Source organism: Aquarana catesbeiana, linkage group LG12, assembly GCF_042186555.1.
Source record: "Aquarana catesbeiana isolate 2022-GZ linkage group LG12, ASM4218655v1, whole genome shotgun sequence".
Lineage (NCBI taxonomy): Eukaryota > Metazoa > Chordata > Amphibia > Anura > Ranidae > Aquarana > Aquarana catesbeiana.
Genome location: NC_133335.1, coordinates 204105075 through 204249253, shown reverse-complemented (window position 1 = coordinate 204249253; position 144179 = coordinate 204105075). Strand labels below are relative to the sequence as shown.

The 144179-nt window shown below is 44.7% G+C and overlaps 1 protein-coding gene across 1 annotated transcript; it reads left to right on the top strand.

The window, feature by feature from the left end:
• The first annotated feature begins 61300 nt into the window (after window positions 1–61300).
• On the top strand, window positions 61301–128561 carry LOC141113441 (bactericidal permeability-increasing protein-like). Its single transcript, XM_073606534.1, has 15 exons — window positions 61301–61517; window positions 66762–66873; window positions 72757–72888; window positions 78746–78901; window positions 82324–82387; window positions 95604–95667; window positions 98297–98388; window positions 105177–105353; window positions 110282–110341; window positions 111479–111646; window positions 114362–114429; window positions 114609–114651; window positions 119333–119396; window positions 120103–120179; window positions 127306–128561. Exons 1-15 carry the CDS (start codon window positions 61403–61405, stop codon window positions 127375–127377), a joined length of 1464 nt encoding a protein of 487 aa, XP_073462635.1. The 5' UTR covers window positions 61301–61402; the 3' UTR covers window positions 127378–128561.
• Window positions 128562–144179: the final 15618 nt, after the last annotated feature.

Below are 144179 nucleotides of genomic sequence, written 5' to 3'. Positions count from 1 at the left end.
CAGAGACTGCAGACATGGTACAAGAGATGGTCAGAGACTGCAGACATGATACAAGAGAAGGCCAGAGACTGAAGACATGATACAAGAGAAGGTCAGAGACTGAAGACATGATACAAGAGAAGGTCAGAGACTGAAGACATGATACAAGAGAAGGTCAGAGACTGCCGACATGATACAGGAGATGGTCAGAGACTGCAGACATGATACAAGAGATAGTCAGAGACTGCAGACATGATACAAGAGAAGGTCAGAGACTGAAGACATGATACAAGAGAGGGTCAGAGACTGAAGACATGATACAAGAGATGGTCAGAGACTGCAGACATTATACAAGAGATGGTCAGAGACTGCAGATATAATACAGGAGATGGTCAGAGACTGCCGTTCCTATGGACGTTAGTAGATAATGGCCGATCGGCCCTCTCACCTGACCCAGCGATACAACAACGGTTCCTCTGATCAAGAGTCAGCTCACTCTGAATTGCCCGTGGCGACTCCGCTGCGTAGCACCCAGATCTGTATTCTGGCAGTGACTCCATTCCTTTCTCCGCCAGGGATGGCGCTAGGCTGTGTGTCTTTCCCTCTGGTGGCACAGGGCAGTGGGGTTCCCTCTCTGATGGTGTTCCCTCAGCACTGCCCTCTCCCTCTGGAGTCCTGGGTGTACTTTCCTGAAAGCTTTCCCAGGCTCCTGTCTCTCTCTCTCTCCCATTCAGCTGAGCATGCTGTGTGGGCTGCAGTTTCTGTGTTACAGTGGGGCTACCAGTCCTCAGGACTACATGTCCCACAATCCTCTTCTCTGCTCCTTTTTCTATTCTATTTTTTCCCTGGCTGATATGAAGGTGGGGAAGAAACATAGTGGGAGGCTGTGCTGGCCAGTGCCGCTCACTAGTAGAGCAGTGCACAAGCGGAGGAGAGGGAGAGGGAGGGGAAGGGGCGAAAGAAGAGCCCGCAGCTGCAGTGACGTCACTAGGGTTGGTGTCACCAGGTGCGGTATAACATGGTGTCACCCCCCCTTCCACCAACTTTAGTCGCCCCTCAGTACAGACCCCCCTCCACTAAGTATAGACCCCCCTTCTTCAGTGCAGACCCCCCACTAAGTATAAAGTGTGTAGACCCCCCCAGGACAAACCACCCCCCTCCATTAGTACAGACCCCCACCAGGACAACCCCCCCTCCATTAGTACAGATCCCCCCAGGACAAACCCCCTCCATTAGTACAGACCCCCCAGGACAAATCCCCCCTCCATTAGTACAGACCCCCCAGGACAAATCCCCCCTCCATTAGTGCAGGCCCCCCAGGAGAAACCCCCCTCCATTAGTACAGACCCCCCAGGATAAATCCCCTATTCATTAGTACAGACCCCCCAGGACAACTCCCCCTTCATTAGTACAGACCCCCCCAGGACAACCCCCCTCCATTAGTACAGACCCCAAAGGACAACCCCCCTCCAGTAGTACAGACCCCCCCCAGGACAACCCCCCCTCCATTAGTACAGACCCCCCAGGACAAACCCCCCCTCCATTAGTACAGACCCCCCAAGACAAACCCCCCCTCCATTAGTACAGACCCCCAGGACAAATCCTTTCATTAGCACAGACCCCCCAGGACAACCCCCCCTCCATTAGTACAGACCCCCCCAAGACAACCCCCCCATTAGTACAGACCCCCCAGGACAACCCCCCATTAGTACAGACCCCCCAAGGACAACTCCCCCTCCATTAGTACAGACCCCCCCAGGACAAACCCCCCTCCATTAACCCCCCCAGGACAAACCCCCTCCATTAGTACAGACCCCCCAGGACAACCCCCCCATTAGTACAGACCCCCCCAGGACAACCCCCCCATTAGTACAGACCCCCCAGGACAACCCCCCCATTAGTACAGACCCCCCCAGGACAACCCCCCCATTAGTACAGACCCCCAAGGACAAACCCCCCTCGATTAGTACAGACCCACTAACACCCGGGCGGCAGCTAGAGAGGACAGTGTGCAGCCGCGCCGCCCGGGTGAAGAGCAGATCTAGACAGGCTTAGGCGGGAGTGAGAGACAGAGGAGGAGAGAACCTGTGTCAGGCTGCAGGCACGGACCGCCCTCCCCCCCAGCGAAATCACTGAGCGGCTGGTCTCTCTCAACACAGAGACCAGCCGCTCTGATCTCCAGGGGCTGCTCTCCTTCTCTGACAGGAGGAGGAGGGAGGGGGGACGGGCTCTAGCATTAGTACAGACCCCCACCAGGACAACCCCCCCTCCATTAGTACAGATCCCCCCAGGACAAACCCCCTCCATTAGTACAGACCCCCCCAGGACAAATCCCCCCTCCATTAGTACAGACCCCCCAGGACAAATCCCCCCCTCCATTAGTACAGACCCCCCAGGACAAATCCCCCCTCCATTAGTACAGGCCCCCCAGGAGAAACCCCCCTCCATTAGTACAGACCCCCCAGGATAAATCCCCCATTCATTAGTACAGACCCCCCAGGACAACCCCCCCTTCATTAATACAGACCCCCCCAGGACAACCCCCCTCCATTAGTACAGACCCCAAAGGACAACCCCCCTCCAGTAGTACAGACATAGGCGTGCGCACAGGGTGTGCTGGGTGTGCCCAGGCACACCCTAATCACCCCGTGCACATTAGTGTTATCGCTCTGTGTAGCAGCAGAAACAGGGGAAAGATCTCCCTCTTACCGGCTCTGCTATAAGAGAAGTGTTTATGCTCTTCTCTTTCACTGTGCCGGCAGGGAGATCAATGTGACGGGGTCATATATATGTAGGCAATCGCACACGCATGTGTGTTTAAGCTTAAGAGTGCACACCCTAATGCAATAGGCTGCGCACACCTATGAGTACAGACCCCCCCAGGACAACCCCCCTTCCATTAGTACAGACCCCCCCCAGGACAAACCCCCCTCCATTAGTATAGACCCCCAGGACAAATCCCTCCATTAGTACAGACCCCCCAGGACAAAGGCTCCCTTCATTAGCACAGACCCCCCAGGACAACCCCCCCTCCATTAGTACAGACCCCCCCCAAGACAACCCCCCCATTGGTATAGATCCCCCAGGACAACCCCCCATTCGTACAGACCCAAGGACAACTCCCCCTCCATTAGTACAGACCCCCCAGGACAAACCCCCCTCCATTAACCCCCCCAGGACAAACCCCCTCCATTAGTACAATCCCGACCATGACACTACCTGCCTGGAGTTTGCATGTTCTCCCTGTGTCTGTGTGGGTTTCCTCCGGGTACTCCGGTTTCCTCCCACACTCCAAAGACATGCTGGTAGGTTAATTGGATCCTGTCTAAATTGGCCCTAGTATAGGTATGGATGTGAGTTAGGGACCTTAGATTGTAAGCTCCTTGAGGGTATAGGGACTGATGTGAATGTATAATATATATGTAAAGCGCTGCGTAAATTGACGGCGCTATATAAGTACCTGAAATAAATAAAATAAATAAATAAATTAGTACAGACCCCCCAGGACAACCCCCCCATTAGTACAGACCCCCCCAGGACAACCCCCCATTAGTACAGACCCCCCCAGGACAACCCCCCCATTAGTACAGACCCCCAAGGACAAACCCCCCTCGATTAGTACAGACCCATTAACACCCGGGCGGCAGCTAGAGAGGACAGTGTGCAGCCGCGCCGCCCGGGTGAAGAGCAGATCTAGACAGGCTTAGGCGGGAGTGAGAGACAGAGGAGGAGAGAACCTGCCCTCCCCCCCAGCGAAGTCACTGAGCGGCTGGTCTCTCTCAACACAGAGACCAGCCGCTCTGATCTCCAGGGGCTGCTCTCCTTCTCTGACAGGAGGAGGAGGGAGGGGGGACGGGCTCTAGCAGTGTAGAACACAGCAGCCACCTCTGGATACGGAGGGGAGGAGGAGGAGGGAGGGGAGCACTCTGGCCCTTCAGCGCCCCCACCTCTCTGGCACCTGGGTGCACTGCACCCCGTGCACCCGCCTGGGATCGGCCCTGCATGACAGCGATCACTGCTCCCGATGACAAGGAGCAGTAGATCTCTGTCATGTCACAAGGCAGAATGGTGAAATGCCTTGTTTACATAGTCATCTCCCTGTTCTACCTTTCCACACCGCAATCGCGGGCCGCTGGCGAACATTGAGTTCCCAGGACCCATGGCGTGCGCACGCCTGATAGATGGCAAATTTAAAGGGACCTACAGGTATGCCCATTTGTCTGCCTGTGCCAATCTGCCGACGTACATTTGTGTGCGGGGGTCGGCAAGCGGTTAAGCAGATAAAATCTTAAATGTAAATATATTTCAACTCTGGATTTAGCGGTTTGCCTGGAATTATATTTTAAAGCATATATAAACCCCAAAACAAAAATGTAATATATTGCAGCTTAACAGTATTTAGATGTTTCCTTTCATTTTCCTTTCATTCGGCCAGTAACACATTTCTAGTGTGAAGATTAAAAAATGCACTCACCCTACTGTACCAGGACAACAGAAGCAGGATAGGACTACATGACTCCACCCTCTTGTTTCTCAATGATTTAAGCTGGCCGTAGATGGATTGAAATTTGGCCAGTTCTGCGGGGACGGTCCAAACTTTGATCCATCTATGGCCATTGGCATTAGAGAGAAGTTGATCTAAATCTTTACTCCTCTTGAACGGGACTGTTAAATTTTTGTTTGAGCAGAACCTGCAGCCAATCGGCTGCAACGCTGATCAGTTTATCCTGACAACGATAGAGTCCCTGCTGTCAGAATACAATTGTGCAGCAGGTAGGATTGCTCCATCCACCATCAATTGTGTGTGGATAGAGGAATTTTTTTTTATTTTTTATTCTGCATGCTGGCTGATCACAAACAAAAGTATCCATGTATGGGCAGCTTTAGAGGAGCATGGTTCTGTAATCCTTACAGATAGCTGAGAACATTGTAACTAATAACAGTCAGCCCAGACGGAGCACATGAAGTTATCTGCTCAAAAGACTAAACGCAGCCCATAAATACCAGCAGGTTGAACAAAAAAACTTGATTCCCCCATCCACACACGGGATGTGGATGAGGGATCCTCCCCACTGGGCTGCTGTATTCTGACAGCGGGGAGACTTCCCATCCATCAGAATACACAATCTGCTTTGTAGGCTATAGCCTGCAGCACTGATTAAGTGGGGAAAATCCAGCAGCCTGATTATATAGAAGTTAATCGGTAGATAAACTTCCGTACAACCCCAGTGCCCATACATGGATCAAAATTAGGCCTGTTCCTGCTGAACCAGCCAAATTTCAAAGATATATGTAAAACAAAAGGGAACATGGTATGTTTAACAGACCAAAAGGGGTCAAATAAGAAAAGCCACTGCACATAAATGGCTGGGTAGGCGCTTCCTCCTTCTGAGTGGACATTCCTGAGTGTTCTTCAGAAGGAGCGGGACCGCATGACCACGTGCCCGCGCAGCCGTACTATCCCGATGCGCTTATGTCCCCCGGACATGCCGTATCTGGGATCGGCAGGAGGACTCTGTGTTTTGCCCTCCTGACCACATGACAGCTGTCCAATCACAGCCGTCATGTAATGTAAACAGAGAGCCTTTGCCAGGCAATCGGTTCTGCTTCTCCTCACACAGAATCAGTGAGGAGAAGGAGAGCGGATATGCGAGCTGGGGATCAGTGTATATGAGCTGTTTTTTACAGCTTTTTAGACACTGATCACCCAGCTAGTGTCCCCAAACAGTAAAAAATACCAACACCTGTCCCAGTAAACATCTGTCCCACTGAACATCTGCCACACTGAACATCTGTCCGTGATCATCTGGCACATCTGTCAGTGATCATCTGCGCACATCTTTCAGTGATCATTTGCGCACATCTGTCATGGATCATCTGGCACATCTGTCCGTGATCATCTGGCACATCTAATTCCATTGTCCTGGTGCTCCAGGGCCTTCAAAAAAGTGATGGGTACTCAGTAAACTAAATGTGTAATTTATGCCTTTAGAACGCCTGACGGGGCTACTTGGATGTTGGGCCTCTGTATGTGGCCAGGCTTTGTAAAAGTCTCACACATGTGGTATCGCCATACTGGAGAGGAATAGCAGAATGTATTTTGGGGTGTAATTTTTGCTATGTACATGCTATGTATTAGAAAAATCTTATAAGTTGACAACTTTTTAAACAAAAATACGTTTTCACTTTCTTTCCCCATTTTCCAAAAACTTGTGGAAAAAAATTACATGTTCAAAAGACTCATTATGCCTCGTAGAATATACATTGGGGTGTTTTCTTTCCAAAATGGGGTCATTTTGTAAGTAATTCCATTGTTTTGGTGCTCTAGGGCCTTCAAAAATGTGATAGGTAGTCGGGAAAACTAAATGTGTAATTTATGTCCCTAGAACACCAGATGGTGCTCCCTGCATGTTGGGCCTCTGTATGTGGCCAGGCTGTGAAAAAGTCTCACACATGTGGTATCGCCATACTCAAGAGGAGTAGCAGAATATATTTTGGGGTGTAATTGCGAGTTTTTCTATGCCATGTGTGAGAAATAACTTGTTAATACAACAATTTTGTGGGAAAAAAAATAAAAAATAAAAGTTCTTCATTTTCCAAACTATTGTGGGCAAAAAATAGTAACTTAAAAAACCCACTATGCCTCTTACTAAATACCTTGGACTGTCATATTTACAAAAAGGGGTCATTTGCATTTGGGGGGGGGGTGGTATCTGAACTTTCCTGACAATTTAGGGCCTCAAGAAATGAGATTGGCCGTCAGTACATCAGGATTGATCAATTTTGAATGATACGTAGAATAGCTTGTAGACTCTATAACTTTCACACAAACCAATTATCATACACTTATCAGGATTTTTTTTTACCAAGGACATGTAGCAGAATACATTCTTGCCTAAATTTATGACGAAATTTGATTTTATTGGATTTCTTTTAAAACAGAAAGGAATAAATACTGTTTTTTTTTCAAACTTGTTTTTCGCTTATATCGCAAAAAATAAAAAACCCAGTGGTGATTAAATACCACCAAAAGAAAATTTGTGTGAACAAAATGATAAAAATGTCATTTGGGTACAGTGTTGCATGACTGAGTAATTGTCATTGAAAGTGCCAAAGCTGAAAATTGGTCTGGGAAGGAAGGGAGTGAAACTACCCAGTATTGAGGTGGTTAAATAACTTTTCAATTTGCCATTTCTGCTTTACATAAATGATGTACTTTGAATAGAACTTTCTGTTAATAATAATAATAATAATAATATTAATATTAATGCATTTTAATTAAATATCCCCAACGGAAGATTTATACATATTGCTAGTACTCAATCCTATGAAGCCTGAGGACTGTCATCATTTGTCCATGTCATGTACAGTTCACCAGGCATTTATTGCGTCTCTGTGTCCCCAACAGAACAGCTGAGATAACCTGGTGAGGTCAGGGTGAGAGGACATCATGAATGGAGTGATTTGCTACGATACGGCAGATGTTCTGGCTCACAGAGACTTCCCATTCCTAGTTTTATGGCTGGCGCTGTCTACTTCCATGTGCTGGCAGCATTACCACCTGATGGGGGAATTTATATGAGACTTTCTGGGGTCACAAGTTTAAATTCCATCAGATGCCATTCTGTCCCTTAACCCTTTTACTACCTGTCTACAATTAGAGCCAACTCGTCACTTGAGACACGAGCATGTGATGAATTTTCTACAAATTGATTCTACAAACTTCAGTAGAACCAACCTGCCCATAGACTTATCAAAATTTTGCTGGTTCCTGCTGAATTTTGAACTGTCTTTGGCCGACTTAAGTTAGACACAGTAAGCTAAAAAATATACAGTATATAATGCAATATAATAAATGTTTGTTCTTAAAGCCAGACTCTGGGAAACTTATAAAATGATTCCTTGTAATTCCCTTGCAAATGGGCTAAGGTCCTGACGTCAACAAGATCAATGTAGGGTTCGTAGTCCTGCACTAGAAGTGATGACACCGAGGGACAGTCCACTGCTGAAGTGTGGGGGAGCTCCATCTGCCAGGGGAGCAGAGGATCAGGTAGGTGATTTCACTCTCACCTAACCTAAACATGCTGGTAATCCTTGCAGAGTGGGTGCAACCCCAGTGCAAGGGATAATTTTTAGTTTTCCTGGGATCGGGCTTTAAGTTTAGATATACTTTAAGTGCAGTCACCTATGGCAGTCAGTCAGAATCAATCTTGTACTGGTTTGTGTGCAGTAGAGTTCTGATTGGTTGCTATGGGTAGATAGGACATTGTTATTGTTAAATGAGGCTGTCACCAAAAAGAGGCTTAACATGTTTTCCTCACACCTGCTAAGTTTTCGGTAAATCCTCCACCTAATTTTTTACCATCAGCTTCCATGCCAACTGAGACCTAAAAGGTGCTGCTCCAATATAGTAGCCCCTAATAAGAGAAAAGCAGAAAAAGGTCCTAGTTTCTACATTATCTTCAGTTTCTCAGCTGATGCTTCATACCGAGATTGCTGCATTTTCAATTTAAACGACTGATGAGCCTTACATACTTAAATGTTCCTAGTATAAAACCCCAAATAACAGAAATTAGAAAAAAATAGTAACCTACTTTTCCCCTACAACACTTTCATCCTCACATCTCTCTCTAGTAGAGTGTTCAACTAACGATAAAGTGGACTATATCTCCGGGAAAAAAAAAAAAGTTTCTCATGCAGTGGAGCTGTGCCCAAACTGGTTAACAGCTCATTATTGTCAAGAGGAATGGTGAGGGGAGATTTACTTACCTAATCCTCCAATGCACACAGCACACGACTGTTCCGGCACCCCCACTCTTCAGTGGTCTTCAGTTGAGGACTGTTCCTGGGGTCATCAAGCCCATAGCAGGCTCCACAGACCAGAAACAGTCCACCACTGGACCATGGGGGATGCCATTTTTTGGTGGAACAAAAGATTGGGTGAGTATAAATTTTCTTCCCACCCCTAACAAAAATGAGAAGTTGACCCGTGCAGTGCGGGCATAGACCTTCTGCATGGGAAAACTTTTTTTTTTTTGCTCAGAGTCAGGCTTTATCTATATAAAAGCTAAACTCCGGAATACACTTACATTCCCCCCCCCCCCCCAACACTTCCCATTCCTATGCCCGATAAAAATGAGTAGGTTTTCTTTCATTTGCTTATATATATTCTGAGAAATCGTATATCTAAAGTACCTCATCATTGCTAATCAAAAAATGCAGAAATACCAGAAGAGGGATGAGACTGGCGCCAACATCTCATAATTTGTATTTGGATAACCTACAAACTGTGTGGAAGAGTGGGAGAGATCAGGAGTCTTCTGTCAATCAGCCTTTGCAGTCATGCATGGCCTGGACAGATCAGCCTGGGTCCTCCCACTATAGGAAGCAAGTACGTCATTATGGTTCCGCACATAGATTAGGGGGCATTCATATGACTGGCAGCCTGGGTGTTGAGGGCATATCTGCCACCTGTCCTAAAACTGAACTAAACCCTCCTATCGTTTTCAGCCAAGAAAGCTGCCATCTTAGCCTCTGTTTGATCTTCAACTGCTATGGTGCTGTACATGTGATCAGTTATTACACCAGCCATTTGACAGTTGGGCTAAGAGCACAACCAATGTGACAGTTACATTGCTGGCATGTGCCATAACTGTTTTTTTAAACTGTTAAATTGACGGGTTTAGTTAAGAAATGCAACTGAAGATGAGGGAATCCGAGGGGGGGAATTATTCTATGGATGCTGGAACAATTGAAACAATTATTACAGAATATTGCAAGGTAAGATATCTCAATTACAAAAGTGCTTTTACATTTCTGTCCGTAGTTGGGCCCAAAATGAGAATATTTGTGAATGTGTGCTTTTTTCCACCAACAAACAGATCAGGGCGGACCTGATGAATCATTGAAGGAGCAAATTTGAAGAAGTGATGCTGAACCTAGCAGTGGTGTGTTTTGATGGGGATATGAGTCACTTACAAGCAGCAGGCATGTACACAGGGATTTCACCTTTCATCTACAACATATTCCTGTTTTTTTGGCCAGCAGCCCAGACTGGCACTTAAGTGCTTGGGTGCATAGCATGAGGTGTATGCATGACACATTAACAAGGCTCAATGATGGCTCATAACTAGTAAGCTGACACTGAGGCGGCAAAGCTGCCTACCACACACCAATGGATGGCCTGACACGAAACTGAGTATTGCTCATCAGTTGAGACCTTTTGGCCATCTATGGGCTGATTATCTGTTGTCAACAGACTAGTGTGATGTCATGCAAACTTTAAAACAAATGTTCTTAAAGGATAAGTCTTCTCAAAGTCGATCTCTCAGTTTTGTTGGACACCAGCAGGTTCATTAAAACAACAGCTTTGTTAACCGCTTGCGAACCGTCCACCGTACATTTACTGCGGCAGGGCGGCCGATCTGTGCCAGATCACGTACCCAGTATGTGATCTGACACTTCGGGGGCTGGGGCGCGTGAGCGACCCACTCCTGCCGTGATTATGCACAGCAGGAGCCCAGCGGCGGGTACCGCAGACTCGATGTCTGCCGGCGCCCGCCAATTAGACAGTAAAGAGGCAGAACGACAATCCTTGTAAACAAGGCAGATTGTCGTTCTGTCAGAATGGAAGGTATTGATCTTGTTTCTGCTAAGCAGGAACACAGATCTTTGCCTTCTTGTCATAAACCATGAATCAAACTGAGACAAACTGAGACAGAAGTACAGTTAAATCTCACTTGTTTAATAATAATAAAAAAAGGTAAACATAGTAAATGTAGTCAAAATATAGCCAGAGTTCAGGAACCGGAACGGATAATCAGACAAGCCAAAACATCAGGGAGCCAGAGATGAGTGTAGTAGAACAGCAAGCAGGATCTGGAGCCAGAAGGAACGTCAGCCAAGCAAGTCTTTAACAGGAAACAGGAGAGCGTCTCTAGAGATGTAACCAAGTTCGAAGGCAGAGATCATCTGGGCTGGACGGCTTAAGTAGGCAGGACTCACGAGCAGGATATCACTGTGGAGATAAAGGGGCCGGCAATTAGCCAACAGCTGAGCGGCCAGCTCAGAGAAGGAAGGGCTGAGCCCAGCCCTGACACTTTTCCTAGTCAAAGCACCTCCCCACAGTTAGCAATCACAACCTAGGCACACATTTAACCCTTTGATCGCCCCTAATGTTAACCCCTTCCCTACCAGTGCCATTAGTACAGTAACAGTGTATATTTTCTAGCACCGGTTCCCCAAAAAGTGTCAGTTAGGTGTCCAATTTGCCGGCCGAAATATCACAGTCCTGCAATAAGCCGCTGATAATCGCTATAACTAGCCAAAAAATAAGGAAATAAAAATATCCCATAGTTTGTAGACACTATAACATTTGTGCAAACCAATCAATATACGCTTATTGGGATTTTTTTTCCCAAAAAATATGTAACAGAATACATATTGGCCTACATTAACGAAGAAATTAGATTTTTTACATTTTTTATTGGATATGTTTTATGGCAGAAAGTAAAAAATATTGGTTTTTTTTTTCAAAATTGGCAGTCTTTTTTTGTTTATAGCGTAAAAAATAAACGCAGAGGCAATCAAATACCACCAAAAGAAAGCTCTATTTGTGGGAAAAAAAGGACAAAATTTTTATTTGGGTACAGCATCGCATGACTGTGCAATTGTCAAAGTAATGCAGTGCTGTATCGCAAAAAATAGCCTGGTCATGAAGGGAGGAAAACCTTCCTGAGCAGAAGTGGTTAAAGTAGATCCGACATTCAAATTCACACTTTGCATCAATCAATAGACTTTAAAAGGTGACTCAAACACCTATTTGCAATGCCTGAGCCCTTACTCAGCTCCCAGTCTAGGCAGCCCAAGTGACATGGTCCCTAGATACCAATTGTTACTGCAGAATCAATTAAATAAGCAGATCCAGGATTGCCCGTATGCACATAATTACAAACCATACATAGAAACAAGGTCTTTAATACATTACCAGTTATACACAAATCTTTACTTTTCCTCTGTACTATTTTCATTCTCTCCCTGTTTGTAAATTTAAAGTGAATGGCCTTAAAATGTTCCTTTAAAGTGACTGGCTCCTTGTTGAGTGACCCAGTATAAAGTCAGCTGGATCCAGAAGAAGTCTTCACTGTAGGGATGCCTTGTCCTCTTCCTGTCTCTGAATGCTTTCGGCACTGCAATGGTTCACAGCTTCACTGCAAGGATGCCCTGCCCCTTCCTCCTATTCTGGTGCTGCAATGGTTCTTAGCTTTACTGCAGGGATGCCCTGTCCTCGTCCTTCTCTTCTTGTGCTGCAATGGTTCCCAGCTTCACTGCAGGGATGCCCTGTCCTCTTCCTCCTCGTCCAGTGCTGCAATGGTTCTCATATTCACTGCAGGGATGCCCTGTCCTCTTCCTTCACTTCTGGTGCTGCAAAGGTTCTCATATTCACCGCAGGGATGCCCTGTCCTCTTCCTTCTCTTCTGGTGTTGCAATGGTTCTCAGCTTGACCCATCCACTTCCTCCTCTTCTGGTGTTGCAATGGTTCACACCTTTACCGCATGGATGCCTCGTCCCCTTCCTCCTCTTCTGGTGTTGCAATGGTTCACACCTTTACTGCAGGGATGCCTCGTCCCCTTCCTCCTCTTCTGGTGCTGCAATGGTTCTCAGTTTCACTGCAGCAATGCCCTGTCCTCTTCCTCCTCTTCTGGTACTGCAATGGTTCTCAGCTTCACTGCAGGGATGCCCCATCCCCTTCCTTCTCTTCTGGTGCTACAAGGGTTCTCAGCTTGCCCCATCCACTTCCTCTTTTTCTGGTGTTGCAATGGTTCACCGCTTAATTACAGGGATGCCCCGTCCATTTCCTCTTCTTCTGGTGTTGCAATGGTTTACAGCTTCACTGCAGGGATGCCTGGTCCCCTTCCTTCTCTTCTGGTACTGCAATGGTTCTCAGCTTGCCCCATCCACTTCCTCCTCTTCTGGTGTTGCAATGGTTCTCAGCTTCACTGCAGGGATGGCCCAATCCCCTTCCACCTCTTCTAGTGCTGCAATGGTTCTCAGCTTCACTGCAGGGATGCCCCATCCCCTTCCTCCTCTTCTCCTGCTGCAATGGTTCTCAGCTTCACTGCAGGGATGCCCTGTCCCCTTCCTCTTATTCTGCTGCTGCAATTATTCTCAGCTTCATTGCAGCAATGCCCTGTCATCTTCCTCCTCTTCTGGTGTTGCAATGGTTCACAGCTTCACTGCAGGCTTGCCTCGTCTCCTTCCTTCTGGTGCTGCAATGGTTCTCAGCTTGCCCGGTCCACTTCGTCCTCTTCTGGTGTTGCAATGGGTCTCAGCTTCACTGCAGGGATGCCCCGTTCCTTCCTCCTCTTCTGGTGCTGCAATGGTTCACAGCTTCACTGCAGGGATGCCCTGTCCCCTTCCTCCTCTTCTGGTGCTGCAATGGTTCTCAGCTTCAATGCAGGGATGCCCTTTCCCCTTCCTCTTCTTCTGGTGCTCCAATGGTTCTCAGCTTTCCCCGTCCACTTCCTCCTCTTCTGGTGTTGCAATGGTTCACAGCTTCACTGCAGGGATGCCCATCCCCTTCCTCCTCTTCTGGTGCTGCAATGGTTCACAGCTCCACTGCAGGGATGCCCTGTCCTCTTCCTCCTCTTCTGGTGTTGCAATGGTTCACAGTTTCAGGTCTTCAGATAGAACAGCAGTACAGATGTCCACATCAGGAATATGCCCCCTCCTTCATCGTCCTCCACTATGAAAAGTTCTTTCATTGATTACACTGCTTGTAACAGAATCTGTGAAAGAGGGTGAGAATCATGTGACTGATGAGACTCTCCTCCATTTACAGGACCTTGAAGACTACAGTGATCACTGTAGCAGCACCAAATACTACAGTGATTGTCACCTTCCACAGCGCTCCCCCAAGTATGAGATATACATATTTGCAATGGTCAAAGCTAGACCAATGTAACTATGCAATGCAGATAATTCCTGGAGCCCAGTTTAAAAGCCCTTGATTTCTAGCCAGGCAACCAGCATTTTAAGAAGATGTTAGAAACAATATTCTCTCACAGTAAATTCCCTTTGAAACCAGATTTATTTAAAATGTTGCATGAAAAGTTCACAATTGAGGGTAGTGCTGTTATTGCTATTTAGTTAGAGATTATGCACATTTTACCTTTTAAATAATAAACGATGCATGTCTTTAATAGGGGGATTAAACATTTGCTTCCAAATCTTTCACAAATTGCTAGTCTAATGCAGGTTAAAAAAAAGGCAATCCTGCCCCCTAGTGGCCAATAGTGCTGTACAATTTTTCCATTTGCATAAATTGTTAGTTCGGGGCTATATACTTTACTGTATTCACAGTGCCTAGAAAAGGTATTCATACCCCTTGAAAATTTCCACATTTTGCCATGTTACAACCAAAAACGTAAATGTATTTTATTGGGATTTTATGTGATAGACCAACACTAAGGGGCACATAATTGTGAAGTGGAAGGAAAATGATAAATGGTTTTCAAAATTTTTTACAAATAAAGTGTGGCGTGCATTTGTATTCAGCCCCCCTGAGTCAATACTTTGCTACTATTAGTCTGCCCAGGGAGGAGGGAGACAGCTGCAAGAGCTGCTGTTCTCGTGCAGATCGCTGAATCGGGCTCAGTTAAGTGTAGCAAAGTCTTTAACCTCTTCCAGTCTAATGAGACCCTTCAAGGCCAAAGAAAGCTGACATCCTTCAATATGTAGTGAGTTGTTAGCAGCTTCTGTTCTCTCATCATGGACATCATCAATAACCACTTGCCGACCGCCGCACACAGATATACGTCAGCAGAATGGCTCCTACAGGCAAAGGGGCATACCTGTACGTCCCATTTGAATTTGCCGTCTTGGCGCACACTGCGGGAGTGTGCACGCAGGTCCCACAAACTCGATGGACACGCTCAACCCCTTGATCGCCCCCCTAGTGTTTAACCCCTTCCCTGCCAGTGTCATTTATACAGTAATCAGTGACTATTTATAGCACTGATTGCTGTATAAATGACAATGGCTGATTCTTGGGTTTGTAAGAAAGCAGCAAAATTCCTGTTGACTGGCTGAAGGGAAGGGCCGAAAAAATCCAGTGGCTACTACGGGAGAGAGGGCTACAGCAGAATGGGAGCGCAGGTCAGGTAAAAATGAAAGTAGTGCTAAAGGCTTGTCTTTAAAAAAAACAACAACACATCGGTATTGATGAATATTGCACATGATAACAATACACTCTGCTAATGTTCAGAAACATTTAAACTCTTCTCTTTTTTTCTAGAGCACCTCCCAGTGTGCCAAAATGTATTCTGCTACATTCAGCTATATTGACTGGTTTGTGTAAAAGTTATAGCATCTATGTACTATGGTATATTATATTGGAATTTGTATTTATTTATTTATTTTTATACTACTAATAGCGGAGACCAGCAACTTATAATGGGACTGCGATAGTGCGGCGGACAATCTGACACTAACTGACACTGGGGGGGGGATTGACTAACTGCCACTAACATCACATATACACTGTCACTCTACTAATGACTGTGGCTGGGAAGGAGTTAACATCTAGGGAGATTAAGGAGTTAAATGTGTGCTGCTTTTACTAACACATCTCTTTGTTTCTTTCCCCTGCTTTGCACAGCATTAGATTGACAGCAAGGAGAGCCAATGGCTCTCGCTACTATTAGTCTGCCCAGGGAGGAGGGAGACAGCTGCAAGAGCTGCTGTTCTCGTGCAGATCGCTGAATCGGGCTCAGTTAAGTGTAGCAAAGTCTTTAACCTCTTCCAGTCTAATGAGACCCTTCAAGGCCAAAGAAAGCTGACATCCTTCAATATGTAGTGGGTTGTTAGGCATACTGGGTGCAAAGATGGTGAAAGTCATTGGGCGCCAGACACTTCTTGGATGCAAAAGAGGTTTTATTTCTTTTAACAGTCCTTTTTATATTTTGAAGGCAAATAGGGTTAGGGCCAGGACACCCTTGAGTAGTTGCAATTTCAATTGGCAGACTCCGAGTCTTCAATAGGAGGACAGCCGTACAGGGAAAGGCCCCAGCAGGACATCACTTCTGCATGCACAGGTTTGCTGTCTCCTATGGCAACAGTACTCTTAGTCTCTCACTGGACTCTCTGATTCACTGACTTTGAATCCCGTTAGCTCCTCAAGGCTTTTGCGGTGGTATCTCTCTCAAGCGTCACCCACGCTTCCCTGCTGGGTCCCTAGCTTGGCACTCCAGATACTCCTCAAGCTTCACCCCTGCTAACCAGCTCGGCCCCTGGCTTGACACACAAGGCTGCTCCGCAAGCGTCTCCTCTGCTGGTTGGGTCCCTGACTTGATCACCACCTAAAGTTTCTAGATTCTCAACCGTGCCCGTTCAGTAAGAATGTTGCTCCGGTACTTGCTTCAGTTACTCCCTGTGGTCCCTGGTAAAGGTGATTGGCCCCTTAGTGGTGACAGCTTCCCTTCTACCTCCGACTACGACAGGTTCTCCGGCCGGCAGAAACGTAACTTTTGGTTAGACTGCAAGCCGCAGTCCCAACCCTGCGCTGCCCTCATACTACTGGATAGGCCCTCACACAGCCTGGCAGCAAGATGCCCCTGGGATAGGCCCAATCTCCGGCCTAGCAACCCGGGGCAGATGACACACGTCCACCCAGACAGCAGTCTGGGTAGCACATAACATAGATCACCTGACTTCACCTGACTCCACCCGAATATATAGGTTCTCCCAGCAGACTAAGGGATTCAAGAAAACCCCTGCCCATTGGCTGAGATATCCCATATACCCATAACTTGACCTTGAAATGTCCGTCTCACATCTAATGTCACCAAGTGCCCGGCCACCTAGTTGCAGAAGAGAAAAGTACAACAAGCCCAACCTTAGGAAGAAATCAATGGATCTCTAACAACTATCCACAGTAGCTACTCCTGACAAAAACCTGGTGAGGAGCTCCTTGACTATACCCCAGGGCGCTACATACAGTCAGGTCCATAAATATTGGGACGTCGACACAATTCTAATCTTTTTTGGCTCTATACACCACCACAATGGATTCGAAATGAAACAAACAAGATGTGCTTTAACTGCAGACTTTCAGCTTTAATTTGAGGGTATTTACATCCAAATCAGGTGAATGGTGTAGGAATTACAACAGTTTGTATATGTGCCTCCCACTTTTTAAGGGACCAAAAGTACTGGGACAGATTAACAATCATCCATCAAACTTTCACTTTTTAATACTTGGTTGCAAATCCTTTGCAGTCAATTACAGCCTGAAGTCAGGAACGCATAGACATCACCAGACGCTGGGTTTCATCCCTGATGATGCTCTGCCAGGCCTCTACTGCAACTGTCTTCAGTTCCGGCTTGTTCTTGGGGCATTTTCCCGTCAGTTTTGTCTTCAGCAAGTGAAATGCATGCTCAATTGGATTCAGTTCAGGTGATTGACTTGGCCATTGCATAATATTCCATTTCTTTCCCTTAAAAAACTCTTTGGTTGCTTTCGCAGTATGCTTCGGGTCATTGTCCATCTGCACTGTGAAGTGCCGTCCAATGAGTTCTGAAGCATTTTGCTGAATATGAGAAGATAATATTACACGAAACACTTCAGAATTTGCTTTTGTCAGCAGTCACATCATCAATAAATACAAGAGAACCAGTTCCATTGGCAGCCATACATGCCCACGCCATGATACTACCACCACCATGCTTCACTGATGAGGTGGTATGCTTTGGATCATGAGCAGTTCCTTTCCTTCTCCATACGCTTCTCTTCCCATCACTCTGGTACAAGTTGATCTTGGTCTCATCTGTCCATAGGATGTTGTTCCAGAACTGTGAAGGCTTTGTTAGATGTTGTTTGGCAAACTCTAATCTGGCCTTCCTGTTTTTGAGGCTCACCAATGGTTTACATCTTGTGGTGAACCCTCTGTATTCACTCTGGTGAAGTTTTTTCTTGATTGTTGACTTTGACACACATACACCTGCCTCCTGGAGAGTGTTCTTGATCTAGCCAACTGTTGTGAAGGGTGTTTTCTTCACCAGGGAAAGAATTCTTCGGTTATCCACCACAGTGGTGTTGCTGAGCTCACCGGTGCGTTCTTTCTTTTTAAGGATGTTCCAAACAGTTGATTTGGCCACACCTAATGTTTTTGCTATCTCTCTGATGGGTTTGTTTTGTTTTTTCACCCTAATGATGGCTTACTTTACTGATAGTGACAGCTCTTTGGATCTCATATTGAGAGTTGACAGCAACAGATTGCCAATGCAAATAGCACACTTGAAATGAACTCTGGACCTTTTATCTGCTCCCTGTAAATGGGATAATGAGGGAATAACACACACCTGGCCATGGAACAGCTGAGCAGCCAATTGTCCCATTACTTTTTGTCCCTTAAAAAGTGGGAGGCACATATACAAACTGTTGTAATTCCTACACCGTTCACCTGATTTGGATGTAAATACCCTCAAATTAAAGCTGAGAGTCTGCAGTTAAAGCACATCTTGTTCATTTCATTTCAAATCCATTGTGATGGTGTATAGAGCCAAAAAGATTAGAATTGTCGATGCCCCAATATTTATGGACCTGACTGTAATAATAAGTGGGGGCTAGGGAGGATTTTGCAACACAGAAGGTTTTTCGCCTTAATGCATAAAATGTCCCTTATTGAAAATGTGAGCATTAATACAATCTATTCCAGAGCACTAATCAATTAACAAGGGTTATACATGAAATAACAAACCAGGGTTTGTAAAGGCTGCAGGTAACAAAAAGGCGCTCTTAATTGGAGAACTGAGGCTGTTTGAGGGATTTTCCTTTGAAATGACAAGTTTTGAGTAGCTTGGATCAGCCTTTATCTGGTGATGCAGGGGCTGTCAAAGGAACTATGGAACTATAGTAAATCTGAGCACTGCTTCATATGAATTATACAGTGATAGAGTCAGTTTAAAGCGGAGTTCAACACAAGAATGGAACTTCCGCTTTTCGGACCCCCCCCCCCCCGGTGTCACATTTGGCACCTTTCAGGGGGGAGGGGGGTGCTGATACCTGTCTAAGACAGGTATTTGCACCCACTTCCTGGCATAGACTCCCACGGGAGTCTATGCCTCTTCCCGTCCCTCCGCGCTGTCTCCTGGGAAACACACAGATCCCAGGAGATAGCGGGGACCAGTTACGACGCGCAGCGCGACTCGCGCATGCGCAGTAGGGAACCGGGAAGTGAAGCTTCACTTCCTGATTCCCTCGCCTAGGATGGCGGCGGCAGCTGCCGAGAGTCGAGTGAGTGATCGGCGTCGGCTGCTGACATCGCTGGACCCTGGGACAGGCAAGTGTCCATTTATTAAAAGTCAGCAGCTGCAGTATTTGTAGCTGCTGGCTTTTAATATTTTTTTTTTAGGTGGACTCCTGCTTTAAATCTTTGACTATTTGTTGTTGTGAATGTAAATCTGCTATTTTCAGCAGAATCCTGTTCTACTTCTCTTTTTCATCCTAATTGTGGTCAGTAGAACTTCCAGCCCAAATAAAATTTTTACTTGTTTTTCACTATAAACTAAAAATATGATAATGAGAACTGAGACCTACCAGGGCAGTTGTATATACCTGCACAATCTAACCTCCTAGAAACATACACTATATTACCAAAGGTATTGGGACACCTGCCTTTACACGCAAATGAACTTTAATGGCATCCCAGTCTTAGTCTGTAGGGTTCAATATTGACTTGGCCCACCCTAACAGCTTCAACTCTTCTGGGAAGGCTGTCCACAAGGTTTAGGAGTGTGTCTATGGGAATGTTTGACCATTCTTCCAGAAGTGCATTTGTGAGGTCAGGCACTGATGTTGGATGGGAAGGCCTGGCTCCCAGTCTATGCTCTAATTCATCCCAAAGGTGTTCTATAGGGTTGAGGTCAGGACTCTGTGCAGGCCAGTCAAGTTCCTCCACCCCAAACTCGCTCACCCATGTCTTTATGGACCTTGCTTTGTGCACTGATCCAAATCATTTGGTGGAGGAGGGATTATAGTGTGGAGTTGTTTTTCAGGGGTTGGGCTTGGCCCCCTGGTTCCAGTAAAGGGAACTCTTAAGGCATCAGACAATTTCATGCTCCCAACTTTGTGGGAACAGTTTGGGGATGGCCCCTTCCTGTTCCAACATGACTGTGCACCAGTAACTATGGACTGGTTGCTGTGGATGGTTTCTATGGACTGGTTGCTATGGATGGATACCATGGATAGTTGCTATGGACTAGTTGCTATGGATTGGTTGCTATGGACAGTTGCAATGGACTGGATGATATGGACGGCTGCTATGGACAGTTGCTATAGACGGCTGCTATGGACAGTTGCTATAGACTGGTTGCTATGAAAGGTTGCTATGGAATAGTTGCTATGGATTGTTGCTATGGATAATTGCTATGGACAGGTTGATATGGATGGTTGCTATGGACTGGTTGCTATGGACGGTTGCTATGAACTGATTGCTATAGTCAGTTGCTATGCATGGTTGCTATGGATAGTTGCTATGGACTGGTTGCTGTGGACTGGTTGCTATGAGTGGTTCCTATGGACTGGTTGCTGTGGATGGTTCCTATGGAATGGCTGCTATGGATGGTTGCTATGGACTGGTTGCTATGACTGGTTGTTACAGATGGTCGCTACAGATGATTGCTATGGAATAGTTGCTAGGGATTGTTGCTATGGATAATTGCTATTGACTGGTTGATATGGATGGTTGCTATGGATGGGTGCTATGGACGGTTGCTATGGATTGGTTGCTATGGACGGTTGCTATGGATTTGTTGCTATGGATGGTTGCTATGGATCGGTTGCTATGGACGGTTGCTAATTTATCTGACAAATTGTTCACATTTTCAAAACAAAATTTAAAAAAATTCCTTGATTAAAAACTAAAAAAAAATTCGTTTTGAAATAAAACATTTTTTGGTTTTGAAAAAAAAATGTTTCCCTCGTTTTGAAAAGGGTTGCTAAAGACTGGTTGCTATGGATTGGTTGCTAGGGATGTTTGCTATGGACTGGTTGCTATGGACAGTTGCTACGGCCTGGTTGCTATGGACTGGTTGCTATGAACTAGTTGCTATGGATTGGTTGCTATGGACTAGTTGCTATGGATTGGTTGCTATGGATAGTTGCTGTGGAATGGTTGCTATGGATGGTTGCTATGGGCTGGTTGCTATGGATGGTTACTATGGACTGGTTGCTATGGAGTGGTTGCTATGGAGTGGTTGCCATGGACGGTTGCTATAAATGGTTGCTATGGACTATTACGTAACCGCGCGACCTCGCCCCCCTCTGACAACACGGGGAAAGCCATAGGGACGTCCCCGTGAAGTCCCCGTGTGTCAGAGGAGGGCGGGGTTACTGGGTGGCCCCGCCCTCTGTTATATAAGAAGTGTCAGAAGAAGCGAAGCGTCACACAGCGGAAGACTCCCACTGAGGCGGATCGTGCGGACGGAGCGGAGAAGGAGCCGGAGGAAGATGCGGTACGAGAAGAGCGGAGGAAGAAGAAGATGGAGAAGAAGAAGATGGAGGAAGAAGAACACCGAAGGAAGACCAGAAGAAAGAAGATGAAAGAAGAAGGAATTAATAAAGGACTTGTCAAAAACCATCTCTTGTGTTTTTTATCCCTTTGACCCTTTTTTTGTGAAATGGTAGGGGTACATTTTTACCCCATTACCAATTCACAAAGGGGGGGCGGGATCTGGGGGTCCCCTTGTTAAAGGGGGCTTCCAGATTCCGATAAGCCCCCTGCCCGCAGACCCCCAAAACCACCGTGCAGGGGTTGTGGGGATGAAGCCCTTCTCCCCATCAACATGGGGACAAGGTGCTTTGGGGGGCTACCCAAAAGCACCCTCCCATTGTTGAGGGCATGTGGCCTGGTACTGTTCAGGAGGGGTGGGGGCACTCTCTCGTCCCCCCCCTCTTTTCCTGCGGCCTGCCAGGTTGCCTGCTCGGATAAGGGTCTGGTATGGATTTTTGGGGGGACCCCACGCCATTTTTTTAAAAAAATTTGTCGTGGGGTTCCCCTTAAAAAACACTACAAAATATTTTACAGCGCACACATACAAGAATGACATTTCCTGCAAGGCTAGTTAAAAACACCTGAACATATTCAAAAAATACGGGGGTTTGGTCACACTATATGGTCATATAGTGCTAAGCCCACTTACTGCGACAAAGTACCCCGAATTAGTGGGTCCTACACTAGTAATAGAATGGAAGATCCTCTGTCTCAACAATGGGAGCTGAACTCCTCTATGTGGGAGAACTGAAGGAGATACATCCTATGCACTGGTGGCCACTAAATAAGAGGTAATGAGGAGGGGGAGGGGTGCTCCAGTCCAAAAAACCTGGTCAGGGTCTATTACAATATACAAGAACAAATTTGGGGGGCACACCCTACAATGCGTTTAAATTCAAGATGGTGCTGCTATAAGACCTACGAACAGTACAAAATATTTTTTTTGAATATGTTCAGATGTCTTTAACTAGCCTTGCAGGAAATGTCATTCTTGTATGTGTGCGCTGTAAAATATTTTGTACTGTTTGTAGGTCTTATAGCAGCACCATCTTGAATTTAAACGCATTGTAGGGTTCCCCTTAAAATCCATACCAATCCTGAAGGGCCTGGTATGGAATTTAGGGGGACCCCTACGCATTTTTTTTTAAATTATGGTTTGCGGTTCCCCTGTGGGGAAATTCTATGCCGCTTTTATCAATGAACTTTTATGTGTATGTGATAATAAATTATAGCCAGCGCCAGCGATAGTAGTTTTACATGACTTTTTTTCCTTTAGAAATGTAATTTTGCTGTCAGACTGTTCTAAACACGGGAAACATGCGCCCCTTTACAGGCATACTATAGACACCCCCCAGGTATGAAATGTAACCACTTGCTGCCCGCCCGCCGTCATATGACGGTGGGACAGTGCAGCTGTTGTTCTGGGCCCCCGTCATATGACGGCGCAGCCTTCCAGGCAGCCCTCGGGTCCCGGTGCGCGTGCCCGGCGGGCGCGATGTCCGCCGGGCACCAGCGATTGCCCAGTAACCTGATCGCTCTCCTCCCCTTGTGAATCCCCTCCCCCTACAGTTAGACAGCTAGCAACACATTAACCCCTACAGCGCCCCCTCCTGGTTAACCCCTTTATTGCCAGTCACATTTATACAGTAATCAATGCATTTTTATAGCACGGATCGCTGTATAGATGTGAATGGTCCCAAAAATGTGTCAAAATTGTCCAATGTGTCCACCGCAATATCGCAGTCACCATAAAAATCGCAGATCGCCGCCATTACTAGTAAAAAAAAAAAAATAATAATAGAAAGGCTATAAATCTATCCCCTTATTTTGTAGACGCTATAACTTTTGCGCAAACCAGTAAATATAAGCTTATTGTGATATTTTTTACCAAAAATATGTAGAAGAATACGTATCGGCCTAAAATGAGGAAAAGATTTGTTTAAAGAAAAAAAAAATTTGGATACTTAATATAGCAAAAAGTAAAAAATATTGTGTTTTTTCAAACTTGTCACTCTTGTTTTGTTTATAGCACAAGAACTAAAAAAACGCAGGGGTGATCAAATACCACCAAAAGAAAGCTCTATTAGTGGGGAAAAAATGATAAAAATTTCATATGGGTACAGTGTAGTATGACCGCGCAATTGTTATTCAAAGTGCGACAGCGCTGAAAGCTGAAAATTGGCTTGGGCAGGAAGGGGGTGAAAATGCCCAGTATGGAAGTAGTTAAAGGAATATTACACTTTTATTGTTTCACTTTAAGCATTATTAAAATCACTGCTCCCGAAAAAACGGCCGTTTATACCATGCAAATTAGCCTTTAAAATGAGCACTTTTGATTTCTCCCATAGTCTTTTAAAAGGTGTTCCGCAGTTTTTGAATTTGCCGTGAACACCCCAAATTGTTCGCTGTTCGGCAAACAGGCGAACACCCGATGTTCGAGTCAAACTTATGTTCGACCCGAACATAAAGCCCATCCCTAGTTGCCACCAGTCCGGGACTTGAATCATGTGTCTGGCTTCAGTCCACCTGAAACCCAGACACATTATTCAGACTAGACCATGGCTGGGAGCGCATACCTCCCGTGAATACCGGCAGCCCACAGAACCAGGCTTTAGTCCTGGCGCCTAGTGTTGGCTCTGCTAATTCACCTCACGGGGTTCGCTGTTCTGGGTACCTGCCCTGCATGTCCTCCCGGGAGCGGGGATGCATTAGTTCGCTCTAAGATTGTGACAGGCGGGTGGGGAGAGGTACCGGGTTCCTATCACAATAATACACCTAACCACCAACGAAGCCTAGGCTCCTCCTCCCTTAGGACGTTACATCCACAACAGGAGGAGGAGCCTAGGAGGAGAGACATCTGTCTGAACAAAGCCATGCTCATCTGAGGTCTGTAATGGGAGATTTTCGTGAGCAGAGTTACACTGGAGGAATTACATTTGGGGCATTACACTAGGGAGACTTACGCTGGGGGGATTTACACTGCACGAGACACTGGGGGGGGGTTCACATTGCAGGGATTTACATTGTGGGGGATTACACTAGGGGATTACATTGGGGATTACATTGCGGGGGGGGGTTACATTGAGGATTACACTGCGGGGGGATTACATTGGGGGTTTACATTGCGGGGGACAACATCGGGGGAATACACTGCGGGGGATTACACTGCGGGGGATTACACTGTGGGGGAATACACTGTGGGGGATACACTGTGGGGGATTACAATGGGATGATTTATACGGGGGGGGGGGGATTACTCTGGGGGGATATACATGGGGGGATTTACATTGTGTGCCTGGAGTTCCGCTTTAACAATTTTGCTGTATGTATTGTCATTCTGTTAAGGGTCAGTGTATTTTGTGTCTTATGCCGTGTACACATGGGCGGGACTTTTCGGCATCAAAGGTCCGATGGTCTTTCCGATGGACTTTTCATGGACTTCCGACGGGCTTTCGAACGAACGGACTTGCCTACACACGATCACACCAAAGTCCGATGGATTCGTACGTGATGACGTACACCGGACTAAAATAAGGAAGTTCATAGCCAGTAGCCAATAGCTGCCCTAGCGTCGGTTTTCGTCCGTCGGACTAGCATACAGACAAGCGGATTTCTCGATAGGAACTGGGTCCGGCGGAGTTCCGGCGGAAGGATTTGAAACATGTTCCAAATCTAAAGTCCGTCTGCTTTTTGACCAAAAAAGTCCACTGCAGGTCCGATGAAGCCCACACACGGTCGGATTGTCCAACGGATTTGTTCTGTCGGACCAGTCTGGTCGAAAAGTTCGCCCGTGTGTCAGGGCTGTGTTTTGGCCTAGGCCAACAAGGCCTAGGCCTAGGGCGGCACTTTGCGGGGGGCGTCAAAAAGGGCCGACCTCCCCGCATGAGAGGAAGCCCCCCCACCCGTCTTGCCGATTCCCGGCTCCCGCTGCCGCCTCCCGCACACATGCAGCCCACGGCTGCCGGCTTTCTGTAGTGGCGCCGCGGTGTATGGGCGTGCTTGGCAGAGGGTGGGGGCGTGTACCTCACGCCCCCCCACTCTCTTCTCCTCAGCCCTGGGGCGGGATCTGGCTGTGACGTCAGATGGAGGAGAGAGGAGCACGAGGGAAACCCCCAGGACAGCAGGTATAATGATTAAATAAATTATATCAGTGTTATGGGCACTGGCAGTGCAGCATTTGATGGGCACAGTGTTAGCATTTGATGGGCACAGTGTTAGCATTTGATGGGCACAGTGGCAGCATTTGATGGGCACAGTGTTAGCATTTGATGGGCACAGTGTTAGCATTTGATGGGCACAGTGGCTGCGTTTGATGGCACAATGGCTGCGTTTGATGGCACAATGGCTGCGTTTGATGGCACAATGGCTACATTTGATGGCACAGTGGCTGCAATTGATGGGCACAGTGGCTGCAATTGATGGGCACAGTGGCTGCAATTGATGGGCACAGTGGCTACGTTTGATGGGCACAGTGTTAGCATTTGATGGGCACAGTGTTAGCATTTGATGGGCACAGTGTTAGCATTTGATAGGCACAGTGGCTACGTTTGATGGGCACAGTGGCTGCGTTTGATTGCACAATGGCTGCATTTGATGGCACAATGGCTACATTTGATAGCACAGTGGATGCGCTTGATGGGCACAGTGGATGCGTTTAATGGGCACAGTGGCTGCATTTGATGGGCACAGTGGCTGCGTTTGGGCACAGTGGCTGCGTTTGGGCACAGTGGCTGCGTTTGATGGGGCACAGTGGCTGCAATTGATGGGCACAGTGGCTGCGTTTGGTACAGTGGCTGCGTTTGATAGCACAGTGGCAGCATTTGATGGGTACAGTGGCTGCGTTTGAGGGCACAGTGGCTGCAATTGATGGGCACAGTGGCTGTGTTTGATGGGCACAGTGGCTGTGTTTGATGGGCACAGTGGCTGTGTTTGATGGGGCACAGTGGCTGCATTTGATGGCACAGTGGCTGCGTTTGATGGGGCACAGTGAGGCTGCAATTGATGGGCACAGTTAGACCCCCCCCCCGTGATAGCATTAAAACTCAGCAGCTACAAATACTGTAGCTGCTTACGTTTAATATTAGGACACTTACCTGTCCAGGGATCCAGCGATGTCGACACCTCAGCCGATTTTCGGATTGGCTCTCGGGTTTTAACACTATCATTCATGGTAAGGGAAACCGACCGGTTCCCTACTGCACATGTGCGAAGCGCGTTGCACTTTCTGAATGGCCCAGTGGAGGAAGGAGGAGGGGGGGCAAACTTCAGAGGGGACAGCGCAGTCTCCCGGAAGTGGGGAAGGATACCTGTCAGAAACAGGTACCCGTTCCCCCCTGAAAGGTGCCAAATAAGCCTCAAGAGGAAGGGGTGTGGTTTACAGATGATAGGGTGGGTCTTAAACAGGAAGGGGTGTGGCCTCGGCAGGATGGGGTGGGTGGTATTTAACTTAGGGGGGTGCATGCGTTTAGTCAGGCCTAGGGCAGCACAAAACCTAAATACACCACTGCCGTGTGTACACGGCATAAGTCTGTCATAGTCTGCAAAATTTCCTTGCAAATAGACCACATTCTTTATATTCTTTGTATGCAGGAAAAAAAAATGTACAAAATCATCAACCTACGGTTTTGCAGACCGTAACCTTGAATTAGACCATTTTTTGTAACATCAGAACATATATTTGTCGTACTTTCTGTGCAGATTGCAAACAGAATAATAAGTGTTGCTTCACTTACCCAAGTATGTCCTTATCTTGTTCGAGTTATCTATTGAATGTTAAATCATGGTGTGCAATGTTTACAGAAAATCTTGAATTGCTTGTTCTTGGAGTTTCTGCTGGACACAGATATGGCCAGGGAAATTCCCCAGTAAAAAATTCTCCAGTTACCAAGCCAGTCCTTTGCCCTCTGTTAGCTTCTAGAGACGGAATATTTTTAATGTACTATGTTTAGGGATCAGGATTAAAAAAATAATACTTAAAGAATATATAACCCAACATTCCATATTCCTGATATGTGTCTGTATTATGCACTTGTGTTAAAAATCATCCTGTTCTCTTTGTATTGTTTCCTATATGTGAAATACCTGGTCTTCCTGCCAGCCCCTCTACTTTCCTATTAAAATTTGATAACACTAGGCATGAGAGCACAGCGTGGTCAGTTTTCTGGCTATGCTGAAAACTCCTCCTGCTCTCCTCCAATGATCAGACTTGTCCTGACACCCCCCCCCCTGCACAGTCATTCACTGGGGAGACCAGTGCACTGATGTTTTTTCCTCCTCCAGCTCTCTAAACTCCATATGCAGCTGAGAACAAAGGGTATGTGATCACTTATTAAAAAAATGGTATTTATACTATCATTTGTATGATCACTGTATTAGCAATAACAGTGTAAAACAAATCTCTGATCACTCTCCCAGACTGGTATAGTGTCACTGTGGTGGGGAAAAAAAATGGAAGAAAAAAAAAAAGTATAGATTTGGTAAACAGTTAAGCAAATATTGCGCAACATACAAATTTTCAACTCTTACAACACTTTGAATTTACTGTGTGTGAAAAATTAAAAATTGCTCAAGAGGGGAAGTGGTTAAGGAAATCAATGCCTGCTGAATTCATAATTCTCCACATTCCACAAAATGGTTATGTGGCTAAGTGTTCAGATACCTGACCCCCACAACACACAGACAACTACCTGTTCCGGTAGTGGTAATCAATTAACGTGCCAAGCAGTGAAGGTTACACATGGCATAGCAAGCCAGGGTTACTCAAGGCTGCAGTGAACAAAAAGGCTCTCTGAATTGCAATTCATCTTAGGGGAGCTTTAAGTGGCTTGAATCGGCCTTTATCTGGACTGTCTGGAAGAATCAAGTTTAATTATTATACTTACACAGTTGACAGGATAAGACAATCTAAACACACCTGTACCTGTAAAATAACAGAATATATAAACCCAACATTTCATATTCCTGATATGTACCAGTTGAGAACAAAGAGAATGGAACCACTTAAAAAAAAAAAAAGGGACAAAAAGGTATTTATAATGTTTTTTTGTATAAGTACACAAATGCTTTGCCTTTCGGTTCCATTCAGTTCCCACTCTGCATTCTGTGATTTAATCCCACTGAACCCCATATCACCATAGAATATAGTAGTGATGCAGGAGCTGTCAAAGGAACCGCAGAGCACAGCGGAGAACCAAGAATAAGAAACTCACATTGGAGTATCACATGCATGCTTCTCTGACTCGCAAAGTGTGTACAATTGAGCTATTGAGCTCTGTAAGCAACTTATTGCAATAGTTTATATTCACCTTACTAAAAAAAAAAAAAAATAGACGCTGACCCTGAAAATACAAATGCCAAAGGAGGAAGAATCAGTGTGGACATCTGAATTGACAGAAGAATATGTGTCACAAGAATGGATTTCACCAAATACAAATCCTCTGGCAGGTAAAACAGAAAACACATGCATTTAAACTGTGCGTTTATCCTTGTGCCTGGAGTTCCGCTTCAACTATTATGCTAAATGGGGGGGGGGGGGGTCATACTAATAATGGTCTGTGTATATTCTGTGTATATAGGGTAGGATGTATGTGTGAGTGTCATACAATTCAGTTAAATGTGGTCTCCAATGGGGATTGTTATTTAGGTTTGTTATTTTCATACCAGTCTATCCAAGATTCTACTGGGTTACCTTGCAACCAGATAACATTGTTTACATGCTTTGCATATGAGGGAGGAAAAAAACAAAAAATACAAAGCCAGCAGTGTACAGTACAGTGGAACCTTGGTTTACGAGTAACGCGGTTAACAAGTGCTTTGAAAGACAAGCAACTTTTTTTTTTAAATTCTGACTCGGTTTGCGAGTGTTGTCTCGCAAAACGAGCAGAATTCAAAGCGGTGCAGTACCGCATTTGGCCAGAGGTGCCGGGGACATTCGGAATGACTCGGAAATACTCGGAAATACTCCGTTCCCGAGTGTTTCTGAGGTTTTCCGAGCTGTCCCTGAGTATTTCCGAGGCTTTCCGGCGCCCCCCCCCCACCTCTGGCCACATGCGGTATTGCATGTAATAGAAGTCAATGCGTAACAAATGATCTTTACATTGACTTCTATGAGGAAACTCGCTTTGATGCGAGTGCTTTGAATTACAAGCATTCTCCTGGAACGGATTCTGCTCGTAATCCAAGGTTCCACTGTATTGCAGACTGTAACTTTGAATTTGACCATTTTAAGTGTAACATAAAAACGTATGCTTGGCGTACTTTCCATGCAGATTGCAAACATAAAGTATTGTTTCAATCATTCTGCCATTTATTTTATTTTATATCTGAAAACTACCTCTCTTAGTACTGATTATTTTTTTGCATGACAGGTAACAAATTCTGGATGGCCTTGGCCCTTACCAGGCAGATTATATGTCCAGGTTCCCTACAAGAGTAATACTTTTATTGTCCTGATAGCAGTCCTGGATTTTTGCCATTGTAAGAGAGTGTCAGGAAAGAGGAAGGTTCACTTCTGATAGCTGTGTGAGTACAAAAACAATTTTAAGATACTCTATATTACCAAAAGTATTGGGATGCCTGTCTTTACACGCCCATGAACTTTAATGGCATCCCAGTCTTAGTCCGTAGGGTTCAACGTTGAGTTGGCCCACCCTTTGCAGCTATAACAGCTTCAACTCTTCTGGAGAAGGCTGTCCACAAGGTTTAGGAGTGATGGGAATGTTTGACAATTCTTCCAGAAGCGCATTTGTGAGGTCAGGCACTGATGTTGGACGAGAAGGCCTGGCTCACAGTCTCCGCTCATTCATCCCAAAGGTGTTCCATGGGGTTGAGGTCAGACCTCTGTGCAGGCCAGTCAAGTTCCTCCACCCCAAACTCGCTCATCCATGTCTTTATGGACCTTGCTTTGTGCACTGGTGCGCAGTCATGTTGGAACAGGAAGGGGCCATCCCCAAACTGTTCCCACAAAGTTGGGAGCATGAAATTGTCCAAAATGTATTGGTATGCTGACAACTATCATTGTGCAGTGATGTCAGAGTAGGCAAATCCAGTACAGGAGCAGAACCTGTACAACTGTGCAAGAAACAGGAATCACTGAGCATTATTTAAAGCCCTGCTCCAAGCTGCTAATAAATTTACCATTGAACTGCATGGGTTAAATGCTCATTTGGCTAAGGCAGTAAATGAAAAAGTACATATGCTAACCTTACTCTCCTCTGCTGTTCAATGCTCCAATATTTAGGCTTTTCTTCCATACAATGCAGGGTTGCTAGTCCTGCATTGTACGTAATGACACCATAAAGCTGTGACTGGCAGGGAAGGAAAGTGAGGAGGTTTCAAGGGAGCGGTTGCATAGAGAGGAGGGAGCAAGTAGCAGTGAGGAATAAAGTAAACGTGTTTCCTTATTCCTTTCCCCCTGGTAAAACAATTTAACCCATGCGTGCAGGGGGGGACCCGACTGCTTGGGTAAATTTAACAGCCTGGAGTGGGCACGGTCAGCTGAAACGCGTTAGCCAGGAGGTGCCAAAGGTGGGGACTGTCACTGCGGTTGTTTATGCAAATAAACCTCGATCTATGTGATGTCATCAGTGTGCAACTGCTTTTTTCTCCGTTGGCCCAGAGTGGCTTTAATTCGGAAATGTGTACTGAGAGGGACTTTAATTCGGAAATGTGTACTGAGAGGGACTATAAAGCAGCTCTTTTGCTAAATTCGGTCTTCAAAATCAAGGGCTCCCTTCAATACTCATCCTTCCTGCTACTTGCACCATTGACTTCTGGGAAGAGAAAGGGCAGGCTAAAGCCTCGTACACACGATCCGATTGTTGGCAGGGGATTGTCTGTTGACAGACTGTTGTCCTAAAATCTGACCGTTAGTACACTTCTTTTGACAATCGTTGTTCAACTTTCAGCCAACAAATGTTGGATGCAGGCTAGTAAATTTTTAGCGGACAGTGGCCGGTTGTCAGATTTTCTGATGGTCAGTACACAAGTCCGTCACACAAAAGTTGAAAGTTCCAACACGCATGATTGGAAGCAATGAACGAGACGGAAGTGGACGGTCTTGTAAACTAGCATTCGTAATGGAGAATTAACATTCGTGACGTGGCAAATTATAAAATGTCGAAATGCAGCGCACATTCTCTTCTTCTTTAATGGGATAATAATGAAGCTGCTTTGCTGGTGATACTGATGGAGTTATGGTAAATGTATTTTAAAAGGCTTTTGTTTTCTAGTGATATCAAGAATATTATTATAATAAGCATTATAATAATATTATTATAATGCTTGTTTGTTTTTTTGGTCAAGTTACCACAACACCATTATCCCGTAGTTTTTAAGATCAAAGATACAACTATGTTGGTGTCCCTTGTTAATTTTACATTGTATTTTTTAAAATGTAACTGCCTACTCCCAAACTGTCATTTGAAGTAAAACACATAGCCAAGTATTCCACACAATTTTTTTTATTGTGCAGAAAAAAATTAAATAAACTAAATTAGACATGCTATCTGCCATCCAAATAGAAAGAACTTAACCAAAAAGTGCATTCTATGCATCCAAAAATATAGAAAATATAACAAATAAAAACGTTATTACAAAACAAACAAAATAATAGAATTTAGTAAGTGGGGAAGGGTTCCAAATCCCCAGACCAGTGGGCTTGTTGGGGGTCTTGGGGCTGATATTGCCACTGACTGCCATGTTTCTGTGGTGGGTGGGGTGGGTGTGGTGTGTGGGTTGGCTGTGGAGGTGGGGCCAGAAAATCACCCAGGTGGGTGTTTTCTGAAATTCCTCTGAGCCAGGGGCGACCATGCCGGTGTCCAGCAGTCATGTGTGTCAGCTTTCAGCCTGCCCCTCCTCCCTCCCTGAGTGATGTGCAGCCATTGGAGGAGCGCCAGGTGGCATTGTGCACAGAGACAGCCAGGATGGATCCACCCAGGTCCGGACTGGTCATAGGACACTCACTGGGCCGAGGCCGCCGGGTCACTTGTCCTGGAGGAGCGAGGAGCCCAAAGCAAAGCTGATACAGCAGCCCGCCCTCCTTCCCCAGGGGTGGAACCAAATGATCAGCTGATCTGATGGGGGAGTAGCTGGAAGAAGTTTCCCGTGCATGAGTTGTGAGTCACAGCCTGTAGGGAGACCCCATCTCCTGAGCCTGGGGCTGCTGCCCGCTGCCTGACATGTGCCAGTGATCCAAGGTAACAACTTGTCAGGTGGTGGTGGTGGGCTGGGGGGCGCTGGGGATAAAGACTTCCAGACCTTATCACTGGTGTGTGACCCCCTTCACTTGGGTGCATTGCACCCCCTCTCCTTTCCATCTGGCTCCATCCCTCCATCTGCTCAATCCCTCCATCTGGCTCCATCCCCCTCCTGGCTGCACCCCCCTCCTATCCACCTGGGTTCTTCCATCCACCTGGCTCATCTCTCCACCTGGCTCCATCCCTCCACCTGGCTTTATCCATCCACCTGGCTCATCCATCCACCTAGCTCATCCCTCCACCTGGCTCCATCCATCCACCTGGCTCATCCCTCCACTTGGCTCCATTCATCCACCTGGCTCCACCCCCCCTCCTGGCTGCACCCGCCTCCTATCCACCTCCCTCATCTGTCCACTTGGCTCCATCGGTCCACTTGGCTCCATCTGTCCACTTGGCTCCATCCCTCCACCTGGCTCCATCCCTCCACCTGGCTCCATCCATCCACCTGGCTCCATCCCTCCACCTGGCTCCATCCTACCTGGCTCCACCCCCCTCCTGGCTCCATCCCTCCAGCAGGAGTTCTGGTGCTAACATTATTGAATTAATTTTGGGGGTTTTTTTTTGGGGGGGGGGGCGCAAGTAGCTGGTCTTGCCTAGGGTGCAAAATAGTCTGGCACTGGCCCTGTCTGTTCGGAGGGCAGTAGTGGCCTGGCTGAGGAAGGAAGCTTTGGCCTCGTCCAGATTCCTGCTCTTCCTGGCCCCTTTAGCATGGGGGCATAGGGAAGGGATCTCCGACTCCATCTGGCTGCTGGCCGCTGTCTCCTCCAGACTGACACTTTCCTGTGTATGAAAATGGGACATAATTAGAATCTTTTTTAAGGGTTTGGTAATCAATCACACACAATTTTGATCTCCTCACTGTTGCAAATTGAATGTGGAGAAATAGAAAATACTATTCTGACCCCAGCATTTTTCATTCTTATTCACATCATTTTTGGTCACTACTGTCTATAGATATGGAAACCACTTTGTTAAGGCAGAAATATTTTAGCAATAATGTCTAGTTATCATCATTGTATTTTTGGATACAAATACAGTATGTTCAACAATGCTATACCTGGGTCAAGCTGGGCTCCTCCACATCTTCATCCTGTGCAGCAGGACCTCAGGGGATGTCGAAAGGGAGCGTAGACAGCGATGGCCTGGGTTCTGTATGATCTGTCAAAAACCGCAGGCTATGGTAATACCACAGCCTGGGGACATATAGGTCATCCACTGCTGCTCCAGATCTCTCTAAGTCCAGGACCTTGTTCAGCTCCCTTTTAAACGTAGTCCTAAGTTAGAAATCTTTTGCTTTACGTAGCTGATGTCTGCCCTGGGGTATACAGGTTTCACCAACTCAAGCAGTTTCTCCAAAGCTGCCCTCCTCAATATTTTATTGGAGTAGTTTCTACTCTTGACCTTCCAGAGACAGGGCAGCTCCCAGGACAGGTCAATGAATTGGGGTAGAAAATCAGGCAAAGTAAATTTATCTGTCATGATAAATGATATGATGACTGCAAGACAGAACACAAGACAAACCATAGCGTCTGGCTTTCTGAATTGCAATTAATCTTAGGGGAGCTTTAACCGCTTGCCGACCGCCTCACGCAGATATACTGCGGCAGAAGGGCTCGTACAGGCAAACTAACGTACCTGTACGTTGCCCTTTAAGAGGCGGCCTGCGGGCATGCGCACGTGCGCCCATGGCAAACTTTGTGAGTCGGGTCGCGGGTCCCGCGGGCTCGATGTCCCCGGGGATACCCGCGATCGTCTCACGGAGAGGAAGAACGGGGAGATGCTAATGTAAACAAGCATCTCCCCATTCTGCCTAGTGACAGTGTCACTGATCTCTGCGCCCTGTGATCGGGAGCAGAGATCTGTGACTGTGCCACACACAGCCCCTCCCCCCCACAGTTAGAAACACTCCCCAGGACACACTTAACCCCTACATTGCCACCTAGTGGTTAACCCCTTCACTGCCAGTGTCATTTACACAGGAATCAGTGCATTTGTATAGCACTGATTGCTGTATAAATGACGATGGTCCCAAAAATGTGTCAAATGTCCGATGTGTCCGCCATAATGTCGCAGTCACGATAAAAATCGCTGATCGCTGCCATTACTAGTAAAAAAAAAAAAATATTAATAAAAAGGCCATACAACTATCCCCTATTTTGTAAACGCTATAACTTTTGCGCAAACCAATCAATAAACGCTTATTGCGATTTTTTTTTTACCAAAAATATGTAGAAGAATATGTATCGGCCTAAACTGAGGGAAAAAAAATGTTTTTTTATATATTTTTGGGGGATATTTATTATAGCAAAATGTAAAAAATAATGCGTTTTTTTCAAAATTGTCGCTCTTTTTTTTGTTTATAGTGCAAAAAGAAAAACCGCAGAGGTGATCAAATACCACCAAAATAAAGCTCTGTTTGTGGGAAAAAAAGGTCGTCAATTTTGTTTGGGAGCCACGTCACATGACCGCGCAATTGTCAGTTAAAGCAATGCAGTGCCGAATCGCAAAAAGTGCTCTGGTCGGGAAGGGGGTAAATTCTTCCGGGGCTGAAGTGGTTAAGTGGCTTGAATCGGCCTTCATCTGGACTGTCTGAAAAAATCAAATTTAAATATTATACTTACACAGTTGACAGGCTAAGACAATCTAAACACACCTGTACCTGTAAAATAACAGTTAAAGAACATGTAAACCCAACATTTCATATTCCTGATATGTGCTAACTGTACCAGTTGAGAAAAAAGAGAATGTAATCAATTTTAAAAAAAGGGGACAAAAAGGTATTTAGAATGCTTTTTTGTATCGGTACACAAATGCTTTGCCTTTCAGTTCCATTCAGTCCCCACTCTGCATTCTGTGATTTAATCCCACTGAACCCCACATCACTATAGCATATAGTAGTGATGCAGGAGCTGTCAAAGAAACCACAGAGTACAGCGGAGAACCAAGAATCAGAAACCCACATTGGAGTATCACATGCAGAAGATTCTTTGGCAGTGGTAGAGAGTAAGATACATCCTTGGCACCGATGTCTGTCAGCATGATAGGAGCACAACAGAAGCTGCTTGCCTCTAACCATCCTCTTTCTGATTGAAATTCCATATGGTATCCTTATAACTAGAAATGGGAAAGTGTCACTTCTCTGACTCGCAAAGTGTGTACACTTGAGCTATTGAGCTCTGTAAGCAACTTTGTATTTTCAGGGTCAGACGCTGACCCTGAAAATACAAAGGAGGAAGAATCAGTGTGGACATCTGAAGTGACAGAAGTATATGTGTCACAAGAATGGATATCACCAAATACAAATCCTCTGACACGTAAAACAGAAAACACACATGCATTTAAACTGTGTGTTTATCTTTGTGCCTGGAGTTCCGCTTTAATTATTATGCTAAATGGGGGGGGGGGGGGGGTCATACTATTAATGGTCTGTGTATATTGTGTTCTATTCTGCTGGGTTACCTTGCAACCAGATAACATTTTTTTACATGCCTTGTATATGAGGGGAAAAAATAAAAAATACAAAGCCAGCAGTGTACAGTATTGCAGACAGTAACTTTGAATTTTACTATTTTCAGTGTAACATCAAAAGGTATGCTTCGCGTACTTTCCATGCAGATTGCAAACAAATAAAGTATTGTTTCAATCACTCTGCCATTTATTTTATTTTATATCTGAAAACTACCTCTCTTAGTGCTGATTATTTTTTTGCATGACAGGTTTCATGACAAATTCTGGATGGCCTTGGCCCTTACCTGGCAGATATATGTCTGGGTTCCCTACAAGAGTAATCCTTTTACTGCCCTAATAGCAGTCCTGGATTTGTGCCATTGTAAGAGAGTGTCAGGAAAGAGGAAGGTTCACTTCTGATAGCTATGTGAGTACAAAACAATTTTAAGATACACTATATTACCAAAAGTATTGGGACGCCTGCATTTACATGCACATGAACTTTAACGGCATCCCAGCCTTAGTCCGTAGGGTTCAACATTGAGTTGCCCACCCTTTGCAGCTATTACAGCTTCAACTCTTCTGGGAAGGCTGTCCACAAGGTTTAGGAGTGTGTCTATGGGAATGTTTGACCATTCTTCCAGAAGGGCATTTGTGAGGTCAGGCACTGATGTTGGTCGAGAAGGCCTGGCTCACAGTCTCCGCTCATTCATCCCAAAGGTGTTCAAAGGTGAAAAAAAAAAAAAATCACCTGTCTTAAATTCAAGAGATCTCAAAAACATGACCTAGGTTTGAATCTTGAGGAGGAGAGTTGGGAAACACTGCCCTAACTAATGTGAATTGTAATGTTTATGGGTTTTTTTGAATCTAAAAGCCAAAATTTGAAGGTGCCCCCCAAATTGGGCCTTAACATTCTTATTTGCCCCATGATCCAATGCCTAAAACGTGTGTAGTTCCATACATCTATTTTGCCAAAACCCAAAAACACACATTTTGTCAACATGTGCTATCTCCCATCACGGGGTATCAATGGACGCGTTTCGGGGGTGCAACCCCTTCCTCTGAGCTACTTTAGTTATGAGGAAGGGATTGCCCCCCCCCCGAAACGCGTCCATTGATACCTCGTGATGGGAACTAGCACATGTTGACACACTGTGTTTAAAAAAATAGATGTTTGTAACCACACACATTTTAGGCATGGGATCATAAGGGACATTTAATTATTACGCCTCTACGTGTAGGTAGCTTCAAATGTTGGCTTTTAGAGGGGTGAGATCACCCCATCTGATGAAGGCAACATCCACACAATCTTGGGATATTAATGTCTCGTTTGGCCTTCACTTTACCAAACTCGATCTTTGTAAGTTCCTGAGTATAGGATGTGTATCTAATGTTTTAGAACATGCCTGTTTAGCTCCAAAAAAGGAGAAATAATGCAAAACATACATATTATACACCAAGATGTTGGTTTGTTTTAAAACCTTAAAACGCACATGTGAATGTGCTTTGAGTAAAATGTTTTTTACTAAACAATGTGTGGTTTATTATTTCATTGCTCAATACCAGTATATTTCGTAAGTGGTTGTAGTTACAGTGATAATATGCTCCTAAATGTGGACAACTCCTGCAATTTTTAGACCTCCAAAAAATTAAAGGAGTTGTAAAGGCATAATGTTTTTGAACTTCATGCATTAGATCCAATAAGAGCAAGAACATTGTGTGTGAGTGTAGCAGACCCACAGCACATCATAATAGTTAGCTGAAGAAGATATTGTTACCTCATGTAGCAATTAAGGTACATTTGCACTATTGGAGCAAGTAGCCAAAATAAACCCTATTTGGGAATGTATTAGACATATAAGAAACACAGACAACAGTAGTTCAAATGAAATAGGAGTTTATGATCTACATAAAAATTTAGAAATGATCATCTACAATTTGCTGCCAAACCACTGCCCCTCTACCCACAAAATATTTCAGGTATTTCTGCCGTAAATCACAGGCATTTTGTGAGGGCAATCCAGCACGGGCATTTTCAATAGGCGTCAGCGCGCCCACAGACGGACGAGCTGCAGGGTCCACGTCACTTGGCAGTGAGGCTAGGTAGCTGGTAACATTCCTCCTTAAAAAATAATGTAGAATACAGCAGCACAGGACCACATGGTTTATCTTGTAGAGTGGCAGGTTGATTGGAGTCAAAAACAGCCTGAAACGACTTGATAGGATGCCAAAAGGCATTTGACCATCCTTCTGGCACGAGAGAGCCTGTAATTGAAGACTCTCTGCTCTGTGGTAAGGTTCTTCTATAGGAACCTTACCATATAGGAAACAGGTTCATCAAATGTTCCCACAGAGCAAAGGCCTCATCTGCCACAAAAACAAACTTGAGGCCCTCAACATTCTCCTCAGTAGGTGGCACATTTAAGGTGCCATTCTGGAGCCGCTTGTAGAACTCCGTCTGCATAATCACTCCTCCATCAGAGTTACGGCTGTTCTTCCCAACATCCAGACACAAGAACTCGTAGTTGGCAGACACTACAGCTAGCATGACTATGCTGCAAAAAGCCCTTATAAATAAAATAATAGGAGCCAGAGTTGGGTGGTGGTACAATCTGGACATGCTTGCCATCAATAGCACCACCACAGTTGGGAAAATCCCACTGATGATGGAACTGGACTGCAACGTCCTGCCATTGCTCTGGGTTGGAAGGAAACTGTGGATTAAAAAAATAAAAAATAAACTACTACTTCTGCAAATAACATTGCAAGCAAATTTGACCCAAACATGCTTAGCCAACATAGGGATACACTTAAATGAGTATTTAAAGACAAAAGTGGAAGGTCAACTTAGCTGATTCCCCCCCCCCTCCTCTGGTGGCCCATTAGACAAACTTTAGGGGGGGAGGTAATGGGTAGATGTTTTGGACTGGTAACCCTCTCCACAGCCATGAGAGCTGTTTGCATAAATAATCAGTGATACTTTGGCCAGCCCCTCCTTACTTACACTATTGGCAGCCCAGTGGGCAGGTAAGAAGTGTTACAATCTAAAAAGCTGGATACACACTGTCCAAATTGCAGCACATTTTGACATTATGATTTAACTAATCAATATAATAGTAGACAAAAATGTAATAAGTTTCAATTTGTAGGTAATCAGGCAGGCCCTTGCACTACATGGTAAAAAAGAACCCGAAGGTTAACGCTGCGCTAGAAATGAATATAAAAAACTCAAAGTGAATCAGGTGAATAAAAAGCTGCCAGCACCAGAAGTCTTAAATAGAAAACTCAGATAAACAGAAAAAAATGTGGGTGCAGGGCTTGTACAAATTGTGTATTCTAATATTATGAAAAAGGTAAAAGGAATTTTTTACCAAAATTCTGAAAAAAATAATCTGAGAGAAAAGACTAAGGCAGAGTCCCAAGAATGAAAATTGAAAAACTGGAGGAAAGTCCCAAATAGATATTCATGTGATGAAAAATTAGCTGGTGGATTTTCATACAAGTGTAGAAACGAAATGTCAATGAAAAATCATGAAGAAAAATCCCTCCTCCAGAATGCTTTACACCCAAAATGAGTATGTAGTCTCCTTACCGACTTAAATGCCCGCCGAATCGGTCTCACCAAGCACAGGGAATTCGGTCTCCCAAAAACCTATATAGATGTCTGAAGCTGCTGGATCCGTGTCACTCCATATCCTTCTTCTCTGTATCGATTTCAGAGTGAATAGAGACCACATTTATCAGAGATCCTTCACCTTTTTACAACCTCATTGCCCTATAGATAAATATGTAGGAGCTCATCGGGCAAAGATCCTTTTAGTTGGATCTTTGCCCGATGAGCTCCTACATATTTATCTATAGGGCAATGGAAGAGGGAGACTGAGATCAGCCTTCTCCTTGGCTTTATCGTCTAACGGGAGAATTGACGACTTGCTCCAGTTTACCTTCAACCCTGAAATTTTGGCAGGTACCTTCAAATGTTGGCTTTTAGGCAACGTTTTTGTTGGGTGGCTGCTGAGAAATCAGGGAAAAGCATCACTCTGGCGTTCTCATACTTGAGCTCTTGTATTTTCCTTGATTGGGCCAGTATCATGTCTCTATCCCTGTAGTTCAGGACCCTAACCAGGAAGGGTCTGGGAAAAGCTCCTGGGGGTCTGTTGCCTGTGGGGACCCAACATATGTGGGGGGTAAATCTTTCAGCGATAGCAATTGTTTGAACAGGGCCACAGCAAACTGAACTGGCTTGTCCTCCTCAGCTCCCTCTGGTAAGCCAACCACTCGGATATTGTTCCTCCTCTGTCTGTCCTCTGCGTCGTCCGCCCTGCATTGCAGAGATCTCACCAGGCCATGGAGCTCTGATAACTGAGTGACATGTGTGTGAGAGGTGTCCTCCACATCAGATACCCTGGCCTCCACTGTGGTGAGCCTGCCCCAGATCTTGTCCAAATCGTGTCTGATCGGAGTGCATTCCGAGGAGAGGTGATCTATGCGCCCCATTAGTTCAGACTTACTGGCATTGATGGCTTCCAGGATCGGTCTGGTGATCACCTGTGTCCACAGCAAGCAGCTGGTCCTCTGACGGTTCAGTGTCAGCTCCGAGCTCCGCTGCCTCTCCTGTTAGCTCAATTTTTCCAGCTTTCAATTTGGCGCGCTGATCCGGCCTCTGGAAAGACAAGATGGTGGGGGTGGAGTCTCGGTCAGCATCCTTAGTGGAGCGAGTCTACCGATGGTCTTTAAGAGCCTTCTGGTTCTTTTTGGAAGCAGAGGAGTGCATTGTTTTGGTCCCTATACCTTCCCCCAGCCAGTGATGGTGTTAGAAGATGGGTAAGTTTGCTCCAAAACTGCAGATTCTCAGGAGAAACGGAGCTTCAGAGAGATGTGTGCTGCCTCGATCACATCCAGCCACGCCTCCCACTCACCAAACTTCGAACACGAAATTAGCAGAAGGAGCCCAAAGGGTGATGCTTGAGGAATGAACTTCCTCTTTATAGTCTCGTAGTACATCCAGCATGTCACTACGTTCGTGTTTGTTGGCCGTTACTATGCAAGTCAAGAACCTGGCACATGCCCTTTTGACAAAAATCAGACGCCCGGTTGGCCAACAATCGTACCGTGTTTATGAGGCTTAAGACCCTGCAGAATCCGACACTTCCAGAAGTGTCAACTTCCTGCCTTTAGGTCATTGTAGGATACTTAATAGACGTAGGGGACAGCAAGTGAAACTGCTAAATACAGTGGGGGAAATGGAACGTGACACCTCCATATGTGTCGGATTCTGCAAAATCTTCATCTGGAACTTTCTCTTCACTACAGCAGAGATTGACAGAATGGGCAGCAGGGGAGTTTACTATACCACGTCTTCATTGCAGCTAGTCTTTTATTTTAAAGATTGCTTTTACCAATGGAGTCACTATTATCTAGAAATAATAATTTTATAATGTGACAATACTGTATCACTATATGGCCAACTCTAAAGAAGTATTTGCAATGGTAGTGTATTTAATACTGGATGTAGATCTGTGCACTGCATCATATGGTCGGGTTTAAATCTGTAGCTACATAAAGGATATTTTTTTTTGTTGTTAATGTAAATCTGCTATTTTCAGCAGAATTCTGTTTCTGCTTCTCTATTTCATTCTGCATGTGGTCAGTGAAACTTCCAGCCCTATAGCATTTTTACTCAATGTTTTTTTTTTTTTTTTGAGTTCACTATTTATTAAGTATTTGAGTATGAGAACCGAGACATACAAAGGTGGTCGGACGTGCGTCTCAAATCTAACCTCCTAGAGACATACAGTATATTTCAGGCAGACTTTAAACAACCACTCATGTTAACTTGATGTTTATGACCTTATCGATTCATCCAGTTGAAGTGGAACTAAAAACCAAAATAACTGTAATTGCTATGTTATAGGGAAATGTTAATTGTAAGCTGAAAACTTTCATTTTTTTCTCCCTAAAAATAGCAGTGCACTTCCTTGTAAGTGTGCCTAGGCAGTTCCGTGCTTACAGCCTCATAACTGTATATCAACAATGTGAATTCTTAGTTAAATAATTACATACATACAGTAGTTACATAGGTTGAAAAAAGACACAAGTCCATCTAGTTCAGCCAATAGAAAAAATACTGTAAATAAATAGAAAACCCGCATATACACAATCCCACACCCACAGTTGATCCAGAGGATGGCAGAAAAAACCCTGTGAAGCATGATCCAATTTGCCCCAGTGGGGAAATAAATATCCTTCCTGATCCCCTAGGACAGTGGTACCCAACCAGTGGCCCTCTGATGTGGTCCATGACCTCCTGCTCTGGGATAGTGGGTTGGCAAGCCCAGATCGTGGTTTTCCGACCCGCCACCCCAGAGCATCAGGGTTGTGAATGAGGTCGGTGGTAGAGGAAGCAAGTGGGTGCCGAGCAGAGCCACATAAGCCAATGTTTCCTGTATAGCACCGGCTCCTGTCAGAGGTAAAGTGATACCAAATGCACTCCGCCTGGGACAGCAACAGCCGGCGATACCTGAATGGAAGACTGTTATTAAAGGTCAGTTTATTACTAACATCACAGTGTATATATGGGCATATCTGTTCTGCAGTGGTTACTGGGCTGCTTTCAAACTGATCCACAGGTCCAGTGCAGTGCACCTGCGGATTACCTGCACTGAGCCATAGACTTCTGTTTTTACCTGCGGGTTTGGTGTGCTTTCAGTGCATTACACCTGCAGGATATATTAGAATTCTATGGCAAAGTGCAACTAACCTGCAGGAAAGCCACAGGTGCACTGCGCTGCACCAGCTGTGTGGTTAAACCGCAGTGCATCAGTGTGAAAGCAGCCCTAGACCCCTTTCACAAGATCAGTCTGGCCAAATTTGACCCTCCATTCACCTCCTATGGAGTGGGACATGTAAACGGACATGTGTCCCTTTACACCCACCTACCTCCAATCCAATCCACTAAAAAAACAGAAGGGGATCCGTTCCCTTCCATCTGGGTGGATCAGAGGGCCCATAGAGTAGAGTGTCCGATTTGCATATGCAGTCCAAATCATTTGGTGGAGGGGCGATTATGGTGTGGGGTTGTTTTTCAGGGGTTGGGGTTGGCCCCTTAGTTCCAGTGAAGAGAATTCTTAAGGTGTCAGCATACCAAGACATTTAAGACAATTTTATGCTCCCAACTTTGTGGGAACAGTTTGGGGATGGCCCCTTCCTGTTCCAACATGACTGAACACCAGTGCACAAAACAAGGTCCTTAAAGACATGGATGAGGGAGTTTGGGGTGGAAGAACTCGACTGGCCTGCACAGAGTCCTGACCTCAACATTTGGGATGAATTAGAGCGGAGACTGCGAGCCAGGCCTTCTCGTCCAACATCAGTGCCTGACCTCACAAATGCGCTTCTGGAAGAATGGTCAAACATTCCCATAGACACACTCCTAAACCTTGTGCACAGCCTTCCCAGAAGAGTTGAAGCTGTTATAGCAGCAAAGGGTGGGCCAACTCAATATTGAATCCTACGGACTAAAGCCTCATACACACGATCAGATTTTCAGAGGACCGTTCGTCTGTTTTTTGTTGCATGCTAGTCTTATGTCGAAAGTGAAGAGGTTACCCACCATACGAAAATTCTCATACGACAGAATACAACTTCAGAAGTGACGTAATGTGTTGAATAGTTTCGTATGTATTCTTTCGTTTCTGAGCATGCGTAGTCTGGCTCTTATGATTTTTTTGGGGCGAAAACCGTACTAATTAAATGAAAATCGGAAGTTGAGTTCACGTACGCCAAAAATTTTATAGTCTGCACATCCAGCTTTTGTCGGAAAAGAAAAATTGGAATCAGCTGTCGAAAGCACCATAGTAACGATCCGAAAATCGTCAGATCGTTCGCCGTCGCCTTTAGACTGGGATGCCACTAAAGTTCATGTGCTTGTAAAGACAGGTGTTCCGAAACTTTTGGTAATATATTGTATATAGGTTTATTATTTTATATTCCCACACTTCTCTTTTAAGTTCTGTATGTGAGTTGAGGATCATAAAACAAGAATGAGCACTGACAAACAGTGCATATGGTGTGAAGTTTTAGAGCTTCTCCCAGGGCAAATCTTTGTTCCAATCCGCTTTTCTACTAGTTATCCTCAATCACTACAGAGATGCTCCTTAGGGCTGGCACAGATGGTCGATAATGTGGTTTTGTTGCGGTTTGGTTTTAACTCAGGCTCATCCCATCTGAACATTTGTACCGCTGATTTCTAGCATCAGCACCTATGTGCTTTTACAATGAAATGTGCCTAGACTTTCACTTGCATGGTTTTAAACCTGAAAATAAAGCTGTTGCATACATACACTGAGCAAAATTATAAATAAAACACTTGTTTTGCCCCGATTTATCATGAGCTGAACTCAAAGATCTACGACTTTTTCTATGTACACAAAAGGACTATTTCTCTCAAATATTGTTCACAAATCTGTCTAAATCTGTGTTAGTGAGCACTTCTCCTTTGCTGAGATGATCCATCCACCACTCAGGCATACCTCCCAACTTTTTGAAATGGGAATGAGGGACACCTATCGGCAAAAGCATGCAGGCATAGGACACACCCACTGTCACGCCCCCTTAACCACTTGACCACTGGGCACTTAAACCCCTCTTCCTAACCAGACCAATTTTCAGCTTTCGGTGCTCTCACACTTTGAATGACAATTACTCAGTCATGCAACACTGTACACATTTGAATGTTTGTCCTTTTTTCACACAAATAGAGCTTTCTTTTGGTGGTATTTAATCACCGCTGGGTTTTTTATTTTTTGCGCTATAAAATTAAAAAAGACTAAAAATTCGGTAAAAAAAAAAAAAAAATTTCTTTGTTTCTGTTAAAATTTATTGCAGAGTATTGGCGAGTATTGGCAAAGTATTGCAGAGTATTGCAGAGTATTGCAGAGTATTGCCACAGTATTGCAGAGTATTGCCACAGTATTGCCATAGTATTGCAGAGTATTGCCAGAGTATTGCAGAGTATTGCCAGAGTATTGCCATAGTATTGCAGAGTATTGCCATAGTATGGGCACTGAGCAGCGCTGTGAGCTGGATCTGTAGTGCCCACAGCGCTGCAAACTCTTTCTCCCTCTCTCCTCTCACACTGTACCGATCGGTACAGGGAGGGGAGGGAGGAGTCGGCGCCATGACATGGTGTCCGATTGTTTACAAGTGATGCTCCGTCATTTGAGTGAGTCACACAGGATACCTTCACTAAATAATTGAAGCTTTTCTGTTAAGCAGACAAGCTACTATGCTTGACTGTAGGCAAGACACACTTGTCTTTGTACTCCTCACCTGGTTGGCGCCACACACACGTTGACACCATCTGAACCAAAAAGGTATATCTTGGTCTCATCAGACCACAGGACATGGTTCCAGTAATCCATGTCCTTAGTCTGCTTGTTTTCAGCAAACTGTTTGCTGGCTTTCTTGTGCATCATCTTTAGAAGAGGCTTCCTTCTGGGATGACAGCCATGCAGACCAATTTGATGCAGTGTGTGGCGTATAGTCTGAGCACTGACAGGCTGACCCCGCACCCCATTCAACCTCTGCAGCAATGCTGGCAGCCCTCATATGTCTATTTCCCAAAGACAACCTCTGGATATGACGCTGAGCACGTGCACTCAACTTCTGTGGTCGACCATGGCGAGGCCTGTTCTGAGTGGAACCTGTCCTGTTAAACCACTGTATGGTCTTGGCCACCGTGCTGCAGCTCAGTTTCAGGGTCTTGGCAATCTTCTTATAGCCTAGGCCATCTTTATGTTGAGCAATAATTATTTTTTTCAGATCCTCAGAGAGTTCTTTACAATGAGGTGCCATGTTGAACGTACAGTGACCAGTATGAGAGAGTGAGAGTGATAACAACAAATTTAACACACCTGCTCCCCATTCACACCTGAAACTAACGAGTCACATGACACCAGGGAGCGAAAATGGCTAATTGGGCCCAATGGCTGTGTGTTGAGTTATTTTGAGGGGACAGAAAATTTACACTGTTATACAAGCTGTACGCTCTCTACTTTACATTGTAGTAATGTGTCATTTCTTCTGTGTTGTCATGTGAGGGGTGTGACGGGTGTACTCACTTTTGTGAGCTACTGTATATATCTATATAGATAGATAGATAGATAGATAGATAGATAGATAGATACACAGTGTATATATATATATCTATATATATAGATATATATAGATATATATATCTATATATATAGATATATATATATATATACATACACACACACACACACTATATTAACAGAAGTATTGGAACGCCTGCCTTAACACGCACATGAACTTTAATGGCGTCCCAGTCTTATCTTAGTCCGTAGGGTTCAATATTGAGTTGGCCCACCCTTTGCAGCTATAACAGCTTCAACTCTTCTGGGAAGGCTGTCCACAAGGTTTAGGAGTGTGTCTATAGGAATGTTTGACCATTCTTCCAGAAGCGCATTTGTGAGGTCAGGCACTGATGTGAATGGAATGAGAAAGCCTGGCTCACAGTACCAGCTCCAAATCATCCCAAAGGTGTTATATCATGTTGAGGTCAGGATTCTGTGCAGGCCAGTCAAGTTCCTCCACCCCAAACTCGCTGCTCATCCATGTCTTTATGGACCTTGCTTTGTGCACTGGTGCGCAGTCATGTTGGAACAGGAAGGGGCCATCTCCAAACTGTTCTCACAAATTTGGGAGCATGAAATTGTCCAAAATGTCTTGGTATGCTGATGCCAAGCCCAACCTCTGAAAAGCAACCCCACACCATAATCCAGTGGCGGAAGTATAGGGGTCGCTGAGGTCGCCATGGCGACTGGGCCCCATGCTGCAGGGGGCCCTTGAGGGCCCCCTGTTTATCTTGTAAGGATGAGCGGCTGAGATCGTTCTCCCCATCGTCAGCCGAACTGTAATCGGCACTGTATGGGGAGCTTGTCACACTGATCAGTGAAAGCACAGTGTGTGCAGTGCTCTTTGTCTCCCCCTACAGTGCAGTACCCGGCAGGAAGAGGTGAGGTAAAGCACTGCCGTTTTTTGAAAAGGCTTTCTGTATTTGTGTGTGTTTATATGTGTGTTCATCATGTATGTGTGTTCTTATATGTGTGTTCATGTATGTGTGTTCTTATATGTGTGTTCTTATATGTGTTCATCATGTATGTGTGTTCATGTATGTGTGTTCTTATCAGGGGCGGATCCAGGGGGGGGGAAACGGGGCAATTGCCCCCTCCGAGAAATGCAGGTGAGTGTCACTGTGTGTCACTGTGAGAGAGCCGCCGGGCGGCTCTGTGAGTAAAAGAGCCGCCGGGCGGCTCCGTGAGAGAGAGAGCCGCTGGGCGGCTCCGTGAGAGAGAGAGCCGCTGGGCGGCTCCGTGAGAGAGAGAGAGCCGCTGGGCGGCTCCGTGAGTAAAAGAGCCGCCGGGCGGCTCCGTGAGAGAGAGAGCCGCTGGGCAGCTCCGTGAGTAAAAGAGCCGCCGGGCGGCTCCGTGAGAGAGAGAGCCGCTGGGCAGCTCCGTGAGTAAAAGAGCCGCCGGGCGGCTCCGTGAGAGAGAGAGCCGCTGGGCGGCTCTGTGAGTAAAAGAGCCGCTGGGCGGCTCTGTGAGTAAAAGAGCCGCTGGGCGGCTCCATAGGTGACAGAGCTACCGCTGACATGTGTTTGTGAGCGGCTGCTGGCCAATCAGGGGCAGGCGGGCGGGGGAGCAGAGAGATGACATCATCTCTCACCGCCCGCCCTGCATCCCTGCAGTTCCCCCCCACCATGCAGGCAGCTGCGGCAGCAGAGAGATTACATCATCTCTCTGCTGCCTGTCTCTGGGACACAAGAGACCACCTTAGCAGGTGGCAAGTGACAATCTGCATCTGGTGACAGGCGACATGGCACGTGACAATCTGCAACATGTGGCAGGCGACGTGGCAAGTGACATGCAAGTGACAATCCGCAAACGTGGCAGGCGACGTGGCAAGTGACAATCTGCATCTGGTGACAAGCGACGTGGCAAGTGACAATCTGCATCTGGTGACAGGCGACGTGGCAAGTGACAATCCGCAACATGTGGCAGGCGACGTGGCAAATGACAATCTGCATCTGGTGACAAGCGACGTGGCAAGTGACAATCTGCATCTGGTGACAGGCGACGTGGCAAGTGACAATCCGCAACATGTGGCAGGCGACGTGGGAAGTGACAATCTGCATCTGGTGACAGGCGACGTGGCAAGTGACAATCCGCAACATGTGGCAGGTGACGTGGCAAGTGACAATCTGCATCTGGTGACAGGCGACGTGGCAAGTGACAATCCACAACATGTGGCAGGCGACGTGGCAAGTGACAATCTGCATCTGGTGACAGGTGACGTGGCAAGTGACAATCCGCAACATGTGGCAGGCGACGTGGCAAGTGACATGGCAAGTGACAATCCGCAACATGTGGCAGGCGACATGGCAAGTGACAATATGCATCTGGTGACAGGTGACGTGGCAAGTGACACACTCGGGGCTCCCACTGATTCTGCATTATGGTGAGTTAAACTATTTAATTTTTTATAACAATGTAATAATAGTAATAATGCACTTCAATCATCCTGACACCATAACAACCATGGTGCCGTGATGATTGAAGCGCCAACATCAGCCATTTCCCCGATAGATGTACCCCAAAAAAATATATTTTCTGGCAGTGCCCCTCCCGAGACTAGACTCTGGATCCGCCCCTGGTTCTTATATGTGTGTTCATGTATGTGTGTTCTTGTATGTGTGTTCATGTATGTGTGTTCATGTATGTGTGTTCTTATATGTGTGTTCATGTATGTGTGTTCTTATATGTGTGTTCATGTATGTGTGTTCTTATATGTGTGTTCATGTATGTGTGTTCTTGTATGTGTGTTCATGTATGTGTGTTCTTGTATGTGTGTTCATGTATGTGTGTTCATGTATGTGTGTTCTTATATGTGTGTTCATGTATGTGTGTTCATGTATGTGTGTTCATGTATGTGTGTTCATGTATGTGTGTTCTTGTATGTGTGTTCATGTATGTGTGTTCATGTATGTGTGTTCTTATATGTGTGTTCATGTATGTGTGTTCTTATATGTGTGTTCATGTATGTGTGTTCTTATATGTGTGTTCATGTATGTGTGTTCTTGTATGTGTGTTCATGTATGTGTGTTCTTGTATGTGTGTTCATGTATGTGTGTTCATGTATGTGTGTTCTTATATGTGTGTTCATGTATGTGTGTTCATGTATGTGTGTTCATGTATGTGTGTTCATGTATGTGTGTTCTTGTATGTGTGTTCATGTATGTGTGTTCATGTATGTGTGTTCTTATATGTGTGTTCATGTATGTGTGTTCTTATATGTGTGTTCATGTATGTGTGTTCTTATATGTGTGTTCATGTATGTGTGTTCATGTATGTGTGTTCTTATATGTGTGTTCATGTATGTGTTTATATATGTGTTTGTGTGTGTATATACAGTATATGTGTGTGTATATTATGTGTGTGTTTATCTATGTGTGTGTGTTTAGATGCAGTGGTGGTCCATGCATTAAGGGCGCACGAGCGCCGCCCCCTCTCTCCAGCCACCCCTCTATCACCAATAGATAGATTCATGCATTGCATGAATCTATCTATGGCCGCCGCTGCCACCCCCTATTCAGGCGCCCAGCCCCTTTTTGGGCGCAGGGAACCTGAATTACAGCGGCGGGGGGTGTTTTTGAAGCACCGGATTAGAGCCATAGGCTCTAATAGGCATCAAAAAAGGTGACCTCATAGGTCACTCAGCTGTGTTAGAAAAGCGAATGACTATTCGCTCTACTAACACTAAACTGCCTCTCCGCCAATCAGGTGCTCGGATCTGTTACCCATCACCTGATTGGCTGAAACGACAGGCGCCGCTATTGGACGCCTATCAGGAGGAGAGGACGGGAGATGAGGACAGCAGGAGACGCATGGAGGACCCCACTCGTCGCAGTCACCCGCTGCCCCACCAAGACAGGGTAAGTGCCGATGAGCGGTAGGGGGTCACACTGGGGGCATTCAAGGGCACACTGGCAGTATTTGATGGGCACACGGGCAGCATTTGGGCACAGTGGCTGCAATTGATGGCACAGTGGCTGCGTTTGATGGAACACTGGCAGCATTTAATGGGCACAGTGGCAGCGTTTGATGGCACAGTGGCAGCATTTGTTGGGCACACTGGCAGCGTTTGGGCACAGTGGCTGCGTTTGATGGGCATAGTGGCAGCGTTTGGCACAGTGGCTGCGTTTGATAGCACACTGGCAGCATTTAAGTGGCACAGTGGCTGCAATTGATGGCACAGTGGCTGCGTTTGATGGGCACAGTGGCTGCATTTGATGATTTTTTTTCAAAAAATGTTTGCGCCCCCAAAAAAATTTTGAGCACCAGCCGCCACTGTTTAGATGTATGTATGCACATTTTATGTATGCACGTTTAATCCTGACACCCTATATGTGTGCAATCAGGACTGATTTTTTTTTTTCTTGCTCGTTCAAAGTACCAGCAACAAAATGCTGTTCCTCTGAAAAGCGATCCATGCTCAGATCACTTTTCAGAGGCATTTGACAGCCGGTAAAGAGGCAATATGTTGCCTCCTGACCACCTGTTTTAACCCCTTAAAGTGATTGTAAAGGTTTTTTTTTTTAAAATAACAAACATGTCATACCTTCATTGTGCAGTTAGTTTTGCACAGAGTGGCCCCGAACACCGACTTCTGGGGTCCCTCGGCGGCTCTCGCGGCTCCTCCTCTTATCAGACATCCCCCTAGGAAAAGCGCTGTCCAGGGGGCAGGGGGGCCCTTCATGATTTCTTGCATCGGGGCCCTAAACGTTTTAGTTACGCCCCTGCCATAATCCCCCCTCCACTAAATGATTTTGGGACCCCCTGCTTCCCAGCACAGACATGCCCTATTCTGAACACTGGCGTACCTCTGTACAACAGCTCATGGTCTTAGTTACTGCCTAATTTCCTAATTTATGAACTGTAGGTTTCCCTAATTGTCTGAAAGTGGCAGTAGTAAGAATTATCCAAATTGGTTGAAACTGGTGCAAATGCATGCCTGAATTAGGCAAAGGTAATTTTAAAGGGAACTATCGCTAGAAAAGAGTTGCAAACGCTTGACTGAATTCCCCAGATTGTGTTTCATGCTGCAGCCCCTGAAAAAGCGCTGAGGTGAGCCAGCATTCAGCTGTGATCTCATTCACTTTTCCATACCAAATAAAAGTTGTTTTAATACTTCACTGTGATCCTAGAGACGACTTCTACCTTAGTCTTTTGGCCTCCTGCTGTACAGCTATCTAGGTCAGTAGAGATGGTTCTCCTCTGATGTATGCTCTTATTGAGCTGGGCCAGCCCTGTCAAAGATCATTTTCATAAGCAAAAGATTGCCGCTCCAATCTCTTAAATCCGTAACAAGACATATTCCGGACTTCCGGTAGTGGAAATATCATTTTCACAGCTGTTCAGACCTTTAATAGCAAAAGCTGCTTGGCAAAGTGGAAACATTTAGGAGCACCTTTCTACAAGCCAGATGTAAGCCATTAAAGTGGACCTGAAGATTTGCTGTTATTTGTGGAATATCTAAAAAGGGGAAATTGTGGGGAAGCAGTGGCGAGGGCAAAAATGCATTTTGTAATTAATTCCTTAATTAAAGGTAATAGTGTGCTTCCTGAAATATTAGTGTGCTGCTGCAACTGCATATGTAGCACACCCCATAAGAAGCTGCAAGTGAAATGGGATCCCCCACCCTGCACAGCCAGGCACACCGAATATTCACAGGCACAATAGTGTAGCACCCTCTAGTAGTGTGCTAGAGAGGATAGGTACATTTAAGCAGGTCTGGCTGGTTGCTAGGCCTGTTTGTTTTCATTCTGAACTGGGAGAGGCTCCTGATAGGGCTGGATGACTCACAGGTGGTGTCATCAAGACCTCCCATTTCTTTTCAGAAGCTTCTGGTGCTTTCTGGAAAGAGAGGTGGGGGGGGGGAGGTGGAGTCACCTGGGGTGTTTGAGGAGCCTTGACCAATCCCCAATCTGGATTGGCAGGGGGCACGCCTCTTTAAATACCCAGGGTCAGCCCAGCTGGAGAGGAGTTGTTGGTTGGAGGAGCTAGAGTGAGAGGGTGCAGAGGCTGTCAGGGTCTTTGGAGGAGCTCCCCAGTCTGACGGGGGGGAACCTTGGGCCTGGGCTCAGGTGCAGTCGGGACCACTTTCAGGAACGCATGAAGAGGTCCTGGAAAGGAGGCACAAGAGAGAGCAAGGAGGGGACAGCGGGAGAGAGCACTGCTAAGAGACTCCAGGGAGGACAACTGGTCGCAGCCAGGAGGGCTGGTGAGTGAGGCACAGTCAGAAGGACTGGGGAGGCACGCCTGAGAGAACTGGGAGCTTGCAGTCTGAGATGGATGCAGAACCAGAAGAGTTTACTGTGGTGGAAGGGGCAGTGGAAGGAGGCAGCTGCAGCCAGGAGGGCTGGCAGGGCCTGAAGAGGGCTACCTGGGAGCTAGCACAAGGACTTTTCTGCTACACCATTGGGGCCTGCGGTCCTAGCCTGCAAAGGGCATTTGCTGAGGCTTGGCTGAGTCAGTGTCAGGCCTAACCAACAAATAGTGCTAGCTGTTTCTGGGGAACCAAGTGATGTGCTTGAGGTGACTAGAAGTAACAGTCTGCAGCAAGTGATGTGCTGGTGGACTGAGGAGTGATGAGCTTCAAGCAGGTTTGTGCAGGAGCAACCTGACGGAGTATGTACAGGGAGTGTACGTAGTTGTCCCAAAACCAATTGCTGTTTCTATTGATCCATGCTGGGCATCCCATAGCTACCATCCCCATCCACATTATACCCCTCAATAAATACATAAAAAACTAAATTCACTGACTGCTTTATGTCTTTGACTGCCTGACTGCAGCTGCCCCTCCTGGCTAATTCTCCACAGTCCTCCCAGATGACACTCTCTCTCTCCACAGTCCTCCAAGACTGTTCACTCACCAGCCCATCCAGCTGACTCCTCAGGAGATCTCCTAGACGTGCTGACTCACTCCCCCTGTCCTCTCCTTGCTGCTATCCCTCCAGGAAGGATTCCTCTGTGTGTTGTAGAGGGTCGCTTCAGCACCCAAGCCCCAGGCCAAAGGTCACTCCCACCCCTGACTAGGGGGCACCCTCAAGGGCCCTCCTCAGCACTCCATCTCCATATTCCACCCGACTGCCCCTGCTGGCATGACCCATTAGTATTTATGAGGTGCCTGCCAGCCCACTTTGCTGGGGATTGGCTGGGGCCCTCATCAATACTCCAAGCAGCTCCTCCTCGACTTTATCCTCTACTTCTGGAAGCTTCTCCAAGGTTCCAGAGAGCAGGGGGAGTTACCAGAGGTGCTGCTTGCTGAGTCATCTAACCTCCCTGAGTCACTCAGCCCTTACCCAGATTCAACACAGGCCTGGCTCTCAGCCAGGTCAAATTTTTCTACACTACAAACTATACACACTAGCACACTTTTAGAGGGTGCTACACTCACTCCCCACCCCCTAAACAACAGCCTTTCCCCACAGTTGGGAAAAAACAAAAATAGCAAAGGCATCCCATAAAAATACAGTGGGAGGGGAAAAGGGGAAGCAACTTGGACGGGGCTATGGCACAAATAAATTAGAATATATAAAAAATAGACATTTTCTCTTCAAATAACACTTATGTAGATCACATATTTAAAGTATATACAGCGAGTAAAATGAGTGTTAAACAGGTCACCATTTTTCTAGGTAAGTATATTTCTAAAGGTGCTATTGACATGAAATTTTCACCACATGTCGGTAACAACCCATGCAATCTATATATACAAAGATACCAGAACAAATAATTTCAGAAATTAAGTTATGTGTAATAAAATGGATCGACACAGTGAAAACATATTGAACACATGAACAAAGAGAGGTGCAAAAAGACATGGAAAGCCAGGACACCAGCTGAAATCTATCAGTACGTAATTAGAAAGCAATCCTGCCCTTTGTCAGTGCAAATTAATATCAAATGGTTCAGCCTCAACTGATGGCCTGTAAAACGGTGTCTCATTATCAAGGTCTCACACAAGAAACATCTCATGATGGGTAAAAGCAAAGAGCTCTCTCAAGACTTTTGCAGCCTTATTGTTGCAAAACCTACTGATGCCATTGGTTACAGAAGGATTTTTAAACTTCTGAATGTTCCAGTGAGCACTGTTGGGGCCATATTCCGGTAGTGGAAAGAACATCATTTCACCATAAACCGGCCACGACCAGGTGCTCCTCGCAAAATTTTTGACAAGTGAGTGAAAAGAATTATCAGAAGAGTTGTTCAAGAGTCAAGGACCACTTGTGGAGAGCTTCAGAAAGACCTGGAATTAGCAGGTACAATAGTTTCAAAGAAAACAATAAGTAATGCACTCAACTGCCATTGCCAGTATGCACGCTCACCGCGCAAAGACTCCATTGCTGAAGAAAAAGCATGTTGAAGCTTGTTTAAAGTTTTCTGCAGAACCTTTAGACAAACCTGTGAAATACTGGGAGAATATATTCTGGTCAGATGAGACCAAAATTGAACTCTTTGGATGCCATAATACACACCATGTTTGGAGGTCAAATGGCACTGTAAAAACACCCCAATACCAACAGTGAAGTTTGGAGATGGGAACATCATGGTGTGGGGCTGTTTTTTAGCATACGTTATAGCAAACTTCATATCATTGAAGGTAGGATGAATGGAAAAATGTACCAAGACATTCTTGATAAAAATGTGCTGCGATCTAATAGGCTGATGACAATGAAACGGGGGGGACATTTCAGTAAACACAAAGTCAAGGAAACTCTCAATTGGTTTCAAAGAAATAAAATAAAGCTGCTAGAATACATGTGACTAGTTTCTCCATACAGGAGGCATGTTGAAGCTTTTAATTACCAACAAAGGATTTAGTACCAAGTATTAAACAAATTTCAGTTAGTGTGTTCAATACTTTTCCCTGTGTCATTCCATTTCATTACACATAACTTAATTTATGAACTTATTTATTTTGGTTTCTTTGTATGTATGGATTGCATGTGTTGTTACCGACATGTGGTGAACATTTCACATCAATTTCACCTTTAGAAATATATTTACCTAGAGAAATGGTGACGTGTTCAATACTTATTTTACCGGCTGTAAATCCTAGCTACAGGTCTACACAGTATAAACACACAACATTTAGCTGTACCACCTCCCCCTAGAGGCAGGGCCGGATTTCTTACAAGGCCACCGAGGCCAGGCCTTGGGGCGGCAGTGGTGCAGGGGCCGCGCCGCTCCTGCAGCGACTTCTCGGCTTTCGCGGCTGCCCCCCCCCTTTTGGGCTGCCCGTTAAAGTCTGTTACTGGCACCGGTGCCCGTAAAAAAGGTAACCGTGAGCCGACCACGCAACGGCGCATGCGCCTTTCTGAAGCCGGCTGGGTTCGGGAAAGCTTGTACGTGCTCGGCCGGGCAGCACATGCGCAGTAACATAATGGCTCCGCCCAGCGCCATTTTCGAATAGACGATCAGGACACTATGGCGGTCGGTGGCTCGTGCAGTGCACCCACCATAGGCAGAGAGGTCCAGAGGAGCCGACCAGGGGTAAGGAGGAGGAGACTACTGTGGGGGGATATCAGAGTGAGAGGAGGACATCGCTGGGAGCCCGGAGGGTTAAGCCGTGGCATGTAGGGGAGGCCGGGACAGAGACTCTCTGATGTGCTCTGTCCAGTGTCCACCATAATATTACTTTTCCACATCATCAGTGTGCTGTGTACTCCTCCTGTGCCCCTTTCACCTCTCCACAGGTCAGGGCAGCCCTGACCTGTGGAGAGGTGAAAGGGGCACAGGCGGAGGACACAGCACACTGATGATGTAGAGAAGTAATATGATGGTGGACAGAGAAGCTACTGTGAGGGGGTGAGGAGGACACTATCATGTCCGCAGCCTCTGTCCACCTCCTGTAGTATGTCCGCAGCCTCTTTCCACCTCCTGTGGTATGTCCGCAGCCTCTGTCCACCTCCTGTAGTATGTCCGCAGCCTCTGTCCACCTCCTGTAGTATGTCTGCAGCCTCTGTCCACCTTCTGTAGTATGCCCGCAGCCTCTGTCCACCTCCTGTAGTATGCCTGCAGCCTCTGTCCACCTCCTGTGGTATGTCCGCAGCCTTTGTCCACCTCCTGTAGTATGTCCGCAGCCTCTGACCACCTCCTGTGGTATGCCCGCAGCCTCTGTCCATCTCCTGTGGTATGTCTGCAGCCTCTGTCCACCTCCTGTAGTATGTCCGCAGCCTCTGTCCACCTCCTGTAGTATGTCCGCAGCCTCTGTCCAAACCTCCTGTTGTATGTCCGCAGTCTCTGTCCACCTCCTGTAGTATGTCCGCAGCCTCTGTCCACCTCCTGTAGTATGTCCACAGCCTCTGTCCACCTCCTGTAGTATGTCCACAGCCTCTGTCCACCTCCTGTAGTATGTCCACAGCCTCTGTCCACCTCCTGTAGTATGTCCGCAGCCTCTGTCCACCTCCTGTAGTGTGTCCGCAGTCTCTGTCCACCTCCTGTAGTATGTCCGCAGTCTCTGTCCACCTCCTGTAGTATGTCCACAGCCTCTATCCACCTCCTGTGGTATGTCCGCAGCCTTTACTTGCCATTGAGTCAGAACTTTTAAATACATTGTTCTACGAAGATATTATCGATAAGTTTGCCAAAAAGAAAAGTTAGAAATAAAAATTGTAGGGAGTTTCTTACTGCTATAATCTTTAAAAGGCATTTTCTGCATTACAGAGTATTTTCAGCCTGTACAATTAAAGCCAGTTATTTTCAGTGTTCTCATGTGTGGAGATTTGTTTTTAATCGGTCTATTGTAGCAGTCATTGATAAAAGACGAGAATGGTGGTGTGGTTGTGTGTGTGTGGGGGGGGTGGGCGGCGGCATTGAAGGACCAGGCCTTGGGGCGGCAAAGGGAGTAAATCCGGCCTGCCTAGAGGGAAGCCCTCCCAGCAGGCTGGAAAATGTTGAGTCCATCACAAGCAGGGTGAACAGCCCTCCACAATGATACCTGCAAAAACAGAGCAAAGAAAAAACACATTCCTATCTCTAACTCACTATCTAACTGTGCAGTCTGTCAGCAGGGGGTTATGAGCCTGCTGGCAGTAATAAACTGCAGCACAATTTTTTTTCAAGAGTCTCTGGTAGCAGGAGCCTCCAAGCTTTAACAAACAGTACTAGGCCTCACCCAAAGTTCTTCAGTGGGAATAGAACATCCATCTCGAACAAGACAGGGTGTTAGGTCGGCCTAATCCGTGAACACCAACGGACAGCAATCTTCCCAGCTGTCCATGTTTTTTACCTGCAAGCCGAACACTTCCACATCAGTCCTTCACAGGTAATAGTGAGGATTTGGCAGTCTCTTGAGGTTGCCATCTGCTCCTCTAACAATAACAGATTGGCTCTTGGTGGGCTGTGCTGCTTTCACACCCACCACCCTGTCTCTGTAAATAGCTCTCTCCAGCCACCATTCCTGTTGAATGTCCTGGAACCAGGTCCAAGCTTGATCACAATGCGGTCCCCGCAAGGGCTTGGGGACATGCACGTACTCCCAACCATATCATCCTCCCACTCTCTCCGTGAGTCCTCGATGATGTCCATGATGTTGGGTGGGACATAGGGGTAGTCCAGACCCCACTCCAGAGCCGCTCTCGGCTGCACCTCCCATTGGCTTTCCCTTCCCAGGAAGTATGCAGGCTTTGGGCGGTCTTACAACCCACTGCCTGTACTCAGCTGCTCTGGTCTAGGTGGTAGAGGGTCTGTTAAAGAATTTCTGCCTCACACTAACTGGGATCTGCACAGATCCTTTGGTCCCATCAGATGACCCTGGTTTATCTTTAACCTTGGACAGCACTTTCTCCTGCTCCTGAGTGGGTCCCCACTCCCACTCCTCCTCCGAGCTGCTGTGGGACGACCAGTCTGCGAACTCATCATCCATGGATCCAAATTCTGCCTGCAGTCTAGGCAATCCCCACTCTATGCACCCACCACCACCACTTCCCACTCGCTCACCTGAAGACGGACTGTCTTCCAGCACTGGCTCCTTCCAGGCATGGCCGGCATCTCAGGGACAGCATTTGGCTCCTGCTGGGCAGTACTGGCAGGTACCAGCTCCTCGATCTGGCTGTAGGCATACTTCTGACTCTCTTCCCAATGTTGCTTGTTTGGTGAATCTGACACTACTACTCCTTTATATTGGCTTTTGAAAATTACAAATGCAGTTGGGGCCGGTGCTACCACTAGGCAGCCGCCTAGGGCACACTGCTGCCTAGGGCACCCAGCAACTGGTGTTCCTACTCTCTTCTCTGTGCAGCAAGCAACTAAATCTCAGCATCAGCAGGCAGTCGCCGCTTCGATTGCACATAGTGTCAGAGGCGCAGCAGCGGCAGAGGCCTGTGTCTGTGTCCCGACTCCCGAATGAATGAAAGCAAGCAAACATTCATTGATGGGCACTGATAGGTTGCATTGATAGGCACTGGTAGGCTGCATTGATGGGCACTGGTAGGCTGCATTGATGGGCACTGGTAGGCTGCATTGATGGGCACTGGTAGGCTGCATTGATTAGGCGCTGATGAGGCTGCATTTGATGGGCGCTGATGAGGGTGCATTTGATGGGCGCTGATGAGGCTGCATTGATGGGCGCTGGTGAGGGTGCATTTGATGGGCGCTGATGAGGCTGCATTGATGGGTGCTGGTGAGGGTGCATTTGATGGGCGCTGATGAGACTGCATTGATGGGCACTGATGAGGCTGCATTTGATGGGCGCTGGTGAGGCTGCATTGATGGGCGCTGATGAGGCTGCATTTGATGGGCACTGATGAGGCTGCATTTGATGGGCGCTGATGAGGCTGCATTTGATGGGCGCTGGTGAGGCTGCATTTGATGGGAGCTGGTGAGGCTGCATTTGATGGGCGCTGGTGAGGCTGCATTTGATGGGCGCTGGTGAGGCTGCATTTGATGGGCGCTGGTTAGGGTTGCCACCTGTCCGGAATTCACCCGGACAGTTCGTGTTTGGAATCATGCGTCCGGGTTTCAGACTGCCTGAAACCCAGACACATTATTCAGACCGGACTATGGCTTCCCAGCAAGGTTGCTGGCTGCAGTTGTCTAAGCTGAGAGTGGCTGTTATGCCGCGTACACACGGTCGGACTTTTCGTCTACAAAAGTCCGACAGCCTGTCCGACAGACTTCCTGCGGACTTTCGGCGGACTTGCAGCAGACTTTCTAACGAACGGACTTGCCTACACACGATCACACAAAAGTCCGACGGATTCGTACGTGATGACGTACACCGGACTAAAATAAGGAAGTTCATAGCCAGTAGCCAATAGCTGCCCTAGCATGGGTTTTTGTCCGTCGGACTAGCACACAGACGAGCGGATTTCGGGGTCCGTCGTAGTTACGACGTAAAGATTTGAAGCATGTTTCAAATCTAAAGTCCGTCGGATTTGAGGCTGAAAAAGTCTGCTGAAAGTCCGGAGAAGCCCACACACGATCGGATTACCAGCCAGCTTTAGTCCGTCGGCGTCCGTTGGACTTTTGTAGACGAAAAGTCCGACCGTGTGTACGCGGCATTACACTTTTTTTCACACTGTCCAAAGCCAACACTAACAATCCCCCCCCAAACACATACACAGACGGGGAGGAGAGAGGGCTATAGCTGCACCCCTTCCTTTTGCCCCTACCCCCCTGTGCCTGCCCACACTCCAATCTCCGGCGCTGTGCCTCAGAAAAGGAAAGTGGGGGTCGGAAATTTGAAGTCCAGCAGCCTCAGATACATCTGGATGAGAGTTGCTGACTGCCAAAGGGTGAGTGAGCTCACCATCCATCCCAGTAAATCAGGGTTCTCAGAGCACCCCTTACATCAGAGTTCCCCTTTAAAACCAGAGGCCACAGTGTTCCCCCTTACATCAGAGTCCTCTCTGTACATCAGCATTCCCACTTAAATGAGGGTTCCCAGAGCATCCCTTATGTCAGTCTCCAGAGTTCTCCATAACATCAGAGTCTGCAAGTGAAAGGGAACTCTGAGTTCAGATGTAAAAAGGGAAATCTGTGGACTCTGATGTAAAGGGAGACTCTTGTTATGATTAGAAATGTTATTTAATAGCAAAATATATGTATAGTTTATACTATAAAACAAAATTGCTGTGCGCCGCTAAAGTTTGACTTGAAGAAAAGGTGGCAATCCTAGCGCTGGTGTGGCTGCATTTGATGGGCGCTGGTGGGACTGCATTTTAGGGGGCGCTTCATTAAAAAGGTGGGCTATACATGGGCAGGGCAAAGGGGGTGGAGTCAGGGATGGAGCCAAGCGGGGGGGGCGGCAAAAGGAGGTCTCATCTAGGGTGTCAAAAATCCATGCACCAGCCCTGAATGCAGCAATTTAGAAATTGGATGAAATTTTTAACACTGGGAAACACTTTTTGAACGATAAAAATTGTGTTTTATATACAACTATATAGATCAGACCAAATGAGGGACAAATGAGGAGGAAAGAGGGACAGAGGGACTTTGTTCCAAGTCAGGGACAGTTGGGAGCTATGGGTAACATTTTGAGATGGGAATGAGGGACACCTAACTAAAAAATGTATGTAGGCATAGGACACGCCCCCTGCCACACCCCCTTAAAGGAGAATTAACCCCCAAAAAATGTTAATTAAATCCACTTTTTTTTTTTTTACCACTACTATTCCTTTATACTGGCTTTTAAAATGTACAAATGCAACAATTTAGAAATTGGATGAAAGGTTTATTACCGGGAAACACTTTTTGAAAGATAAAAAGTGCATTTTATATATAACTATATAGATCAGACCAAAATGAGGGACAAATGAGGAGGAATGAGGGACAGAGGGACATTGCTCCAAATCAGGGACAGTCCCTCGAAATCAGGGACAGTTGGGAGCTATGCACATATTCTTAGAAACAATGGTTTCAGCCTCCTTGCACAATCATTACACAACACAGGGACGTCCCCTATTATTAGTCTGACACTTCCTCATTGTTGAGGTTTCATTTTCAGTAACATATAAATGCAATGATTGCAACTTAACCACAGTGCTAGTGAAGCCACGGACAGGTAGCAGGGTAGACCATAGCGATGGCATTTTCCCATGTCCTACCTGTGACCTTGTCACTGGCCATGTGTCTGAGTCTGGTCGGTGCCGGGAACCCTGGATTTGTGGTGAGGCTCACTCAAAAAGGACTGGATTATGGTAAGTTGTAATGCAACTTACTTCTGCAGAACTTTTGGATAAACTAAAATGCTTCAACGCTTTAAGAACACTTTTGCAAGCTTCAACATTTCATTAGGCATTTCAAGCAATTCTTTTTCTGAGCTGTAATGTTTCTTTATACATTTTAATTTCGCTGTCTATGACAGGTATTATTAACTGACTAGCTTCAAATGAAGCATACGCCAACCTTTTCACTGTCAAGACTGACAGCTCCAGCAAACCTTGGTTGTTCTTTGCATACTGGGTAGTATATTTACTATCATTCTGTGGACTGTCTAATAATATCATAATCATTGTCAATGTGACAACTCGTAAAATATTAAAGCAGAACTTCACTCTCTCAAGCAACATTGACTATGTTTAATCCTTACACTGCTAGCATTAGTAATTAGATAGGAAGGTATATTATATTTGCTTATTTTAAAAACATTTTTTTTACATTTCTTTAGTTACTTCCTGGTTTCTTGCCAAGACAAATGATGTCATACATCCCAGTAGTCTTCAGGAGAGGAGGAGGGGCTTTCTCAGCTAAGCACACCCTCCTGCCTGCATGCCTGAGCTAAGGGTAGATGAATTCCAGGAAGAAAATGCTACATGAATCATCTGACCTTACTCAAGATAGCCACAACCAGAAATGCTAGAGGGTGTTTTTCAAAGTGATTTCTCAGTAAAATAGAGCATGGAGACATGGCTGGATGGGGGGGGTTTGTATGAATATTAACCACATGCCGACCAGCCGCTGCAGTTGTACTGCGGCAGAATGGCATGGCTGGACGAAACAACGTTATGTAACGTTGTTTCGCCCTGTGGCCACTAGGGGTTCGGTCACCCCCCCCCGAGCCGATGCGAGTGACCGGCGGTCTCGCTCACCGCTGGGCTCCCGCGATCGCCGTTGAGACACGGAGAACCCGGAACTGTGTGTGTAAACACACAATTTCCAGTTCTCTGAGGGGAGAAGTGACAGATCACCTGTTCATACAGAGTATGAACAGCAATCAGTTATCTTCCCTGCACAGTCCCCTCCCCCCCAGTTAGAACACTCCCTAGGACACACTTAACCCCTTCTCTGCCCCCTAGTGTTAACCCCTTCACTGCCAGTGACATTTTTACAGTAATCAGTGCATTGTTAATCGCACTGATCACTGTATTAAAGCCAATGGTCCCAAAATGTGTCAAAATTGTCCGACATGTCCGCCTTAATGTCGCAGTCACGAAAAAAATCGCAGATCGCCGCCATTACTAGTAAAAAAAAATAATGATAAAAATGCTATAAATCTATCCCCTATTTTGTAGACGCTATAACTTTTGTGCAAACCAATCAATATACTCTTATTGCATTTTTTTTTTACCAAAAATATGTAGAAGAATACATATCAGCCTAAACTGAGGATATTTATTATAGCAAAAAGTAAAAAAATATTGTGTTTTTTTCAAAATTGACGCTCTTTTTTTTTGTTTATAGCGCACAAAATAAAAACCGCAGAGGTGATCAAATACCACCAAAAGAAAGCTCTATTTGTGGGAAAAAAAGGACATCAATTTTGTTTGGGTGCAATGTCTCACGACCTCACAATTGTCAGTTAAAGTGACGCAGTGCCGAATCGCAAAAAGTGCTCTGGTCAGGAAGGGGGTAAAATCTTCCGGGGCTGAAGCGATTAAAAAAATGAATTAAATATCATTTTTGGTTTTGTGGTGCTCAGGAGCAGTGTAGTTCTGCTTAAAAATGTACTATTGTAAAAATGAATAAAAAGAATCTTTAACAAAAAAAAAAAACTTTACTATTGTAAAAAATATAAAGAGCTAGAAGTTTTTTGTGGCAGTAGAGACATGCAAGGTCTTTTTTGCCCAAAAACTTTTTATCCAAGATCCTAGCAATTTTTGTTGGATTATGTTCCCAAGAACAAGCAAGCAAGCAGAAGCTACATCATTAATGGCTGCCCAATGGCCGATGTGAAGCACTGCAGGACCTGGAAGAAGCAAGGTAGATGGTAGCAACAGAGCTTGCCCCATAGCAGCCTGTGTCTCAACTTCTTCCTTGAGATCATAACTATGATATTATTTAACGTATGGTGGACTGCCCAACTATTCATCTATTATGAAGTTTGTCCTTTAGAAGAGCCTAACGACGTTATTTGTCTTTGTAATAGTGGCAGCAGTTGAGCGGAACTTGGCATTGTAGAGGGAAACTCTTATCTTTGGAGTTTCCAAGAAGTAGAATGGGTTAGCTTCAGCTTGTTCTGTTGGTTTACCATCAATCATGTAAACCTGAAATATCAGTTTGGAAGCTTTGAAGCGGAACTAAATTTTTACTCAGTGGGGGTTGGCTCTTGTTATCACATACACTGGCACATTACAGTACTCTTAGGCTGGTCATTGACTGAAATTTGGCCAGTTCAGAAGGAACTGGACGGATTTTGATCTGGTTGTACTAAAGTCGGTCTATCGATCAACTTCAGTACAACCAGCCTGTCGGGTTGGTGGACACAGTGGAAAGCAAAGCAAGCCATAGATTATGCAATTCTTTTTCCTTCCACCATGGGTGGAAGGAAAGAAAATTTCTCGATTCCCTCCATCAACATAGTCAGTGCTGATGGGGGAATCCCTCCTGCAGTGCTATTGTATTCTGACAATGGGAGGTTTCCCTGCCATGCGAATACAATGATCACTGCTGGCAGCGATTGCATGAAAATAAAACGACAGGCTGGTTGTACTGAAGTTGATCGATAGACCAACTCCAGTACAATCAGCCTGCCCATTCGTCCGTTTCCTGCTGAATTGGCCACATTTTTGATACATCTATGGCCGGCCTAAGAGTACTGTAATGTGGTGGTATAGGTGATAACAAGAGCCAACCCCCACTGAGGAAACATTTGGTTCCGCCAACTCTTTCCAAATTGATATTTCAGCTTTACATGATTGATGGTAAACCAACAGAACAAGCTGAAGCTAACCCATTCTACTTCTCGGACACTCCAAAGAAAATAATTCCCCTCTACAATGCCCAGTTCCGCTCAACTGCTGCCATTATTACAAAGACAAATAATGGCTCTTCTAAAGGACAAACTTCATAATAGTTGGGCAGTCCACCATACGTTAAATAATGCCTTAATGATGACCTTGAGGAAGAAGTGGAGACAAGCTGCTGTGGGGCATGCTCACTATTTGAGTCTCCAAAAGATAGAAGAACATGTGTGATTTTTTTCTACTGTTACCCACCAAAGACGAATAAAAGTTTTAAGTAGATATCACCTCCAAATAATCCAGTTACAATAGAGATATTCTTTTAAACATCTATATTGAGCACTGTACAACTGTTTAAGAGGTGGGAGATTGTGGGAGTGTTATGAGAGCGCCCAAAAAACTTAATTGGAGTACACATGGCATACGTAGGACACCCTGTCACACTGGCAATCCCTGGCTGTAAAAATGCATATTAGCAGCAGATGTAATACACAGCTTCTTCAGAAGCTCAATAGAAAAATACAATAAAATATTGTTACTTTTTATTCTGTTTTATTCATATGTAAATCAGAGGGGTGACTTTGTTATCTTAAAGCAGAACTTTACCCTAAAGGGGAAGTTCCACTTCATGCCCTTCCTCCTCTTCTACTTTTTGGAACTTTTTGGGGGGGATTGTGGGAGCTTGTACCTGGTTTTGACAGGTACCCACTCCCTTTCTAGTTGGATTTAAAATAAATATACCGCGCTAAATGCTATATGCAATATAATGCTACATACAGAAAAATAAATGTGAAATACTGAAAACAATCAGTAAATAAAATGGTCCCCAGTGAAAAGTGCTCGTGCTTGTGGAACAATGATGAAGAACTCATATACAGTGCTGTGACTTGATAAGTAGTTCCGTGCTCCTTATGTTCTTAAATAGGGTGCCCCCCTAGTAGATGTGCCCTCACCCTTGGGATTGGACCAACTATCGCTAGTTAGGTCAAATGCATGTATGGGGCAACCCCTGTAGATATCCTCTGGACCGTTGGTTGACTAAGATGAATGTTCCTCATATAGATAGATACAATAGAAAAGGCCTCATTGCGCAATACCATTTAACAAGAACTTTTATTCCAAACAATTAAAAGGTATTCAACTCACATGTATGAGTGCCTGATATCCTGGCACCCGGAGTGAACAGCAGGTAAAAATATCATCCATGAAATCTGCCTGATCAATTCATGCAGCCGCTATTGCCGGTGAAGGGCTCGATTTCCGGGTATGGGTGGAATTTGTCACGATGACGAGACTTAACCTCTATGCATTTCGGCCTCTTAGTTTGGCCGTCCTCAGGAAGTTACCTGAGGACGAAACACCCAAATGGACCAAAAGAGGTAAAATGCACAGATTCACTATGAAACATAAAATTGTAAACTTTAAAGCATAACTCCACTTTTGTTGAGAAAAAAACATTCCCCTCTGGGTGATCTATGCACAGTGCAAGGATTATGACAACCTTTGTTGCAGATTCCTACCATTTGTTATTCTGAAGAAATCCTTGTGTGTCTGTATGTGCCTCTGTGCACAGTGGGTCTAATGGGAGTGGTTTTATATTTATCAGTCAGCTGTGGCAGCTGCAGAGCACTAATGAGGAAATCTGCTGGGCCTGCATCCCTTTAGACATGTTCCTATTGGAAGTATTCCACCAAAAATGACATTTTTGTTGCAGGGGATGCCTGAAATCTGACTTGTATCTTAGTGCAGACTTCTGGGGAAATTGGTGAGCCAATCACACAAGCAGGAAATTATGTTTCTGGGGAGTGGTCAGTACATACCCTGTGTACAGAACAACTCCAGGTAGCCATATTGCTTTGCATTTATAGAAAATTACAGCGGCTGCAGATTGACAAGGAACAGTAATTTTTAATAACATTTAAATACAATTTGACTTGTATCGCAGTTGTACAAGCTATATTATTTTTTCTTTATTTGCTATTTTTTCCCCCCACGAAAGTGGAGTTACCCTTTAAAAGAAGATTTGAAACATAATTGACCAAATTTAGTACAATTTCCCTTTTAGGACTACAGTTCATTGGTTAGAATAGGTGAAATTTTTATTTTTTTAAATATATATGTGCATAACTGATACTGTTATTGCTTCACCTGTTCAGAATGAAATACTCCTACTAATCTATCATTGCTGGAGGGGGATTGTATTTTGAAAAAGAGTTTTGCAGCTATTTTGAATTCAGCGATATCTTATTTTCTCAACGACAGCACGCCAGGAGGGAATGAGCGTTCTGCAGAAAGAGCTTGCAAAGGTCCATATTCCGGATTTTTCAGGATCAACACACAGTCCCGTGGGGAAAATCAAGTACAGTTTCTATGGGTGAGAAGTAAAAAGGTTGCTACATGCCTTATTATTCTGCTGCATACTTGATTTGATTGTAGCCGTATTAGTGCAATTGTGACAGAGAAAATTGAGTACTGTCCGTGATACTTTTTTTATTTGCACTAACATACAATTTTTCAGGACAAGCTTTCGGGGTATGTCCCCTTCTTCAAGGTCCAAGCAGTACTGATTCACAAATTTTATTTTAATTAATATTCTGCTGCAGTAATGTAAAATGCTGGGAGTATACTGCCCTCTAGAGGTCAATAGCCCCATTACAGATCAAAGCTGAAGCTTTTTACTCCACTGCAGTTCTAAGCAAAAGCAAGGAGATTGCATGGGGATTGTCTAAACCAGCCTTTCTCAATCAGGGTTCTATGAAGTCTAATGCCCCATACACACAATCAGAAATTCGATCAGAAAAAACTTGGATGGTTTTTCCGACGGAATTCCGCTCAAGCTTGCCTTGCATACACGCGGTCACACAAAAGTTCTCTGAACTTTCGACCATCAAGAACGCGGTGACGTACAACACTATGGCGAGCCGAGAAAATGAGGTTCAATGCTTCCGAACATGCGTAGAATTGTTTCTGGGCATGCGTGATTTTTTGCGCGTCCGAATTGCATACAGACGAACAGATTCTCGGATAGGAACTTTTTCCGACCGAAAAATAGAGAACCTGCTCGCAATCTTTTGCTGGCTGGAATTCTGCCAGCAAAAGTCCGAAGGAGCATACACACGGTCGGAATTTCTGACCAAAAGCTCACATCCAACTTTTGCTGGCAGAATTTGTGTGTACGGGGCATTAGGGTTCCTCCAGTGGTTACTAGGGGTTCCTTGAGCTGTGAGCAATTTCTGCCTCTCAGATAAGTAACAACAGACACCAATTATCTTTTTAACTTTCTGCAAGGCTCCGTTCCCACCATGCAGGTGTGGCAGTGCATGCATGTTTTTTTTATATTTAGGTGCCTTGTGTTTAACCCTTTCATGACTAAGCCTATTTTTGACATTTTGGTGTTTACAAGTTAAAATCCATAATTTTTGCTAGAAAATTACTTAGAGCCCCCAAACATTATATATCTATCTATATATCTATCTATCTATCTATCTATCTATCTATATATATATATATATATATATATATATATATATATATATATATATATATATGTGTATATATTTTTTTTTTTTTAGCAGAGAATCTAGAGAATAAAATGGTGATTGTTGCAATATTTTTTATCACACAGTATTTGTGCAGCGGTGTTTTAAACGCAACTTTTTGGGAAAAGGGACACTTTCATGAATTTTAACAAAACCAAACAGTAAAGTTAGCCCAATTTTTTTGTATAATGTGAAAGATGATGTTATGCCGAGTAAATAGATACCAAACATGTCACGCTTTATAATTGCACGCACTCGTGGAATGGCGACAAACTACGGTACCTAAAAATCTCCATAGGCGATGCTTTAATTTTTTTTTACGGTTACCAGGTTAAAGTTACAGAGGAGGTCTAGTGCTAGTATTATTGCTCTCGCTCTGACAATCGCGGCGATACCTCACATGTGTGATTTCAACACCGTTTACATATGTGGGCGCGACTTCCGTATGCGTTTTCTTTGCTGCGCGAGCTCGCGGGGGCGCTTTAAAAAAAAAAAAATTCTTATTTATTTTATTTATTTTGATATTTATAAATTGCGTTTAAAAAAAAAAATTTGATCACTTGTATTGCTGTCACAAGGAATGTAAACATCCCTTGTGACAGTAATAGGTGGTGACAGGTACTCTTTATGGAGGGATCGAGGGGTCTAAAATACCTCTAATCCCTCCTTAGCACTTCACAGTATTCAGATCGCTGTTTTCGGCGATTCTGAATACTGTATATTTTTTTAAAACCGGCGCCATTGGCAGCCGAGTAAACGTGAAGTGATAACATGACGTCGCTTCCGCGTTTACAATTAGGAGGCTGCCAACCCACTCACAGTAAATATATTTTGTGCAGGTGCAGGCACAGTAACGCACATGTATATTGCCGGCTTTCTTCAGGGTTTGGGTCGCATTCGTATTCGTGATTGAACACAGCACGAGTTTGTCAGCGGGTTTCAACCAATGATTTCTGCTGAAACCTGCTGATCAGCTGTGTCCAATCACAGCACAGAGTTCTGTGTTTACAAACACACAGAACTCTGTATACACAGAACAGTGATCTGGCAGTTTCTTCCCTCTGAAAAGCCGGGAGGAAAAACAGCCAGATCTGTAAGTAAAAGCAGCACACATTACACACTGTTATGCCCTGTACACACGATAGGATTTTCCGATGGAAAATGTGAGATAGGACCTTGTTGTCGGAAATTCCGACCGTGTGTGGGCTCCATCACACATTTTCCATAGGAATTTCCGACACACAAAGTTTGAGAGCTTGCTATAAAATTTTCCGACAACAAAATCCATTGTCGGAAATTCCGATCGTGTGTACACAAATCCGACGGACAAAGTGCCACGCATGCTCAGAATAAATTAAGAGATGAAAGCTATTGGCTACTGCCCCGTTTATAGTCCCGACGTACGTGTTGTACGTCACCACGTTCAGAGCGATCGGATTTTCCGACAACTTTGTGTGACCGTGTGTATGCAAGAAAAGTTTGAGCCAACATCCGTTGGAAAAAATCCATGGATTTTGTTGTCGGAATGTCCGATCAATGTCCGACCGTGTGTACAGGGCATAAGGCACACAGTTAACCCCTTGATTGCCCCTTGATGTTACTCCCTTCCCAGCCAGAGTCATTATTACAACTTTCAGGTCAGTGTACGATATTATCACTGTATTAGTGTCACTAGCAACATCAGTGTCAGTAGGTCAGTGAGCGTCCGTCAGAGCCAGTGTTAGTTGGCGCCAAATTGCCCGTGAAAATGCCATTACCAGTATAGTGTCTATAGCTGTGTAAATTCCAGTGTATATACCATAGTTTGTAGATGCTATAACAAAAACAATTAATATACAACTATTGTTATTTCTATATTTATTTTTTTTTGTTATTGGATATGTTTTATAAGTGGGTTTTTTTCTTTCAAAACCTTTGGTCTTTTTTCGCTGGTGATCAAAGGAAGACAGGAAGGTGATCCTTCTTGTCTTTCATGTGCCATAGTGATCCTGCCTTCCAAGTACCATAGTGATCCATCCTGCCTTACAGGTGCCATAGTGATCCTTCCTTCCTGCCTCCCATGTACAATAGTGATCCATCCTGTCTTCCAGGTGTCATAGTAATCCTTCCTGCCTTTCAGGTGTCATAGTGATCCTTCCTGCCTTCCATATGCCATAGTGATCCTTCCTGCCTTCCATGTGCCATAGTGATCCTTTCTGCCTTCCAGGTGTCATAGTGATCCTTCCTGCCTTCCATGTACCATAGTGATTCTTCCTACCTTCCATGTACCATAGTAATCCCTCCTTCCTTTTTTCCATGTACCATAATAATCCTTCTTTCCTGCCTTCCATGTACAGTAGTAATCCTTTCTACCTTCCATGTAGCATAGTATTCCCTCCTTCCCTTTTCCATGTACCATAGTGACCTTCCTTCCTGCCTTTCATGTACCATAGTGATCCCTCCTTCCTTTTTTCCATGTACCATAGTGATCCTTCCTTCCTGCCTTTCATGTACCATAGTGATCCTTCCTTCCTGCCTTTCATGTACCATAGTGATCCCTCCTTCCTTTTTTCCATGTACCATAGTGATCCTTCCTTCCTGCCTTTCATGTACCATAGTGATCCCTCCTTCCTTTCTTCCATGTACCGTAGTGATTCTTCCTTCCTTTCTTCCATATACCATAGTGATCCTCCCTTCCTTTCCTCCAAATACCATACATATCCTTCATATTGCAGTACTTATTGTTTGGCTCCATCCCAGGTTCCTCAGGTCCTTCATAATCCTCTATTGTTGAGCTCAATGTATCCTCAGCTATAGATATAATAAGTATTAGTAGGGTTTCCATGAGACACGGATGTTTTTCACATGTTTCGCTGTGTTAAAAACATTGAGAAAGGCTGCTGTAAGCAAAAACTATTAAATTAGTATCTCCAAGTGGAAAGATGACTTTGGGTTATATGCTATTTCTATATGACCTGCCTGTAAGTGAATGTTAGTATTGGGTCATGTTTCGTTCTGTGGTTGGTGAAGGAACCTCCATGATGAAATCCAGTACGCCAAAGCAGCATTGTGTACTGGTTAGAATATATATATATATATATATATATATATATATATATATATAAATCTTTTAGAATAGGTACATAAGGTGCTAGACATTTGGGATGAATATGACACCATTAGTACAGTGCATATCACCAGCACACCATGGATCTTGAGAAAGACACCTAGTGAAGGTGTCCTGCATGGCTCCAAAATGTTCCATGCTATTGCTGCAATGTTGTACTACAGGTACGTGATTTTGTGCAGTGGGTCTGCTCCCGCTGTGATTGGACACAGCAGGAGCCAATCAGCGGGTCCGGCGGCTACAATCGTTCTCGGAAGAGGCAGAACGGCGGTCTGCCTATGTAAACAAGGCAGACCGCCATTCTGTGAGAGAGGAAGATAAGCAGAAACACGTATCTCTGTTTTCCTCCAGTCACAGCATTCCGCCCACAGTTAGAAAGCACACTCTAGGAGCACACCTAACCCTTTGATGGCCCCTGATGTTAACCCCTTCCCTGCCATTGTCATTAGTACAGTTACAGTGCAGATTATTTAGCACTGATCACTAAAAATGTCACTGGTCCCCCAAAAATTTCAAAAGTGTCAGTTAGGTGTCCGATATGTCCACTGCAATATCGCAGTTCCACTAAAAATGGCTGATCGACACCATTACTCGTAAAAAATAAATAAATAGAAATTCCATAAAAATTTCCCTTAGTTTGTAGACCAGGGATATGCAATTAACGGACCTCCAGCTGTTGCAAAACTACAAATCCCATCATGCCTCTGCCTCTGGGTGTCATGCTTGTGGCTGTCAGAGTCTTGCTATGCCTCATGGGACTTGTAGTAGTAACAGCTGGAGGTCCGCTAATTGCATATCCCTGGTCTACAAACTAAGGGATATTTTTATGGAATTTTTATTTATTTATTTTTTATGAGTAATGGCGGCGATATTGCAGTGGACATATCGGACACCTAACTGACACTTTTCAAATTTTTTGGGGACCAGTGACATTATTTGCTATGATATGCTAATTGCATATCCCTGTTGTAGACCCTATAACTTTTGTGTAAATGAATCAATATACGCTTATTGTTCGTTTTTTTTTTTTTTTTTACCAAAAATATGTAGCAGAATACATATTGGCCTAAACAGATGAAGAAATTTGTTTTTTTTTTACATTTTTTATATTGGATATGTTTTATAACATAAAGTAAAAAATATTGGTTTAAAAATAAAAACCGCAGAGGTGATAAAATACCACCAGAAAAAAAAAATCTATTTGTAGGGGAAAAAAAGGACATCAATTTTAATTTGTACAGCGTTGCACGACCGCGCAATTGTCAGTTAAAGTAGCGCTGTGCAGTAACGCAAAAAATGGCCTGGTTATGAAGGGGCGTAAACCTTCCGGAGCTGAAGTGGTTAAAAAATACTTTTTTTTATAGAGGCATGTATATCAAATCCAAACATCTTAGGGACACAGAAATTAACTAACACAAGTTCCTTCGGGTACTACAAGGTGTTTGCACTTCAGCAGTATTTTTGCATTTTTAGGCCATGGTAGGTTGATTTTAAGGTATGCTTTCTTCAGCAGAATATATTATATTTGTTGTGTTGTATTCCTTGTGTGTTTATTACATGAACAGACATAATCAGTCATTTATTCTTAACATGGCGTCTTATTCTTGTCTAGCTTGGCTATCCGTAACTTCCAGTTACCCAGCTCACAGATCAGTCCTGTGCCCAACGTTGGTCTGAAGTTGTCAATTTCTGGAGCTTTCATTGAGATCACTGGGAAGTGGAGATTCAAGACAAAGTTTCACGTGTAAGACATCTTACAGGGATTGTTCCTGGTTATTTCAGAAAAAAAAATAACGACAAAATTTGGTGCATTACTAGGCAATAAAAACTGCCCATTATTAATTACATAATTGCCCTCAGTTGACCACTGTCTGTAAAACACTGACAATCACAACTACTGTATATGCTATTGTGTATTTCATCTGATTGCAGGCTGTTTTAGTCATTATATCATCATTATTATTATACAGGATTTATATAACAACAATAGTTTGCACAGCGTTTTACAAAATGAGGGTAGACAGTACAGTTACAATACAGTTCAATATAGGGGGAATCAGAGGGCCCTGGTCATTAGAGCTTACAATCTATGAGGGAGGGTCAAGTGGTACAAAAGGTAATAACTGTGGGGGATGGGCTTATGGAGAAAATAAAAGTACAGTTGTTAGGTGAAGGCAGGATAGGCATCTCTAAAGAGAATGGTTTTCAGGGATTGCCTAGAAGTAAATAGAGAAGGAGATAGTCAGACAGATTGAGGTAGGGAGTTCCAGAGGATGGGAGAGGCTCTGGATAAGTCCTGGAAAGCAGGAGTTCTTGGGAGGAGCGGAGAGAACAATTTGGTTGGTATTTTGAGACTAGGTTAACCACTTGCCGAACCAGCTGCCACAGTTTTACTGTGGCAAAATGGCATGGCTGGGAGAAACGACGTTATGTTACGTCACTTCGCCTTGTGGCCACTAGGGGCGCGCGCCCGCTGCTCTCCCCCGGAGCCAAAGCGAGTGCCCACGGTCACGATCACCGCTGGGCTCCTGCGATTGCTGCTGACACACCGAGAATCGGGATCTGTGTGTGTAAACACACAGTTTCCAGTTCTATGAGGGGAGAAGAGAAAGATTGTCTGTCCATACAGAGTATGAACAGTGATCTGTCATCTCCCCTACACAGTCCCCTCCCCGCTTCAGTTAGAACACACACTAGTGAACACAATTATCTCCTTGTTTGCCCCCTCGTGTTAACCCCTTCCCTGCCAGTGACATTTTTACACTAATCAGTGCATTTTTATAGCATTGTGTCCGCCATAATGTCGCAGTCCAGATAAAAATTGCAGGTCACCGCCATTACTAGTAAAAAAAATAATAATAATAAAAATGCCATAAAACTATCCCCTATATTGTAGACGCTATAACTTATATGTGCAAACCAATCAATATATGCTTATTGCGATTTTTTTTTACCAAAAATATGTAGAAGAATACATATCGGCCTAAACTGGGGAAAAAACATTTTTTTATATATTTTTGGGGGATATTTATTATAGCAAAAAGTAAAAAATAATGCTTTTTTTTCAAAATTGTCGCTCTTCTTGTTTACAGCGCAAAAAATAAAAACCACAGAGGTGATCAAATACCACCAAAAGAAAGCTCTATTTGTGAGAAAAATGGACATCAATTTTGTTTGGGTGCAACGTCGCACGACCGCGCAATTGTCAGTTAAATCCACGCAGTGCCAAATGCTCTGGCCAGGAAGGGGGTAAAATCTTCCGGGGCTGAATCAGTTGATGATGTAGCTGGGGTCAGAGCTGTGGGTGGCCTTGTAAGTAAAAGGAAAAGCAGCATCTAGAATGGTTAAACAGAGGGTAAAAACGCAATTTGACACACAAAAAAAAAAACAAACAGAAAATTATTTAATGCATTTCCATAATTATTCAATAATTTTTTTTTCCAGTCCTTATTTAGAAGCTATTTTTCACTGCTCATTTCATAAACCTAAAAAAAAATAGGCACCTCTATTCTATCATTTACAATGTAACCACAGGATCAACATGCTACAATGTTAAACCAGGAACAAGTGCAAACTCCTGGTAAAACGTATTTGGATTGATAGGTTAAAAATGTTAAAGCTGCAAGGCGCTACTTTGTTTCATCCATTGATGTTAAAGTACCGTGACAAAGAACTATACTAATGCCACTATTTTACTAGATATCTCTATTTATAAGTGAACAAAGAACAGACACTGAGAATTATTTTGTATCATTGGTACAGGTCGAGGGTTGTAGGTTGTCTCTAGCCACTTAAGGACCAGCCCTGTTTTGGATTTTAGGTGTTTACATGTTTAAAACAGTTTTTTTTGCTAGAAAATTACTTAGAACCCCCAAACATTATATTTTTTTTTTCTAACACCCTAGAGAATAAAATGGCGGTCAATGCAATGCTTTTTTTTCGCACCGTATTTGCGCAGCGGTTTTATAATGTAAATTGTGCCGGGGAGTGACCCCCTGTGGTCAGTGTGCAATGGGGCAGCCGCTTGGCACAGGACCCGCAGCGGTCATTTTAGCAGAGCTGACTGCCACAGTGACTCCACCGCATTTTCCTCAGGTATGAAATATGCACATTTACATTGCTCCAAGCTGGACCATTGTAAGCATGCAATTAGGATCATACCTGGAGTTCAACTTTTATGCCCTGTACACACGGTCGGATTTTCTGACGGAAAAAGTGCGATCGGATTGTGCTGTCGGAAATTCCGATCGTGTGTGGGCTCCACCGGACTTTTTCCGTTGGAATTTCCGACACACAAAGTTTGAGAGCTTGCTATAAAAATTTTCCGACAACAAAATCCAATCGGTTAAATTCCGACCATGTCGTACACAAATCCGATGCACAAAGTGCCACGCATGCTCAGAATAAATTAAGAGACGAAAGCTATTGGCTACTGCCCTGTTTATAGTCCCGACGTACGTGTTTTACGTCACCGCGTTCAGACCGATCAGATTTTCCGACTTTGTGCGACCGTGTGTATGCAAGACAAGTTTGAGCCAACATCCGTCAGAAAAAATCCATGGATTTTGTTGTCGGAATGTCTGATCAATGTCCGATCGTGTGTACAGGGCATAACTGTTGGTAAATAGGTCGTATAAAAACAGCCAAAGCATTTCAGGAGCCAAACCACCCCCCTGCCTCATAGCTACAAGAACAAATATAAAACATTATCATAATGATTTCCACGTTTGCATGCATATAGGTATACACTCCTAGTTATGCCACAAAGACCTAACATAATTATAATTAAATGAAAGCATTGAAATGTCATAATCCCAAGAAATATGAGATTTATAAGTACAGAAAGGTTAAATGATGTATATAACAAAAATGCAAAATGAACATAAAAGTAAAAAAAATATAAAATTATATATAAAATTGTGTAAAAATAAAACGTACGTAAAAAAAATAATGTCCTAAAAATGCTAAAAAAAAAAAAAACAGTGCAAAACCAAACTGTTGAATTAAGACTAACAGCTTAACATATTTTTTCCATAAAAGTATTTATTTATTCAAAGTAAAAGTGACAATAACAGCTTAACATATTAGCATGTTTACTCATCATTAGACATGTGCACTGCCAAAAAAAATTTTCGTTTTCATTTTCGTTTCATTCGTATATTTTTCTTTTCGTTTTTCGGGTCATTCGTTATGATCGCAATTCGTAATATCGTACATTCATATATTCGTACATTCGTACATTCATACATTCCTAAAGTCGTACATTCGTAAATTCGTACATTCGTAAATTCGTACATTCCTAAATTCATACATTCGTAAATTCGTACATTCGTAAATTTGTACATTCATACATTCGTAAATTCGTACATTCTGAAATTTGTATATTCGTAAATTCATTCATTTGTAAATAGGAAAATTCAGAAATTTGTAAATTCAAAGTTTGGAAATCCAAAAACCCGAAAATTCGAAAATCTGAAATAGTAACTAACTATTAAATTATAGGTATTGTAATTTCCTTTCAAATTTGTCTGTTAGTGAACTTAACAAATATGAATTTATCCGAAGTTACGAATCATCCGAAATAATGAATGCTGCATCTAAACAAATGGAACAGAACAAATTAATAATAAATAATAATAATAAAAAGTTTTTATTATTATTATTGTTATTTATTATTATTAATTCATTACATTCCATTCGTTTAGATACGGCATTCGTTATTTCGGATAATTCGTAACTTCGGATAAATTTGTATGTGTAACGTTCACTAACAGCCAAATTTGAAAGGAAATAACAATACCTATTATTTAATAGTTAGTAATAGTTCAGTTATTATTAGTTAATTATTATTTCAGATTTCTGAATTTACAAATTTACTAATTCACTAATGTACGAATTTACAAATGTACAAATGAATGAATTTACAAATGTACGCATTTACGAATGCAAGAATTTACGAATGTATACATTTTTCGAATATTCAAATTTATGAATATTCGGAGAAATTCGTTAAACGGGTTTTCATTATTTCGGATATTTCCGAATTAACAAATTTGTTGAAATTCGGAACGAAACGAATTGCACATGTCTACTCATCATATTGAAGATAAGGAGCCAGGAGGTTTCCCTTCCACACTAAAAGAAGATGGGCTGTTTGTAAAGTTAAAAAATAAAAATAAATAAAAAAAGAATTCTTCCCCCTCTAAGTCAGAACCCATAGTGGCATTTAAAGAACATTTACATTTTTCTTTTTCTTACAAATAATAATACCCACAGCTATTTTTACTAAAAAATAGTATGGGGACATCTTCATCCAGGGAATTGAACTCATTGCTCTAGTAGTATCAGTAAGGGTTTTTTAACCCCCATTTGTTTGAGCCTCTGAATCAAAACTTCTGAAGCAATGAGAGGATGAACTTGATGGTTAAGAGTTTGTTTCAAACTAATAAACGATGTACTGAGGTAAAGCAGTCATAGGCATCCATTCATGACCCCTTCTGAAAAAGCTAGTTGCTTGTCATTATGATCCTCTGTCCTTTGGTACTTTCAGTGCCCATATATACTATACTACCAAAAGTATTCTGATGCCTTCCTTTAAACGCAACTTTAATGGAATCCCAGTCTTAGTCCGTAGGGTTCAATATTGAGTTGGCCCATCCTTTGCAGCTATACCAGCTTCAATTCTTCTGGGAAGGCTGTCCACAAGGTTTAGGAGTGTGTCTATGGGAATGTCTGACCATTCTTCCAGAAGAACATTTGAGAGGACCGGTACTGATGTTGGAGAGAAGGCCTGGGTCGCAGTCTCCGCTCTAATTCATCCCAAAGGTGTTCTATGGGGTTGAGGTCAGGATTCTGTGCAGGCCAGTTAAGTTCCTCCACCCCAACTCACTCATCCATGTCTTTATGGATCTTTCTTTGTGCACTGGTCCAAATCATTTGGTGGAGGGGGATTATGGTGTGGGGTTGTTTTTCAGGGGTTGGGGTTAGGCTTGGCCTCCTAGTTCCAGTGAAGAGAATATTTAAGAGGTTAGCATACCAAGACATTTTGGACAATTTCATGATCCCAACTTTGTGAGAACAGTTTGGGGATGGTCTCTTCCTGTTTCAACATGACTGTGCACCAGTGCACAAAGCAAGGTCCATAAAGACATGGATGAGGGAGTTTAGGGTGGAGGAACTAGACTGGCCTGCACAGAAACCTGACCTCAACCCGATAGAACGCTTATGGTATGAATTAGAGTGGAGACTGCAAGGCAGGCCTTCTCATCCAACATCAGTGCCTCACAAATGCGCTTCTGGAAGAATGGTCAAACATTCTCATAGACAAACTCCTAAACCTTGTGGACAACCTTCCCAGAAGAGTTGAAGCTGTTATAGCTGCAAAGGGTGGGCCAACTCAGCATTGAACCCTACGGACTAAGACTGGGATGCCATTAAAGTTCATGTGCATGTAAAGGCAGGTGTCCCAATACTTTTGGCAATATACGGTATATCTTTTTGAGAGGCTGAAATGTAAATGAAAAAAAAAATTTGACCCATGTTCATGTTTTCTGAGCTGATGCGATTGGGTACTTTTACTGGATATTTGATCCCTTGTTTAGATCATCTAGCGGTGGATTTGATGTGAAGGTGGAAGGACTCAGTATATCTGTAGGACTAAAGCTGGGCAGTGATGGAGCCGGCAGACCAACGATAGCTCCCTCGGATTGCAGCTGCCATATCTCGAATGTCAATGTCCATATATCAGGGAAGTTTGGGTAAGTTGTTCATTATTTTTATTATAATTATTAATATTGATATGCACAGAAAGGTGTATGGGATTATTTAAAAAGAACCAGAATGTACATTTTAGGAAATTCCCTCATGCACACTTGAGCTAAAAAATGCTGCTTTTATAGGCGTTTGAACTCTTTTTTTTCTCTGCCTCTGAACTCCCCTCCATGTTAAAGTGATACTAAAGGCTTAATTTTTTTTTTTAATAACAAACATGTTATGTTTACAGTACCTGCTCTGTGCAAGGGTTTTGCACAGAGCAGCCTCCTCTTCCCAGGTTCCCCCATTGGCGCGCTTGGGCCTTCCCCTCTGCAAAGTGACCCCATAGCAAGCCACTTGCATGCTTGCTCCCGAGTCTCTCTCTGTGTGTCCAAAAAGACACAGAGAAAGGGGTTCAGCCTCATCCCCGCTCTAGGGTTGCCACCTTTTCTTCAAGTCAAACCCAAAACTTTAGAGGCGCACAGCAATTTTTTACATCTGAATGCACAGAGTTTATCTTTACATCTGAACACGCAGAGTTCCCTTACTCTGCAGACTCGAACACTTTAGCGGCGCACAGCAATTTTTTTTTTAATAGTATAAACTATACATATATTTTTCTATTAAATAACATTTCTAATCATATAAATTTAATAACAAGAGTCCCCCTTTACATCAGAGTCCACAGAGTTCCCCTTTTACATCTGAACTTGCAGCGTTCCCTATCACTGTAAGAGGGGACTCTGCAGACTCTGATGTAAGGGAGAACTCTGGGGACTCTAACATAATGGATGCTCTGGGAACCCTGATTTAAGGGGGATCACTGAGAACTCTGATGTATGGAGAGGACTCTGATGTAAGGGGGAACACTGAGAACTCTGATGTATGGAGAGGACTCTGATGTAAGGGGGAACACTGTGGCCTCAGGTGTAAAGGGGAACTCTGATGTAAGGGGTGCTCTGAGAACCCTAATTAATCTTAGTGTACTCTCTCAGAGGCAGGAGAGAGAAGGGGGGAGACTTCAGTCACAGACAGATGGATGGACGGTGAGCTCACTCACCCCTTGGCAGTCAGCACCTCTCATTCAGATGTATCTGAGGCTGCTGGGCTTCAAATTTCTGCCCCCATTTTCCTTTTCTGAGGCACAGCACTGGGTAATGGAGTGTGAGCAGGCACCAAGGCCCATCCCTCTGTATCTGCCCACACTCCAATCCCTGGCACTGTGCCTCCTATCGGCGGAAGGAAGAGAAGCAGATTGAGCCCTCTCTCCTCTCCCATCTGTATGTGGGGGGATTGTTAGTGTTGGCTTTGGGCAGTGTGAAAGAGAGCGTAACAGACACTCTCAGCTTAAACAACTACAGCCAGCAACTGCTGGGAGGCCATAGTCCAGTCTGAATAATGTGCCCGGGTTTCAGGCAGTTTGAAACTCCGGAGGCGTGATTCCAAACCCGAACTGTCCAGGTGAATCCCGGACAGGTGGCAACCCTACCCCACTCCCTCCTCACTGGCTGTGATTGACAGTCGCAGGAGCCAATGGTTACCGCTGCTGTCTCTGAGCTAATGAGGAGAAAGGGAGACGGGACAGCAGTCGTCCCTGTGCACATCGCTGGATTGGGATCGGGGTCAGGTATATGTTAGGGGGGCTGCGGAGGGAGCTGCATATTGAAGGTTTCTTTTTAACCTTCATTTATAGAATGCATGAAAGTAAAAAAACGTCAGGCTTTACAACTACTTTAACCTATGTGTCCTATGCACAGTATAGGCATTTTCGCGTGTTAACGATAGGTGCTTTTAGCACTTGAGCATTTTCTCATTTCAATGCGCCTCCCACAGGGCCGGACTGACAACTCATGGGGCCCCTGGGCAATAGGAGATTATGGGGCCCCCAGGCAATCAGAGATTATGGGGCCACACAATATACACACACACAGAATACACATACATGTACACACAGTATACACAGACATGTTTCTATTGGCTGAGAAGGTACTGAAGAGGTGGGGCAGCTATAATCTTGGGATTTTTAGACCAAAAGGAGACAGATGTCAGATGTCAGACAGATGTAAAAAAAACACAGATTTTTACATACTGTCCCTGGTTTTACTGAGGCTGGCAACCCTGATGGGGCCCCCTAGTGGCTCAGGCCCTCGGGCAGTGCCCGAGTGGCTCAATGGTCAGTCCGCCCCTGGCCCCCCGATGATGCCCTGCTAGGCTCGCCCCCTCCATCTTTACTGAATGAAAGGCTTTGCCTCCTGGGATATGTGACTTGTATATCCCAGGATACAAAGGCAGGACAGCTCACGTCATTCGCCTAGGTGAATGACGTACAAGGGTGGGGGTGGAGAGGAGGGATCATGTTTTAGAGGGTGAAGATTTCTGCAATATATGTTGATTTATTAGGTATGTGCCAGAAATCCAGTAAACTCCGAACTTGCTGTAGTAGGCTGACAGGGTTGTCTCTACTGCACTGAAATTATAACCAGTGTTGTCAGCCCTGTCTAAGTTCTCCTCCTCTGGATTACAGAACCCCCCCCCCCTTATGTTATGGAGATGAAGAAGAGAGATATGCAGTGTTCTGTAGTCCAGCCAGGGAATACTCATACAGGGATGAAAGCACAGCTAGGAAGGGGCTGCATTGTCACCTCATACAGGAAATTAGGAGCCAGTGGCGGCTGGTGCTCAATATTTTGTGGGGGGTGGTAAACAAACCTCCCCCTCCCCACGGGAGATGGACGGCGGAGATCAGTGCCCCCCTCACCCGTGGGGCTGGTGATAGACGGTGGTGAACAGTGGCCTTGCCAGTGCTGCTCCTCGCTCCAGCTTGCCAAGGGCAGAGCTGGGGCCATTGCTTATCCTCCCGGCCAAACAGGAAGTGAGTCCTGAGACCCGATTGGATGGGAGTCCTAAGACTCCCTGGCCAATTAGGTCTCAGGACCTGCTTCCTGATTGGCCGGAAGAAGAATCAGGTAGACGTTAATGAATAATAGTTCGCTAATGTCACACAACTGGGTGGGCTTAGGACACAGTGCTCTGCGCCCCGAGCCCACCCTTTTTTGAAGCCAATTAGAGCCTCAGGCTCTAGTCATGTGCTTAAAAAAAAAAAAAAAAAAACCTTTTGAAATCCATGCATCCGGCGCCCTGCATGCAGATTAGGAGCCTGGCACATGGATTAGGGGGGCGACGCCCCTAATGGATGGCCATCACAGTTAGGAGCTCACTGGATTTCTAAAAGGATCAATGTGAATTTTTCTAACAGCATTTTTAAACAGACAAAACATGAGGAATATGTGCATTTATTGCAAGGACGTACTGTATGTGATTTTTTATTTTTCCCTTGACATACACTTTAAAGCTTGTTGAAATCCTTTACTGTTAAGTGGGAGAAGGGGAACAGGCATAAAGTACTTTTCTGTCTTCTCTATTGCAGCTGGCTGATCGATCTTTTCAAACACAATGTTGAAAAGGCATTAAGAAGTTCTATAGAGAAGCAGGTAACTATGAATATTGCTCTGACTATTAAAAAAGCGCAGCAAAGTGTGTTTATATTTGGTCTCTGTCTAACTACAGCCTTACACTAGGCTGTTCACAGCATAGAAGCAAAGCGACTAAGCATAAATGTAAGGCAATGTACCACCTGCTGGCAGTAGTAGTATAAATAAAATATTCATATGTTATTATTTATCTAACAAAAATGAAAAGCAAAAATAATTTTAAAATGTACTTTTTTTTCCTGAACACCAAAAAAAAGTTATATACTTTGTGAGGGGTTAGCTCGGCAGCGGGTGTGTGTGACCCCCTGGATGGGTTCACCACACAAAAACAGGCACAGCAGACAGCTTGGTAGGTGAAACAAAAAACAAAGGTGCGGTTTATTCAGACTAGATGCATTGAAAAAAATAACAGAAAAACAAAAAGAAACATGAAAAGAAATCCTGGTCAGCTTGACCGCTTACTACACACGTAGATTCCCTAACTAACAACTGGGTGCAGCCTTGTGCTGCCCCAGACCCTATCTCTCTTTGAGAAGTTTTGCCACACAGGCGTTAACTCACCGCAAAGCTCAGATACCACACTCCCCAGTCTACACAATCACAGAACTGGTTCCAGGATGGAGCATCTCCCTAAGCCCGCTGGGGTGTTTTCTATAGGTCTTAATGAGCCCACTTACTTCAGCTGGGCTCATTAACTCTTCCCCTGCAGGACTCCCAGCACTCCCCCTAGTGGTATAAGTCAGCATAAAGCCTGAATCTAGGGCATACATATTTTCCATCCTGGATGCAACCAGGTGATTTTACCTGCCTGCTGTCACATACCCCCCCCTCTTGTTTCAACCTTGGGGTTGGAACACACGCAGTCAGGCACGCATGTACTCGAGACAAAGCATCCACATTCCCCATTTTAACGCCAGGGCGATGCTTTACCGTAAAGTTGAATTCCTGTAGGGCCAGGAACCACCTATTTATCCTTCTATTGGTCTCCTTGTTTTGAGCCATCCACTTTAAAGGAGCGTGATCAGTTACCAGGTCAAAGTGCCTACCTAATAGATAGTACCGAAGGGAATCTAGAGCCCACTTCACAGCTAAACACTCCTTCTCAATTGTGGCGTAATTTACCTCATGGGACTTCAATTTCCTGCTGAGGTAAATGACTGGGTGCTCTTCCCCGTTCCAGACCTGGGACAACACTGCTCCCAACCCAACGTCTGATGCATCAGTTTGTACAACAAAGTCCTTAGAGAAGTCTGGGGAGTACAACACTGGCTGGCTACATAAGGCGGTTTTTAATGACTGGAATGCTGCTTCAGCCTCTGGGGACCATTTGACCATGACAGACTCTTTCCCTTTTGTCAGGTTGGTGAGGGGCACAGCCTGAGAAGCAAAATGGGGGATGAATCGCCGATAATAGCCAGCGATTCCCAGAAAGGCTCGTACCTGTTTCTTGCTGTTGGGACGTGGCCAACTCTGTATGGCCTCAACTTTATTGACTTGAGGCTTTATCACTCCCCTCCCAATAGTGTACCCCAGATATTTGGCCTCCTCCTGTCCAATGGTGCACTTCTTTGGATTGGCTGTAAACCCAGCTTCCCGTATGGAGTCTAAGACTGCTTGCACTTTTGGCAGATGTGAGACCCAATCTGTGCTATGGATAATCACATCATCCAGGTAAGCTGCAGCATACTTCTGATGGGGCCTCAGAATTTTGTCCATTTTCCGCTGGAATGTTGCAGGTGCATTCTGTAACCCAAACGGCATTCTCTTGTATTGGAACGCCCCATCTGGGGTTACAAACGCCGTTTTCTCCTTGGCCGACTCGGCCAGGGGAATTTGCCAATACCCTTTGGTGAGATCGAGAGTTGTCATGTATCGGGCTGTTCCCAGCCGGTCGATCAACTCATCTATACGCGGCATGGGGTAGGTGTCAAATTTTGTAACTTTATTCAATTGTCGAAAATCGTTACAAAACCGCCAGCTCCCATCTGGTTTGGGCACTAGTACGATAGGACTGGACCAGTCACTCTGGGACTCCTCTATCACACCCAATTCCAGCATCCTTTGAACCTCCCCACGTATTGCCTCCCGTCGGGCTTCTGGTATTCTATAAGGTTTTAGTTTTACCCTTTCTCCTGGCGGGGTAATAATATCATGCTCTACGCCAGAGGTTTCTCCCGGTAGCTCAGAGAAAATCTCTTTGTTGCGAAGTACAAACTCTTTAACCTCCTGTTTTTGGGGTTTCGATAAGGAGACTGCGATTCCAACCTCAGGAACAAAGCAATCAGACTGGACCGGTGACAAAGTCTCTGCGACTAGGGATTCCCTATCCCTCCAGGCTTTCAGCAGATTGACGTGATATACCTGTTCCGGCTTTCGCCTTCCTGGCTGTCTAACCCTATAGTTCACCTCACTCACTTTTTCGAGAACTTCGTATGGACCTTGCCATTTGGCCATGAATTTGCTTTCAACCGTAGGGACTAGCACCAATACCTTATCCCCTGGGGAAAAAGTACGGGTCTTGGCCCCACGGTTGTACACTCTCTGCTGTGCTAACTGCGATTGGGCCAAATGTTCCTTTACGATTGGCATTACCTGTGCAATTCTATCTTGCATCAGGGCGACATGCTCAATCACACTCCTGTGGGGAGAACTCTCATTTTCCCAAGTTTCCTTGGCGATATCCAGCAGTCCTCTTGGGTGTCTCCCATAGAGTAACTCGAAGGGTGAGAAACCCGTAGAGGATTGGGGTACCTCCCTAATGGCAAACATCAAATAGGGTATTAGACAGTCCCAATTCTTTCCATCTCTATCCACCACCTTCTTTAACATTTGTTTTAGGGTTTTGTTGAATCTTTCAACCAACCCATCTGTTTGGGGGTGATACACAGACGTACGTAATTGTGTCACTTTGAACAACTTGCATAGTTCTTTCATAACTCGGGACATAAAAGGTGTACCTTGGTCCGTAAGCAGTTCCTTACAAATACCCACACGGCTAAAAACAAGTGATAGTTCTTTGGCTATGGTTTTGGCCGAGGTATTTCGAAGAGGAATCGCTTCCGGATAACGGGTGGCATAGTCCATTATAACCAAAATGTACTGATGCCCCCTAGCGGACTTCATTATCGGACCTACCAAATCCATTGCGATCCTCTCAAAGGGGATCTCAATGATAGGAAGAGGTACCAGCGGGTTACGGAAATGTGGCATAGGTGCCGATTTCTGACACACAGGGCAGGAGGAACAATAATTTTCTGTTTCCTTCATGACCCCAGGCCAATAGAATCTCTGCAATACTCTCTCTCTGGTTTTCTCTGTCCCCAGATGACCTCCAAGAATGTGCCCATGGGCCAATTCCAACACCAACTTCCTGTAAGGTTTGGGCACCACAAGTTGCTCAACGGTTTCTTCTGCCCTTTGAGCCACTCGATACAGTAGGTCCCTTTCCACAGTGAAGTACGGGTAAGTGCAAGTTTTTTCTGGGTTCACTAACTCGCCATCTATTTTCACCACATTCTCCCGTGCCTTTATTAGGGTGGGGTCTTTTAACTGTTCTGTGGCAAAATTTTCCCTGTGAACCTCAAGATCTGAAAATTCCACAGACGGCATGTTTTCATCTGAGGATGTTGGCTCCTCCCCATTTTCTCGAGTTTCCCCTGCCAATACCGACAAGGGAAATTCTGGAGAGTCCTCACCACTCTCAGAGGAATTCTGGTCATCATCTTTCTGGTCTATAGGGGCACCAGTGGGGGGCTCAGGACAATCCCAGAGTTCCCAGAACATTGGAAAATCCCTTCCCACAATGGCATCATGTGGTAAGTGAGACACCAACCCCACCTGATGAGAGAGGTTACCTTTGTGGGTCTCAAAAAACACTGAAGTTACAGGATACTCTCGGGTGTCCCCATGCACACAAATAACAGCCACCTTGTTATTCCCAGAGACCACTGTAGTAACTAATTCAGCCTTTATCAATGTCACCAGGCTACCTGAATCCAGCAACACATCCACATTTCTACCATTAATACACATTTTACATAAATGTTTCTCAGGTCCCCGAATGGCAGTACAAGCGACTGTCGCAAACATCGACTGACGTCTGTCCCTTATAAAGTCACATTGCATAGGTTCATCCACAACTGGGCAATTAGCTGAAATATGTCCCTCTTGCCGGCAGCGGTAGCAAATAATCTTTTTCGCTGCCTCTTGCGGCCTGGGCTTCCCGGGCTGCTCCCGCCAGACATTAGGTTGAACCCCCACCTTCTCACTCTCTCCACCCTCACCCCTTGGAGTCATCTTACCCGCCACTGGGGATGGTCTGGTCTTAGGGTGGAAAGTCCGTGAGTCCCTGGAAGAGGTGGTCAGGTTCTCTGTAGCCAAGTACCTCTCAACCAGATCCACAAGCTTATCTGCAGTTTCTGGGTCTCCATGGCTTACCCACTTTTGGATGGAAGTAGGAAGAGCTCTCAGAAAACGATCCATAACAACACGTTCCACAATGTTTGGTGCGGTCAAAGTCTCTGGCTGCAGCCACTTCCTGCTCAGGTGAATGAGATCATACATTTGAGACCTGGGGGGTTTTCCAAGCCGGAAAGTCCAGTTATGTACACGCTGAGCCCGGACGGCCAGGGTGACACCCAGCCGTGCCAATATTTCTGTTTTTAGCACCACATAGTCTTTTGCTTGGTCCGGCTCTAGGTCATAATAGGCTTTCTGCGATTCCCCTGTTAACAGAGGGGCCACAAGTCCAGCCCACTGCTCCTTAGGCCACTTTTCCCTTTCAGCAGTCCTTTCAAATGTGGTCAAAAACACCTCCGGATCATCCTCTCCAGTCATTTTTGTCAGTAAACGGCTCACACCAAAGGATGCAGTATTAGTGGAACCACTTGCCTCACTGGTCTGCGGCCGTTGCTGCATTAATGTCTCGATTTGTTGTTGGAGTCTCTGCTCTTGCTTTTGTAACAGCTCTATGAAGCGGGCCTCAGATTGCTGCTGGGCTTGTTGCTGAGCGTCCAGACTCTGCAGTTGAGCTTTCTGCTGAGCTTCCAGACTCTGCTGCAAAGTTGCATTTGTCCGCTGCTGATTTGCATTTGCTAGAGCCAGCTGTCTCAGTATCTCCTCCATGCTGGCCTTAAAAAAAAAAAACTGCCCCTGCTTCTCCACCAACTGTGAGGGGTTAGCTCGGCAGCGGGTGTGTGTGACCCCCTGGATGGGTTCACCACACAAAAACAGGCACAGCAGACAGCTTGGTAGGTGAAACAAAAAAACAAAGGTGCGGTTTATTCAGACTAGATGCATTGAAAAAAATAACAGAAAAACAAAAAGAAACATGAAAAGAAATCCTGGTCAGCTTGACCGCTTACTACACACGTAGATTCCCTAACTAACAACTGGGTGCAGCCTTGTGCTGCCCCAGACCCTATCTCTCTTTGAGAAGTTTTGCCACACAGGCGTTAACTCACCGCAAAGCTCAGATACCACACTCCCCAGTCTACACAATCACAGAACTGGTTCCAGGATGGAGCATCTCCCTAAGCCCGCTGGGGTGTTTTCTATAGGTCTTAATGAGCCCACTTACTTCAGCTGGGCTCATTAACTCTTCCCCTGCAGGACTCCCAGCACTCCCCCTAGTGGTATAAGTCAGCATAAAGCCTGAATCTAGGGCATACATATTTTCCATCCTGGATGCAACCAGGTGTTTTTACCTGCCTGCTGTCACAACTTATATTTACTGTCTATTGTGATATCGGGGAACTGTCCTTATTTTCAAAAAACAGACTGAACAAAATAGCTTCTTGTCAGCATAAACAACGTAAAATGCTCCATAGCTGGTATACAAAAACAAAACTAGAGCTCACCAGTAACACTTGTCCCTTAACAGGGTTTTAAAGTTCCCACCTGTTCCAGACGTCTGGAAAGGTCACAATAGCCCAGCAGGGTCTCAGCTGATCAACAGCCTACAGCGCTCTCTCAACTTTATGCTATTTCAACACTATACCTCATAGACACCTGCTGAGTGCTTTCTGGCCCTTTCAGCCCTCTCCAAAGGAGAGGACCACAGTACCCGTAGTCATGGTTGGAGGCTCTTTCCCACCCAAGATGTCTCAGAACCTCTGAATTCCGTGCTCCATATATTGTAAGGACCTGGGGTAAATGCCATTCAGTTTTCCCCTTTTAATGGATCACCCCATAACCCCTCACCCTGCATAGGTGAGGCATTCTGAGTGCTTCATCCTGCTACCTGTCATCCCCTTATAGGGACCACAACCAAAACAAATTGGACGCATACCTCCCATGTTTTGATTATAGCCAGATATGCAGCAGTGAAAGTGAGCGTAAAGGGTATTGTGATGGACCGCTTGGCAGCCCACTTGGGTGCTTCTGCCAAACAGTGCCTCCTGCCCTCCAAATTCTTTCAGCAGACTGAGAGCTAATACCAGCCCTTTTACCCCAAGCATCGTACACAGATGTTGAAGTAAAACTAAAGGAATGACTGTTGATTGAACAGAAATACAGGTTTTTATACACTTCAAAAGTAGGGTGGTCACCGCATGAACAATAAATATTACCCAAAACATCACACAAAGGTTAGATAATGAGGTCAAGTTGACACAAGACTAATCTTATCATGTAGGAACCTCCAAGAGGATTAGCCGACAGACAGAAACAATAGGTGACTCAGTTAACTCAATTAGCAATGGGAGTTCACACCTAGGAGGCACACAATGGGAGAGACACACTTAACAACAAACATATAACACCTTAATAAACAGATTATAGCAGGAGACCCCAGCATCAGGTTGTATTGAGTTGATTATATTAACATCTAGAACATCTAGGAGGGGTTGAAGCAGTCAATGCTGGATTGAGCATAAAGGCCCCAAATCTGTGTCGTGGTCCTCCAGTTCCCAGAGTCTGTGTGTTTCGGGGAGACATGGACTTGAATCCAAAGTAATACCTCTCCCAGACACACAGCTCCCAAAGAATAGAGTCCCCTCAAATGCCAGGGCCCATAGTCAATAGACAAGAGGCTACCCTGCAGTCCCCTCCAAAAGCCCCTGTCCCTGTTAGGTCTGTCACAGGTATCTCAACCCAAAAAACAAAATGGTGGCACAGATGTGGTGGCTGCACTGTCACTAATCGTACTCACCGAGGCCGAGATGCCGAGAGCGGTTTCGCCTTTGCGACTAAGCGCAGCTCGCCCCCTGGAGTTGGTACAGGGAGGGAAGGGCACGAAGAGGCACAGGCTCCCCAATGGACTGCAGATGACTTGCTTGTGGAGTCTTGGCAGAGAAGAGCCGCTGTGCAGGTACTGATAGGTAAGATGCAGCTGAAGACCACAGGCGGGAAGTCCAGAACCAGGCTGAGGATCAAACACCGGGGTGGTGCTATGGCACTGCAGGATCTGCAAGGTAGGATGACAAGATAAGAGAGTCCAGGTACAAGCAATAGGGTCAGGCTAAGAGACAGGAGACAGTCCAGGTAACAGGCCGAGGGTCAAACACAGGAGATAGGTGGGAATCCGATAAACAGGCCAGGAGAGAGGCAAAGAGAAGTCCAAGGGCAAATCCGGGTCACAACGGGTAATCAAGCAGAGATACAGGACACAGGTTCAGGTAACACAGGAAGCTAAGACAAACCAGCAACTTGTGTGATTCTCTGAGCGCCTTTTATAGGCCGCCCAGGGAATCACGTTGGGTGTGCACCAATGCGCGTGCGCGAGCGCTGTAGCGCCGAGCCGCGAACGCGCATGCGCCGGAACGCCGTTCCGCAGGGAATGCGTGAAAAACGACCGGAACGAGGGCTTCTTCTGACATGCACATTAGTTTTCATTTTCTAAGTTATTTTTTCCCTTTCTTTTCACCTGGTGATCTGACAGTAACACACTTTCTTTCCTAGGGTGACAACACTCACTCATCATACTGCATCCATGGAGGAGCAGTGCTGTCACCCTAGGACGGGACTATAGAACACCACCCCATTTCTCTTCTCCAGGGCATAAGCAGGAGGCAGTGTCAAATTTATAAGGTGTCTAATTGGACAATTGCCCCAGGCACACTGCCAGAAGGGACCCCTATATAGAAATATAAGAAAAAAAAATGTTTGTTTTTTTTTAATTTATCGTAGGAACCAATATTTTGCCTGCAATCATCAGTAAAAGATTTTACTCTGGACTGGTATAATGTATTTGTTTGAAACAAATTGTGGTGGCTCAAGCGAAGCGCTTAGAGCTCTTACACCCTTAGGGAAGGTAGTCTACACCAACTCCATGGTTAATGATTTGTTAGTGAGAAAAGTTGATTACTGAGGAAATTATATGTAAATTGTTGAGTCAGCTATTGCTATCTATAAAAACTAAAGAGTACATAGCAGCATAGCTACGCACTGTGTAATTTGTCTTACCTTAAAATCGATTTGGAGTTTTGTTGGCATGTATTTCATTCAGATACATTACTGATTTCATCTAATTTGGTCATTTGCTGTGTGTTTAAATGCTTGTGTATGAGGGGCTCACTGAACCGAAAGTGGCCTATACCCCCAAGGTTAAAATTTGACCCCCGGGTGAGGTGTTCTGTAGTCCACAGAGAGAGCTGAGAACAATGAGAACTAACTGATAAAAATCAGCAGAGGCATAAAGCACAAGAAAATTATTAACGCAAAAAAATTTTCTGGCCGAATCAAAAGGTAGTTTTTTGCACTTATTGAACAGATTTAAATAAACTCTATCAATGTTATATTTAAATCCAAAAGCAAACATTTATTATATTGTAGCTCAGAGCTAATAAGGCAGTACAGCCAGCCCTCCTATACTGGGCCGGGCCCCATCAGTTCAAAAAGGGGCCCGGCCGGGGCACCTGCCGAGCAGGAGAGCCAACAGTATTGCCTTATTGCTGACACTTGTGACTGGTGTTTAGTGCTGCCGGCTTCTACTATTCTCTTCTTCCTCTGGCTGCACTGCAGGGTAGGGTTGCCACCTTTTCATCAAGTCAAACCTGAACACATTAGCAGCGCACAGAAATTTTTTTTAATAGTATAAACTATACATATATTTTTCTAATAAATAACATTTCTAATCATATGAAGTTAATAACCAGAGTCCCACTTTACATCGGAGTCCACAGAGTTCCCCTTTTACATCTGAACTCGCAGAGTTCCCTTTCACTGTAAGGGGGGACTCTGCAGACTCTGATGTAAGGGAGAACTCTGGGGACTCTAACATAAGGGATGCTCTGGGAACACTGAGAACTCTGATGTACGGAGAGGACTCTGATGTAAGGGGTGCTCTGAGAACCCTGATTTACCTTAGTGTACTCACTCAGAGGCAGGAGAGAGAAGGTTTGTTTGTTTTTCACAAGCTCAAGCTCTCCAGGAGAATGTATCTATTTAAATGAATGAGACAAACCACTTAAACACTGGCAGGGGCGATTAAAGTGGATGTAAACCTGAATTTTTTTTTTTTTTTAATCATACTGTAGAGTATAAGATTTCCTATCATTTGAGCCCAGTCTTGCCACAAAGAGTTAATCCATCTCTGAGCAATCCTCTTTTATTGTACAGTGAGATAAATCTTGACAAACTGAGAAAAACTTTGTCAAATCCTCCCCCTTGCTGTGAGTGACAGGTGATTTACATATCTCGTGCACTAGCCTAAGACATGCATTATTTTTTAGTTCCCACCCCCACTCCTTTCTTCAGCAGCTCTGCAAGGATTGGCTGTTCCACACCTCACCATGATTTGTCATGCTGAAGTCATGTGGTTACTTTCCTGTCTTTTCACTGGATGTTAGAGATCATAGCAGAAGTTCAGTGTTAGAAATACACAGCAGAAAATGCATATTGACAAGGGGAGTGTAGAGGTGGGCGGGGAGTCTACTGACATCATGACTCCACCCACCGAGCTCCAGACAACAGACCCGCCCACAGAATCTGCAGTTTTTCAGGTCTAATAACAGACAGAGGGGAGACATTTGACAGGTAAAGATACATGCAGGAGGCATGTATATCCTTATAGATAACCCCTATGGCAGTAATTTAGAAAGGATGACATTGGGTTTACAGCCACTTTAAATGATTAGCTTTTATTTATTCATGCAAAACCTTTATCCCAAAAGGAAAAAAACTGTTTGCTGTACCTAAATACAAAATGTGAGCCGGAGTTTGGCTTCAATCTGATAATACACTAAAAGTAGAACTATAGGAAATTTGTATTTTTTTTTTATTTTGGCTAAAGTCCCATAGCCAAACAGGAAGTGAGAGGAAATCCCTACAAATTAAGGGAATCCATTGGGGCCCCCAGGTCACCAGAACTAGTGTCCCCATTGAAAGATTTCCTCTCTATTAATTTTCAGGGGACAACCCAATATTTGCGATTTCTTTTCCTTTCACTTTCAATGATAATAGTAAACAGGCCAAATAGAGAGGGTGAATCTACCTAATGAGGACACAGACAGCAATAAAACTTGACAGGTGTTCTAATCCATCTCCACTCTATCCAAAAAAAGTTTTGTCTTTAGTTATATTTTAACACTACCCTCCCCCCCAGACTGACAATCCTGCTGTCTGCTGTGCCTCCAGCGCTCATTCCTCCAGAGCTGTGTCTCACTAATAAGGGAGGTATGGTACTGGTCAGATCACCAGGTGAAAACAGAGTGAAAAAAAGCCAAATAAAAGAAAACAGATGCAGCCACCACATCTAATGATTAGTAAGCTGCATTGTAATACATTTTTTTTTGTTTTAGGTTTAATACCGCTTTAACAAACTAAATGGAAGCAAATATAAAGTAGATGCTGATCATGTTGTTTGATTGATTTGCAGCTTCCATACACATAAACAACAAGATGTTAATGATAACGATGTTAATGAAGGATTTGATGTTCTCCTTTCACCCTTCCTGAGAATGAGTGTTTCAATAAATGACAGCTACTTTTCGGTAGCCATCTTAATGTGCTAAAAACAGTCTAATGAAACTTTCCAACTAGTTTTCAAGCAGTATTAAACCCAAAAGCAAACATTTATTATATTGCAGCCCACCTATTCTTATGTTATAGCTGCATTTGTTTTTCATCTGGTGATCCATCCAGCGAATCTGTTGTTTTTAAAAAGAACAAGCTCTCTTGCAGATGTAGCAGTTAGAGGGATGAGACCAGGGCTTTTTTTCAACGGGAATGTGGAAGAACGCAGTTCCAGCACTGAATATACAGTATGTAATGGCAAGGGTGCTGGGGTGTGCTGAGGGGTCCATTGATGCTGGCTTCTGGGGGATCTAATGTTGCTGAGTGGGAGAATCTATTATTGCTGGGGGGGGGGGTCAATTGTTGCTGGGAGGGATCCACTGTTGAGGGAGGGGTCTATTGTTGCTGGAGGGTCCATTAATGATGGCTGCAACGAGGGGATCTGTTGTTGCTGGGGGGGGGGACTATTGTTTAGGGAGGGATCTATTGTTTCTGTGGGTCTTATATTGCTGGGGGGGGGGAGGCAATTGTTGATGGGATGAGTCTACTGTTGAGGGTGGAACCAAGGAACTGTGCTCAGAGGCAAGGGGTGACTTGGAAGAGGGGAGTACCTGGACCTATTTTCTGTTAAGAAAAACCCTGGATGAGACAAAACATTTACCACTGACAGGGGTGCTTACAATAATCATATTTTATTTATGTAAAAGCTTTATCCAAAGAAAAGGAAAAAAAAAAGTTTGCTAACTGCTTATAAAATATTAGCTGGAGTTTATTTGTTAGTGTATCTAAATTTGCTAGTACATCTAACACTCCTCCCCCAGTTTGACAATGCTGCTGTCCAGGGGCGTTGCTAGGTCTACAAAAGATCTGGGGCTAGAGCCCATAGCAGCGTATTAAAGAAAGTCATACGATTGGACGGGCATACACATGTATATAAAGTAATATACTTGTGTGTGTGTGTATATCCCCAGAGAGCCCCCCCCTTACATCAGGGTCCCCAGAGAGCCCCCTTACATCAGGGTCCCCAGAGAGCTCCCCACTTACATTAGGGTCCCCAGAGAGCCCCTCCTTACTTCAGGGTCCCCAGAGAGCCCCCCCATTACATCAGGGTCCCCAGAGAGCCCCCCTTACATCAGGGTCCCCAGAGAGCCTCCTCCTTACATCAGGGTCCCCAGAGAGCCCCCTTACATCAGGGTCCCCAGAGAGCCCCCCTTATATCAGGGTCCCCAGAGAGCCCCTCCTTACATCAGGGTCCCCAGAGAGCTCCTCACTTACATCAGGGTCCCCAGAGAGCCCCTCCTTACATCAGGGTCCCCAGAGAGCCCCTCCTTACATCAGGGTCCCCAGGGAGCCCTCCTTACATCAGGGTCCCCAGAGAGCCCTCCTTACATCAGGGTCCCCAGAGAGCCCCTCCTTACATCAGGGTCCCCAGAGAGCCCCTCCTTACATCAGGGTCCCCAGAGAGCCCCTCCTTACATCAGGGTCCCCAGAGAGCTCCTCACTTACATCAGGGTCCCCAGAGAGCCCCTCCTTACATCAGGGTCCCCAGAGAGCCCTCCTTACATCAGGGTCCCCAGGGAGCCCTCCTTACATCAGGGTCCCCAGAGAGCCCTCCTTACATCAGGGTCCCCAGGGAGCCCTCCTTACATCAGGGTCCCCAGAGAGCCCCTCCTTACATCAGGGTCCCCAGAGAGCCCCCCCTTACATCAGGGTCCCCATAGAGCCCCCCTTACATCAGGGTCCCCAGAGAGCCCCTCCTTACATCAGGGTCCCCAGAGAGCCCCTCCTTACATCAGGGTCCCCAGAGAGCCCCCCTTACATCAGGGTCCCCAGAGAGCCTCCCCTCCCCTTGGGGACCCCTGCAGAGACTCGGGGCTATGGGCCCTAGATTCGGGGCTATAGCCCCAAAAGCCACCCCCTAGCGACGACACTGCTGCTGTCCAAAGGTGCCCCTGTGCTCCTCCATCCAGAGTGGATGCTCTCTAAAACACGAGGTATGTTACTGGCCAGATCACCAGGTGAAAACAGAAGGGAAAAAAGCTAAAAAAAAAAGAAAACAAATGCAGCCACCACTTCTAATGATTTGTAAGCTGAAATATATTACATTTTTTTTGGTTTTGGATTTAAAATCACTTTAATGATAATCATACCCTCATCCAGTCTTTGCACGTACATGCATACAGTACATAGAAGGTCATCATATACCATATCAGCATTTAACTTGTGTAATTTCTTGGTTAACTTTGTGTTTTCTTCCCCATAGGTCTGTCCATTGGTCCAGAATGCCATTGTCACTAAACTGGAACCACTTCTTCAAACCCTTCCAGGTCAGCTGCAAAAAAAAAACATTCTGATGGCTTATGTTAAATTTCACGAGTCACTTAGGAATGACTCGAGTCAGCCAACGTATTTTTAGTCATTAGGCTTATAGCAAAGGGGTGGACTGCTTCCACTCCACCAGACCATGCCACATGGATCAATATATTTAATGATATTTTCAACTAGGAAAACTGAGATACATACAGAGGGGTTTTCCAGCTAAATTAAAAAAACTGTGGGGAGATTGATTCAGCACCCCATTGGTTGGCCCCCATCTCACTAATAACTCTCCTAAAACCAAGTGATGCCTTCGTTATCTATTTCCCTCTGGTGCCCCCAAAGTAAACTGAATCAGAGGGGTGCAGTCAACCTCCAACTCCTTTTTGTGGTTCCTGTGAGTGAACTTGGCTCCTAAGTTAGCTTTCTCTGGTACTGTGGATCTTTGTCTTTGCAGGGTGTGTGCACCATACTACTTATACTCTATATTACCAAAAGTATTGGGACGCCTGCCTTTACACGCACATGAATTTTAATGGGCCCCCAGTCTTAGTCCGTAGGGTTCAGTATTAAGTTGGCCCACCCTTTGCAGCTATAACAGCTTTAACTCTTCTTGGAAGGTTGTCCACAATGTTTAGGAGTTTGTCTACGGACCATTCTTCCAGAAGTGCACTTGTGAGGTCAGGTACTGATGTGGACGAGAAGACCTGGATCGCATGCTCCGCTCTAATTCACCCCAAAGGTGTTCTATCGAGTTGAGGTCAGGACTCTGTGCAGGCCAGTTAAGTTCCTCCACCCCAAACTCGCTTATCCATGTCTTTATGGACGTTGCTTTGAGTCCTGGCCTTAACCCGACAGAACCCCTTTGGGATGCCATTGGGAGCGGAGACTGCAAACCAGGCCTTCTCGTCCAACTTCAGTGCCTGATATCACAAATCCGCTTCTAGAAAAATGGTCATACATTCCCATAGACACATTCCTAAACCTTGTGGACAGCCTTCCCAGAAGAGTTGAAGCTGTTATAGCTGCAAAGGGTGGGGCAACTCAATATTGAACCCTACGGACTAAGACTGGGATGTCATTAAAGTTCACATGCGTGTAAAGGCAGGCATCCCAATAATTTTAATAATATAATGTATATACACTCCTTTTCCTCCAGCACTCACTCACTTGATTGCAGATCCTCAGTGATGTCACCCTTAAAATAGCAAAGGCCCATTAAAGGCAGGGACTGTGGGCCCCTAAACTTGGAAAGATTGGAGTGACACCACTAGCACAAATCACCAACTTCCTCCCACGGTCACTGGTCCCAGCACCACCTCTTCAGGCTCTGGCAGCCCACATGGCTGCAGCAGCCCCTTTCATTAGCCCTCCTGGCTATTTTTTCACAGTCCTCCCTGACTGACATTCCCAGCCATCCTGGAATATCACTCAATCCTTCCAGGCTGTCTCTCAGTCCTCCCAAGCTGCCACTCAGGAGATCTCCCGGAAGTGCTGACCTGCTCCTGCTGTCCTTTCCTTGCTCCTGTGTCTCCAGGAAGGATGTCCTCTGTGTTTTGTAGAGGGTCCCTCCAGTACCCAAGCCCCAGGCCTAAAGTCCCCCCCCCCCAGACTAGGGGGCTCCCTCAAAGGCCTCTGACAGTCTCCTTAGCACGCTATCTCCAATCTTCCACCCGACACTCACTCCCCCTCCTGCTGGCATGACCCAGGGTATTTAAGAGGTGCCCACTCCCTGCCAGCCCACTTGCTGGTGATTAGCTGGGGCTCTCTTCAATACTCCAGGCAGCTCCTCTTAAAGATGAACTGCAGTCTGCTCACATAATTTGTAATAAAAACATCTTTGCCATTCTGAAGCTTCCCTCCAACCACTTTGCATATTTTTTTATATATACTGTGATTCTGTACTTGCCAAATATGCTGCAGAAATCTCTATCCACTGAGTCTGGCTGTAGCCATTTTAACTGTGGGCATCTGAAGCACACCTCCAGCTCTGCAGCCCTGCAGCTCTGATTGGCTCTTCTATGACTCATCCCTCCTCCACTCTCCTGTCCCCCCCTCCTTTCCTAGCAAACTCTCACGAGAGTGAAAGAGAGGGCTGTGCATGATGGCATAAGCCTAGTCTTTTTAACAGACAAACAGTAAATGGGCTGTATAAGGTATTTACTGGAAGAAAAAAAATGTTTTACTATCCAAAGTTAAAACAAAAAGGGCAGAAGATTTAATAGATGGAAAGTTGAAAAAATTACTGAAGGTCCGCTTTAACCTCACACCCATTCTTCTGGAATCTTCTCTAAGGTTCCAGAAAGTAGGGGGAGGTACCAGAGGTGCTGCCTGATGAGTCATCCAGCCTCCCTGAGTCACTCACCCTGACCCAGAATCAACCCAGCCTGGCTCTCAGCCATGCTAACAATTTACCTACACTAACAAACCTATTTACACTGATTTAGCACTAGAGGGTGCTACATGCCCAAGAACTCACAAGCATTCCAACCCATCTGTTCGAAGAGTGTGCCTATTAGGAAGTATGGAATCTGATCCCTTATGGCAGGAAAAAGACAGTTTTGCATAGGCTTGTTAGTAGTTATCAAGGAATACCAATCTGGACAAATAACATTCTTTATATCATGTTTTTTCTCTCAGTGACAGCAAAGATTGACAATGTAGCTGCCATTGATTATTCTCTCACTGGCCCTCCACCTGTGACGGCAGCAACTGTGGATGTTGCACTGAAGGTGAGTTTGTTACTATTCCTTGTGCTAGTTAATTATTTCACTGCCCTGCGTTATAAAACCACATTTACTAAAATGTAAGGGAAACTGTTTTGATTGCTGCAATGGAAAACTGATTGTAAAAAAACATTATTCCTTCTTGACATATGAGTAAATCACACTTCAAATACACAGTTGTAGCGGGCACCTACTTTTAGTTAGGTGAACTTTTCTGCTAGCTTTCTATGACAGGTAAATTTAGACAGGCTGATGCTATTTGCAGCAGGCCTGTTTGGTTAATTTCCATATTTGAGTGACAGGTAGTTTATGTGTTGGTCCTGGGCCAATCATTAATTTGCTTGGTAATCCCGGGACTCTCATATAAAAGCGGGGTCACATGGTGCCCGAGAGAGTTCGAGTCCAGTCCTGCTCTGAGGAGCGAGAGAGCCAGCCTGGTTCCCGGAGGGGAAGTTGGAGGGTTTCCCCTCCGGGGAGCAACCGGAGCTTCACCCTAGCGAGAAGGGTGGAGATCCAATCCTCATGGAGGAACAGACGACATCTTACAGCGTGTGGTCGTGGATGTCGTAGGCCGCCCCTTCGGGGAGGGGAGCGGGCCACAAACAGTAACGCTGCGTACACACGGTCGGACTTTTTGGCTACAAAAGTCCGACGGACGCCGACGGACCAAGTCCGGCGGACAATCCGATCGTGTGTGGGCTTCCCCGGCCTTTCAGCGGACTTTTCCAGCCACAAATCTGACGGACTTTAGATTTGGAACATGCTTCTAATCTTTACGTCGTAACTGGACCCAGAAATCTGCTCGTCTGTATGCTAGTCCGACGGACAAAAACCGACGCTAGGGCAGCTATTGGCTACTGGCTATCAACTTCCTTATTTTAGTCCGGTGTGCGTCATCACGTACGAATCCGTTGGACTTTTGTGTGATCGTGTGTAGGCAAGCCCGGTCGTTAGAAAGTCTGTTGAAAGTCCGCCAAAAATCCGCCAAAAGTCTGTCGGACAGGCTGTCGGACTTTTGTAGCTGAAAAGTCCGACCGTGTGTACGCGGCGTTAGAGAAACTGAGAATCATTGCGGATGAAGTAGCAACGAAGCGGAAGGAAACTGGGCGATTGATCATTTATGAGTGGCACATGGACTGTTGATCACGTGAGTGAAAGCCCAAGGGAAGGGTACTACCAGAGTCTGAGGGTTGTTGGTGCACAAGTCAGTGAGATGGGCAGTAATGGCCTGTGACTTTGAGTTCAGCATTGCCCCGGGATTCCAATCAGTCAAGCGGGAGGAGTTGTGCAAGGTGGCTCTCCTTTAGCTTAATTTGGAAGTACCATGCCGGTGGGAAGTAGTGGTAAAGAGGTAGCGGTGAAGCTGCAAGTACACATATAGAGATATGGATCGTTCCTTTTAAAGTTATCCAGATGAAGTTATTCAGAGTGACTCTTTATCAATTAAAATCAGGGCAAAATCGTGGGTGCGTGTTATACGCCGATCCCCGCTAATTGTGATCTATCGGAGCGATCGCCGCCGACATTCACATAGCGCGTAGTTTTAAATATGGCGCCACGGAGTTCGGAGGGACTCGGCGGAGCTGAGCGAGCGCCGCTGAGATCGCAGTGACTGGGCGGAGCCGAGATACACATAGCCGAGTGTTGTCGGCTCTTTCCGGCGCCGCTCACAGTCACGCCCAGTCCTGCCCTATGATGGACATAACACAGGTCCAATGGCGGGACTGGGCGTGACTGTGAGCGGCAACGAGAAGAGCAGAGTACACTCAGCTATGTGTATCTCGGCTCCGCCCAGTCACCGAGTCCCTCCGAACTCAGCGGCGCCATATTTAAATCTACACGCTTTGTGTATGTCGGCAGCGATCTGTCCAAGGCAAGCATGTAATGGACACTGGGGGCAAGGCTGCACTGGGGCAAAGCTGCACTGACAAGGCTGCACTGGGGCAAAGCTGCACTGACAAGGCTGCACTGGGGCAAAGCTGCACTGACAAGGCTGCACTGGGGCAAAGCTGCACTGACAAGGCTGCACTGGGGCAAAGCTGCACTGACAAGGCTGCACTGGGGCAAAGCTGCACTGACAAGGCTGCACTGGGGCAAAGCTGCACTGACAAGGCTGCACTGGGGCAAAGCTGCACTGACAAGGCTGCACTGGGGCAAAGCTGCACTGACAAGGCTGCACTGGGGCAAAGCTGCACTGACAAGGCTGCACTGGGGCAAAGCTGCACTGACAAGGCTGCAATGGACACTGGAGCAAGGCTGCACTGACACTGAAAAGGCTGCAATGACACTGACAAGGCTGCAGATGAACACTGATGAGGCTGCATTGATGGGCATTTAAATGTAAGTTTTTTTTCCTTAAACTTCCCTCTTAAAAGTTTTTTTCCTTAAAATTCTCTCCTAAACTTGGGGTGCGTGTTAAATACGCTGATAAATACGGTAATTCTCTATTAAATCTACTTCCATTGTCCCTGAGTGAAGAGATCGTTTAAAATGATCTCCTGATTATCTGCAATTGTTCATAGATCTTTCTGTAAGAATCATTGAAAGATGACAAAGTAACGGAAGAGCATCTCAAAGGAAGTCCTTCTCCCATCCCAGTTTATGTTGATGAATAAAGCATTAAGAAAAAGCACTAAGGACTGTGACATTTAAATCTATGGGCTGCGAGGGTTGAGTAGTAAACATGAATTACGGATATAGCAAATATTCAGCCGCTCCTTCGGGGGTAAGCGCTACACAGTCAATCAGTATGATTGGCTGAGATGAAAAATGTCCCAATTTGCCTTAGTATCAGCACTGGCACCATATTTTTGTTGCTTGAAATGACTTTATCAAGTTAAAATAAAGAAGTTGTTATCAACTATAAAATTCAGGCACCAGTATCTTAAAGTGGAACATTAGTCAGAAAATTAAGTCCTGCTAGATCATTTCATGCTAGCCCCTGTTGCAGGTATAGCTATGTAAAACATTAAAAATAGGTGTCTATACTGTTTAAAATCCAGTAAGGCACTATCTCACCCTGCTCTGCACATGCTAAGTTGTTCTCCATTTTTCGACATTTTTAGGTACTGCCTAATTTGTAGAGGTCGATCTGCTGACAGCCTTAAAGCAAAATTAACCACTTAAGCCCCGGGCCATTTTGCTGGCCAAAGACCAGAGCACTTTTTGCGATTCGGCTCTGCGTCGCTTTAACTGACAGTTGCGCGGTCGTGCGACGTTGCTCTCAAACAAAATTGATGTCCTTTTTTTACCACAAATAGAGCTTACTTTTGGTGGTATTTGATCACCTCTGCGTGTTTTATTTTTTGCGCTATAAACAAAAATAGAGCGACAATTTTGAAAAAAACGCATTATTTTTTACTTTTTGCTATAATAAATATTCCCCAAAAATCTATAAAAAAAAAACATTTTTTTCCTCAGTTTAGGGCGATACGTATTCTACATATTTTTGGTAAAAAAAAATCACAATAAGCGTGTATTGATTGGTTTGCGCAAAAGTTATAGCGTCTACAAAATAGGGGTTAGTTTTATGGCATTTTTATTAATAATTTTTTTTTTTTTACTAGTAATGGCGGCGATCTGCGATTTTTATTGTGACTGCGACATTATGGCGGACACATCAGACAATTTTGACACATTTTTGGGACCATTGTCATTTTTACAGCGATCGGTGCTATAAAATTGCACTGATTACTGTAAAAATGACACTGGCAGTGAAGGGGTTAATCACTAGGGGGCTAGGGAGGGGTTAAGTGTGTCCTAGGGGAGAGATTCTAACTGTTAGGGGGCATGGCTACGAATGACACTTCACTGATCATAGCTCCCGATCACAGGGGGCAGAGATCAGTGATAGTGTCACTAGGTAGAACAGGGAGATTCTTGCTTACATTAGCATCTCCCCATTCTTCAGCTCCGTGAGACAATCACGGGTATCCCCATGGCGATCGAGTCCGCGGGACCCACGATCCTACTCACGGAGCTCCCGGCAGGGTCGTGCGCGCGCCACCGGCGGTGTGTACGTGTCCACGTGGCGGCAAATTCAAAGGGACGTACCTGTATGCCCATTTGCCCAGCTGTGCCATTCTGCTGACGTATATGTACATGCAGCGGTCGGCAAGTGGTTAAACCCTTAAATCCTTTACAGCCAAGGAAGGCGCTTCAGTTTGATCTGCCATGGTGAAGCACATGTGATCAGTTATGACTCCAGCCATTTGACAGTTTCGTTGAGGACACAAGCAAATGTGACAGTTAGCAATCCTAGCATTCCAGGAATTAAACTGATGTTTGAGACTATGAAATTTATGGGTTTAGTTCCACTTTGATTTACTGCTGCTCAGGGGCTCTGGGCTTCAGCAACGTGGCAGGCTCTAGCAAGAAGAAGTAGGTTGCCTCCAGTAATGCTGGAGGCAATTTACAGCACATACTAATTTTGGCAGCATAATTATTAATGTGGAATATACATTCCTTGCTAATGGACACTATTTTTATTAAGTTGTTATGGGAAAAGTTATGTTTTAAAGTGATTGTAAAGGTAAAAAAAATAACAAACATATCATACTTACCTCCACTGTTCAGCTCGTTTTGCACAGAGTGGCCCCGAACCTGCTCTTCTGGAGTCCCCAGGCAGCTCTCACGGCTCCTCCCCACGTCTAATAACGCCCTCGGAAAAGTGCTTCCCAGAGGGGGTTACCTTGTGGGCGCGCTCCTGAGTCCACCATAGAGGCCAAATGCAGGACTCAGCCCCGCCCCCCCGGCGCTCGCATCATTGGATTTGATTGACAGCAGCCAATGGCTGCGCTGGTATCAATCTATCCAATCAAGAGCCGAGAACCCCGGGCAGAGAGACAGCGCATCTCCATCGGGTCAATTTCGAGGGTTCAGGTAAGTAAAACGGGGGGGCTGGGTGGCTGGTCACTGACAGGTGTTTCTTCACCTTAAAAGCATAGGATGCATTAAGATGAAAAAACACGAAGGTTTACTACCCCTTTAAGAAGCTTGCAGACCCCTCTGCCAGACCAGAATATCCCACCCATTCTCATTTGGCAAAAGCTCCCACACTTTCTGGTAATGTCAAAAGCTTGTTTGCCCCCGTCCTTTAATGGGCCTCCTTACTGGCCAACGGGGATGTACATACGGCAGGATGGGAGGGGCAAGCTTGGACATTACCAGGAAGTGCCAGAGCTTTTTATAGGATTCCGTCATGTGCTCGTTTTTTTTATTTTTTGACCACTAACCCAGACTGCTACTTTCATGCTTGCATTTTTATGCACAGAGCATGACTCGGAATTAGGTAACAGTTTTTTGGTGTTTAAAGAGGAACTTCACGTTTATAACAAAAAAAAGTACTGCAGCTGCTGACTTTTAAGAATCAGGTACTTAGATTCAGTCCATAGATTCCAGCGCTGTCTTACAACAGCTGATTCTTCTTAATAGCGCAGATACCCAGTGTCGCCATTTTGGATTTGGGAGCCAGCTATAAGTTCCTGATTGACCACAGCAGACTTCCCACTGCTCATGCACAAGATTGCGTGATGCAGGGAGACTGGTTCTGCTCCCTCCTGGGACTTGTGGTGTATCCAAGGAGGCTGTGGGTGTGATACTGGCAAATTGGTACTCAATGCATCGCCACCACCCAATGGCGTCACTAGGGGGGGCAGAGGGGGCCCTGACCCCCCCCCCCCAACATTATGCTGTGCCCCACCATGTGTCCGTCCCCCCCCCCCCCCCCCCCAATTAAAAAAAAAAATTTTTTTTTTTTTTTTTTTTCTTTTTACAAAAAGGCAATGTCTAAGAGGGAGAGCATCCTCAGTCAGCTCCTGCGGGGGATTCCTCCCCCTCTCTCTACTCGCTGACACTGCATAATGTGAGCGCTCACACAACCACAGCCGCCCAATCTGCTCCTTCCCCTGCATCCTCATTGGCAGGGAGAAGAGCGAGCTGCAGGAAGGATTCCACCAGGACTCTCAGTTACTGAGAAAACAGACTGATTTCTCCCATAGGACAGGAGAACCAGCCTGTAAATTCCCAGAGATGCCAGACCAGCGCTGTCAATAGCAGGGGCAGGACAGCAAGAGGAGGCTGGGGAACCCTACAGTGGCAGAACACCAGGGCCCGGTGGCAAGACAACCTTTGCAACCCTGATAGTTCTCCCACTGCTTTGGACCCTTATATTTTCTTGGTACCCTGGTGACATATATCTCTTGTTTCCTGTCACCCTGGGGGGGCCCCAATACAGTAGGAAGGGAGCTCACTGCAGAACATGTGAAAGGGCCGCTGTGGGATCGTAGTAAAGGGCCCCAGTATATATATATATATATATATATATATATATATATATTGCATTTTATAGTTGCCCCCCTACTTTTGTCCCTGTCCCCCCATGTGCCTCCCCTAAATATGAAAGCTGGAGACGCCACTGCCCCCACCCCCCACAATACCTGCAATTGGGTGGGAGAGAATCACCTTTTGTAAGAAATTCCACTTTAAGCAACCACACAGTAAGTAAACATGCAGTATCGTTGGCCCAGGTGTCTCTGATGCCACGCAGATAGTCTTGGAGATGGGCAGAGAAGTTTGATGGACAGAAAACTGGAGTAGGGGTATTTTCTCTGGTGGGCTGCAGCAGCGTATTTATGTTTAGGTGCCCATTTCCTCTATTCCATACACTAAGGAAAACCCTCTGACAACTTCTGTAACTCACAAAGTAGTCACATGTTAGTATCTGCATTCATAAATGTACTGTACACAACATGACATGACTCTGTAATGATGTTCATTTATTGTGTTTTCCACAGGGAGAATTTTTTGAACTGTCCCATCGTACTCCTCCTCCTTTCTCACCACCATCGCTGTCCTTACCCGCTGACCACAACCTCATGATTTACTTCGGAGTCTCCGATTACTTGTTTAACACCGCTGGTTTTGTCTACCATTCAGCTGGGAAACTCGTCTTTAATGTCACTGATGACAAGGTATGCTAAAGACTAAACTAGGTGTTCTGGATAGTATACAGTATATGAGGTGTGGTGGTTTCTGTAATGTACAGGGTGCTATGGGGAGCGGTAAGACAATGAGGTAGCTGTAGGAGTGACTGTTACTGGGTTTGGTGTCCTGGTAAGGTCCAGCTGTGGCACTGGCTAAAGAATAACTTGTGGAATGGAGTAATGGCACTCGGGTCCTAGGACTTTTCACATTCCCTTCTAATGGGTCTAATGTCATGTACACACGATCGCAAATGCCGCCAGCAAAACTCTGATGAGAGCTTTTTGTCGGAAAATGTGACTGTGGTCTTTTGCTGGCGGAATTCCAGCCAGCAAAAGATTGAGAGCATGTTCTCTATTTTTCGGTCGGGAAAAGTTCCTATCCGAAAATGCGTTTGTCTGTATGCAATTCGGACACGCAAAAAAATCAGTCATGCTCGGAAACAATTTGACGCATGCTCGGAAGCATTGAAATTCAGTTTCTCAGCTCGTTGTCGTGTTGTACGTCACCGCGTTCGTGACGGTCGAAAGTTCAGAGAACTTTTGTGTGACCGTGTGTATGCAAGGCAAGCTTGAGCGGAACTCTGTCGGAAAAACCATCCAAGTTTTTTCTGACGGAAATTCTGATCGTGTGTACGCGGCATAAGAATTGTATTTCAGTAGGGTGTCTACATCAATCTTTCTCATCCAGGATTCAGTGATACCCTAGGGTTCCTCCAAAGGTTGCTTGGGTTTCCTTGAGCAATTTATGCCTCTCAGATATGTAACCGCTGACACCAATAATCTTTTTAGCCATTTGTAAGGTGAACATTCTTCCCACTGACCACCAATTTAAAGAGCATTCATCCCACTGACCAGCACAATAATGTACCCTGAGCTGCTGATATAGTAATTACTGGTAGGGGTTCCCTGAGACCTGAATGTTTTTTTTCAGGGTTCCTCCATGAGAAAAGGGTTGAGAAAGGCTGGTCTAGAGACTAGGCCAGCAGCTGCAAACCAAACGGGTCCCAACACTGCCTAAAAGCTACTTCTGAAATACAGAAAACATTTGATGTGTGATGAATGGGCAAGCTTTTGGCCATGAAATGCACTGGCCTTTAATATAATCTTTGCCTGATCTTTTATGGAAATAAAGTCGTTATTTTGGACAGAGGTATGGCGCTTTATCCATACATTCCTTCACTAAAAAAAAGATTGGATCTTTGTCACTCACTGCCCCACCAAAAATATCATACAAGCATTTTTTTTAAATCAAGGAAAAGTTTAAAAGTTTGAAAGTTTAAAGTTTACAAGACTGCTCTAACTGCTGATGAGAAAAGGTATTTAGCAGTTTATATTTACTAAAATAATGGCAATTCCATGTTCTGAGTACTTAGGGAGACCAGATATAGTGAATGCCGTCTCCTGGGTTTAGTAACACTTTAAATACAACATTTTATACCTTTATAACAACGAGATGCTGGGTCATTCTGCAAAAATACAGAAATGAAGGTGAATCTAAACCGAAAATTTCACTTCAGTACTCAGGAAAGTTACAAAGAAACATGATTTTTATTAGGTTCAAAAGATATACAGCGGGTAAAATAAGTATTGAACACGTCACTATTTTTCAAGGTAAATATATTTTTAAATGTGCTATTGACATGAAATTTTCACCACATGTCAGTAACAACACATGCAATCCATACATACAAAGAACCAAAACAAATACCTTCAGAAATTAAGTTATGTGTAATAAAATGGAATGACACCGGGGAAAAGTATTGAACACATCAAGAAAGGGAGGTAAAAAAAAGCATGGAAAGCCAAGACACCAGCTGAAATCTATCAGTAATTAGACAGCAATCCTGCCCCTTGTCAGTGCAAATTAATATCAGCTTGTTCAGTCTTAACTGATGGCCTATAAAAAGGTGTCTCATTACCAAGGTGTCACACAAGAAACATCTTATGATGGGTAAAAGCAAAGAGCTCTCTCAAGACCCCTGCAACCTTATTGTTGCAAAACCTACTGATGCTATTGGTTACAGAAGGATTTCTAAACTTCTGAATGTTCCAGTGAGCACTGTTGGGGCCATATTCCGGAAGTGGAAAGAACATCATTTCACCATAAACCAGCGACGACCAGGTGCTCCTCGCAAGATTTCTGACAGAGGAGTGAAAAGATTTATCAGAAGAGTTCTTCAAGAGCCAAGGAGAGCTTCAGAAAAGACCTGGAATTAGCAGGTACAATTATTTCAAAGAAATCAATATGTATTGCACTCAACCGCCATGGCCTGTATGCACGCTCACCACACAAGACTCCATTGCTGAAGAAAAGATGAAGCTCCTTTTAAAGTTTGCTGCACAACATTTAAACAAGCCTGTGAAATACTGGGAGAATATAGTCTGGACAGATGAGACCAAAATTGAACTCTTTGGATGCATAATACACACCACATTTGGAGGTCAAATCGCACATCACCCCAAAAACACCCCCTGTTTTTCAGCATACGGTACTGACAAACTTCATATCATTGACGGAAAGGTTGAGTGGAAAAATATACCAAGTCATTCTTAACAAAAATCTGCTGCCATCTACCAGGATGATGAAAATAAAACAAAGGTGGACATTTCAGCAAGACAATGATCCCAAACACAAAGCCAAGGAAACTCTCAATTGGATTCAAAGAAAGAAAATAAAGCTGCTAGAATGGCCTAGTCAATCGCCTGACTTGAATCCCAAAGAAATTCTATGGAAAGAACAAAAGATCAGAGTTCATAGAAGAGGCCCACGGAACCTTTAAGATTTGAAGACTGTTTGTGTGGAAGAATGGGCCAAAATCACACCTGAGCAACACATGCGACTAGTTTCTACATATTGGAGGCATCTTGAAGCTGTCATTACCAACAAAAGATTTTGTACCAAGTATTAAATACATTTCAATTAAATACATTTCAGTTGGCATGTTCAATACTTTTTCCCTGTGTCATTCCATTTTGTTACACATAAGTTAATTTCTCAATGTATTTATGTTAGTTTCTTTGTATGGATTACATGGGTTGTTATTGACATTTGGTGAAAATTTCATGTCAATACCACCTTTAGAAATATGTTTACCTAAAAAAATGGTGACGTGTTCAATGCTTATTTTACCCGCTGTATTTCTGTACTCGCAACAATGTAGTTAGCCTGAGAAAAGTAAACTAATGCAACCTCTACATTTAAAGCTGAACTCCAGGGATGATATATTTTGCATACTTACATTGGGCTACTTAAACAGCCTCTAAAGTTTTAAATGGCTGTAGTAACCTGACCTTCTACAGTGATGGGCACAATACTCCATCTGCTTCTGGTCACCATTTGGAGAACATCTTGTGATTTTCTCAGTGAATGCAAATCATTCTCTGATTAAACAAGGTGGAGAGGATGGGCAGTGACATCACAATCTCCACCTCGTCCAGAAAGAGAAGTGTTCTCTGAATGCCAGGGCCTTAAATAGTCTCTGGTTGATCCATGATGGCTGCTTGAGTCACATAGCATGGCAGCATCCATTGAAATTACTTCCCCAGTGACCCAGGAAACCATAGAGGAACCTAGTTCCTTCTAACTTCCTCTCCAACAACAGCGGAGAGTGCCACCTGCCGGAGGGGTGAGGGGGGTGTATGGTGTTGGGTCACTTTTTCTGTAAAGGTGAAATTTAAGGTGCACAAACCTATAGAAGCCAGCTACCATCCTTTACTGTTGTAACTGCCCTGAGATGAAGGACTAATTACTAGGCATGTGCAATTAATTTCGGTCCAAATTCGTTTAACGAATTTCGGCAAATTCGTTAATTCGGGAATATCCGAATTAACGAAAACCCGTTTAACAAATTTTTTCCGAATATTCGTAAATTCGATAAAATTGGGCATTCGTAAATTCGGGCATTCGTACATTCGCAATTTACGAATGTACATTCGTACATTCATACATTAGTAAATTAGTGAATTCGTAAATTTGTAAATTTAAAAATTCGGAAATCTGAAATAATAGTTAACTGATAATAACTTAACTATTAGTAATTACTAGTAACTTTTAAATTATAGGTATTGTAATTTCCTTTCAAATTTGGCTGTTAGTGAACGTAACACATACAAATTTATCCAAAGTTATGAATGATCCGCAAAAACGGAATGGAACGTAATGAATTAATAATAATAAATAACAATAATAATAATAACAACGTTTTATTATTATTATTTATTATTAATTTGTTCCGTTCCATTTGTTTAGATGCAGCATTTGTTTTGGATAATTCGTAACTTCGGATAAATTTGTATTTGTTACGTTCACTGACAGTCAAATTTGAAAGGAAATTACAATACCTATAATTTAATAGTTAGTTACTATTTCAGATTTTTGAATTTTCGGGTTTTTGGATTTTCAAACTTCGAATTTACAAATTTCCGAATTTTCTAATTTACAAATGTACGATTTTACAAATTTACGAATGTACGAATTTACGAATGTACAAATGTAAAAATGTACGAATGAACGAATGTTCGAATTACGAATGAACGCATTTACGAATTTACGAATGAACGAATTTACGAATCGCGATCATAACGATTGACCCGAAAAACGAAAAAAAATAATAAACTAATGAAACGAAAACGAAAATGAACGAATTTTTTGGCTGTGCACATGTTTACTAATTATTCGAAAAAGGGGTCCTTGTTTGATTTGGCTACTACTCTTGAGGATTACTGGACTTTTCTTGATTTTCATGTGGCAGACTCTGCACTCCTGACCACCAAGGAAAGACGGTATTTCATAAAAAGAGTTCTTTACATCCGAAAAAATTTAATATACACTTTATGTGGAATATCATGTAACACATTCAATAAAATATGTTGGCTGCTATTGCATACAAATAAATGTAATTATGTTCATTTTTTAGATTCCTAAAGACTTTAGCATTCGGTTAAACACTTCTTCATTTGGCGCACTAATACCTCAGGTAAGAAACAAACTGTGCTTCTATTTAGTACCAGAAGCCATGAAAACAACATATGGCCCTTTATCCTGTTTGAACCTAAATTAATAATAAAATGCTCAATGTGTCCTAAAAAAATAAAAAGAAGCAGTCTTCACTGCAATTCTTCTGCGCTGTCCCCCAAAGACTCTCATATCTTTACTACTGCTGTTCTACTGGGTTGAATGATGCCCGTAATTATTCACCCTTCTTCCTGTGAGCCAAGGCCGCCCTGGTCAAACCCACGTTACTACATTGTCCAGGGCTCAAAGAACAATAAAGCAGAAAAAAAAATGTTTTAATTATTTTTTTTATTGCATGGAGCGGGAAGGAGAGTCTAAGGAGTTACTGACTGGAGTTGGGCTCTAATATTATTTGAGGCTCTAATCAGTATCAGTATCCAAGCAGCCTAATTTATAAGGGGGCAAAAGGGGCAACTGCCCTGGGCTCCCTGACAGGGACAGAGCTTCTCTCTATATGTAAATAATATAAAACAATATAAAAAATATAAACCGTTATATAAAATAAATAGTAATAAAATAATATATAATAATAATAAAATCCTTTTTTTTTTTTATGTATCTTGGGAAGTAATACGTTTCCTGCCATCCTCTGTAAAAGGTTTTACTCTGGACTGGTATATTGTATCGTTTTTAATAACAAATTTTGGAAACGAACCGCACATAGAGCACTCCTAAGGAAAGTCGCCTATGACTGCATGTGTGTATGCACAATTGACCTCAGAATGATGTTGTGTCATGCATTTTGAAAATGAGTGACTGTCGTTGACAATGTGAACCAACGCTGTGTATGAGGGGCCCCCTGAATCTGAAGCCCTGGGCCCTCCAAGGTCTAAATCTGGCCCTGGCTCTAATCAGGCATCTACTGGCACACTATCATCATCTGAAAGTCCCACTGCTCTTCACTGGAACTGTCCACGTCAGTCAAAGTAGTCCACTATTGTTAAAATACTAAAAAAAAAATAGTATTTTCCTTTATTTCTCTTCTGACAGTTAAATAGCATCTGCATTGTGAAAATACTGGAGTCCTATATGAGAGACTAGCGTGATGCCAACACTGATTTGTACCACCATCCAATGTTCTTGTCTGGTTTTGTTACAGTTATCCAAGATGTACCCAGATATGCTCATGAAACTCAAGGTCTCATCTAACTCAGCACCATTTCTAGATATCAAACCAGGAAATTTGACTATTTCCCCAAAAATGGACATTCAAGCTTATGTGATCTTACCAAATGCCACTCTGGCTCCAGCTTTCCTATTAAATGCGGTAAGTTACACTTTTATATCTATGTCAATAGATTTTAGAATGTTTCATAAATAGAGGCTAGGTCCACCAGAAACTGATTATATGTAGTTTTGGGTTACTATTAGTAGTTATATTAATGAATAATTTTATTGGGGCAGTTTCTAGTTGCATGTTATCATTAGCACGGTTTATGATCCAACTCCAACCATGGCCATTATGAAGCCAAAAGAGGTAGAATTTTTTAATGTACAAGATATACAGTATATTGTCCAGTTGTATCTGACTCCTTGCAATTCTATAAGCCAACCATCTAGGCACCATGTCTGATATGCTTGAAACCACAATGCCACCCAGGCTTTCTATAATGTAAAACAAATCAATGATTGTGAAATCCAGAAATGAAAATGGGCCCGCATATTCCAAAGAGGTATAAAAAACTGGTCATCTGTTCAATTCACCCAAATGTTATTAAGTGGATTGATCACGCCACCAAAGTCTCAAAAACGCACTCAAGTAGAAGTACTCCTAATGGTGTTCAAAACTAATGCTCCATCTGGTGCAGCCTTCCTCAGATCTTTAAGCAACTGCAAAAACACACGCATGAGGGTGCAAATGCCTAGTGCATTACCACCATACATCTGTATGTATGGTGGTAATGTCCCCCAAAACACGTCAGCCTTCCAACCATGCAGTACATGGCTAGATGACATTGCCTACAGCTGGAGATTTTATGTGATACGCCTGTTGTTGCTTATGTTTGTAAGTATGCAATTGTCTTTTAGTATTAAATAAAGTTGTATGGTGGTATTGCACTAGGCCCTCCTGTGTGTGTGTGTGTGTTTTTGCAATCAAGTAGGTTGAGTTTGAGTTTCCATTTTGCATACAAGAGAGCAATAAGGTGGTGGTTAGGAAGGGTAGAGGAGATAGATGAAGGAGTGGGAGGTAAGTGCAAAGAGGAGGATAGAAAGAGGAGAGAACAAGCAAAAAAGGAGGGGGTTAGCATTTTTTGGATATCAGGTACAGTTAGCTGCAAGCAGCAGGGTGGTGATGGTGGAGGGGATCTAACTGGGTATAGATCAGGGAGTACACTGGAAAAACAAAACAGAGGGTGCACCAGCCTTGTGCATTACCTTAAAAACTCTTTTTATTGAAGACATTAAAATGATGTGTACTCACAAATAGCACATGATATATATCAGTATTTATAGTGACCCCCACACTCTGGTCCAATGCGCCATTCTCAGTGTAGGGAAGGCACTTCCAGTGGCTGGTGCAGGCCCCGAAGAAGAGGGTACCTACCCTAAAAACACGTCAGCCATTGGCTGTGCCTTCCCTAACCTGGCACTGTGGACTAGAGTGTGCAGGTCACTGTGGATATTGATGAGCTTGATATCATGTGTTGTTTGTGAGTACACACCACATCTGTTTCATTACTTCAATAAAAATAGTTTTTAAGGTAATGCACAAAGCTGGTGCGCCTTTTTTGTTTTTCCAATGTGCTTTTTGGGCTTCCCCAATCCTCAGCAGGCTGCAAAGTCTTGCCCGGCTTCAGGTTGTCGAAGACCTAAGGTCCTCCATTGCCGGAAACCCCCACCTTGAGGGAAGGTCTTCGTTTTGCTTGTATAGATCGGGGAGCCCTGAACTTTAGGGGAGTTCTGTGGATTTATTTTTATTATTATACATGATTTATATAAGGCCAACAGTTCATAGCACTTTACTTAATAAAGGTAGACAGTACAGTTACAATACAATTCAATATAAGAGGGCCTGCTCCTGACGGCTTATAATCTAATAGAGAGGGCAAGTGGTACAAAAGGTAAAACTGTGAGGGATGAAGAGTCGTAAAAAGAGGCGTATTTTGGAGATGTTTCAGAGGTGAAGTGACTGGATTTGGGGTTGAAAGGACAAGTCAAAGTCTGTGATTACAACTAGTGCCCTAGCATGAGGGGAGGGACTGATAGTTGTATTACAGATCTTGATGGAAGAGTCAGGGAGGAGGACAAGGGCAGGGGAGAATATTTATGTCATATTACGGTGTAGCTGGTACATGTAAAGGCAGTTGAGAACACTTCAAACTCCACGGTGGAATTACGGTAGGATAATTTTGCTTCTGTAGTAACCATCACATTAAAGAAGCCAGGGGCCAACTCAGCACACAAGGCTCCAACCGTAAAAAAAAAATATTTTTAGCGGAGTCACCCTTAAATTTATAGACATGCTTACTCAGCTTTTATTACTTTGTTTGCTCAGTGTGAATGCAAAAGTGCTCTGCTGAATTTTTGAAGTGTTTAATTATGCATCCAGACATCTTTTCACAGAAGGAAACTGAACACACTTCACTCACTGATGTAGAAAGAAGCAGGAATCATGGTCAATAAGCATAGCCCCATCTGTTGTGTCTGCTTGAACAGACCATGGATGTATCCTACTACTTTCCAGGGCTTCTGCTATTGCCATATGGAGGGGATTTTGATATTGGGGTCCATAATGCTTTAGTTCCTCCCTAGTGAAATTTGTTCCTGTGTATGCAGAGTACTATATCATCTGTTAGCTCAGTTGGAGCCGATGTATTAAATAATAAAGTGTTATCCAGAAAAAAAAAAATCCAGCTGTAATCTTTTTTTAAAAAGTAGGTAACATAATACGTGAAACAATATAATTGCTTTGCGTTTTCTCTGTGACTCCGCTGTAATGATTGCAAGCTGTACATATCTTTTCTTGTCATCATCCCTGCAGACAACAAGCGCTCTAGTGAAGGTAGCTATAAATTCAGGAAGGATTGTGGGTAATCTGGAACTGAGTAGGTAAGCACAAGCAAGTTTTAGTTCTATCAACTTTGCTTTTTCAAAAGCGATATTTACTTTTTTATAAATGTGTTGGACATATGCGCTTCACATAAAAGAACCCAACTTCTGTTGACAGCAGAGATGGCAATTACCAGCAAATTCTTTGTTTGACTTTTATGTCTTTGTGTTGTTTATAGGATACAAATGGACCTTAAACACTCTGACGTGGGTCCTTTTTCCGTAAGTATTGGGAATGTAGATGAATCTGATTAAAACAGCAATTACAGTAGTCAATCTAAAGCATATAAAGGTGCAAGATTCCTTCATTGATGCTATACAACGTGGGCAAATCTCCCGCTCTGCTTATAGTATTTTCACAGCCAGCGGCAATCCGATGCATTCAGTTCCATGATGTTTCAACCAATGATTGTCAGGCAGGAGGTGGCTAACAGGGCCACCCACTGAGCGAGATTTGTATCGAACATATCCATGGTACCATGGGCGTCCACAGAACTTTTTTCAGGGGGGGCGTCATTTTAAGGTCACCCATGCTCTGCCCCTTTTCGACAATTTCATGAAGGGGAGGGGCTTTATCACATAAAGCGTGCTAACCCTCCCCCCTTCCACTGCCACATTTGGCATGTTTTGGGGGGGAGAATGTACCTGGTTTTGCCGTGGTGATCTGAGCCACATACAAAACCATGTAAAATAAAAATGCTGCAACCACAGTGAAGGTATAAATAAACATACAATTAGGCAAATGATCAATTAAAAAAAAAATACACCTGCATGGTGCAGCACTGGCTTAAAGAGGAGCTCCACCTTAAAAAAAAAATTATTAAAATCCAGCAGCTACAAATACTGCAGCTGCTGACTTTTAATAGATGGACACTTACCTGTCCCAGGGTCCAGCGATGTCGGCAGCTGAACCCGATCAATCGCTCGGCTCTCGGCTGCCCCCGTCGCCATCCTCTGTCAGGGAATCGGGAAGTGAAGCGCTGCGGCTCTGCACTGGTCCCTGTTGTGTTCTGGGAACTGTGTGTTTCCCAGAACACAACGGGGGGGGGGGGGGGCATCTGCGGATATTCTGCGGCTGTCTAAGCCTGGAAGTGGCTGCAGATACCTGTATTACACAGGTATCTGCACCCCCCTCCCCCCTGAAAGGTGCCAATTGTGGCACCGGAGGGGGGGAGGAATCCGATGAGCGGAAGTTCCACTTTAGGGTGGAACTCCGCTTTAAGCCAGTGGAGATCTTAAATTCTATAAGGGCACAATAGCATCTTTATGGGTACAACAGCAGCTTTATGGGCACAATAATATCTTTATGCTATGTTGCTGTGCTTAACCACTTGCCTACCGGGCACTTTCACCCCTGTCCTGCCCAGGCCAAATTTCAACTTTCAGCGCTGTCGCAGTTTGAATGACAATTGCGCGGTCATGCAACACTGTACCCAAATAACATGTTTATCATTTTTTTCACACAGATAGAGCTTTCTTTTGGTGGTATTTAATCACCACTGGGGTTTTTATTTTTTACTAAACAAACAAAAAAGACTGACAATTAAAAGAAGTTTTCTTAGCTTCTATTATAACATTTTGCAAATTATTATTATAATACAGGATTTATATAACGCCAACAGTTTACGCAGCGCTTTACAAATAAGTAGTTATTCTCCTTCACTGATGGTCACTGATAGGCGGCACTGATGGTCACTGATAGGGGACACTAATAGGGGCACTGGTTGGCAGCACTGATAGAACTGGTTAAACAGCATGTTGCTTTTAGTGGATGGTCCTGTGAAAAAGAATAATGTAGTTCAATGTGGCCACCGTATGGCAATTATTAGGTTAAATCAGGTGGTGAGGAGGCAACATATTGCCTGCTCACCACCTCTTAAACAGCTCTGAAAAACGATCCAAGCATGGATCTTTTCAGAGGAGCAACAGTCAGTTCCACACATGTGAAGGAGCCCTAAGAGTAGCCAAGCAAAAGCATGCAGGGAAGCAAAGTGTTAAATCTCTTCACATGATAACAGAAAGTCCAGCCTGATGTCCAACCTGGATGACAGTGTAAGGAGATACATAGTTTATGCTGACAGGTCCACAGTCCTGCAATTGAAGACACATTCCACAAGCAGTTCCCTAATAACAGAAGATAAGAGCGATTGGGCAGCCTGTGACAGCAGGGAAGGAGATCCAGGTGTCAGCCCACAATAAATAAGGCTGAGCTCCTGTGAAGTGAACATTCTCTTATCATGTTTGACTTTACTCTCCTGCACCTTCATCCCTAGTGCGTGGACACCTTGCTGATTCCAGGTGGGGGGGGGGGGGGCACTTGCCCCCCCTTGCCCCCTCCTGCAGATGCCCATGCATGGTAATGTTCCATGATATAGGAGAGATTAGTAATAACAGACCCCATGTTTCTCTTGTGAGAGAGTTCTGCTGGCTAGGTAAAATACTTACCTTCATTGCTCGGCCCTGCTCAGAGCCACACAGACTTTCTCCTGAAAATGGCTACTTCGTACTGTGCATGCACAGCATGACCCCATTCACTCCTATGAGAAATCTGCACTTCAAGTAACTGCTTAAGGGCCATCATGAGTATGGATTTCTCATAGGAAATGGTGTGCATTTGCAGTACAAAGCAGCTCCATTTTTGGGAGAAAGGCTGTGCTGCTCTCAGCAGGGCAGTACAGTGAAAATAGCTGAATCAGGGCGTAAGGTAACTATTTGACCTAGCACTCAGGGGTGGTGGGAGGGATATTACACCCAAGAATTGGCACTTTGCTCTTTACATTCTACAAGAAAAAGGCTTTATATATTTTAGCAGGGGTGTTTTCTGTATGCAGTGGGCCTATGTGCAGGATCATCTAGTCCAGTGGTTTCCAAACTGTGGCCCTGGAGCCAGATGGGGCCCTTTGATTGCCCCAATCCGGCCCTTGGGACACCATTCCTCCAAAAGACACCAATGTTGAGGCAACATTCTTTCCACTGACACTATTAATGGGGCACTATTTTTCCCACTGACACCATTGATGGGGCACTATTCCTACTATTAAGACCAATGATGGGACACTGCTCCTCTGAATTACATCATCAATGGGGCACTATTCCTCCCAGTGATACAATCCATGGGACACTATTCCTCCTGTTAAAACCAACAACAATGGGGTACTATTCCTCCCACTGACACCATCGATGAGGCACTGTTCCTACTTTTAAGACCAATGATAGGGCACTACTCCTCCGAATGACACCGTAGATGGGGCATTATTCCTCCAATTGATACAATCCATTGGACACTATTTCTCCTGCTAAAGCTAACAACAATGGGGCACTATTCCTCTTGTTAAAATCAATGATGGGGCAATGTTTACTCCCACTGGTACCGCAACATTTTCTACTTACAGTGGCCCCTCTAAAGCCTGAAGGACAGTAAACTGGCCCTTTGTTTAAAAAGTTTGGAGACCCTGATCTAATTGGAAACTGAAATTTTCATGTGGGCACATACAAACTAGATGCTTTGCATCCGATTACGTTGGACTTTTAAGTATTTGTGTCCAGGATTTGACAAGAGGTGCTGATTGAATGTAATTGTTAAGGTGGAGGGGTACATGCAATCAGCCCTACTTCAGTCAAGCGTCATCCACAGATCTTTAGACTATTACTTGGTTATAACAGAGTTTATAAATACTTTTTATTAATTGAAAACATTTGTATGTTTTTGGACTGTTAAGGAAACTGGCAATAGTTCAGATGTGAGGTCAGTCAAGGCATGCATACGTACTTATTATACACTATATTGTCAAAAGTGTTGGGACACCTGCCTTTGTACGCACATAACCTTTAATTTTATTGGCACCCCAATTAATTTAACTGGCACCCCAGTCTTACTCCGTAGGGTTTATTATTGAACAGCTTCAACTCTTCTGAGAAGGTTGTCTACAAGGTTTAGGAGTGTGTCTATGGGAATGTTTGACCATTCTTCCAGAAGCGCATTTGTGAGGTCAGGCACTGTTGTTGGGCGAGAAGGCCTGGCTCGCAGTCTTAGCTCTAATTCATTCCAAAAGTGTTCTATCGGGTTGAGGTCAGGACTCTGTGCAGGCTAGTCAAGTTCCTCCACCCCAAACTCGCTCATCCATGTCTTTATGGACCTTGCTTTGTACACTGGTATGCAGTCATGTTGGAACAGGAAGGGGCCATCCTCAAACTGTTTCCACAAAGTTGGGAGCATGTAATTGTCCAAAATGTCTTGGTATGCTGACGCCTTAAGAGTTCTTTTCACTGGAACTAAGGGGCCAAGCCCAACCCCTGAAAAACAGGGGTGGAGGAACTTGACTGGCCTGCACAGAGTCTTGACCTCAACCTGATAGAACACCTTTGGGATGAATTAGAGCAGAGACTTCGAGCCAGGCCTTCTTGTCCAACATCAGTAACTGACCTCACAAATGCGCTTCTGGATAAACAGTAAAAATTCCTATAGACACACTCCTAAACCTTGCGGACAGCCTTCCCAGAAAGGTTGAAGCTTTTAAAGCTGCAAACATAAAGCTGCCAACTCAACATTGAACCCTACGGACTAAGACAGGGATGCCATTAAAGTTCGCGTGCGTGTAAAGGCGGGTGTCCCAATACTTGACTGTACTGCACCCGCCCCTTTGCAGCTTCCAGTGACAGGCGTAGCTGCAGCTTACAGGATGGCATTGTGGCAAGGAGCACTTCCCGAATCAAATACACATATCCAATATGTACAGCAAGTGCACAGAGGGCCTCCTCCTGGTTGGGACCCATGTTCACCACACACATTAGGGACGCACTATTGCCATAGCCATAGCAGTAAGTGATAACTATGCAGATAAGACATAAACTGTAAATGTATAAAGGCCACACTGATATCAGTTCCTACTTTTTTTTCTTGCAGGTGATGATATTAAATGCTGCTGTAAACTATTATATGTCGCACATACTGCTTCCCCAGGTTAACGGTATGTAGACTGAACAAACAGCTCTGAATTTCTTATATATAAAACAGACTTGGATGTGTTCATATTAGAAGCGTCATTGTCTGGAATCATCGGCCTTCTCTAGGCTGTTTAATTTTCTTGGAAATGTAGAAGCTTTTCTTCTTTTCTGATTCTAAGCTTTCAAATCTTCTTTTATTCAAAGCAGAGTTGGCCTGAAATTACCATTGTTTGTGGGCCGAGTCCATGTTATAAACTTTCGGCACTCTTATCTTCTTCTATACAGAATTTGAATTTGTTCAGTTTCCACTATGAGTTATTAACTAGCATAGTAAGTTATCACCTTGACATTGGCACAACCAGCAAGAACTCTTCCCAAATATACTGAAATGTTATAACAGATCCAAAAAAGTTACATTAGCTTACCTCTACAGCCCAGCAGAGATTGTGACAATGTTGTATAAAAGATGATAATCTGGTATATGATTTAATTTAGGATCAGAATTATACAGCTATGGCACATAATTACTGATACCCCCTTATTTTAGGATAATGTGATATTTTTGAAGAATGTATTCCTCGTATGCTGTGTTTTAGAAAACGTGTTCATTTAGCCCATGTAACAGAAATAAGTACTGTATGTATTATATGACCTGTATGGGAACAATCAGCGAGGGAGATACAGTCAGTAACACAGAATAATGACTATCTCTATCTCTAACTTATACAGACATCCTGCACAAGGGTTACCCCCTGCCACTGCTGGACCATATTCAGCTCACAGATGTTGTCATAGAGCCACGTGAGGTTTGTACCATTTAATATCCCTTTTCTAAGAATTGCTGTATTTATTGGCGTATAACACGCGCTTTTTCACCCTGAAAATTGGGTGCAAATAGCGTGTGCATGTTATACGCTGATACTTCAATTTTAGCTGCCTCGGAGGGGACAGGGAGGGGGGCGTGACGAGCGCCATCAGATTACATACAGTGAGAATCTCCTGTTTACTTGGCGTCCTCTGTAATAGGAAGTCCCGTCTCCTGGGCCGCCATTGGACCAGTGTTCTGTCTATCATAGGAGATTCTCACTGTATGTAATCTATTGGCGCTCGTCCCGCCCCCCTCCCTGTCCCCTCTAGGCTGCAGATGGGCATCGATCAGGCTGCACTGATGGGAATGGTGAGGCTGCTGCATTGAAGGCAATGGTGAGGCTGCTGCAATGATGGCAATGATGAGGCTGCTGCATTGAAGGCAATGGTGAGGCTGCTGCATTGAAGGCAATGATAATGCTGCTGCATTGATGGCAATGGTGAGGCTGCTGCATTGATTACACTGGTGAGGCTGCATTGATGTGGACTGATGAGGCTGCATTGATGGCATTTGTGAGGCTGCAGATGGGCACTGACCCTTATTTTGCTTCAAACCTGATTTAAAATTTAAGTTTTTTTCCAGAAACTTCACTCTTCAAATGAATGTGCGTGTTATACGCCGATAAATACGGTATATAGAGACACCTCTGTTACCTCCCAGGGTACAGTATACAACTATTATTTTTATACAGGATAGCGCCAACAGTTTGCACAGCACTTTACAAAGTTAAGGCAGATAGTACAGTTACAATAGAATTGGGTACAGGAGGAATCAGAGGACCCTGCTTGTTAGAGCTTACAATCTAGAACGGAGGGTCAACTGATACAAAAGGTAATAAGTGTGGGGGATGGGCTGATGGAGAACATAAAAACACAGTGTATTAGTTAGAAGCAGGATACGCTTCTTTAACCACCTCAATACAGTGCATTTTCGCCCCCTTCCTGCCCAAGCCATTTTTCAGCTTTCAGCGCTGTCGCACTTTGAATGACAATTTCGCGGTCATACAACACTCGACCCAAATGAAATTGTTATCATTTTTTCCCCACAAATAGAGCTTTCTTTTAGTGGTATTTGATCACCTCTGCGGTTTTTATTTTTTGCGCTATAAACAAAAGAAGAGTGACAAGTTTTAAAAAAAACACAATAATTTTTACCTTTTGCGATAATAAATATCCAATTTTTTTTTCTTTAAAACAAATTTTTTTTTAGTTTAGGCCAATATGTATTCTTGTACATATTTTTGGTAAAAAAAATCGCAATAAGCGTATATAGATTGGTTTGCGCAAAAGTTATAGCGTCTACAAAATAGGGGATAGTTTTATAACATTTTTATTTTTTTAAATTTTTTTACTAGTAATGGCGGCGATCTGCGATTTTTATTGTGACTGCGATATTGCGGCGGACACATCGGACACTTTTAACACATATTTGGGACCATTCACATTTATACAGCGATCAGTGCTATAAAAATGCATTGATTACTGTATAAATGTGACAGGCAGTGAAGGGGTTAACACTGGGTGGTGATCGAGGGGTTAACTGTGTTGCTAGGGGAGTGATTCTAACTGTAGGGGGCGGGGACTCACTAGGGGAGGAGACCGATCGGTGTTCCTCTGTACTGGGAACACACCATCGGTCTCCTCTCCTCTGACAGGACCGTGGATCTGTGTGTTTACACACACAGATCCACGGTCCTGCTGTGTTACCGGTAATCGCGGGTGCCCGGCGGACATCGCGGCCGCCGGGCACACGCACCGGGTGCCTAGTGACACGGCGGGCGCGCGCGATCGCCGGCGGCGGCGCGCGCGCGCCCCCTGGTGGCCTAAGAAAGCGAGGACGTCATATGACGTCCGCCCCGCAACGAGAGCTGCGCCGCCTGGCCGTCAATTGACGGCCGGCGGTCGGCAGGCGGTTAAAGAGAAGGGTTTCAGAGATCATCTAAAGATGGATAGATTAGGAGATAGTCAGACAGATTGGAGTAGGGAGTTCCAAAAGATGGGAGAAGCTCGGAAGAAGTCCTGGAGGCGAGCATGGGAGGAGGTGACAAGGGAGCTAGAGAACAGGAGGTCTGGGGAGGACCAAACAAAGCGGTTTGATTGATATTTTGAGTCTAGGTTAGTGATGTAGCTGTGGGCAGAGTTGTGGATGGCTTTGTAAATTGTTGTTTATTTGTTAGGTGAGTGTCAGGCAATGGAGGAATTGGCAGAGAGGGGTACTAGACACTGAATGGTTGGTAAGGTGGATGAGTCTGGCAGCAGCATTGATTATGGACTGAAGGGGAGATGTAAATGTAATCCAATGAGGAGGGAGTTGCATTAGTTGAAGCGAGAGATAACCAGGGAGTGAATTAGAAGCTTTGTGGTGTCATTGGTGAAAAGGGTATCTAGGGTAGCTACAGGTAAGCCTTATTATAGGCTTACCTGTAGCAAAAAGTGCTCTGTAAGGGTTTACAACCACTTTAAGGTCTTTGTACATTCACTACAGACACAAATTTAGCCTTTGTGAGATATAGCGTCTTTATAAATAAAACAAATGAAGTTTTGTTACAAAACTATTGCTTTATTGACAAACAGAAGTGCAACTTTATAATATATTTAATATATATTATAAATATAATATATTTTTAAAAAATAACGAACAAAAAATGGCCGCTTCACTTGCTAAAAATCAGAACTGAATCTGTGCAATCAGTGTGCCTCTGAAACGGTTCGTGATTGGCTACTAGCACCCAGGCTTTTGACAGCTCCATCTGACAGTTCTTCCAAAGTTCCTACGGCGGCTCTCTGACAGCTTCTCTGGATCTTATCAATGGAATCTACTGCTTCTCCATGATCCAACAGAAATAACAAAACAATGGTAATGCTCTCACAAGCTTCAGTGCGAAACAAGCATAGAATTAGCTTAACATGAAGCCTATTCAAGGCTTTGGATATCTTTTTATATCCTTTTCCATCTTAGTAAAGTTTCATGACCTTGTTACGCAGGTCTTTTGACTGTTCTTTTCTACCGCCTCATGGCTCAGTGTCTAGCCTGCTTTGTGCATCCATGTGAGAGCTTACAAACTCATTGACTATTTATACACGGACACTAATTGTGAATTAGAAAGCCCCAAATGTGGGAAATTAACCTTTAATTGCCATTTTAACCTGTGTGTGCGCCACCTTTCTGTGTCTGTACCAAGGCCAAACATTTCAGGGTATGTAAACTTTTAATCAGGGCCATTTGGGTGATTTCTGTTATCATTATGATTTAAAAAGGATCCAAAAAACTATGTGATAATTAAATGGCTTCATGTGATTGCTATCCTTAACCGCTTCAGCCCTGGAAGTTTTTACCCCCTTCCTGACCAGAGCACTTTTTGCGATTTGGCACTGCATCACTTTAATTGACAATTGCGCAGCCATGCGACGTTACACCAAAACAAAATTGATGTCCTTTTTTTCCCACACATAGAGCTTTCTTTTGGTGATACTCGATCATGTCTGCGTTTTTTATTTTTTGCGCTATAAACAAAAAAAGAGCGACAATTTTGAAAAAAAAGCAAGATTTTTAACTTTTTGCTATAATAAATATCCCCAAAAAATGGGGGGATGGGCTACCACCGACATGACAGCGATCACTGCTCCGGATGACAGGGAGCAGTAGATCCCTGTCATGTCACTAGGCAGAACGGGGAAATGCCTTGTTTACATAGGCATCTCCCCGTTCTGCGGCTCCGAGACACGATCGCGGGACACCGGTGGACATCGAGCCTTAGCCCCACCAATTAAAGGAGACGTACAGGACACCCATTTGCCCACCGCTGCCATTGTGCCGATGTATATCAGCGTGCAGCGGTCGGCAAGTGGTTAAATAAACTACATTTTTTTTTTGGCATGATCAGTCATATTTTCAATATTATTGCCAAAATTTCACAATTTCTGCCAAGGTATGCAAACTTTTGAGCACGACTGCATATACTTTATCTGCAGCAGAGGAAAATCAGGCTCCCTGCCCTGCCGGGCAGGACTATGCTACATGGAACAACTGTATAAAGCTCAGGACCGGATTGATAGTGATGGAAATCCTTTGGCAGACAAAGCAGCTCCCTTTTTTGTATTTCATCTGTGTCTTTATCTCTTTGCTTAAAACTCAGGTTCAGAGAAAACCTGTACTAAGAGAAATAGGGAGGTTTTATCTAAAAAAAAAAGCTAGTGGCTCTCTCTCACCTAAGTACTTTCTGAATCACTAACCTGGAACAACCTGGAATCACTAACCTAGAACAAGCATGCATCATTTAAAAAAAAAAGAAGGTTAAAGTGATTGTAAAGGATTGTTTTTTTTTTATTATTTAAATAACAAACATATCATACTTACCTCCACTGTGCAGCTCGTTTTGCACAGAGTGGCCCCAAACATCCTTTTCTGGGGTCCCCCGGCGGCTCTCGCGGCTCCACCCCGCATCAGATAACCCCCTAGGAGAAGCGCTCTCCCGAGGGGCTTACCTTGCGGGCATGCTCCCGAGTCCAGCATTTGTATCCACAGATATAAATGCCGGACTAGGCCTGCCCCCCAGCGCCCGCATCACTGGATTTGATTGACAGCAGCGGGAGCCAATGGCTGCGCTGCTATCAATCTATCCAATCAAGAGCCGGGACCCTGTGGAGAGAGGGACAGCGCGTCCCCGCCGAAGAGATGAAGGGGCTTAGGTAAGTAAAACGGGGGGGCTGGGGGGCCGGTGACTGCCAGGTGTTTTTTCACCTTAATGGATAGGATGCATTAAGGTGAAAAAACACAAGGGTTTACAACCCCTTTAACCACCTCAATACAGGGCATTTTCACCCCCTTCCTGCCCAAGCCATTTTTCATCTTTCAGCGCTATCACACTTTGAATGACAATTGTCATGTAACACTGTATCCAAATGAAATTGTTATCATTTTTTCCCCATAGAGCTTTCTTTTGGTGGTATTTGATCACCTCTGCGGTTTTTATTTTTTGGGCTATAAACAAAAGAAGAGTGACAAGTTTGAAAAAAACACAATATTTTTTAATTTTTGCTATAATAAATATCCAATTTTTTTTTTCTTTAAAACAAATTTTTTCCTCAGTTTAGGCCGATACCTATTCTTCTACATATTTTTGGTAAAAAAAATCGCAATAAGCGTATATTGATTGGTAAGGATGAGCTCCGGCGTGTTCGCACACTCCACGTGCCGAGCCCACCAGCAAGTCGGCACGGCGCTGCGCTAATCACAGGCAGTGAGACATTTCCCGATCTCTGCAGCCGCAAACTGGGAAAATGCCTCACTGCCTGTGATTAGCGCAGCGTCGTGCCGACTTCCTGGCGTGCTCGGCACGTGGAGTGTGCGAACACGCCGGAGCTCATCCTTATTGATTGGTTTGCGCAAAAGTTATAGCGTCTACAAAATAGGGGATAGATTTATAGCATTTTTTATTATTTTTTTTTTTACTAGTAATGGCGGCGATCTGCGATTTTTATCATGACTGCGATATTGCGGCGGACATATCGGACACTTTTGACACATTTTTGGGACCATTCACAATTAAACAGCGATCCGTGCTATAAAAATGCATTGATTACTGTATAAATGTGACTGGCAAAGAAGGGGTTAACACTAGGGGGTGATCGAGGGGTTAATTATGTTCCTAGGGAGTGATTCTAACTGTAGTGGGAGGGAATTCGCAAGGGGATGAGACCGATTGGTGTTCCTCTGTACTGAGAACACACATCGCTCTCGTCTCCTCTGACAGGACCTGGATCTGTGTATTTACACTCACAGATCCATGGTCCTGCTTGGTTACCGGGCAATCGTGGGTGCCCAGCGAACATCGCGGCCACCAGGCGTGCGCACCGGGTCCCCAGTGACACGGCGGGCGCGCGCGATTGCCGCCGGCAGTGCATGCGCGCCCCCTGGTGGGCCGGGAAAGCGAGGTCATCATATGACGCCTCCTGCAACGAGAGCTGCGCCTCCTGGCCGTCAATTGACAGCCAGCAGTCGGCAAACAGTTAAAGGAAAAGTATAGCCAAAGCTTTTTTGGCTGAACTTCTCCTATGGTTGGTCCCGCACTTCTGTGACTTGGTTTCAGCCGACAGCGGGCTAAAACCCACTGTTGGCTGAGCCAGTCCAGGCTCTGAAAAAACTTGACCACATGGTCAGGATCTATTCAGATGCCTGAACCGCAGCTGGCTCATAATCTAAGCGAGCCGCCGAGAGCCTGAGCCAGCCGCTTCCAATCCCTCCAAAGCCCAGCGCTCCAGTGAGCACTGGAGGGGCAGAGCAGAGAGCCGGTGACTGACAGTCACCGGCTCTCTGCAGCCTGAAGATCGAAAGCTGAGCGATCAGCAGTGTTTGATCACACAGTTCTCGGTCTGGAGCCAATGGGGGACAGATACAGCATCAGACCGAGTATCTTTTATTTTTTCATGAATCCCATGCTTCTCTTTTAAGCAGTGGCAGCCTGGGTATTTTATCAGTATAAGTGTAATAAGTTCTCTCTCATACGCCCTGTCTCTGTTTTCAGCAGCCAGGGCAGCTAGATAATCCCATTGCAAATTTCATGCGGTATGCAGAAATTAGTGTAGTTTTATATCCTTCAGAATTTTCACAAATTATCTCTCTGCTATTTTACAAATTTTGTACTTCATGAACATATAATAGTAAATCATTATTAGGCCTCCTGCATATGGGGCTATTTACCTCCCAGCCCTTTCATGTGCCCACATTTGCAGCGTCCAGCCCTACTGCAGGTGGCCTGTCAAAGTCTATGGCGGATTGTGTCTGGACAGGGCTAAATGCTGTACCTGCATTCCAGGAACCTCATCCCTGAATGGGCAGGGCCCTAAATGCTGGCACTACTCTGTACAGCATTCAGCCCAGTCTAGCCGCAGCCTGCAGAAGGGCTAGATGCTACACCTTTCCTTCCCGGGAGCACTAAAGCTCCGCGAGGGACACACTGCAGCTGAACAGCCCAATGTGCAGGGGCTCTAATACAGTCGCATTACAGAAGAACAGATTATACATTTTGGTGTTGAATCTTAATGATATTTTTATTTTATTTTCAGAATTTCCTTCTCTTTGGAGCAGATGTTCACTATGGACAAATAGAGGACAACTGGATTGCTGAATTATACTGATAGAGAAGGATGCATCAGGATTACACTGCATCAAAGTGAATCTGTGATTACCTAAAAGTCAATAATCTTGTAGCAGGACGTAAAGTTACACTCTTGTCAAAAAATAATATTAAATCTTGAGGTGTATACAGGGAGCACCTAGAACTTCACATTATCCTTCAGGCATTGCTGTACTGCACCTAATAACCCTAAATAGTTTTCTGGGTGGTTTGAGAACCCTGGCTCGTCATGCAAGATCGGCTATTCTCAACCAGGGTTCCTCCTGAGGTTGCCAAGGGTTCCTTGAGCTTTGGCTGATTGACCTCCAATTTCATGGTGCCTGCATAGTTCCAGAACAAACACAAGTTTGGCAAAGTTAGCATGACACCAAGTACCTTTTCAGCTGTCTGTAATGGTGGGAATCTAACAACCACGATGAGGGTTGCATTTTTCTTACTGACAACCATATAAAGGGGCATTTTTCTCAATGACAGCCATTGATTTGGTTTTAGTAAGGGTTCCCCAAGAACAGAAAGTTATTTTAGGAGTTCCTCTGGGGTAAAAAAAAGTTGAGAAAGGCAGTGTGAAATGCCCATTTCCAAAACACCTCTGCAGGCTCCATGCTATCTCTCACATATATAAAGCCTTATGTAAAATAAAAAATATAAATTCCAAGAGGTATCAGTCATGTTGATAAAGGAAGCAAAGAGGAAGTTATACAGTACTGGCTTCTGGAAGTACATTCCCAATGAAGTACCTATGAAGTGTTAAGGTTTTGACAACTGTGGATTATACTGTACTTTATACCAATCGAGGGCAAACAAGTGCACCTTCTCACTTAGCCACAGTTGCAGTGTTTGCTACATTGCAATAATAGCTTATAATGACTTTTATTAAGCAGATGTTTTTCTTAAGTTTCCCCTTTAGTGGCAAAACCCAGAGCAACCAAATTATACAAATACCAACCTCAGTTCGGAGATGCACGTCACACCCTCCTTATTCTCTCAGTCAGAACACCATTGTTCTCTAACTGTAATATAAAGCCTCAGTTATAAACAGTGAGGTGTATGGGAGTGGGATAGCGCAGTTTTCCAATCTAAATCTCTCATTATTCCTACTTTAAAATTTTGTTCAAAAAATAAATTCACAAAAATACATGAGAAACCTGAATGTCTTTTAATAAAACAAATAATTAAAAAAAAGTATTTTTTTGTTTTGTGTCATTAAAATCACTTAAGAGATACCACTGAAGGGCCTGGTGGTTATGATGTGCACAAGTTGGGTCTCATCGCATCCCAGATTAATATCCTTCCTCTTTAGTATACAAAACATAAGGACGTGCTGGCCACAGTGTAACATTTGTCACTAATATCTTCCATTGTCAGCCAAGTTAAAGAGACCCTAAACTTTGGTTTTAAAAAGAACTCCTAACTCAGAAATGTCCCTTCTAAGCCCTGGTTTACACCAGTGCGATTTGTCCTGTGATTTAACAGTTCAAAGTCGCACCCCATTGCCCACACTATTTTTTTGTGATTTAATTGCAACTTGCATTGACTTCTGTTAAATGAAGTTGCAAGTCACAGTGAAATCAGTGTTCCTAATCGCACTGATCTACAGCTTTGAAATTGCTGTGAAGCAGTGTGATTTCAAAGCCCCACTTGTGTGGTCTCAGTATCCTCCAAATTTATTTTTCTGGTTGCTGCGATCCAACTTCCTGTTAGGAAGGGTGGCTACATTCATTCTCAATGCTCAGACTGTATATAGGAATGTAGCCACTCTTGCTCACTTCTAGGAGGGACTAGCAGCTATGGACTATGGAATTTCAAGTGTACATAGAGCAGTGCGAAAGAAAAGGAGAGGTTTGTTAGTTCATGGAGGACGTTTCACACTAAGCAACAATTTCATGAATTGAGGATTACAAGGCCATTAAGTAGTAGATGTACATGGATTATTTTTGGAGAATAAGGATATAGTTTAATGCCACTTTAAAATGACAGTAGCTTACCTTTCAGCACCACAACATGAGCTTTTTCTCCATATTATGGTGCATCAGCTGCATCAAAATGGAACACATTTCATTAGTCAGATGAGACCAACTTGATAAATACTGATTTCTGATTTAGCTGCCCTATGGCTAACTAAAGTGAAGGACCTCAACATCAAGTCCACCTTGGCTGGGGAACTGGGGAGTGAGAAGTATATACCCTTTTTAGTGCATTGGATTTAAGACTAGTTAGCAAAAACAAATGTATATTAATGTACACAATACTCAATGTTTGTTGACACCAGATCATCACACCTATCTGACTCTACTCTTCTGGGACGTCTTTCCACAAGATCTCGGAGGGTGTGCCTATTCAGCCATAAAGAATGTTCATGAGGTCAGGTACTGATGTTGGATGAAGACCTGGCTCACAATTGGTTTTCCAATTCATCCCAAATGTGTTCAGTAGGGTTGAGGTCAGGGTTGAGGGTTGAGGTCAGGGCTCTGTGCAGACCACTCCAGTTCTTCAACACAAAACCCATCCAACCATGTCTTTATGGAACTGGCTTTGTGCATGGTCATGCTGAAAAAAGAAGGACCTTCCCCAAACTGTTGCCCCAAAGCTGGTTGGGCACAATTTCCTAAAATTACTTTGTATGTATTACCATTACCAGTACCTTTCACTGTATACTACTGAACTCTAGTTGTATGGAAGTTTGGAGAGATGTCTACATACTCTATAGTAGGTTTGATGACAGATCTTCACACACCTTTGAACATATAGGGATTGAACTTTGGAAAGGGTACAGGCGCATGCGTGGCAGCGTCCAAGATGTCCGCTTAGCCCGGGAGCTCCGCGCCACCCCGATCTAACGCCGTCCATAGTGGCGGTGCAAGCCCTCGTTTCAGCCCGGCTCTTGTCCCTGCAGCTTGGGGACACCTCCAGCCACACCTGGATGTCCTTTTCTGCCCCCAGGCGGAACCTCACTGACGCCCTGAACGGATCCCAGGAGCGGCCCGGCCATCCCAAAATGGCGGCCGTCTCCTCACAAGGCCTGCCCTGCCTGTCAGAATCCATCGCAGATCAGGATCAAGGGGCCCTCCCTTCCTCACAAGCTTCGGATGCCACAGTGAGTACTCTCCCAGGGTTCCCCTCTCCAGCATCCACTGACTCTCTATTAGGAAGGACATTTGGAGGGGCAGCTCTCACCCCTCAGCAGGATCTGCCTCACAGCCCAGACTCCTGGGACATACAGGCCAGGGATCTCCCTCCCTCCCCTACTGATTTCCCCTCCATGATGGCTGCTTTTTCCCAGATGCTATCAAAAGGCCTATCCCACACAGCTACACAGATCACTGCTTCCATACATGCAGATTTGCAGCAGATTGGTGCCAGAATTGAAGTGATCGAACAAAAATCTGATCAGGCCATCCTGAGAATTAACCAAAATACTTCCAGAATCCAGGATCTTCAGGACCAACTGGAATCCGCCACCTCTAAAATAGATGACCTCGAGAACAGGTCGAGACGTTACAACTTTCGTCTTAGGGGGCTCCCCGAATCCGTTAAAGACACCCACATGGCAGTCCAGGACTTCATCAAGAGTTTAATCCCCAATATTCCGGCTCACCGCTTAGAGCTCGACAGAGCCCACAGGGCGCTACAACCACCTCGCTCCGATGGTCTGCCACGAGACATCATCGTGAAACCGCATTTCTATGCAGTCAAGGAAGAAGTGATGAAGCTCTCCAGGTCAGCAGAGAAACTGATGTTCCAAGGCCATCAGGTCCAAATCTTCGCTGATATATCCCCATATACCGTACAAAAAAGAAGAGCCCTGAAACCGCTACTACAAGTCCTGGCGAGCAAAGAGATCACCTACAGATGGGCCTTCCCGCTGAGATTGAACTTCTCATACCGCAACAAACCATACAATTTTTCAACGTTCCAAGACGGGGAACGACTTCTGCCCTGCTCAAGAGGGCTTCTTGCTGTCGCTGGATCTGCAGAAGGCCTTTGATTCCGTGTCGTGGCCCTACATTTTTGACATTCTAGAGCGCTGGGGGTTTGGCGACGGTTTTCGCACGATAATTTACACACTATATTCCTCACCCTCAGCACAGGTGCGACTAATGGGCCATTACTCGGAACCCTTCAATATTCGTAGGGGAACTAGACAGGGTTGTCCCCTTTCACCCTTGATTTTCGCTATTGTGATCGAGACACTGGCTATAGCCATCAGATCGAACGAGAACATCAAGGGAGTGAAATGTGGTCCTGACATTCACAAATGCGCCCTATTTGCTGACGACATGCTCTTGTTCCTCACTGCTCCTCTCACATCCACACCAAATGTCCTCAGACTCCTGAGAGACTTCTGTCTCGTCTCTGGTCTTCAGGTGAACGTGACTAAATCTGTGGCCCTCAATGTTTCGGTCCCGGTATCTCTCATAGATCAACTCCGACCACACTTTCCCTTCACGTGGGCTAGCGACTCAATCCCCTATTTGGGCATCAAGCTGACGAAAAACATTGGTGACTTATATGCCGCTAACTACCCCCCCATGCTCCACTCTCTAGAGCTGGACCTACAGAAATGATCGAGGGAGAGCCTGTCATGGTTAGGTAGACTCAACGCAGTCAAAATGACTCTCCTGCCACGCCTTTTATACCTATTTCGCTCACTTCCTATACCGATTAAAAAATCGGTCTTGACCAAATTTCAGTCCGGGGTAATTAGGTTTGTCTGGGGGGACAGAGGTCATCGCTTTGCTAAAGAAATTTTGTTTAGGCTTCGGTCACAAGGGGGCCTGGGTCTACCAAACTTGTGGCTATATTACCAGGCAACACAGCTAGCACAGTTCTCAGCCATCTACACTAAAATCTGCAGGCCAGATTGGATCTCCATTGAGAGACAAGCAGTACCGCATTTCACACTCGACTTCTTAACATGGAGACCTCCCAAACATAGACCTGCCATCTTAGCCCCCACATTGTCTCACTCCCTAGCCCTCTGCGACCAATTGCATATCCACGCCAACTTGATTTCCCCCTTAAGGCCTCTCACACACCTGTTTCACAATCCTGATTTTCCCCCTGGGATGAACATACACGCATTTCATTGGTGGCTGAACAAAGGACTTTTCCGGATAGGCCATTTCTTTACACCCAATGGCCCCATTTCATTAGGCCATTGTTTGAGTACATTGGAAATGCCTTCCTCGGAAAAGTTTCGACTTTCGCAAATACGACACTTTCTCCACTCACTTTGTACTGATAAGATGAACACTCCTAAGGCCACGATGTATGAGCTATGGTGCTCTTCGTCAGCCCCCCAAAAAGGTGGGATATCCATTATCTACGCATCCCTGGCAGATAGGACGGACACCCCGGCATACGCTCGATCCTGGGAATCGGACCTGGACATTCAGTGGGATCCTGCTAAGTGGTTCCAAGCATTCAGCAGATCATCGAAAGGTATCCTAAATATGGCCTTGATTGAGGCTAACATTAAAGTCTTTACTAAATGGTATTATGTCCCGGCCAGGCTCTCCAGGATATTCCCGGACTCCTCTCCCCTCTGCTACAGAGGTTGCGGTCATATTGGCACGATGCACCATATCTGGTGGACATGCCCCCGCATACGGAGTTACTGGAATAAATTCCTCCATATTCTAAGGAGAGTATCTGGGGCAGAGGTTCCACAGGACCCCACATACATTCTACTAAATTGCACAATGCACAACACTCCTAAAAATACACAACAACTTATATTCTTTATGTGTTTGGGAGCCAAAGTTACTCTAGCGAAAGCATGGAAAACTCCTTCGGTGTCCATATCGGCCACCAAACAGAAGATTTCCTGGATAATGTCACAGGAACAAATAGTGGCTAAACTGCGTGACACGGTCCCACGCTTTGAAGGGATTTGGGAACCCTGGGCTAGGTATGTCGGTATCTCACTTTACCCAGGCCACCTACTAACGTAGGAGAGAGTCCGGCGAGATTACCACCTCTTTCCGTATACCCCACCTCCCCTCCCTTCCTCTGTCCTCTTCTAGCTCCCTCTCCCCTCTTCATCTTTCTTCTCTGCTCTTTCTTTTTATGTTCTATCCTCATCTTTCTTACGCCCGCTAACGGCTAATAACGGTTTTACTAGACCAAAGCATACTCAATTGTTCTCTTAGGCCGTCCTAAACTATTTACTTGGCGTCCCGGCCTAGATGGCAGCCAGTTTCTCTCAGGTTTCTATCCTGGACGATGTGTCTGTCAGCTCCGTCCGGGGGGCTGCCTCGCCTGGGTATCTTCCCGGTGTGAGCACTTCCCCGGGGGAGCTGACAGGTGATTGGGAGTCACCTCCTTTGGTGGGAACCCTGAAGCTCTCGCACTTCACAGTGTGTTCCCATAGGGGTGAAGTGATGATCTCAGGGGCCTTCCTGGGGGGGGTTCCCAGTTTGTAATTCTTCTTAGGTTGTCCGTTCTCCTAGCGGAAGTTAACAATTCATTACTAAGACAATAAACATGCCAGGAACTTTACTCTACCTTTTATACATCATCTGTGTAAGTGCTATGTTGTTCCTTTCATGTACTTCCCTCTTTTGGCTGCCTTGGTCATTGAGGAATATTATGTTGTATGCTTTGTTCATATTACATTTTCATTGCAAAAATTTCAATAAAAACATTGAAATAGAACTTTGGAAAGGTTTGAACTTAGGAAAGTTGAACTTTGCAATTTAATATGCCTCAGAGCCTAGTGAGTGAGGTGAATCACTGCTGACTTCTTTCATCCAAACAAGTGCAAACAAAAATACAGTTTTTTATTTTTTCCTTGCACGTAATAGGGTATTCTTTGCCAGGTGAAATTTCACAACATTCCCTGTGCTCTGGGAAAAATTTCCTTGCAACTTCCTTTGCAAAGTGAACAAAATATTTACCTTTATTAAATCAACCCCATAGTGTATGTCTAGCCAAGTCTCTGACCTCGAAGGACTATTTACCTCAGAAATGCCCTGCAGCTACAGAAAGGTACCTTAGCTTTGTAATATACTGTACATGCACTGGGGTGAAGATGGGAAAATTCAGTAAATGCAAACAAATCAAAATGTACAACCCCCAATTCCAAAAAAGTTGGGGTGCTGTGTAAAATCTACAAAAAAACAGAATGCAATAATTTACAAATCTCATAAACCCATATTTTATTCATAATAGAAAATAGAACACATATCAAATGTTTAAACTGAGAAAATGTACCATTTTTGGGAAAAAAATAAGGTCATTTTAAAATTGATGGCAACAACACATCTCAAAAAAGTAGGGACAGGGCAACAAAAAGCTGGCAAATACAACCCCAATTCCAAAAAAAAAGCTGGGATAGGGCCATGTTTACCCCAGTGTAGCATACTCTCTTCTTTTAACAACAATCTGTAAATATCTGGGAACTGAGGAGACCAGTTAATGGAGTTTTGGGAGGGGAATGTTGCCCATTCTTGGTTCATGCTGCTCTAAAACCTGGATATATCTTTCAGCTTTGCTGGTGCCTTTCCAGACGTGTAAGCTGCCCATTCTATATGCACTAATACACACCCATACCATCAGAGATGCTTTTGAACTGATAACAAGGTCCCTCTCCTCCTTAGTGTAGAGGACACGACGTCCATAGTTGCCAAAAAAGAATGTTGAATTTCGATTCATCTGACCACAGGAAGTTTTCCACTTTGTAGCAGACCATTTTAAATGAACTTTGGCCCAGAGAAGACAGCAGCATTTCTGGACCATGTTCAGATATGGCTTATACTTTGCACAACAGTGCTTTAACTTGCATTTTTGGATAGCACAGCAAGCTGTGTTCACAGACAGTGATTTTTTAACATTTGTTTTATTTATTTATTTATTTAACCTTTTTGCTATCATAAGGGAGCTAACAAGCCCTCTATGAAGTACCAGGTCCATAAAGACATGGGTGAGTGAGTTTGGGGTGGAGGAACTTGAGAGTCCTGACCTCAACCCGATAGAACACTTTTGGGATGAATTAGGGCAGAGACTGCGAGCCAGGCCTTCTCATCCACATCAGCGCCTGACCTCACAAATGCCCTTCTGGAAGAATGGTCAAACATTCCCATAGACACACTCCTAAACCTTGTGGACGGCCTTCCCAGAAGAGTTGAAGCTGTTATAGCTGCAAAGGGTGGGCCAACTCAATATTGATCCTTACGGAACATGTGCATGTAAAGGCAGACGTCCCAATACTTTTGGTAATATAGTGTACATACAACTAGGGCTGAAACAACTAATGGACATAATAGATTATAATTGATTATAAAAATAGTTGTCAACTATTTTCATTGATTAGTTAGCCTGCATACAGAACACATTATTTATTTACATATCAGGAAACACAGTGCAGCACACATACAGCTGAGTACACCATCCATACATGTTAGTAAGTGCCAGTCAGTAAGTATGAGGAGCAATGCTTCATGGGACATGTAGTCCTAGGCAGGAAAAGGAAGTGATTTAAAGTGATTCTAAAGGCAGAAGTTTTTTTTACCAATGCATTAAGGTAAAAAACCTTCTGTGACCAGCGCCCCCAACCCACTCAAGCAAGGTATCTACCGCAGCATGCTTAGTGGAGTAGTGTGAAAGCACTGTGCAGCATTACAGGCCTCCTCCTCACATGGCCGTCAAGAGCACTGTGTGTGCCATAACAGGTCTCCTCAGACAACCGTCCAGAGCACGATCTGCGCCATTACAGGCCTCCTCAGACCACCATCCAGAGCACTGTGTGCGCTATCACAGGTCTCCTCAGACCACCATCCAGAGCACTGTTTGCGCCATAACAGGCCTCCTCAGAGGACCGTCCAGAGCACAATGTGCACCATTACAGGCCTCCTCAGACCACTTTCCAGAGAACTGTGTGCATTACAGGCCTCCTCACGCAGTCCAGAGAGCATTGTGCACTCTTCAGATGACCATCCAGAGCACGGTGTGCGCCATTACAGGCCTCCTCAGACAACCAACCAGATCATTGTGTGCATCATTACAGGCCTCCTCAGACAACCGTCCAGAGCATTGTGTGCACCATTACAGGCCTCCTGAGAGGGCCGTCCAGAGCGCTGTGCAGCATTACAGGCTTCCGCACACCATCAAGAGAGCACTATGTGCATTACAGGCCTCAACAGACTGTCCAGAGAGCACCGGGTGAGCTATTACAGGCCTCCTCAGACCACCGTAAAGAGCACTGTATGCACCATTACAGGCCTCCTCAGACGACCGTCCAGAGCACTGTGTGCGCCATTACAGGCCTCCTCAGATTGACTGTCCAGAACACTATGTGCACCATTACAGGCCTCCTCTGACCACTGTCCAGAGCACTGTGTGCGCCAATACAGGCCTCCTCAGTTCACCATCCAGAGCACTGTGTGTGCCATTACAAGTCTCCTCAGACAACCATCCAGAGCACAATGTACACCATTACAGGACTCCTAAGACGACCGTCCAGAGCATTGTGTCCATTACAAGCCTGCTCAGATGACCGCCCAGAGCACTTGGTGCATTAAAGGCCTCCTCACACCATTCAGAGAGCACTGTGTGCTATTACAGGCCTCTTTAGATGACCATCCAGAGCACTGTGTGTGTCATTGCAGGCCTCCTCAGAGGACCGTTTAGAGAATTGTGTGCGCCATTACAGGCCTCCTCAGACGACTGTCCAGAGCAAGATGTGTGCCATTACAGCATAGTTACCAACATTGTAAAAAAAATGTATAGCGACCCTTGTTTGTCTGTAGGTGGAGTCTTATTATAATTAGGGGGTGGGGCATTAGTTTTTAGGCGTGGTGTAGCGAGGGAAGGAAAATGTGGCGTGAATAATGGGCGAGGCTTAAACTAAATGGTGGGTGTGGCTTAAAGGAGCATGGATCAAAGGGGGTGTGGTTTGAGTCTGAGATGAACGAGGGATGGAGGGAGAAAGAAAGAAAGAAATAGGGAGGGAAGGCGAGAGAAGGAAGGAAAGAAAGAGGGATGGAGGGACAGCAGGCCCAGATCCTACACCACAATAGAAATTTGTGTAGTCCAGAAAATTTTACAGTTAGCAGATAAAGATACTCCAAACACCTGGTGTTAGCGCTTTAATCACACTGGCACCATGGTTGTTATGGTGTCAGGATGATTGAAGCGCATTATTTCTATTATTACATGTTATATAAAATGAAATTGTTCAACACCCCATAATGCAGAATCAGTGGGAGCCCTGAGCATGTCACTTGCCACCGTCGCCTGCCACCAGATGCCATCAGATGTCCCCAGCAGAGTCCCTCCTTACACCAGATATTCCCAGCAGAGTCCCTCCTTACATCAGGTGCCCCCAGCGGAGGCCCTCATTACATCAGGTGCCCCCAGCAGAGTCCCTCCTTACATCAGGTGCCCCAGGCAGTGGAGTCCCATAATACCTAGTCAGACTGGATTTCTTGGTCACCCTGTGCCCCTATTAGAGACACAGGGTGACTTAGACATAGGGGGTGCATGGGGAACTGAAACAAGGGTTTCCCAACCTCCCCAAGGGATTCTGGGTTCCATGGACCCCCCCGCCCGAAGTGACTCCCATCACATCTCTCTTTTTGGCAGCAGACTAACGCAGGAGGAGACCCCAGACGGGTTGATACCAAAGTTAGTCAGTAGTTGCAGTCCCCCAACATCAGGTGCCCCCAGGAAGTGAAGTCCCATAATACCACTTGACCATCCCTTCTAGATTGTAAGCTCTAACGAGCAGGGCCCTCTGATCCCTCCTGTATTGATTTGTATTGTAAGTGTACTGTTTGCCCTCATGTTGTAAAGCGCTGTGCAAACTGTTGGCGCTGTATAAATCCTGTATAATAATAATAATAATACCTAGTCAGACTGGATTTCTCGGTCATCCTGTGCCCCTATTAGAGACACAGGGTGACTTAGACATAGGAGGTGCATGGGGAGCTAAAACAAAGGTTTGTTAACCTCCCCAAGGGATTCTGGGTTCCACGGGCCCCCCTGCCCAAAGTGACTCCTGTCACATCTCTCCCTTTTCGGCAGCAGACTAAAACAGGAGGAGACCCCAGACGGGTTGATTCCAAAGTCAGTCAGTAGTTGCAGTCCCCCAATGCCGGCATCCACACAGTACCCCAAATAAATGGTCCCAAACAGAGCATTACTCACCCAACCAACCTCTGCCTCTCTCAGAGAACATATCCGCTGCTGTGGAGACGTGCGGATTGGCCCTTCTCCCTGGAGTCCTTTTAGCCACTGGAGAGATGAAAGGGTGGCTGGGCTCACTTCATCATGCTCTTGGGGATCTGGGCCGACTGCCCAGCATCCCTGGGGTATACAGATGGAGACTACATCTTTTGTTAGTTGAGGGCAGAGGCCAGCGGCACTCGGCCCTGTTGCCAGCCCTTCTGCTGTGTTGCTGGCATCATTCTAGGGTGCCATCTGCTGCTGGGAAGGGAAGCCAGCTGCTTGACCTCCCTTACCCTCATCTGGCTGCTGGGTCGACATGTCTCTGGTACTTTCTCCCAGGTGCATGGATCCTTGCTGGGGAGAAAAGACCACAACCTTCTCACCCTGGCCTCTGGAACTGCCACAAGTGTAGGGCAGAGGTCTTGGGCAATCCGTCCAGTGGTCAGCGCTCCGGGAGGCTGAAGCTGCTGTTGGTGCCGGGCAGAGGTTAGCAGAGCTCTGCCCTGTTGTCAGCACTTTAGCTTTGGAGACAGCAATCTCCGGACTTTCCACTGCTGATTCTCTGGCATGCTGCTGAACGTGTTATAGCAGTTTCCTGTATGCCCTTTCCAGATACTGTTCCTTACTTAGCAAATAGTCCAGATCAGGTTTAAGCTCTGAGACCCCTGCAAGACCAAGCATAGCCTCTCTGTATTCTCGCAGGTCCTCAAGGGTAGGTTCCCCTTCATCGCCAAACACAAAACGATCTGTAAGGCTCTCCCACAGCAATTCAGGGCCGCCAAAGTCATATCCCTCCAGAGAGCATTCTGTTGTGTCCCCTAAATATCAATGCTCTGCGTGCCATTGCAGAGCCCAATAACGATTGTCCAGCTCTATCTCCTGCTGGTCCAGCTTGTCCAACTCAGTCACCCATTGCTCCTGGGGCCGCTCTCCTAGGAATGCCATCCGCAACACCCGCTGGTCACTGGCCCGTTGCTCTGAAGTTGGAAAGCACAATCCAGAGTCCTACCCGAGTCTGCTGCCTAAGCTCCAAGTATTCATCCACAGATAGAGTACTGGTGTATGCTGAAAGGACAATCTGCAGCAGCCCCGGGAACTCTGATGCCAGATCCATATCTCTGCTGGGGTGACCAAAGTCTGCTGTCCTGATCTTGGATCCAGGTGGAGGTTTGGATGTCCCAGACTGCAGGATACGTCCCACTGCTTGCCACCAATGTAGCGAAACATCCCACACTTCGCTTGAGTGCTTTTGTCATATACCGCTTCGTCCCAGTCTGAATATAGATATCAGATATTCCAAACCATTGACAACCACAAACTAGGCAGTACTCGTTTGGTTGCTACATTCACTGTTTATTGAAACACAGGTACACAGTTAATACTTGGGACAACCCCCCCCCCCCCTTTTGCATTCCAAGCGGGGTAGACTATCCAATCAGCAGGGAGAGCTGTTGGAGGAATCCCTCTTCACAGCAAACACACTTACACAGCCCAAAATACCTGAGGCAGATAGACACAATAGAACAATGGAATACAGCCACACCCCAAACGACCCCAGCAAAGAGTAAATAACAAAATGAGACAATAAACAATATATACTGTATATATACAACATTCCAGTGTGGTTGAACAGTGATTCAGATTAGTACAGATCAGACTGGGGTTCTCGGTCACCCTGTGCCCCTATTAGAGACACAGGGTGACTTAGACATGGCATGGGGAGCTGAAACAAGGGTTTCCCAACATCCCTAAGGGATTCTGGGCTCAACGGGCTCCCCACCCAAAGTGACTTCTGTCACACCCACCGGAGTCTCTCCTTACATCAGGTGTCCCAAGGCAGTGGAGTCCCTCCTTACATCAGGTGTCCCCAGGAAGCGGAGTCCCTCCTTACATCAGGTGTCCCCATACCCATTCACATAGGGGGGGCAGGATCTGGGAGCCCCCTTGTTAAAGGGGGCTTCCAGATTCCGATAAGTCCCCGCCCGCAGACCCCCAGAACCAATGGCCAGGGTTGTGTTGATGAGGCTTTTGCCCCCTTCAACATGGGGACAAGGTGCTTTGGGGACCCCAAAGTACCCTCCCCATGTTGAGGGCAAGCGGCCTGGTATGGTTTAGGAAAGGGGGGCGCTTGCTCATCTTCCCCCTTTCCTTGCCAGCCAGCTAAGGGCCTGGTATGAATTTTGGGGGGACCCCACGCTGTTTTTTCATTTTGACGTGGAGTTCCCCTTAATATCCATACCAGACCCGAAGGGCCTGGTATGGACGGGGGGGGGGAAGGGAGAACCCACGCCAATTTTTTCCTAGATTTTTTATCTATATTGCCTTTTTTTTTGCATTGATACATGTTTCTCTGGGGCAGTACCCGGGTCCCCAAAAACTTTTTATGGCAATAACATGCATATAGATCATTAAAATGAACACTACATTTTTCACGTTCGTGTCCCATAGACTAACTGTGTTCGCACAAATTTTTTTTTTTGTTTGCATATTCTGGTGCCAGCCGAGCCGTGGGGTGTTCGGCCTATCCGTAATAATAGCATGTTATTCTATTTTTTTCTCCAGGAGTATATAGTGATTGGCTGGATCATTGTAATCTGTGGAGTATCTTCTTTTGTATGTTTTTTTTTGTTTTAATTCATATGATAAGTATGTAGAGCATAAATCCTTATATTGGTGTAAATAGCTCTATTGAACATTTGTGTATTTGTGAAGTGATAGTAGAGTCTCTGTGACTATTAATTAAATAAATTAAATCCTAAGTTTACCAGTTTGTGAACAGATGCAATAATACATGATATATAACAACATATATATATAGTGAAATTCTGTAGTTAATAGAAAGAGGCATAAACAAAAAATAAAAAATACAAATAGTCCATATTTCTCAGTGAATGTTCCAACAAGAAACATGATTGATTCAATCAATAAGTGTAGATATCCTCCACCGCTTGTAAACATCCAACACCACCCAACGTGCTCTTTAAAATAACCTGCTCACCAGACAGCCATGACCTATTTAACCAGTTGCCGACCGGCTCACGCCGATATATGTAGGCAAAGTGACACGGGTGCGCAAAACAACGTACCCGTACGTCGCTGCGTCATCGGTGGCTCGCGATCGTGACACGGAGAGGCAGAACGGGGAGTATAAACAAGGCATTTCCCTGTTCTCCCTAGCAACATGACAGGGATCTACTGCTCCCAGTAATCGGGAGCAGAGATCTCTGTCATATTTTAGTGAGCCCATCCCCCCCTACAGTTAGAACATGCCCAGGGAACACACTTAACCCCTTAACTGGCCCTTAGTGTTCAACCCCTTCCCTGCCAGTGACATTTACACAGTAATCAGTGCATTTTTATAGCACTGATTGCTGTATAAATGCCAGTGGTCCCAAAATAGTGTCAAAAATGTCTGAACTGTCCACCGCAATGTCACAGTCGCGATAAAAATCGCAGATCACCGCCCTTTCCTAATAAAAAAAAATTAATAATAAAAATTCCATAAATCTATCCCCTATTTTGTAGACGCGTTAACTTTTGCGCAAACCAATCAATATACGCTTTTTGCGATATTTTTTTTACCAAAAATATGTAGAAGAATACATATCAGCCTAAACTGAGGAAGAAATTTGTTTTTTTATATATTTTTTGGGGATATTTATTATAGCAAAAAGTAAAAAATATTGCTTTTTTTTTTTTAAATGTTCACTTTTTTTTGTTTATAGCGCAAAAAATAAAAACCGCAGAGGTGATCAAATACCACCAAAAGAAAGCTCTATTTGTGGGGAAAAAAAGGACGTCAATTTTGTTAAAGTACAACGTCGCACCTCCACGCAATTGTCAGTTACAGCGACGCAGTGCCGTATCGCAAAAAGGGCTTTTTTTTAGGAAGGGGGTGAAGCCTTCTGGGGCTGAAGTGGTTAACCAAAAAAAGAAGGTCAGAATTTGCTTGTGCTGCAATCTTGCAGCCTGGGGTGGAATCCTGGACTATCCGACACTGTGCTCTCCTCTCCCCCACAACGGTACATGAGTTTAGAAAAGACAAGGAGGATCCAATAGTGTAATATTGAACAGAAGGAGGGAACTAATGTGCAAAACCAATATGAGCTGAAGCAATTATAAATAAAGAGATCAAAGAAGCCGCCAAACGTAAAAAAGTGTTCCCACACAGAAAAAACTATATGATTAGAAAAGATATGTGGCGCTAACTAAAGTGCATGAAAAGATCATAAATAATATGATTAAACATAATAATAATGACAATTCTTCGTTGTGACATCAATACACTAACAAAATCAAAGTGATAAAAGAATCCAATAAGAGTGCATAAGTCCAATAATACTCGATAAGTGCATAAAGATGAAAAAAATCACAAAAAACAAAAAAATGTAAAAAAATCGCATAAAGTGAAAAAAGTTGCATATAATGAATAAAATTGCATAAAGTGCAAAAAAGATCCAATATGAATGCATAAGTCCAATACTACTCTAATGCCCTGTACACACGGTTCGACATTGATCGGACATTGATCGGACATTCCGACAACAAAATCCATGGATTTTTTCCGACGGATGTTGGCTCAAACTTGTTTTGCATACACAGGGTCACACAAAGTTGTCGGAAAATCTGATCGTTCTGAACGCGGTGACGTAAAACACGTGCGTCGGGACTATAAACGGGGCAGTAGCCAATAACTTTCATCTCTTAATTTATTCTGAGCATGCGTGGCACTTGGATTTGCGTTGTGTGCGTTGGATTTGTGTACACACGATCGGAATTTCCGACAACGAAAATCCGTTGTCGGAAAATTTTATAGCAAGCTCTCAAACTTTGTGTGTCGGAAATTCCTATGGAAAATGTGTGATGGAGCCTACACACGGTCGGAATTTCGGACAACAAGGTCCTATCACACATTTTCCAGAAAAATCCGACCGTGTGTACAGGGCATTAGAGTGCATAAGAGTGAAAGAAATCACAAAAAAACAAAAAATTTGAAAAAATCGCATAAAGTAAAAAAGTCACATAAAATGTAAAAAAAAATTGCATGAAGTGCAAAATAGTGAAAAATCGTTATAAAAATAGACAAAAGTGCAAAATCCAACAAGTGCAATAAGATTCCAACGTGGGTGAAGTAAATCTTATATAACAGTTCGTGCAAAGAAAATGATCGGTTTCAGATTCCTCCAATTATCAGCAATCCGTGGTGCGCCACATGTTTCCCCCAGCCTCTCACTTCTAGTAAAGACCCCTACGGGTCAAGTTGAGCCTGCAGTCTAGAAGCAGATGAGAACCAGCGGTCGATCGATCCCCTCCGATCGTCACAGCACTTGACGGGTCTCTGGTGGAAGGCCTCAAGCTCGGCAGGTAGGGTGGAGGATTTAAAATCAGGATAAACAGCACAGAGCACAGTACTTCCGGTCTCGGCCGCGACCGGAAGTGATGACACCTGACTCCTCCCTGACGCGTTGCGTCACTGCTTACGTGACTTCATCAAAGGATCACCCTTTGATGAAACCGGAAGCTGGGACCCAGAAGTGACGTGTCCGGAAGGTGCCCGTGATTGTCCAGTGAAATGTGTCAAAGTCACAGCAAGCAACCCATCACCCAACCACCACAGGGATGATGAGGAAACCA

Bases quoted from the DNA above. Each gene is read 5' to 3' on its own strand.
- LOC141113441 (XM_073606534.1), top strand. From the start codon at position 61,403: ATGGCATTTTCCCATGTCCTACCTGTGACCTTGTCACTGGCCATGTGT. The intron at 66,874-72,756 runs GTGAGAAGTAAA...ATTCTTGTCTAG, and splicing joins ATCAAGTACAGTTTCTATGG to CTTGGCTATCCGTAACTTCC. The intron at 78,902-82,323 runs GTAAGTTGTTCA...TCTCTATTGCAG, and splicing joins CATATATCAGGGAAGTTTGG to CTGGCTGATCGATCTTTTCA.